This window comes from Momordica charantia (assembly GCF_013281855.1).
Source record: "Momordica charantia cultivar OHB3-1 chromosome 8 unlocalized genomic scaffold, Mcharantia_2.0 BLBB01000008.1, whole genome shotgun sequence".
Lineage (NCBI taxonomy): Eukaryota > Viridiplantae > Streptophyta > Magnoliopsida > Cucurbitales > Cucurbitaceae > Momordica > Momordica charantia.
This window is the reverse complement of record NW_028275166.1, coordinates 10,983,668-11,127,846: the sequence shown is the minus strand read 5'-3', so window position 1 is coordinate 11,127,846 and position 144,179 is coordinate 10,983,668. Positions and strand designations below refer to the sequence as shown.

General features: G+C 35.8%; 6 protein-coding genes and 1 long non-coding RNA gene across 14 annotated transcripts; 6 read left to right on the top strand and 1 right to left on the bottom strand.

Moving 5' to 3' along the window:
* Positions 1–9,951: 9,951 nt before the first annotated feature.
* LOC111019934 (pescadillo-like protein) lies at positions 9,952–21,243 on the top strand. The gene is made up of 13 exons (XM_022296453.2): positions 9,952–10,198; positions 10,316–10,401; positions 10,849–11,097; positions 11,196–11,321; positions 11,458–11,542; positions 11,631–11,741; positions 12,515–12,608; positions 12,726–12,997; positions 18,728–18,835; positions 18,934–19,055; positions 19,618–19,837; positions 19,947–20,168; positions 20,912–21,243. The coding sequence occupies exons 1-13, from the start codon at positions 10,157–10,159 to the stop codon at positions 20,990–20,992; spliced, it is 1,818 nt and encodes a 605-aa protein (XP_022152145.1). The 5' UTR covers positions 9,952–10,156; the 3' UTR covers positions 20,993–21,243.
* A 4,911-nt stretch (positions 21,244–26,154) lies between these two features.
* APC10 (anaphase promoting complex 10) lies at positions 26,155–29,054 on the bottom strand. 2 transcript variants are annotated; one of them, XM_022296430.2, is made up of 6 exons: positions 28,638–29,038; positions 28,495–28,555; positions 28,305–28,397; positions 28,127–28,197; positions 26,746–26,850; positions 26,155–26,647 (listed from the first exon to the last, which is right to left on the bottom strand). In XM_022296430.2, exons 1-6 carry the CDS (start codon positions 28,814–28,816, stop codon positions 26,578–26,580), a joined length of 579 nt encoding a protein of 192 aa, XP_022152122.1. In that variant the 5' UTR covers positions 28,817–29,038; the 3' UTR covers positions 26,155–26,577. The 2 variants fall into 2 exon arrangements, with proteins under 2 accessions (XP_022152122.1, XP_087983176.1); XM_088127050.1 differs by lacking the exons at positions 26,155–26,647; positions 26,746–26,850 and adding an exon at positions 26,859–27,330 and having other exon boundaries at positions 28,638–29,054.
* A 14,726-nt stretch (positions 29,055–43,780) lies between these two features.
* Positions 43,781–46,388, top strand: LOC111019922 (RNI-like superfamily protein). The gene is made up of 2 exons (XM_022296442.2): positions 43,781–44,782; positions 45,507–46,388. The coding sequence occupies exons 1-2, from the start codon at positions 43,978–43,980 to the stop codon at positions 46,106–46,108; spliced, it is 1,407 nt and encodes a 468-aa protein (XP_022152134.1). The 5' UTR covers positions 43,781–43,977; the 3' UTR covers positions 46,109–46,388.
* Positions 46,389–53,487: 7,099 nt separating this feature from the next.
* LOC111019971 (pentatricopeptide repeat-containing protein At3g62890) lies at positions 53,488–58,022 on the top strand. 4 transcript variants are annotated; one of them, XM_088128146.1, is made up of 5 exons: positions 53,488–56,346; positions 56,732–56,827; positions 56,920–56,989; positions 57,148–57,345; positions 57,775–58,022. In XM_088128146.1, the coding sequence occupies exon 1, from the start codon at positions 53,564–53,566 to the stop codon at positions 55,955–55,957; it is 2,394 nt and encodes a 797-aa protein (XP_087984272.1). In that variant the 5' UTR covers positions 53,488–53,563; the 3' UTR covers positions 55,958–56,346; positions 56,732–56,827; positions 56,920–56,989; positions 57,148–57,345; positions 57,775–58,022. The 4 variants fall into 4 exon arrangements, with proteins under 4 accessions (XP_087984272.1, XP_022152191.1, XP_022152192.1 ...); XM_022296499.2 differs by lacking the exon at positions 57,775–58,022 and having other exon boundaries at positions 57,148–57,517; XM_022296500.2 differs by lacking the exons at positions 56,732–56,827; positions 57,775–58,022 and having other exon boundaries at positions 57,148–57,517.
* Positions 58,023–63,509: 5,487 nt separating this feature from the next.
* Positions 63,510–132,999, top strand: EMB3012 (embryo defective 3012). 4 transcript variants are annotated; one of them, XM_022296451.2, is made up of 36 exons: positions 63,512–63,874; positions 64,692–64,957; positions 66,250–66,416; positions 66,524–66,740; positions 73,337–73,683; positions 75,038–75,217; positions 82,252–82,390; positions 82,462–82,610; positions 83,795–83,906; positions 84,003–84,592; positions 84,696–84,819; positions 84,931–85,208; positions 86,706–86,816; positions 87,038–87,100; positions 104,245–104,436; positions 104,727–104,786; positions 104,924–104,992; positions 108,441–108,587; positions 108,701–108,820; positions 109,020–109,139; positions 119,038–119,193; positions 119,272–119,334; positions 119,416–119,549; positions 121,770–122,181; positions 122,720–122,822; positions 122,913–123,025; positions 128,378–128,449; positions 129,014–129,089; positions 129,394–129,501; positions 129,624–129,765; positions 130,498–130,566; positions 130,657–130,873; positions 131,277–131,343; positions 131,949–132,040; positions 132,115–132,175; positions 132,321–132,999. In XM_022296451.2, exons 1-36 carry the CDS (start codon positions 63,699–63,701, stop codon positions 132,680–132,682), a joined length of 5,874 nt encoding a protein of 1,957 aa, XP_022152143.1. In that variant the 5' UTR covers positions 63,512–63,698; the 3' UTR covers positions 132,683–132,999. The 4 variants fall into 4 exon arrangements, with proteins under 4 accessions (XP_087983580.1, XP_022152143.1, XP_022152144.2 ...); XM_022296452.2 differs by having other exon boundaries at positions 130,495–130,566; XM_088127453.1 differs by lacking the exons at positions 63,512–63,874; positions 64,692–64,957 and having other exon boundaries at positions 66,250–66,369; positions 130,495–130,566.
* Positions 133,000–136,536: 3,537 nt separating this feature from the next.
* On the top strand, positions 136,537–139,803 carry LOC148209502 (RNA-binding (RRM/RBD/RNP motifs) family protein). Its single transcript, XM_088127455.1, has 6 exons — positions 136,537–136,807; positions 137,033–137,073; positions 137,168–137,331; positions 137,418–137,517; positions 137,599–137,768; positions 138,956–139,803. Exons 1-6 carry the CDS (start codon positions 136,701–136,703, stop codon positions 139,481–139,483), a joined length of 1,110 nt encoding a protein of 369 aa, XP_087983581.1. The 5' UTR covers positions 136,537–136,700; the 3' UTR covers positions 139,484–139,803.
* A 245-nt stretch (positions 139,804–140,048) lies between these two features.
* LOC111019933 (uncharacterized) lies at positions 140,049–142,073 on the top strand. Its single transcript, XR_015792797.1, has 2 exons — positions 140,049–141,341; positions 141,677–142,073. It is a non-coding gene; the product is annotated as an uncharacterized LOC111019933 (long non-coding RNA).
* Positions 142,074–144,179: the final 2,106 nt, after the last annotated feature.

Here is a 144,179-nt window from a genome sequence, read left to right as displayed (position 1 = left end):
ATGAAATAAAAAAATATCGTCGAAAATGTTGATGTCGTTCGTCCCAAAAGACAACATAAACCAACACCAAAAGTGTTGTCTATGGAAAAACGGAAAGCTTCAAAGATATTATATCCGAAAACACGACAATCACCAAGCATGAAGATTGATGTCACAAGCTTTTACCTAAAGATTATACAAAAATGAAACTTACACTTTTCTAGACTGTTGGAACTTATGTTTCTGGAACTTATGCTTATTTTTTTTTATAGAATTTTAAGAATGACATTGTTAGTCTACTTTTGATTTATGCTACTGGGTTCGTTTTAATGTTTAAACCTTTAAGTTTTTGGTTGAAGGATTTTGTTGCTGATGTTGATACCCAAGAATGATATTTAAACCTTTTAAGAATGACATTATTGCTGATTTCGTTTTTATCTATAAACTTTAAATAAAACTTAACTGTACTACTGATATATGTACAATGTATACTTGATATATCACTGATATATTATTGATATATAGAAAAACCCTAAATTTCTATTTACCTTTAGTTTCTAATTGATTGTTCATTCATCTTCTTCCCTTCGATTTCTCATTCACAGTAATTTCGAAAATCATCATTGACGTTCACATTCACGTTCCTTTCAAGTTTTCTTTCTCATTTTCAGTAAGTATCAAAAAATTTTCTCATTTTCCATGCATGCCAACACCTACTGATTTCTAATTGATAATATATATATATATATACAAGACAAAGGGTTAAAGCAGATAAAATAGTGATTTACTATTATACAACTGATATAGAACTTATTGACTTCTGATATACTATTGATTTACTTCTGATATACTAATGTTGTCAGATATACTTCTGATATATGTTTGATATATAATAATGAAAAGAAAGTGGGAAAGCTTACGCGCGATAACTGAAAAGGGTAATTTGGGAATACTGAAAATTTTAAAATCAGGATTTTCAAAAAAATGTTATATCTGAAAATATCAAAAAGGCATGCTATTTTGTTAAATATAGAAAACTTATATGCTACCCATTACAAATCTCCTTTATTTTATTAAGTAACAACTATTTATGTTTCTTTTCAATTTTTTTTAGAAATATTCCTAAAATTATATAAAAATTTTGCCAACTAACAAAAACAAGTTCTTATTATAATTCTCGCTTCCAACTTGTTCCAAAACCTAAATAAAAACCTTGTTTTATTATTATTTTTAATCTATGTATGTTAAGGTCGTTACTAAACAGGTCATGTAGTTTTACTTTTGACTTTGGTTCATTTTGGTTCGTAATACTTTTAAAATGTTAATTTTGGTTCTTAATCAAATTTAACCCTATAATTTAAATAAGTATCGCACTTTTTACATTCTATTCAATTTGTGGTAAATTCGCTCACTAATTTTAATAAGATGCGATAGGTAAGAGTATTCATAGTTGTAACGAACTTTTTTTTTAGTATAACATGTGGAGGTAGGGATCGAACTCACACCCTCATGGTTGGAGATATATTCAAATTATCACTCAGATATGCTCGCTTTGGCCTTGTACAAAATTAAGTTTTGATCGATTGAATAATAATACCAAAACTCACTAATAAAAAAGATAAATACATATGTTTGGGGTGAAAATCATACTGCCACGTGGAGGACAGAGAAATATCTAACTCTGAAGATATTCCCTTTGGTAGCTGACCTTAAGTGGTTGACCTGAAGATCTTCCCTTTGGTGGTCGATCTGAAGTAGTCGACCTGAAGATCTTCCTTTTGGTGGCCGACCTGAAGGCCTTACCTAAAGGCCGACTTCATCATGGTCTTGCCTAATGGCCGACCTGAGGCCTTCCATGAAGGTCTCCCTTGAAGATCATTCGAGGGAGGAAAGACCTTCCATATTTAGCCAAATTCCAAATGACAAGAGTATGAACTGGAATAGCTACTCCCGACAAGCCAACCTTAGTCCCGACATGCTCAATCGCTGATCGGATTCCTTGTCGGGTACCTCAACCTATAAATAGGACACTTCACTCTTAAGTCAGATATCATATTCTAGCTTGGCCTCCATACTAAGGTTGGACTCAAAACTGACTTGAGCGTCGGAGTGTCTGTTCCATTGTGTAGGTCTTTCCTTGCCAAGTAGCCTTTCAGCTCATTCCTGACATTTTATCTCATTCTAGTTAGCCGACCTTGACCTCTTGAGCTCGTCATTCCTTCCTAATGACACTCAAGCTCTTATCGCCGTCATACCTGGAGCAGGTCAAGCTTTTCCGCATCGCCGACCTTGACCAGGTCGTACCTATTGACATTTTTTGCATAAACATTTGGCGCCATCTGTGGGGGAGGACATTTTAAGTCATCTCTACCAAACAAAGCTATGACTCGCATGGTTCTCAAAAGTCTAGTACTCTCGTCAATCGAATAGACCTTCAAAGCTCTTCAAGATCTTTCGTCGCCATAAGATCTCCATGTTCAAGACCTTCCCTTCTAGGGAAGATCTGCTCTCAATGAAGAACTTCCCTTTAAGAAGGATCATCCATCGAGGATGACCTTCCCTTTGAGAATGAGCCCCCTTCCATCAAGATAGCTCATCATTGCCAAGAGGAAGAGCTTTCATCTCATCTCATCCTCACGTAGAGGAAGAGCTTCCATATCAGCTCAAACTCAGCTAGAAGAAGAGCTCCCATAAAGACAGCTCATCCCTACATAGAGGAAAAGCTTCCATATTAACTCGGCCCCCAATTAGAGAAAGAGCTTCGATCAAGCAGCTCATCCTCACATAGAGGAAGAGCTTCAATCTCAGTTCATCTTAGTACAACGGAAGAGCTTTCGTGTCAGCTCGGCCCCCGATTAGAGGAATAGCTTCCATCAAGCAGCTCATTCCCACATAAATGAGGAGCTTCGAGCATGACAAACCCAACTTAGGTGCTGCTGACTTACACTCTAGGGGCCATCAAGTACAATGTACATATGTCAAACTCCTAAGCGCCCCGCTTAGGCCGAGCTTCTCAACTCTTACCTCCAACCCCTAAGTGCCCAGCTTAGGCCGAGTTTCTCAGCTCTTACTCCAACTCCTAAGCTCTCATCTTAGGTCGAGCTTCTCAACTTTTACCTCCAGCTCCTAAGCGCCCTCAGCTCTTACCTTCAACCCCTAAGCGTCTAGCTTAAATCGAGTTTCTCAGCTTTTACCTCCAACTCTTAAACGCTCAGCTTAGGTCGAGCTTCTTAGCTCTTACTCCTACTCTTAAGCGCCCGACTTAGGCCGAGCTTCTTAGCTCTTACTTTGAAAAGTACCTAGCTTAGACCGACCTTCTCAAATCTTACTTCGAACTCTAAACGTCCAACTTAGGCCAATATTCTCCAAGCTCTTACCTCATAATGGCCTTGCCTAATGGCCGACCTAAGGCCTTCCATGAAGGTCTCCTGAAGATCATTCGAGGGAGGAACGACCTTCCATACTTAGCCAAATTCTAGATGACAATAGTATGAACTGCAATAGCTACTCCCAACAGGCTGATCTTGATCCCGACATGCTCAACCGCTGTCAACCGCTGGTCGGATTCCTTGTGGGGTACCTCAACCTATAAATAGGACACTTCACTCTTCAGGTATCGTATTTTAGCTCGGCCTTCATATTAAGATCAGACTCAAAATTGACTTGAACGTCGGAGTGTGTGTTCCCTTGTGTAGGTATTTCCTCCCCAAGTGGCCTTTCAGCTCATTCCTAACACTTCAGCTCATTCCAGTCAGCCGACTTTAACCTCTTGAGTTGATCATTCTTTCTTAATAACACCTGTTGCGTCCACACAACTGTGTTGACAACACGTGCAAGTATACACGATTCGCCGGTTGTAGTACGTAATGAGGTCGTATCCACAGGAATTTTTTGTTGTATTTTAACGATAAAAGCAGATACCGACAAAGATTGGGTATGAATATTGTCTATAAAAAATAAAATAAAGTAATAACAAGACGACATAAACTTGCAGGAGACAATAGTTTCGAAGCTGTCAACACAAGAAAGCAGTAACGCAGAAAGTGATAACGGGGGAATAACAGATATGGAAAAGGCGGGGGAGATTTAGCATGCTTTCACAAGTTATCACTCTACCCTCTAGCGTAGCTAACATTTATTAGTGTCCAGCTCACTCGGTTCCCTTCCGAGACACCCTAAACATGAGTAAGTGCAACTCCCGTTGCTAAATACCAAAGCAATGAACTCAAGCTATAGGCATGATTAGGGGATCTCATTCTTGAGTATCCCTATAGCTATAGAAAAGCGCTAATCACAAGCAAAACAAATCAGCACGTACAAGCCCTTCCGGGTCAATACAGAAGCTAGCATACACGAAACAGAGACCAACAGTAACGTGAAGATTTAAGAAATAAATTCAAATTTGCTTAAAAATAAATGTAGCAGCTAGAAGTTTTGTCTTAAGTCAGTTACAACATGTAAATCTCCCCCAAAATGGGGTTTAGCTTATAATGGGTAAAGAAAACAAAATAGAAGAAGAAGAAATACAACCCATAACAGAAAAATAGCTAAATGACATAGAAGAATAAGCAGTCAACTCGTTCCAACAGGCGAGCTTCCCCTTTCTGGCGTTAGCTCTCCTTCCGAAAATTGGTATATTCCCTCCTCTTGTTTTTTAGCTCTCAAACTTTGTCTCCCTTGGGCTCTGTGTGTGGCGGCTAGGGCAACACGCCCCTTTTATATCGGGTTCTAAATTTAAGGCACCCAGCTGAAAATTGTACGGACATAAGTGAATCCCGTATTTTTGGAATTAACTGTACGGTCACTTCATGCTCTGGCATTGCTATGCTCCAGCTTTTATATGCTCTGTCTTGAAAATGCTTTGCCTGATCTTCTCTGGTTCGTCACTTCCTTCTCTTTTTAGCTCTTCTTTAAAAATCTGTGTAAATGAACCACAAATAAGAGAGTTTATGCTATTTTTGGCCAAAGTTCACAAGACTAAGAATATTTAGCTAAGAATTTACATTTTAACACTATTCATGCTAATTATGACCTAAAACCGACACACTTTGACATTTTAATGCACATTTCCACCTAAATAAACACCAGAATAACTCTCTTTTGGAGAGTTATCAACACCCAAACTCTTCCGATCAGTCATACTTGGAGCAGGTTAAGCTCTGCATGGTCGACCTTGACCAGGTTGTACCTCGTCACATTTCTTTGTATAAACATCATACATATAATGTTGGCATGATAATTTTCTCAAAAAAATTAAAGTTTGATTGATTGAATAGTTATACCAAAACTCACCAATTAAAAAAGATAAATACATACATTTAATGTCGGCATGATAATTTTCTTAAACAAAGAAATACAATGTTGTCGTGATAGTACTATTTTTAAAAATATTATTTATACGTAAATTTATCAATGTACATTTTCAAGTTTAAGTTATAGATGGTAACATTTTTTTATAGTTTAAGGTGAAAGTTTCCACGAGTATATGAGTTTAATATGCAATTTGACGAAATTTAAACTTTATGATAAAAAGTTTAAATTTCGATTTTTTAAAATAATTTCATTTTAGTTCATGAACTTTTAAGATATTTGTTTCCATTATTGAACATTTAGATTTATTTTATTTTGACTTATTTAATATGTCTATTTTAATTTATGAACGTTTTAAAACTAGCTATTTTAGTTGTTACCATTGTTCATGTCGAACAATAATTCAGATAGTCGTAATAGATATTAAAGAACACTCAAGATACGATTCTATAAAAAAAAAAAAAAAAAAAGAGTCAGCACTTTGCCACGAGGGGGGAGGAAAAAAGTTATTATGCCAGAGGATATCCGCCGACCTTTACCCTTCACCTCCATTAATATTTATAGAATTTCATAAGTAACCGTTGATGTAAAAAGATTTGAAATTTAAACATACAATTTTATCTCCACGTATTTAGGTAATTGTACAGGTAGGGGAGGAAGTTGGTTTCGCTGTTGGAGATTCATAGTACTGCTGTCACGCTCGCTCTTCACACGTGTCCTTCCGTTCAGGCGAACCCTCGGTGATGTATAATAAATAAAATTAAAGATTAATCAACCATGATATTGTCTTTGACAAATTGACAATTGCTTTTGACTATGTGTATTGAGGGATTGATATTGGCAAGTATCGAAAAATTCAAACCAAATTATTAAAAAAAAAAAAAACTTGAAAGTTCAAAAATCAAAATGGTTTTTTTTTTCCTAACTAGTTTTCTTTATATTTATGTTGTTTTAATTTTCATTGACAGAAAAAAAAAATAACTAAATTTTTTTTAGTACATCCACGTGGGATGAAATTTTGAACCTACAATATTTTATGTTGGAATATACGTCTTATCCAGATGAATCATGAATAGAGAAACTTTGACGTTTTACTTGCTATATACGACTTCGACGACTTGTGTACTAACTATTGAGACATTCGTATAGCAAACAACTAGGGTCATATTTACTTACCAGGAATCGGGATAAGAATGAATATGAACGAAGACCCTATTTACTTACAAGGAATCATAATAAACCGGAATCAAATCAATCCGAATGAGAATGTTGTTTGATGTTGTTTACCATATCTGGAATCATAATCGATTATTTGATGTTGTTTACTAAAACTGTCTGGAATCAGAATCAGAACCATATCTATAACAATTACTAATATACGATTTTCTTATTTATAGTTAATTACAAATAAACTGTTGTGCTAATATATTTTCTTTAATTGAAATAGTAATACCTCTTAATCTATTTGATTACTATATTATCCGTTAGTAAATATTTTTTGTTATAACAAATTATTTAATATTAATAAATAATAAATAATTTAAATAAAATTTCTATCAACTAAAATAATTTTTTTATTAGAATAGTCATCAAACATTGTTAAATTTGATTATTAATAAATTATATTTTAAAAAATTGACTAACATTAATTAACAATAACAAAGTAAGATAAAATAAATAAATATAAATTTATTATATTTAATAATAAAATTACATTAGCTAATAAAAATTGGTATAAATTTTTACTAGAAGTAACTATTAGTAATATAAGTTAAAAACAAACAATAAAAATTTAAAACAATTAATTAAAAAAGTTAAAGGACAAGAGTAGTAAATAATTACAATAAATGTGTTGGGTAGAATTAAGAATGAGAATAAAATTGATAAGGGGTGTAGGAGATAAATGAAATTATTATGTAATGAGGTTACAAAATTTGAGGTAAGTTCCACAATTTGATTAAATTCATACAACTTGGTAAATACTAAAAAATAACCGAAAAATTCATTCTCATTCCCTGATTCCCATTATTTAGAAGTAAACATGATCGAAAATCAATCGGAAGGTGAATGTTATTTCTTTGATGTTGATTGCCATAAATTTTATGGAATTAGAATCAAATATATAACAATTACTAAGGAAAATTGCATAAATAAGCGTTTTCCACCGGCCAATTTTGTTTTTTAATCACTTTTTTAAAACACAAGTTTTCTAGACATTTGATGACAGTCAGTTTTTGGTGAAATTATGTATTTACCCTCCTTCAACTTTTCATCTCTTTTATCTCCTTTCTCACTTTTCTCTCTCCTCCCCCTGTCTTGTGTACTCTTTCTTCTCTCCCTCCACCCCTCACAATTATTTTTGCCGTCTTTTCCCAGATTTCATAAAAAAAAAACGAAGACTCACTGTCTTTAGAATTTTTTTTAATTTAATTACCAACAATTTGTAAATAAAAAATTTGAAAACAAAGAGATAATAAAAGGGATATATTTGTTAAAAATAAATTTAGGTGGATCCAATATTATTTCGAAAATATTTTTCCAATTTCTAAAACGAGGAGGGAGAGAAGGAGTTTCGACGAGAGAGAGAGAGGGAGAGAGGGAGAGCGAGATCGAGAATTTCAGTAGGAGAGGGAGAGGGAAAGGGCAAGAGATCCGACGAGAGCGAGAGCGAGAATTTCAGCGAGAGAGGGAGAGCGAGATCGGGAATTTCAGCGGGAAGAGGGAGAGGGAGAGCGAGATCGAGAATTTCAGCAGGGGGAGGGAGAGGGCGAGAGATCCGACGAGAGCGAGATAATTTCAGCGAGAGAGAGCTAGAGCGAGAATCGACCACTTTAGAAAAGAATTGACCACCGACAAAATTGTTAAAAGGCTCGAGAAGAAGGGGATTCCGACTATGGAAATTGGTGACAAAAGACAATCAAATCTCTCTCGCCGAAAAGAAATGAATTTGGAAAATAAATTAAAATTGCCAAGGATTTTCAAAATAATACATGATCCACTAAAAAGAAAGGATTTTCTAAATAATAGAGGATCAAACGAAATCTTTGATTATTTTTCTGTTTACAAATTTTTATTTACAAATTAGTAATTAAATTGAAAAAAAAAATCTAAAGATAAATGAGAAATTGCAGAAATAATTCGTGAGAGAAGAAAGAGGGAGAAGGGAGGGAAGAAAGAGAACACAAGACAGGGAAGAGAGAAGAGTGAAAAAGGAGACAAGATAAGTAAAGAAGGATAAATAAGTAATTTTACCAAAAAATGATGAAATGTCTAGAAACTTGTGTTTTGAAAATGACGATTAAAAAATAAAATTGGCACTAGGAAAACACTTATTTATGCGATTTTCCCCAATTACTAGTATACTATTTTATTCCATAACTAATTACAAATATATTATTGTGCTACTATTTTTTTTAATTAAAATAACAATAAAATTTATTTTATTTTGTTATTGATAATAAATATTTTTTATTTAACAATTTATTGAATAATAATTAATAATTAAAATAAATATTTTTATTAGAACAAACATCATTTAATATAAAAGATTATTGTACTAAAGAAATATAAAATATTATTATTATTATAATATAAAATATTATTACTATAAATTTATAAACCATCATTTAATCATAATGAATTATATATATAAAAATATTGACATTACCCGATAATAAAAAAGTAAACCTTACAAATTTTAAAACTAAAAACAAATTAATAATATTTTATAATAAAATCACGTCAATTAAATAAAAGTAGTATGATTTTTTATTTGAAAAAAATATGTTAGTATTATATATGAGAAAGAAATAATCAAAGTGTAAGATAATTAATTAGAAAGTTACCGGCGGATGAGACTTCCTTGAAATGAGATTGCAAGTTTGTGGTGAATTTGGTTCTATTCATTTGATAAACAAAATAAATAAATTGATTTACATTTCCAATCATATAAATCGTCTAGTAAAGTCCATCCACAATTATATTTTAGTATAATTTTTTTTAATACAACAAGTGGAGGTGAGAGATTTAACTCACAATCTCTTAATTGGAGATATATGTTAATTTACAGTACCAATTGACGTACAGAAGCCAATCCTTCATACAGTTCCTGAGCAAATACCACTCAAGAGAGTCCCGAACCAATATCGAAAAGGTGAAGTAGATCAATCAGGTTATCAGAAATGACCAAAGAACAAAAAAGCAAAAAACTGCTACAACATAAAATGAAATAAATCAATGGTTTTTTTTTTATTTCCCGATCACTAGAAGCAATCTTCAATGACACAAAGATCTCCTCATAGCAACCTCCACTGTGGACAATGAGTTTACGAAGACTTCAAGTAGTGCGAGGTAGGCTAATCACTAGACTGCTCTGGAATAGGTTAATCGTCAGAGACAAGAAAGAATAAAATGACTAAGGGCATCCAATCGACATTATTGGGAGAACTCGCCTCCTGGTTGAACTATGCTCGCTTTGGCTTTTAATTTTAATATTTAATTTTTAGCTTCAACAATTTTAAATGTTATAATCTAATAATGCAAGTTCTGATCCATTCAATTTCATGTACGCTAAAATATATGCTATAGAGAAAAATAGGTTATTGAGTTGAAAAATCATGTGTATCAACCCTACTACATGAAGTCATTAATATATTAAATATTTAAACCCTAAAACACTTCTCTCGGAGAGCCTCCATCGACCCTCTCTTCAATCTCTCACCCTCCTCTGTCCATCGACCGCCGCCGCTTGATCCGCCGAGCCACCGCCGCACGCTAGGTCAGCCACCATAGTCGGCTGTTTCCTTCAATCCAACTATCTCGCTCTACTCTCTCCATCACCGTATCCAAGCCTGCAGTTTCTGTAACAATGGTGAACAAAGTTACGAGGAAGAAGCACTACAGGCCTCCGGTAAGTTCGAATTTGTTTCCAAGTGTGTTCCATGCTGATGGTTGTTACTATTGAGGATTATTGAGCTGTTCGACGCGGATAGTTTGCTTAGTTTTTCTACTTTTGTTCGTTTAACAGGGGAAGAAGAAGGAGGGTAATGCGGCGAGATATGTGACCAGGTCGCAGGCTGTGAAGCAGCTGCAAGTTAGCCTACCGCTTTTCAGGTATCTCTTCTCTTAGAAATATGGTTACTTGCATCATGAATGGGGTGTGCTTGAAAACGCATGATTAGTATTGATTTTGGCTCCTCAGCGTTGCACCATTTATTTAGATTTAGTTGGAGTTTCAGCAGAAATGGTAGTAATACCGAGCAAAAAGGGGATGGTGTTTTGGACAAAAAAAAATGTGGGAAAAGTTTGAGTTTTATCTTACTCCCATACGCTATACAACTGGCTTTAAAATTTGTTCATAATCATAGATACTTTGAAGTAAATGCACTTTTTTATTTTTAGGGTTGAACACGCTTTCATTTGATTTTAAATACTTGATATGAACAAGTGTCTGAAGATTTTTAAAATATTATATCGAAACTGGTTAGACTAGGATGAAATTGTTTTACCTTAATTGAAAATTAATGTTATTGAGAAGATGTGTTTCTATTACCATGACAGGAAGCTATGCATTTTCAAGGGAATATTTCCTCGAGAGCCTAAGAAGAAAGTTAAAGGAAATCACCACACTTACTACCATTTGAAGGATGTTGCTTTTCTTCATCATGAACCACTTCTGGAGAAATTTAGGGAGCTTAGGGCATATGAGAAAAAGATAAACAAAGCTGATGCAAAGAAGAACAAGGAGCGTGCAAACTTTCTGAAAGTTCATAGGCCTACATATGTACTAGACAGAATAATAAGGGAGAGGTTTGTACTTTTTTCCCTCCTAAGAGAATTGTATATTTTGTTCCCCCACAATGAAATCTTTTCCAAATTCCAATTGTTGCATGTGTTTGGAATTCTAGGTACCCTAAATTCATTGATGCGCTTAGAGATTTGGATGATTGCCTCTCGATGGTGCACCTTTTTGCAGCATTGCCCGCACAGGAGAGGGTAAAGATTGAGGCAAAGCGTATCCATAATTGTCGGAGGTTGGTGTTTAATAGCCAAAATAAGTTCTTATGAACTACAATTATAAGCTGCCCACTTGTCTTGTATTATTGGCATGACAATAAAATTACAACTTCAATATCTCATCACATGTGTTTATTTTGTATCTTTTGCTAGGTTGAGTCATGAATGGCAAGCATTTATTTCTCGAACTCATAAATTACGGAAAGTCTTTATATCTGTGAAGGGCATTTACTATCAGGTATATCATGATTTATATTTTGATAGCTAGTGTCATGTGAAGCATTTTATATTCCAAAGGAATTTTCTTAATTTTGTTGCTTGTCTAGGCTGAGGTAGAAGGTCAAAAGATTACATGGCTTGCCCCTCATTCGCTGCATCAAGCATTGACCGATGATGTTGACTTATCCGTTATTCTTAACTTCATGGAATTTTATGAGGTAACCTTGTTTTATTTTCAGTTACTCTACAAAAGTTTTTGGTTCTTTTATTTAGCTGTCTTCCTAGTGGAGTGAATAGAGAGAAACTTCTAGAGAGTTCATTGCTTAGTTTTCTAATCACGAGTTTATGTATATAATATATTTAGAAAAGCAGGCTGGCATAGTTCAGATTATTCACAAAAAATGCTTCCTCCCTCCCTCCATCTCTCTCAACAAAAGAATGGAGAGCATGGTAGATAGCAAAATTAAACTCATAATAACAGATACTACACTTGATCTTGGTCAAAAGGCTGAAAAAGGTATCAAAATTAGCTATATTAATTAGTTAGTTTCCAAGTGGTCGAGTGGCTTGTCTCGAGGTAAGTTTTTTAGTTGCAAGGTTGAAGTGCTACTAATAGAAAAGTTAGGGTTTAGTGTTTAGGGTTTAGGCGTGAGGTAAGTTTGTTAGTTGAGGTGCGCTCAAGCTAAGTCAGATAAGGATACAAAAGAAGGGAAGTTTTAGGGGACTTGGGATGTAATAAGAGGTTATTGGGAATAGTTTTGCAGAGAGAACTAAGCATCTTGATGCGTACTAAATCCTTGCTTTTTTCTCTTTCAACAATAATATACTTTGGCTACTTGTTTGGGACTCTTAATTCTTGTGCTCTAATATGCCATAGGAGAAAATAAGTGTGCAATGCACATTTATCGTGTTAATTTTTAACTATTTGTAACGTTCTACCTTTTCACATTGGATTTATCTAGCTCACTCCTTATAATTATTATGGATGCAGACTCTTCTTGCATTTGTGAACTTTCACTTATATCATTCAATTAATTTGAAGTATCCACCGATTCTGGACCCTCATTTGGAGGCTTTGGCAGCAGGTGATTTTGGTGTTTAGTTGAAAAAACTATACTGTTTTAGGTTGCTCTAGTTTTAGTAACCTTTAATTTAATTATTTTCCTGGTTTCCTAGTTTCTTATTATTTTTTGAATCTGCAGATCTTTATGCCTTGTCGAGATATTTTGATGCCAACAATAGAACTTCCCTATTAGATCCTCAAACTTCTGGTTCATCTGGATCAGAACAAGTTGGTGCTGAAGAGAAGTCTGAACTTAGACTAGCACAGCTTCAACACCAACTTCCCTTAAATGAGCCAACCGCATTGATGCACCTTGTCGAAGATGCAGCTGGTAAGGATGATGATGAGGATGAAGATACCAGAGAGTGTAAGAAACTTTTTAAGAACATGAAGTTTTTCTTAAGCCGTGAGGTAAGATTTTGTTCCATTTTATCATACTGTTTGCATAAAAAATTACATTATAATTTTGATGATTGCATTGTTACTGAAAATGGAGATGCTATTTTGAGATTGAATTTGTGTAAGAAGACTAGAGGATGCTGTAAATTAAAAATTAAACATAAGATAAACTCCAAAATGTTAGAAAAACAAATTTCCAAATGAAAGGGAAAAAAGCTGATAGGCCTAAGCCTCAATTTTATTTATCAACACAACTAAGGGAGATTTGAGAGCTCCCGACCTCTCCTAATTCTCATAGAGAATGCAGAAACAGTATTCAGCCAAAAAGATACCCAAAACAGCCACCCCCCTCCACCATATAACCCTCTGGCCCACACCAAACTAACAAATATTCCTATGGGCCCACTTACAATTACGTAATACTCTTGCTCACACCGACTCCCTCTTCCTCCCCCGCTTACGTTGATATACCCTAGTAATTGGGGGCCTATCACTACCCGCCCCCCAACAAGCCACCTTGTCCTCAAGGTGGAAATCAGGAAATTGTAAGGCAATGGAAGAGGCCTTTTCCCAAGTCGCATCCTCAATTGATGCATGCTCCCAACGAACCAAAACCTCCAGTTCGTCATCATCAAGGTGGGGACGGCGCAAACCTAGTAATTCAAACGGGCGTAACTTGAGCTGCAAAGCCGGGGTGAGGCCCGTAGGAATAGGAAAAACTGGCAAGTTGTGTCCGACGACCCTGCGAAGTAAAGAAACGTGAAATACAGGATGTATTCCGGAGCCCTAAGGTAGGGCCAATCTATAGGCGACCTGTCCAACCTTGGTCAAGACCTGGAATGGACCAATGAACCGGGGCGCCAATTTCGGATGGGTATGGAGGAAGAACGAGGATTGCCGGTAGGGTCGTAATTTCACATAAACCCAATCGTCTACCTCAAATGAGATATCCCGTCGATTTGCATTTACCGACTTGACCATTTGCTGTTGGGAGCGTTGTAGGAAATCCTTCAAGGTGGCTAACATAGCGTCACGATTGCGAAGCTGGCTATCGACCTCACTGACCGCCGAATCTGAGGCGTATGGAAACAGAGCCCCTTCTCCCGTTTGCTCTGTAATTCGGCGGCCGTCAACCGCTTGAAGGACGATGATGCGGTGCCCTTTCCAGTCGAATCACGGCTGAATGAAATCGTAGTGGAGGACGGGTTCGCGTTTCGTGTTGGACTGAGGGAAATCGTTCGTGCCTGGGATGACCCACTTGAACCCGACCCACTGGAGCCTAATCCACTTGACTTATTTGGAGTGAAGGGAGCTGTACCCGTCTTCTTCAAGCGGCCCGGTCCATTCTCCTCGATAGTTTGGGCCAATGCCATTTTGGCTTTTAAGCCCACGGGTTTTAAGATCTGAAGCTCCCCTTGGATCTCTTCTTTTAACCTGCTTTCAAACTTGCTTTCTAAGATCGTCTCTGGAACATCCTTCAACGCCGCCGCATACTGCTCAAACAGTCGCCGATAAACTTTCAGGTACTCTCCTGACGCAGCACCAGGAATCGCACGTATTGGTTGCCCTCGTTCGATGGTCGGAAACGGTCCAGCAACCTCTCACGAAATTCCGACCATGATGTAAATGGTTCTCGCCCTTCCTCCCATTGATGCCATGACAGGGCTTCGTCTTCCAGACATAGAACCGCCGCTTCAAGCTTGTCCCTCTCCGTTAATCGATTCACAACGAAGTAACGTTCGACTCGGTGTAACCAATTATCGGGATCTTCTCCTTCTTCCCCTTTGAAAATCGGCACCTCCAATTTTCGCAAACGCATGTCGAAAAGCGGCACCTCCTGAACTCCAGGTGCATGAGTCCCTTTCACATTTTTTGACCCAGTTGAATTGGTTCCTCCAGCACTTGTAACGCTTTCGAACCCTCCACCTGCTTCCCCTTATCTGTTCGAGCCTTATCTGATGATGCCGAACCATCTCTCTCTCGAAACAACCCTTCCAATTTCTTGAACATTGCGGTCATATCTCCTCTAATCTCCCCAACTTTGGACTCCATCCGTACCTCCATCTCAGACTGTAATTCTATCATTTTTCCCTGCATCTCAGTCATCCTTCCTTCCAAGTTTTCTTCCAACGAATTAATTCTAGCTTCCATCTTTCCCACCATACCTGGGAACAACTGCACTGATACCAAATTGATAGGCCTAAGCCTCAATTTTATTTATCAACACAGCTAAGGGAGATTTGAGAGCTCCCGACCTCTCCTAATTCTCATAGAGAATGCAGAAACAGTATTCAGCCAAAAAGATACCCAAAACAGCCACCCCCCTCCACCATATAACCCTCTGGCCCACACCAAACTAACAAATATTCCTATGGGCCCACTTACAATTACGTAATACTCTTGCTCACACCGACTCCCTCTTCCTCCCCCGCTTACGTTGATATACCCTAGTAATTGGGGGCCTATCAAAAGCATGCTGGAGTAAAAGTGAATTTGTAACTCTAGATATAGTAAATGAGAGTTTAGGCTATAATTGCAAAATGAAGAATCAAGCTTGCACTAGCCACAAAGAAGATTTTATCCCACAAAAAGGAAGGTAAAGTTTCTTTCTTTTTTTTTTTAAAAAAAAAAGTCCTATAATTTTTGTCACGCCAAGACGCCCACAAGAAGGCTCTTATGAAATTCAACAAAAGGTCTTGGAAAATAGGTATGCTTGTAAAAAGGGCTCTTGGCCTAGCTCTTATTTAGGCCTTCCCCTAAATGGTAACCATAAATCTCTATCTTTTGGGACCATGTCATCAAGAAAGTAAGGAAAAGACTACAATCTTGGAAAAACTCCTATATTTCCAAGGGTGGAACGCTCACTCTCATCCAAGCCACCCACCCCAAACCTCCCCACCTACGGTATGTCCCTCTTTCCCATGCCATCAAAAGTCATTAAACCCATTCAAAGTTCCATTAGAAGCTATCTTTGGAAAGGTAATTCTGAGAACATAGGTTTGCATTTGGTCAGATGGGATGACATTCAGCTGTCGGTAGCAGATGGGGGTGCATTTCTCAATGAAATGTCAGCTTTGTGGATAAGAATCATTGAAGCCAAATATGGAAATACATCTTGGAACAAACCTGGTTCCCTCACTTTATCTTCTTCCAAGGGCCCTTAGAAAGGATTTTTTTTCAGAACAGAACCTGGTTTTAGACCGTTTGATCTATAAGATTGGTAATAGACAACAAATTTCATTTTGGAAAGACCCGTGGCTGCTTGAAGAATCTCTGGCGTGCAGATTTCCCGTTCTTTTTTATCCATCCCTGAAAAAAGAGGCTGCTGTCTTTGATTTCTTGAACGAAGAAGCTGATTTTTGGAACTTGAGTCTGAGGAAAAACTTGAAAGATGCTGGAATAGATGAATGGGCCACCTTCACTCACCATCTCTCTAGTACTAAACTTACACACACAGCAGATTTTTTCCTTTGGAACTTCGAGGTAATGTGACCTTTTCCACAAATTCTCTTGTCAGGGACATCATCCAATACAATCAAGAATCATCCACACACCTATATGAAGCTATCTGGAAAGTAAATTACCCCAAAAAGTGAAAGTTTTCATTTGGGAGTTTAGCCTTAAAGCCATCAGTACTCAAGACAAACTCCAACGTAGAATGCCCTATCTACTTATTTCCCCTCATTGGTGTCCAATCTGCAGGAATAGTTCAGAAACACAACAGCACCTGTTTACATCTGGAGTCTTTGCTACATGCTTTTGGGGGCAGATTTTATTTGAATTCTGATGGTCCGCAGCCCTTCCAAACGACCCAATTCTCCTTTTAGAAGTTGTTCTTGTGGGTCACCCTTTCAAAAAGGAGAAGCACCTTTACATGAACTTTGTTATTGCCTTCATTTGGGTCACTTGGCGAGAGAAACCAATGGATCTTCAAAGAAATAGAGCTATCTTTCAACATCTTTTTTCGTTTTGTTCTGTTTTGTTTTTGTCGTTTTTTTTGTTTTTTTTTTTTGTAAGAACACCACAGGATTTAATCAAACTTTGCTCAATATTTTTGAGCTTTGTTTCTTGAAAAAGCACTAAATCCAGGCTGAGAGCTCTAGAGACTTTTTGACAACAGTTCTTTTGCCAAAATCACCCAGTCCCCTTGTGCTTCATGAAATTATCTTCATGATTTCTTTGAGCTGCTTTATATTGAACACAATACCCTATTGATAAAAAGTTCCTTGATCTTCCTCAAGATTTTATTTCAAATAAGGACATCCCTGTGTCTTCATAAAGTTGAAAAGAATTATTACTTTCTTCCGCATTATTGAGAAGGCAAGTGCCAATGCACTTATCCGAAAATACCTTTGACCATCCATTCTCAATAGAATAATTGTTGAAAATAGGGTTTATGGAATTCACATTAAAAGAATGTTCTCCAGATTCATAGAATAAGGTTCCCATCCCAGCTTCAAAACAATCTTCCACTGCCTTTAGATTACCCTCAACCAAAGGCAATATTCCATTACTAGAGTGAAGAGTCAATACTACTCAATCTCACTTCTGAATCATCAATGTCATCATAGTTATCTTCCTCCGAGGGATTCTTAATTAAATTATCATAGGTCGATTTTATAATTTAGTGAGAAATAGGGTTGTTTTTGCCTGCGTATTAATGCTACATAGAAGGGGCGATACAATATCTTTACTTCTTTTGGGTATCTGTCCTTCCAACCCATTTCCAAACTCGTTGATCCTTTCTGAAGAAGAGCAAAACAAACGACTAAGTTTGTCAAGAAAATACTATATTTAGTCTCCTCATCCTTGAGGTTTCTTCATGGTTTGAAGTCCCATGAGGCATTAGGAAAGAATCCAAACTTGGATAACCAACAGGTTACTGCTGTCAATGACATAGAATCTGGGGAAGGAACTTGAAGGAGAAGCATTCCCCTTCAAAATGTCTTGGTACAGGAACATCTTCGGATAAGCTTCTTGTAGTTGAATGCTGTCATATATTTTAAGTGAATGTACTCAGAACACTTATATATTCTTCCTCCACACAATGTTCTTTAGACTTAATTTCATAATTGTCAAAATATTTGCTATGGAAGTTCCTGCAGACAAATTTGTGTTGTAGAAGAGGCAAGTTATTTTAGTTCCATCCTTCCTTGCTGCTGAGGCCTCTGCTAGGGCTGGAGACAAGTTCTTAACTGCGCTCACCAAAGGCAGTAGCCAGCTGCAAAATAGGACTGAGCCATGAATATGTCAAAATTTATTAAAATTTAATTTATTTTGTCTGAATTTAAGAGTCTGGAAAATATAATTACTCTAAAACCTGACTGTTATTATTCTATTTATTTTTATTTTATTTTTTGATAAGATTTTTATTTTTATTTTTTGTGTTCAAAATTAAGTATGTTGTGGTTCAGCGTCTCATATATGTGAGGGTGTGCTTCTACTACATAGTTCTTGCTTGTGTGCAAAGTTTAGGGCATCAAAAATTTCCCCGAATGCATATTGTGGGAACAATATTGCAAATTTATTAGCATCAATATGTGAGTTCTTCACATAGTAGAACTCGTCATCTTTGGATTGGTTGTTTTATGTCTCTAATACCATGGATATTGGAAATTGCTGTCTTGATGGTTTGGCCCCTCTATTTCTGTTGAAATCAGATCGATCTGCCTTGTGTTGGAAATTGAAATCTGGATCTTATGATTTAATATCTCTGTATGTTTCCCCAACTTCCATGTCTAGGTTCCCAGAGAGTCGCTGCTTTTTGTTATTCCCGCTTTTGGTGGCATGGTTTCTTGGGAAGGAGATGGGGCACCATTTAAGGAATCCGACGAGACCATTACTCATCAGGTTTGCCAACATAATGACTCATGGATTTGTTGTACATTGCTTAAAATACATGGCTTTCTGCAACATCTTTTCATCTCTCTGTTCCTTTCTAAATGCAGATTGTTGACAGGCCAACACAGACTCACAAGTTCCTCTCTAGAGACTATGTTCAGCCACAATGGGTCTTTGATTGCGTAAATACACGGATTATTTTGCCGACTGAAGCTTATTTGGTGGGAAGGTACCTCCATTCCATTCATAGAAATCTGTGATGAGATTTCTTTCTCGAGTACTATAGAGTATAGACTACCTAAATTCTCTATGGCGAATGTATTTTGATGATATTATAGTAGGAAATAGTTTCCAATTCCATAAATTAGAAGCTCATTTGGCAGTCTAAACAATTTTCAGGATAAACACTATTTTGTTGTTTTCTGACCGTCATTTGTTGTTTCCTTAAATTAATTTTTATATATGAATCAGTAACTTCTGATCTTTCTAAATTGGTTAAAATGTATTATGTTTTGAACTTTTTATAAATATAGAACTTAATGATTATGCAAGTAATACCATCTTAATAGTTTCGAGATTAAGAGATTATTTTTTGAAAACCCACTCTCGAACTGTGCCTTTTAATTGCTTTTGATTTGATCCCTCAAACTGAGTGGTTTCTCTCTACATCATCTCCACTACCTTTCCCAGCCTTAGCATGTGCTTCGTAATACAGAATTTAGTTCATATTTTGTATTTATGTTTGTCATTTATACCTTCAAAGTAATCTATCTATTTCCTAACGCCCACAGGGTTCCTCCTCCACACTTGTCACCTTTTGTTGACAATGAGGCAGAAGGATATGTTCCTGATTATGCTGAGACCCTTAACCGGTTGAAGGCTGCTGCCAGAAGTGAAGTCTTGCCATTGCCTGGAGTTGGGAAAGAAGATTTGGATGATCCTCAAACTTTATTGGCTGAAGGTGTCATTGATCGAGCTGAGGCTATTGAAGCTGCTGAGAAGAAACAGAAGGTATACTTTCGACGAATATTACAGATGGAATGGTAGTGACACCTCAGTCTAACTGATGCTTAAATGCTAGCGCACACCCTTAACGTGGTACTGTGTTTTATCAATGCAGATGATGGCTCATGAGAAACAGTATCACGACGAGTTAAAAATGGAGCTTCAAGGAGTACAGTATTCTGCAGCTATTTCAAAAGTTGATAAGCAGTCATCTGATCAGGAGAGTGAGGGTGGTGAGGATTCCGCCCGCCCCGATCAACAAATTGCCGACGATAATGCTAATCTGTCAAAGGTTGTGATGTCACGGAAGAAGAGAAAACTTTACGAAGCTATGCAGGTAATTACTAGCTTTCTTTTTCTACATGTGTTATTGTTCTTTTTGAGATTTTCCTAATGGTCTAGCGAACATACGCCAAGTGCTTCCTCTTTTATGCTAACAAATTTGAGCTTCTATATTTTATCTTCTTCTTGGTAAAAGTTTTCTAAAACCTTATATCAAAACAGAACTAACTTCAGTTTTGTTATCCTGAATCGGAGCCCACTTCCTTAGATGGGCATCTAAATGGAAGGCTGATATTTTTGTATGGCCTTGTATATTCTTCATTTTTCTCGATGAAAAGCTTGGTTTGTCGTTTAAAAAACTAGGGTAAAACACACTTGTCCTTAAAGTTTGAACTTAGTTTCTATTTGATCTCTAAGTTTAAAAAACCATCAATTTTGTCCCTAAGATTTAAATTTAGTTTCAATTCAGTCCTTGAAGTTTTGAAGTCATGTTTGGTCCTTGGAGTTCAAATTTAGTTTTTAATTGGTCTGTGAAGTTTGAATTTGTTTCTAAATGGTCCCCGAGTTGAGTTCACCGTTAGTTTACCTAAGTATAGAACAAATTGTTTAAAATGATTTTTTTATTAGATAATGGAGACAAATAGAATATTCTTTATATTGTATTATACCCTAAATCATCTAAGAATAATATTTTTGGAAGGCATAGTATATTATAACATTCCAGAAACATACATTTCTGTTTCTGAAGCATGATTTTGCTTTCTACTGCTGTGACTGACAAATGTCTCTTGTGATCAGATTGGTAAAGAAAGGAAGAAGGCTAATATTAATGTTCTCAAGGAAAGGAAGAGAAAGCTTAAAGAATCTCACAAATCTTAGTAAGTCAAATGCAATGACAATTTTGTCCCCCCTTATTTGTAATGTTCTCATCTGTTGGATGGCTAGTTAGTTTGCTCAAAGCAAACTCCTCAGGTCTGTTGATTCTCAAGGTAATGTTTGTCTTTTTATGAACTATAAATAACAATTACTTTCTAGTTCTAGAACTCATTAATTTCTTTGCTCAGTTCATCCCTATGTCATTATCATCAGTCTTCTGATTGAACTAAGATGGATGAAAATTTTGATTCTCATTCTTGCCCTTCGTAAGTAAACAGATTATTTGGTCATGTTTACGTAAGAGTCCTGCATACGATCCGAAATGGACTTTTGTATATGGCACAAATTGTGACACTGATTGACTTCGGTCGGACCTGGATGCCTATGGTAGAAAGACTGAATGATTTGATTCTTGTTGCTCAAATTATTTGTTTTGACATAGATAAAACCAAGTGAAGCTAAGATAGCAAGATTGGATTATGTTACGGGTGTTCATGGTTCGGTTTAGTTTTTGATAAAGTTGAACGCAGTCTTGTTATTAGATTGCTACATTTAAAGTGATTGAAGCTGAATGAGATTAGTTTACTTCGAGAATTGATTTTAACTGAAACAAGTTATTGAAACAATTGGTTTTTTATTATGTAAATGTCAACTTTGCCCTCTCTTTTTTAACGTTTTACATCATTGAATCCAAAATTTTCAATCAGTACAGTTCTTTGGTTTTACGTTCCACCTATATAATTAATGCTTTTATTTTTTTTAAGGGAAATTACACTAGATAGCATAAAATAAAGAGGGAATTACGTAATAGTACAAATGTATTTTTATATATAGTATAAGTTTAAAATTTTACAGGCGTAAACTGAAAATTTATACAATGATATGAGACCAAAGAAAAATCATATATATATATTTTTAAAGAAGTAATATATTGTAATTTTTTAAAATTTTATTAATTTTAAATATGTATTTATGAAATTATAATTAATTTTTTTGGTTATTTTTCAATAATGTGACAAAAGTGGTTTTTGGTTGGTCTCATATAATTATATAATTGGATAAGTTCGTAAGTAACATTATTTTTGTAAAATTTTAAATCTAATGTTATATATAAAAATACAATTTCTTTTTGTTAATTCACTTTTTTTTTAAAGACCAAAAAAAAAATTTAAAATTTTAAAAATAAAAAAAATTTAATGGATTATTTGAATATTATTCTCCTTCCTTTGAAAGAGGGTGGGGATATTTGGAATCAAGTTTCTACTTCTACTGATGTGGGGAGGAAAATGATTGCTCGATTGAATAGTAAAGTGATAGATTTTTTTGATTTCACCGTAAATAATTTTTCCAGTAAATTTGAATTTAACCATTTAAAAAGACCAAATATAAGAAGCTTCTCAAGTTCAAGCATTTACTTTTCTAGGTAGAGACTATGTTTATGTAAAAAATGTGACGGGGTATGACCTGGTCAAAATCGGTCAGGGGAAGAGCTCGACTTGCTTCAGGTATGACGATGGGATAGCATGACATGCTCCAGGTATGACCGCGACAAGAGTTTGGGTATCCTTAGAAAGGGATGACCAGGTCAAAGGGTCAAGGTCGACTAATTGGGATGAACAGAAGTGTCAGGAATGAGCTGAAGGCCACTTGGCGAGAAAGACCCGTACAAGGGAACAAACACTTTAACGCTCAATTCAGTTTGAGTCCGACCTTAATATAGAGACCGAGCTAGGATACGATACCTGACTGAAGAGTCAAGTGCCCTATTAATAGGTACCCGACAAGGGATCCGACCGACGATTGAGCATGTTTGGACCAAGGTCGGCTTGTCGGGGGTAGCTATTCCAGTTCATACTCTTGTCATTTGGAATTTAGCTAAGTATGGAAGGTCGTTCCTCCCTTGAATGATCTTCAGGGAAGACCTTCAAGCCATTAGGCAAGACCTTCAGGTCGGTCCTTAGGGAGCTCTTCAGGCAAGACCTTCAGGTCGGCCCTTAGAGAGCTCTTCAGGTCGGCCACCAAAGGGAAGAGCTTCAGGTCGGCCACCAAAGGGAAGATCTTCAGGTCGGCCACTTTGACATTTTTCTGTCTTCCACGTGGTAGTACGATTTTCACCCCCAAACATTGGCCCCTTCTTTGGCTGGTCCGAGTTTGACCTGGCAAAGAAGTTTTTCCTGGGTTTGAAAATCTGCCTAAGTGGTGACTTTCATCTTTCGAGATTGAAGTAGATCACAGGTCAGACGTCCAACAATGTATAATAGGTCGGACGTTGAACACAATGTTATGGTCATGACTTGAGCCAACTTTGAGAAACTCAACTTAGACTTGCCATGTTGATTAAGTTTGATGTTTGAAGAAGCTTGACCTGAGCTGGGCGCTTAGGAGTTGGAGTAAGAGCTGAGAAGCTCGACCTAAGCTAGGTGCTTAGGAGTTTGACATGCGTACTTCGTATTGGGTGAATTCAATCTCATCTCTGTTATTTTGAACTTAGTCGTAATTTTTCGTACATCGCACCTTGGACTCATAAGTTTAGAGGTTTGGATTTTTTCTTTTATCAAATTACATCGCACCTCAAACTCGTAAGTTTAGAGATTTAAAATTTTTTTTATTAGATTACATCGCACCTCGAACTCATAAGTTTAGAGGTTTGAATTTTCTTTCATGGAATTACATCGCACCTCGAACTTGTAAGTTTAGAGGTTTGAATTTGGTTTGGAGTTGTACCTTGGCACTTATGCCATATGGGAGTACTTGGCCCCCATTGGAATGTAGGTCGACAACACCTAAGTTGGATCTATCATAGTGGATCAAATATGATCAAACGATGGAAGTTCTTTCTTTAGATAAGGATGAGCTGCCTGAAGCTCTTCCTCTAGGCGATTGAGTTAAGATGAAGCTCTTCCTCTAGGCGGGGATGAGCTGAGATAAAACTCTTCCTCTAGGCGAGGTTGAGCTAAGATCAAGCTCTTCCTCTAGACGAGGATGACCTGAGATGGAGCTCTACCTCTTGGCGAGGTTGAGTTATGATGATGATAGCTCTTCCTCTAGCCAGGGGTGAGCTGAGATGAAGCTCTTCTTCTAGCCAGGGGTGAGCTGAGATGAAGCTCTCCCTCTAGGATGAGCTGAGATTGAGCTCTATCTCTTAGCGAGGTTGAGTTATGATGATGACAGCTCTTCCTCTAGCCGGGGGTGAGCTGAGATGAAGCTCTTCCTTTAGGCGGGGATGAGCTGAGATGAACCTCTTCCTCTAGACGGGGATGAGCTGAGTTGAAGCTCTCCCTCTAGACGGGGATGAGCTGAGATGGAGCTCTACCTCTTGGCGAGGTTGTGTTATGATGATGGCAGCTCTTTCTCTTACTGGGGATGAGTTGAGATGAAGCTCTAACTCTAGGCGGGGATGAGCTGAGATGGAGCTCTTCCTCTTGGCGAGGTTGAGTTATGATGATGACAACTCTTTCTCTTGCTGGAGATGAGCTGAGATGAAGCTCTTTCTCTAGGTGGGGATGAGCAGAAATGGAGCTCTTCCTCTAGGCGAGGTTGAGTTATCTAATGACAGCTCTTCCTCTAGTTGGGGATGAGCTGAGATGGAGCTCTTCCTCTTGACGAGGTTGAGTTATCTGATGACAGCTCTTCCTCTGGTCGGGGATGAGCTGAAATGGAGCTCTTCCTCTAACCGAGGATGAGGTGAGATGAAACTCTTCCTCTAGGTGAGGTTGAGCTAAGATTGAACTCTTCATCTAGTCGAGGTAGAGCTGAGATGAAGCTCTTCCTCTTGGCGAGGTTGAGCTATCATCGTTCGTCGATTGCCTAGCTCAGTCCTTTAAAACATCTCGGAGATCCCCATTGAGACGCAGATATTGGATGGTTTCGTGCGTGTCATAGCTTTGTTTGGTAAGAATGACTTAAATGTCCTTTCCCACAAATGGCGCCAAATGTTTATGCAAAAAATGTGACGGGGTATGACCTGGTCAAGGTCGGCAACAGAAAGAGCTCGACCTGCTCCAGGTATAAGCGATGGAAGAGCATGACTGCTCCAGGTATGACTGCGGGAAAAGCTTGGGTATCTTTAGAAAGGGATGACCAACTCAAAGGGTCAAGGTCGACTCACTGGAATGAGCTGAAGTGTCAGGAATAAGCTGAAGGCCACTTGGCGAGGAAATACCTGCACAAGGGAAAAAACACTCCGGCGTTCAATTTAATTTGAGTCCGACCTCAATATGGAGACCGAGCTAGGATACGATCCTTGACTGAATAGTGAAATGCTCTATTTATAGACTGAGGTACCCGACAAGGAATCCGACTAGCAGTTGAGCATGTCGGGACCAAGGTCGGCCTGTCGGGGGTAGCTATTCCAATTCATACTCTTGTCATCTGGAGTTTGGCTAAGTATGGAAGGTCGTTCCTCCCTTGAATGATCTTCAGGGAAGACCTTTAGATCGGCCATTAGGCAAGACCTTCAAGTCGGCCACTACAGATCGACCACCAAAGGGAAGAGCTTCTGGTCGACCGCTTCAGGTCGACCACCAAAGAGAAGCTCTTCAGGTCGGCCACCAAAGAAAAGATCTTCAGGTCTTCCATGTGACAGTGCGATTTTCACCCCCAAACAGACTAAACACTTGAATTTACAATATATATCCTTTGGATTTATATACAAACACTATGCAAACTCTATTAAAAGTTGATAAAAAAAAAGGTATAAAAGCCAACCAGAGCATAGCTCAGCGATTAAAGCACATGCATCAAACTATGAGGTCGAAAGTTTGAATCCCCAATCTCACATGTTGTACTAAAAAAAACATAAAATAGCAAAACATGTATTTTCTTAAAAAAAAAAAAAGGTCTTATGGTCATATATTTTTTAGGTTTGTTTCTTATCCATCGTCTTATTAGCCAACCTCGACCACTGTCACTTTTAGATCATGTCTAGTATTCCTATTTTACCTTGATTTGGTACCACTCCTGTGGTCCACACCAAAACAGTACTTTACACCTAGATGCCCAGCAACGGTAAGAATCAGCTAGCTTTGAGTTTGAGTGACATTTCACACCTAACCACAATTCATCTACGGATCCAGTTTCACTCAAGCTGATCTGGTCAAAACATTCCTTCTTGGGTTAATTCATAGGACAAATGACTCGTAAAGTTAATTCTCAAAGAACCACAATTCATGGTTAAAGAAAGTCCATCCTATTTGAGGATTGAATATCCCCTATCCAGGTCTCCTCAAATGCTATTTTCGATGGAGTAAAGTTTCTCTGTCTTGTTTACAATACAATTTTACATTACACGGAAAAAAATATAATGAATCCCCAAAATTTTTAAAACTATGGTCTAATTTCAGCTACTTAAACATGACACTAATTCCCGACAATAAAACCATCCAAGCTTTCAAAGAGTTCCCGGTCAATAATTAGTACGTTACAACTTACAAGTTCTCCCACCCACCCAAATTCCAAGATGAACTTGTTCGCAAGAACTCGATTTAACTCGAAACAAGATATACATACAACTTTTTGGCTTCGGAACAAGCTTCAGTCACTTGCTGATTCTGGCCACATTCATCATCAGCTGCTTTTGGTCACATTTGTTATCTTATCATTGAATAAGTAATGAACTCCCTTGAAGTAAATTGGAATGGTTGATGAGGAATTGGGTTCCTGCACGACAGGTGGAATATGCAAACTAGTTGAGATTCATGACATGAATGATTCAAGAGATTTGCAATGGGCGAGCAAAAAAGCATATTGAAACTCACGGTCGAGGCCCATAAATTTTGATCTGGCGGACATGAGTATCCCTGCCATTAAGATGATTTGATAGAATAGCAATTTGCAACATGAAAGTGTTCACAAAAGTGTCCCTGCAAAGTGTAATCGCTCTAAATGAGTTTAAAATTAAAGTAACCTTTAGAAACATGTAAGTAGAAACCAAATATTTATTAAGACAAGTGAAAGAAAGATGAAAAGGTAAGTTTCCTACCCCATACAGTAAATAGAGCTGACTTGAACTGACTATTTACAGTAGAGCTATGCCAATTAATCACTTTTTTCTCCTCGACTCACTAGTCTAATCACCTATTAAAAGAGAGAATTTGTATCCAAATTGATGAATTGCTGATTTTTTAGTTCATATAAATGACCTGATTGAGAGAATTAGACTGGACATAGTTGTATGGATCTTGTTCCAGCAAGGTCGTGAGAATTGGAGTCTTTCTTATTACTTTATTAACATAGCGTTAAAATAGTTAGATTTAGACTTTTGGAATGGGTAATATCTGTCGATCACCACCTTCGTATCTTCATAATGCACTATCCCAAAGATGCTCTGGCTATCCAATGGTCTGATTAATCACCAAAAAGAAGAAATCATGCCTTCCCATGGGATACTAATCAAATAAGTATATAAGTCTTCATTTTACAACATAAATTGCTTTTCTGGTCTAGTTATGATTCTAGTCATGTCCACCAAGAGGAAACATCATGTATCATTGGAAGGAAAAAGATGAAACAAGCATTCAATAAGTTCAAAAGGACAATCTTAGTGAGGTACATATAAAAGGGAACATAAAACTCCAATAGGGGTGAGAAATCTTCGATTTACATTATCTATCAAAGTGGAGGAATCAGGCCTCTCTGGTTGTGTGATATAACTTGTAATGTTCTTAGCTATGTAATACAATTCAGAATTTCAAGCATGAGCAAGGAAACTACAGAAACCTTTCTTGATGTAGAATAACCACAAAATTTTTTAGTGCTACTATTTTTTAATAAAACTTGTGAAGTCTCTGTGTCCAGCTTCACTTAGAAGTATTCCTAGCTCATAAACCAAGAAATGGGAACACTATGGCTGGAGTAATTGGAAAGACAAAGTTTTATGGTATGAGATTTCACCAAATCATATTCTTCATTAGCTCAAGGGAAATATTATTCCTGTCACCAATAATTTAAGGGACAAAACAAAAAAAAAAAACAACAATGCTGAGACATATTGGGTTAAAATCCAATGTAAACCCTATGATCCTACGGGCCCAAGATTGATTCAAGCAACTAAAGTTCACTGGAATGAAGATATAGTTTTTGAAGAAAACCAACAAAAATCGACGAAAATGGTAAAGGGGGATGAGACTCTGCACTTACCTTGGATCATTTCCTGACAAAGATAAATAAACCCAACCAGTTGGCTTAACTAGCTCCACGGTTTTTATTTCCTAAAAATAACCGAATAAGAACATTCAAAATGATTAGAACTTGTAAAACATAGACCTCAATTGATGGAAATTTTGTTTTGATTCAAGTACTGAGAATTGCGGATTACCTTCAAATTATGGAAGCCGTCCCCTGCGCGTATCGAGATCTTACTCGGCGTGTAGCTCTCGTCGAGCTTGAAATCTACGTATAGAACAACCAGCTGAAAAAAATTTCCAATTACTCCTCAAAATTTGAAGCTCAAACAGAATTCTAACAATTGGTGGTCGTAAGAGCCCCAAAATGAGCAGCAAACATACTTGCAATTTCACTTTCTTCTGGAATTGAATGTTCACCAAATGAGGTTGAGCGCCATCAGATCTGCAGCCAACAATGTTAGCAATAAGGCACAATCATTAACGTTCCGCAAACATATGGAAAACTGAAGAGAGGGAGTTTTAACTGCCAATAGGATTCGAGGTTATCATCGCGGAGAGCGGAGACGCCATTTCCAGGTTTGCAAGAGCTTACACTCCAGGCGGCCTTTTTCCCCATTTCTCTGAGATCGTCTTCTACCACGAGCAATTGATTTCCTCCGGTGAGCTTCACATCATCTTCTCCCTCCGACGACTCCGTTGCCATGGCCTCGGTCTCCTCGAACTCCGCTATCTCGATTGATCGCCGGTGATCGGAGCTCACTCCTTCCGTTCACGTTCGGAAGTCGGCACTCTCCCTCGGGATTTTCGCCACCGCCGTTTCCGCTTCAGTCGCCGGAATTGCGCGGGGAGGGAGGGTTTCAATTTTGAGAAGATTTTGGGGAAAAGTTTTTTAAAAGGACAGTAAGGTCTTTTTACCTCCCAAAAATTATATAAACTAAAAAGTGATCTTAAAACCCTCTTTATTAGAGATGTTTATATATTTACTCACGCTAAAATAATTATGTTATTCTCTTTAACATTTACTAAAAAATAATAATATTTTTGTATATCCACCCCACTAATATATATATTAAATAAAAAATATTTATATAAAAATAAAAATAATAAAAAAAAGAAATGGGAAAAATCCCCTTGTGGAACCTAATCCTCGCAAAATTTCACAGGGACGGGGACAAGGAACTTCATTATCCTCGCCCCGCCCATGAACATCCATAATCAGTATCCCCTTATATATATATATATATATATATATATAAACTTTAATTTAAAATATAATTTCCCACGAAATTTTGTTGTATTTTGCGTACAAACATGTAAGGATTTTTTTTAATATTATTAATTTTGAAATTTATTTTCAAAATCATACTACCTTAGAATTTATTCTAAAAATAATATTTCAAAAAATCATTCGCCACTAACTTCAAGAGACGGCCTACGTACATCATTTGTGGCATAACAGCCACTTGGATTAAATTTTAATTTTAGTGGAATTTGATTCAAACGATTTTGCAGGTTAAATTTTCGAACCCAGGAGGCGTTTGCAGCTCTGAATGAGTCGTGGCTATGAAAGAGACGGATGAAGCTCGAACCATATCTAAAATCAGTCTCCAGCGAGGGTGAAGGCGGGCGGTGGGCAAGGATAGAAAAAATTGCTAGAGATGGGGGGAAGGCGCCGAAGATGAGGAGGAGAAGAAGGATAAGGAGGAGGGAAGGAAAAATAACCCACAAATATAGTATTAAATTAATTTATTTTGTCAAATAAAATAAAAAATCAGAAATTTCACCATCACATCATTGTAATGCGAGTCGAGTCAACAAATTGTCAAAAATAGTTCAATTTGACCATTTAGAACAATTACACAAACTTCAAACCATTATATAAATTTTATTTCCATTTAATCTACTTTTAGTTAGAGTGCATTTCTATATAAATTTTATTTCCATTTGATCTACTTTTAGTTAGAGTTCATTTCTATGTTCTCTTAATACATTCAATATTCAATTTGGTCGATGTAGTATCAATACGGCTCTTTTGACCCATGTATTTTTAATTTAAAATATTCATTTTCAATCTTGTATTTTTAAAAAGTGGTAATTTCAATCCCCATTTGAATAATTTTAACACAAATTTTATAACCAATGAAAATCCACCACCATAGAACCACAATAGATAGAATATATGACTCTATTGCTTATGTGTATATTTTTTTTTTCAAAATACTATGATAACTTTATCCGACAACACCAATCATCTCATTTCAATTCATAACGATACGTGCAAGCCGCAAATACGAAGAAAGGTAAAAAAAAAAAAAGCTAAGATCTGGAGAGACAAATGTCATGAAACTGAATGAATCAATAGGCTGATGTATCGGAAGGCATTGCAAACTACCATATAAAAGATTTTGTAGAACAATCGGCAGAATCCATTCTAATTACCATTCATACATGTTCACACACATATAACTTTGGGTTAGAAGGAACTGAAAAGTGTACCTTGAAACTATCCATGGTAAACGTTCTCCTCCTTCAAACATGACCTGGACAGAACATATTGAGCAAACAAAAATGGAATCTCCATTGCAGCCAAAGACACGACAACTTTAATGGATTAAACCAAGGATATCGTAGACAACTCGACGATAAAGTTTAACAAATTTCAAGACACAATCTGAAAGGTTAGTTCAATAATGTAGTATCATGAAGTTCAACAGAAAGAAAAATTCTAAAGAGCTCATATTTAGAACATTCCATTCCTTTTTTTCACAAAGCATCGCCGTCCTCTCCCCTATGATTGATTCGATGCTTCCTTCAAGCTTGTTTCCAAATCTAAACATAAAGGAAAATACAAATAACATTAAAAAACAATAAATAACACGTTAGTAGACATGAAGATATTCTTCGATTCCCGTACCTTCTTCAATGCCAATAATGTCGTTTATATATTCTCGAAGATCAATGCTCACGGCATCCTCACTAAGCCAACTTTGCAAGCATACGAGAGCCTCGACTAAATTTGGAGCCAATGTTAAGCACGTAGAATCAATCACTTTCCCACTAATGTTAAATGCAGATTCTGAAGCAATAGTGGACGACACTGGGATTGCTAATATATCACATGCAATTTTACTAAGAACCTTGAATCTAATAGAATTATAATGCCAATATTGTAATAGGTCAAACTCCTCAAATTTACCCACAAGAGGCTCCGCTAAGTAGCAGTCCACCTCTATAGCTGCATCAGAATTTTTATCTTCTTCCACTGCTTTTTCGAACTTATCCTTTAAATAGAAAGCCTCGTCATCAAAATTGAAAGCCTCATCATCAATGTACTTATTATACTCCTCAAATAATTGCCTCAAAATATCTTCAACCTTCATGCACATCTCCTTCGCCACATTGGCCTCGAACAATTCACTAAAACAATATAACAGAAATTTCATCTTGTAACGAGGATCCAGAACCACAGCAACATAAAATAAGTAATTTGCATTTTCATCATTTCTCCAGTACTTAACATACTTGGCCTGTATTTTCATTGCAAGGTCATTTAGAACAAGGTTTTCACTATTTGAACACTTCTTGATATAATTCTGGATAGTGCTAATCTCATGAAATACCATATTTGCAAGGACGTGAGGAGAACCAGAAAGTCTTAAAGTGGCTTCATAAAATAACGACAAGAATTGAACAAGTGTTTTAATAACCTCCCAATCTCCACTAGAGGGAATATCCTCATTCAAATAGGTCTTGTCATGGATCTTCAGTCTCTCAAATGCTTTTTCAAACTTTTTAGCACCCTGCAACATCATGTAGGTACTGTCCCACCTAGTTGGAACATCAAGGCACACAATGCTCTTGCTAGATGAGTTCTCCTCTTCGATACATTTTTCAAAGCTTCTATATCGTGTAGGGGAAGACCTCACAAACCTAACTGCATTTCGAACCTTAGATATCAACTCATGAAAGTCTTCCACGACATCACATACAATCAAATTCAAAATATGTGCACAACACCTAACATTGACAAACTTACCAAAAAAGATCATCTCACTACTGAAATGGTCAACTAAATAAGCAATAGCGGACTCATTTGCAGAAGCATTGTTTACCGCCAATGTTAATATACTTTCAATATTCCATTCATTCAAACATTTTTCAACTTCTCTGCCTATAGTCTCTCCTCTGAGATTCTCAATTTGACAAAAATTAAGAATCTTCCTCTGTTTTGTCCAAAAAGGATGAATGAAATGTCCAGTAAGAACCATGTAGTTCATATCTTGATCCGACGTCCAAGTATCAACTGAGAGAGACTAAAGTATAGTAATTTTCAAAAGTGCTTCTCAAAGATGCCTTCTCACGCTGGTATATGTCCAATATATACCTAGTAACTGTGGCCAGAGAGGGAATAACAAACCCAGGCGCAAATTCTAACATAGTCTGCTCCATAAATCTTCTAAACCCTTCCTCGTTCACAAAATTGAGGGGCAATTTATCAATTATGATCATTTTTGCAATAAGTTTTCTTGTAGTATTTACATTACAAAATCCACTAGGGGTTGATGAGTCTGATGAGTATGGATCTATCTCCTCACTTTCTAAATTCAAATCCTCTTCGTTTGCATCTTTTTCCCCATTACATAAAGTACAACGATGAGGATCCTTGTGGCTGTAGTTCTCAAGATGTACTCCCATTTCTCTTTGAGTGACTAGTATATAAAGCACCACATTTTTTGCACTCGACATGAGGACCATCAACATTACCTTTTTGCTTCCTATCGTTTTGACCTTTCGTAGTTGCATTTGGTGGAGATACACCGACATTTTCATTCTCGTTCGCGACCTCAACCTCAACCTCATCTCCACAAGGGGCATTCATGATGGTTTCCTATAAAAATTTAAAAATATTTAATAGAGTGGATCTAAAATCAATAGGAAAAAGTAAGCAATAAAAGAAAATGAGCATTTTCTCTACTTCTGAAGCTAACAAGAAATTATGGTTTTTTCCCTGAAATTAAACATCCATTCAAACATACAAATCATTTCAAACCAATTTGTGGTCTCCAACAATCTCTCTCTCTCCCCTGTTTTAAAGGAGGTCTAAAATCAAATATTTGTTATACCTCAAGTATATAACCAACCAACAGCTTAATAAGCCTGTCCAAAGCAAAAATCGTCAGAAAGTGAAAGCACAGACCATCAAATCAAAGCCAAATGCAATTTTAAAACAATAGCAAGTACATGTGAAAGAGGGAGACTAAAAATTAGAAAAGAAAAATTAGGGTTTTAACTACCTAACCGACCAGATTCGAAGAAAAGAGGAAGAAATCAAGCTGCAAAAATCGTTATATGAAAAAACGAACAAGGGATGCACAAAATCAGAAAGAGGATACAAAACAAATGAAATCGTGCTAGTAGCTGTTGTTCCAAATGAACATCATAAAAGAGAGAAGACTTTTGATATGGACTTGTGGGTTTGGGTTAAAATGGTGAATTGAAATTGACCAAAAGTTTAAGCTCAATTACAAAGGGCAAAGTTTGAAAGATCAAAGAGAAGAAACATTAAGAGTTTAGCCTAAATCAACTGAAGCAAAATAAGTAATAATGATGGTAGGGAGAGAATTCGATCAATTGGCGCGTCGGATTTACAGTACCTAAATTGCTTCTATTCGGCCAAACAAGTTTACAAAATTCATAAAATCAGACCAATTGGACCAAAAGCAAACCAATAAAAAATAACATCAATCTCAGTCAATGTCAAATGTTAGTTTCACTTTCCATTGATTTTTGCTTCATGTTGCACCCAACTTATGGGCAATAGGTACAAGATTCTCTCGTAAGTATTAGTATCCCTTCTCTTTGGTGGGAAGAGGATGCCCAACCTAACAAAAGGGGAACCACACAATTTTTTCTCGAGCAACAGAAAGATTTGTGCCAGTCAAAAAATAGTCTATAAGAAAACAGGCCCCTGTAGCTATTTAAGTTAGACCATTGAAAACCACCCTCCAATGCATAAGAGGAAGAACCCACTTCGATTCTGAAAAATTGGACAGAGACAAAAGAGTGGGGAGAAACCCAAGCTCCTCTGACATCAGTAGTTCAAATTTTAATAAATTTGATGCAGTTCTTATCGCTAAAATCTTTAATGAAAAAGAAACATCGCTTGTTTCTCGCAAAATTTTACAGAAAAACAAAGGAATGGGGTGGGGTATTCGAGCATAATCACTGACCATCGGAACAATACGGGTTAATCTAACAAAACAAAAACACGACGAAGGAATTACCGATATCAAATGACGTCGGTAGCTTCTTTAGGCGGCGGAGGAGCAACCGGAGAAGAAGAGGGCAGCGGCGAATTCGTAGGGTTTTTGTTGAGACTGCGAAACGAAAACCGGGCACAGAACGGTGATTAAAAGCCATTCGATTAGGCGGAAATGGCTTTCGCGACGAGACCGATGAAGCGTCGCCGTTGGACAGAGAGAAGTTCAGAGAGGGTACAGAAGAAGAACACGAAACGGCGACGATTCGCCTTTTTAGTATCGTTTCCAGAATCAATTGCGCTTGGTTGAAAACATAAATCCGAAAATAAAGAATTTAAATGAGAAATGGAGTTGTAATACTTCTTTTTTATTTTCAGTATTTTTTTTATATGTGTTATATCAATTTTAAAATTTGTTCACCATGCAATTAGTTTCCTTTTTATAAATAGTTACCAACTTCAACTAAATTATGGATTGATTTATTAATATTTTTGTTTTAAATTTTGTAGAATTATTATTTTCAAATATTATATACTTTATAATATATAATACTTTGCATATTTTAATTAATTTTTAAAAATGGGTTTATAATCTATTTGTCATTTTTTGTGTTTTTATATAATTTTACATTTTAAAATTCAAAACTTAAAAATATCACAAAGATAAAAATGTTGTTCTTTTCTATGGGATGTAAACAATTTAAAAAAAATAAAGATACCAGACAGATATTCATCCAATCTATTTGATTAAATAAACTTTAAAACAACAAACATATCATTTGGATGTATACCAAATAAGTTTATTTTTGAGGATGTTTTTAGATGGTCCTCTGGACAAAAATTGAAAAGAAAAAATTTTAATTCATATTTTCAGTATTTTCAAATATATGTTTTTTTAATCAATTTAGAAATGGGATCTCAATTCAAAATTCTCAAATATGTTAGTAATATATTTATAAATGATAACTCGAGACGTGGTTAGGCTAGCAAGTTGAACCGGATCATCGGATGCACACCCGCACCATAATTTCTAACTAAATATATAGTTTAATATAAAATATTATTAGCTATAAAAATATATATACTCGTCGGGTAAAAACCCAAGCAGGCGTATCTATCTTTGAAGCGTGGGACCACATACGGTTGCTCCCCGCAAACTGGCGGTGCCGAGCAAGACACGTATCCGTTCATGGACGTATGATGGACTACAGCTAAACACCGTATGTAACCGTAGCAAGAGGTGCACGTCACCAGTACGGCGGGCCTCACAGCTGCAGGCGACAAGCTTTGAGTCCTAGGAGGAGGCGCCACCCTGCAGCTGTCGGAAGCATGTTCCACGATGCTCCCCGTACAGTCCCGGCGCATCCCTGCCACCTTTAACCCTCGTTCTTCCTAGTCAGCCGTTCAAGACTACAAAAGGAAGGACCCTCATACTGACCAAGTAAGTTGAAAAACTTGTTACTCAGAGTCTTTTTCCTATTTCTATTATGTTTACTAACTTAATCGTTGGCGTGTTTTAGTCGAGACATCGCACCGGGAGTTGAGTTCTTTAGTTTCAGGTTCCCTTATTCTCAGACCGGACTGTTCGTCCGAGGGATACGTGGCCTTCGACCAGAATTCGCCGTCAACAATGCTATTAATTAATTTATTGACATATATGATATAAATTTTGTATGATTATTATTTTACAATATCATGATTCGTTAGTTATAATTTAAAAAAAAAATGAAATGAATTTACCACATAAATAATATATTTATCATAAATTTATCTTTTTAATATAATTATGCATTTCAAAAAATTAAATTTAAAATCTTAAAATATAAAAAAAAAATTGTCAGGAGAATTTTCACTATTTAGATTATAAATTCAAAAACAATTTTGAAAAACAAACCCACTAAATAAATATTCGCGGAATCTATTTGCTTCATTGAATTCAAAAACAATAAAAGAATATATTGTTCCTAAACTTGTTTGAGTCCAGAGTTAATAAGCAAAAACTTAAGAATTTATTTCCTTTCATTTTCACATGTAACACTGAATTTGATGATCAAGTTTCCACCTGTATTGACGTTAAACTTATTTTTTCCCATAGTAATTTACAAATTTCTTTTATTTTTTTTATAAAGTTTATATCCCAAACCACTTTATCAAAACTCCTTGTTTTTCCATCATCATATATTTAAGTTCATTTTAGGAGCAGAGGTTATATCCTCATTTTTCATTTCTAATATTTCTCCTCTCTTTTAAAGCTACCAACATAATGATGAGTTATTTTCTTTAACATTCCATTTGCTTCCTTTTTAACCTACCATGGTCTCCATTTTCTTAATTTCATTTATTCAACTAGCAACTTTATCCTCTAACTTTTGCGATATGCTAAACAATATTCGGATTGGGTGATGGATATCTATGTATTGATCCAGTTAAGGAAAATATTTATGGACCAATCGGTTAATAGCCAATCGCTCTACTACTGAACTATTGAATAAGTCTCATAGAATTCAATTATTGTTCTCAACCCATGACCAATATGAGTTCGAGGTTTCCTTCATAATTCTCGAAACTTCTTCATGGTGGCTCCGTTCCATGCCTCATTTTATAGAGAACCTCAAAGTGACTCTATTCCATTATATTTCATCCATATCCCAATTCCATTTATTTAATATCCCTAACAGTGTCATTTAGATAAGAGTGTTGGGAAATTGAAGACCCTGAATAATTTTCCCTTCCACAGAAATATCCAAACACAACTAAAATATATGAAAATAGGAAGAAAACTATAAAAGCACAAGAAAATTATACTGGTTCACCACTAAGGGTTACGTCCAGTCTTCCACTGGGTAATTCACTAATAATTGTTTAAGGATTAGAATACAAAACTCTCCCCAAAAATATCCCCAGAGGTCCCAACAAAAGCCCTCTAGCTTTTAAGTATTATAACACACTATACTTAGGTACAGAAATGAAAAACACTCACTAAACCCACTGGATACATAATCCTTTTCAACACTGCCCACAACCACTCAAGTCCCTTCTATTTTGGATTCTGTACAAATGAAACCTTAACATAAATGCTCTATTTATAAGAGGCCAAATATCCTAATTCTTATAGGAAAACAATATTGTAATCCTTATAAGACGACAATATCCTACTCCCGGTAGGAATTGATAATAGTGTTGAAAAATCATTTTCTTCATAGGATATGAGTTTCCTGTTTTAGCTCCATAATCCCAACATCTCTCACTTGGAGACAAAACGACAATTCTCTGCATCCCACTACATCAACAGTGCCCCCATCAACTTCTTGACACTCTCTGTCAAGGCACAGTTCTGACTCCTCTATCAACGAACTGATCAACACTGCTTGGCTCTACCTAAGCATCATCTGACTCTGCCCCGAGACTGGGCAGCTCTACGTGGTCTTGTCCCCCAGACTTAGAGAATAGCCACGTAATCCCACTTGATTTAAGTAGTCCCCGTCGCTTCCTTTCTTGATTGAACCCAACGACCGCTGAAGGAAGATTCCCTTGATGACTTGGCGCTCCCACCCAAGTCTGTCACCACACTAGAAACAGAACACATACCCTTCAATGCACTAATTCGCCTATGCGACTTCACCAGCTTGCCTGAACGTCTGACAGCTGAGGTATGAACTCGATGGCCTATCAAATTCCCGTTTCCCTTTTCTGTACTTCTCAACTGTTTTACTTGAGCTGATAGCAGATTCTTCTGATCTGTATCGTCTGTCTCAGTGAACCCTTGACAACCTCAAATTCTGAAACATAAATAGAAGATCTCTTGTGGCTTGTTGCCACCCCTCTGGATTCCCTCTTAAGCTTCCAGCAACCCCCACTAAACTCACTGCTGTAGCCATCGTCATCTAGCTTCCCTGTGGATAACAAATTAAATCTGAAGCTAGGAATATACCTAACACCTCGTAGCACCAACTCGTCCCTTTTGCATGTCTTCAAACAAACATCTCCAATTCCTCTCACCTTGGAGATACTCTCATTCCCCATCTTCACTGAGCCATAATCACCTACAGTAAGAGATGAGAACCAACGTCTGTCTGAAGCAACGTGCGCTGATGCTGCAGTGTCAACCACCCACTGGTTTACAGATATGTTCCTCTGAACACAAGCCAGAAACTCTTCCATCCGTTCTTCTTCTGTTACAACATTTGCAGTAGTGTTCCCCTTCTCAAGATCTTCTTTAAACTTCCTGCAAAAGCGTTTAATGTGTCCCTTCTTGTGGCAGTAATAACACTCTACTTCTCCACTGGAACTCCCACTACCCCTGCTATATCTCTGCTACTGCTTCCCATTGTAACTAATCTTTGCCTTCCCTTTGTTCTGAGCTACCAAAGCCGATTCAACCCTGTTTTCTGCCCCTGAAGTAGATGCAGACATTTTCCCTAATTTCTCCGGGCTTCCTCAGATAAGGCGGCATCACAAATAGCTGTAAATTTCAAGTTATTTTCCCCTAGCGAATTCGACACTGCGGTCTTCATCGTCTCCCAACTGGCAAAGACGTCAACAGCCTCATAGCTTTCACCTCCTCGTCAATCTTGACACCCATGCCTTCTAACTTGTTCAAGATATCGGTGAGTTCATTAATGTGGGAATTCACCGAGGTTCCCTCATCCATGTGGATATTAAAATACTTCATCCATAGAAGTATCTTTGTATTGGCAGAAAGTTTTTCATACCTATCTTGCAAGGCCTTCAACAAATCTTTCGCTGTAGTCTCTTTCGCCACCAGACTACAAACATTCATTGATAATGTCATTCTGATGTTGGCAACAGCCTGCTCATCCATCTCATTCCAATCCTTGTCCGGCATTCGTGCTGGTCTTTCCCCTAAAGTCTTGTGTATCTTCTTGCATGTAAGAAGATCCTTTACCTGCATCTTCCAAAAACTGAAATTCTCCCCATTGAACTTCAGGACCCCATCGTAATAATGGTGTGCTTGATATCTGTCACCCATGATGCTGCAACCTTACAGCTCTGATACCACTTGTTGGGAAATTGAAGACCCTGAGTAATTTCTCCTTCCACAAAAATATTCAAACACAACCAAAATATATGAAAATAGGAAGAAAACTGTAAAAACACAAGAATAACGACACAACAAATTATACTGGTTCACCACTAGGGGCTACGTCCAGTCTTCCACTCAGATGTGGGTAATTCACTAATAATTGTTTAAGGATTAGAATTCCAAAAATATCCCCTAGAGGTCTCAACAAAAACCCTCTAGCTTCTAAGTATTATAACACACTATACTTATGTACAGGAATGAAAAACACTCACTAAACCCACTGGATACAGAATTCTTTTCAACACTGCCCACAACCACTCAAGTCCCTTTTATTTGGATTTTGTACAAATAAAACCTTAACATAAGGGCTCTATTTATAAGAAGCCAAATATCCTAATTCTTATAGGAAAACAATATTGTAATCCTTATAAGACGACAATATCCTACCCCCGGTAGGAATTGATAATAGTGTTGAAAAATCTTTTTCTTCATAGGATATGGGTTTCCTGTTTTGGCTCCATAATCCCAACAAAGAGATGTCATTTCTAGTTTATCGATTTCTATTTATGTAATATATGGAAAGTTTAGAAATCATTATATAGTAATCTAGAAATTGCAAGTGCTTCAACCCTTTAGGATTTTCTTTTTTGGTCAAAAAATAGGCATTTTGCAAGTGAAAAGAACAAAATGGATCTTGTTCTATCCTTGATAAGAGATTTCTCTATGAACAATACGAATTGGAGTTTGAAGAAGGGGAAGGAAACGGAGTCGAGAAGAATTTATTCAATCGTATAGTTTGGGCTTTTAGAATACGGCGTCCTTGGGGCTTTCTATTTGATTGTATCGAAAGTTCCAATGAATTGGGATTTCTCTATTGCGCTAGATGATTTCTAGGCTATGATGAAGAGGATCAGATCAAGGCACAACAAAGATATACCAAAAATAACAGGAAACCAAACCAGAAAAACAACACACAAAACCAAAACAAACAAACAAAACACAAATAAAAGAATTAAAGCAACAAAGCTAGAAATGATATTCCCCTTTAAAAAAATGCACCAATAAGTCAAGTTATTTTCCACTTACATTTCTTTAATGAACATATTTATTGTTATGGTATAATAAACCCCAAGTACCACCAAAAAAAATAATAATAATAACAGCACAGTATTAAATTCATTTATCTAATCTTCAACCATAAACTTAATATTATTTTTTGTTTTAGTTGTCTAACAAATAATGACATTAAAGACAAAATCATATGCTTAGGCTCTATTTTTTGTGGTTAAAAAAAAATCTATTTGCAATGAATTTTGTTGTTTCTTTTCCAAAATTTTGAACGACTTATCCTACTTGATTTGAAATAGAATTTTCATGTGTAAGATTGGCTTGCTCCACTTTTTTCAAGATTTGGTGCACTCCCCTTTACTTCATGGGACCTTTTAGGGGAAAAGCCTTCCATTCCCGTTAAATGACCCAGCCTTCTTGGGCTCTTCCACCGTCCGGGCTCTCTTTCCCTCTCGATAACGCAAGAGATAACTTATGACTTCACGGATGGAGAGGGATTCAAACCCCCTCGTTTAAGCTACTATTAATTCTAGTTAATCCATAATGCAGACAACCTTAATTCCCTGAAAGAGTAGGAGGTTCAAGTCCCGACACATGGGGATTAATTCAGCAGCAAGTTATACTAAAGTGGTCGAATTCGGTAGAATTTCACACAATTTTAAGTTAAAATTACCAATTTAAATTTAACCACTTTTTATGCGATCAATTTAACCTTGTTATATCTTAGTTTCCTATTAATAAATAAAAAAAAATTATATTCATTTCAAATCCTTCTGATTCTAAACAAAATCATTTATGGTAAGTGGTGGATTAGAATTTTGGGGGAGGCTTCATTTAAAATTGAGTAGAAATAATTATGTATAAATTTTGTATTTATAACAATTATAGTTTTTTATACCATTAATTTTTTAAAAATTAATTTATTAAAAACCTAAAAATATTTTTTTATTAATTTTTATTTATATTTGATATAAAAAATAAAAAAATTATATTTATTATATATTGATTATTAGATAATTAATCTTTAAATTGTCACTTCTCTCGACTGCAGAATTAGAATAGTTGAATATTGAAATTTTGATGATATATAGATAATTTTTTTGGCGATGATGTATAGATAATTAAAAAATATACGATACAATAATTTATTTATATAAAAGATATTACCTTGACAACATATAAATTCAAAATATAACTAAGCCTTTAAATTACCAAAAATAATTAGATTAGAGAGACAATATGTATAAATGGTAAAAAAATTAAGGTTAAAAAGCGGTAGGGTGGAGGCATGGGAAAGGAAATGCCATCATGCCAGAATAAAATTTTGAATCCTTGATACCTATTATTATATATATTATAAACTTGAGTAAACCCTACCTAAATCCGCCGGCGGTTTATAGTATTTCAAAGTCATGGAAATTAAAATCATTTATGGAACTTTTTTTTTAATTCCAAATATAACTTTATTTTATGGTAATTTTACTTCAATTAACTCAACCACTCGATACCAACATGAGTATAACTCGGTGATAATTGACATGTTTTCCTTCCATCGATGAGTATTTATCTTAGTTTGGAATACCTATCTTACAACTTTTTCATTTAGTGTTGATCTAAATAAAGTATGAACATAACTCGAAAAAGAAAGAAGAAAGAAAAAACTAGTTCACCAGAGGAGAATAAGAGAAAATGAAGAAAAAGAAAAAAAAACTGAGAGGAAAGAAAAAAGAGAAGTCAATTTCACACAATTGAATCATAACAAAATTAATACAAAGTTAATATAATTTGTCAAGTTAGAAAAACACAACAAAATTAATATTTCTTTTCAAGTACAACAAGTGGAGTGGGAGACTCGAACTCATAAATTCTTAGTCGAAGATAGATGTCGATTATTGTTGAACTATGTTCATCTTGGCCAACAAAATTAATATGAAGTTAATATAATTGGTCAAGTCAAAAAATTTAATCAGTTATGTCATTCTTTCACTGATAGATAAATAAGTTATGCGACTAAATACTTATCTCAAATTTTATCAATAAAAATTTGTATTTTTGCTCGAATTTTTCTATAATAATTAATATAATGTGATTTTATTATTATTTTTTTTCGTTTCGAGAGAAGCTTCATCTCACCCGAACAGGTCTTTCTTTACTCCTCAAATTTTAAATTAAATATTCCGTAATATTTTTTATATATATATATCTTTTAGTACTCATAATATTTTATAATTATCTCTTAAAGAAAATAGGTTTTTTTTTTTTTTAATTCTACCTTCATAACTTGACAAGAGCCATCAGCGGAATCTTCAAGCAAGATGCAACCGACATCTATTTTTGGATGGTGCCTCATTTTGCTCCACAATTTTACAAGAATTTTCTCTTTTTGGTTGGATTAATTTTTTTTTGTAAAATTCTAATTTTTTTCTTTCAAGGTAAAAAACATATTTACTCATTTAAATAACGATAAGGATTTAGTTCTAAATGATTTAGTTCCTGCCTTTAAATATTTTATTAGGACTTAACAAAAATCTAATTTTTAGAAATTAAAGAACTGTCAATGCATAATTCTAGGTCGGTTCAAAGCCCGAACCTATTAGGGCTAGTTGGATGGTTTTTCTTCTTTTTTCATATATTTGTACTGTTCCAATCTATTTTGTCTTCTAGGATTTGGTCTGATTTTGTTTTTCTTTCTCATTAATTCTCTTGCTCTAAGAAGGGTTTCACCTTGAAATGAAAATTTGAATTTCGTTTGCATTTTTTATTTCAACATTTTATTTTATCTATTTTTTTTCCCCTCTTACTTATAAGAGCTCCAAAATTTTTGATAGAGTTGAAGAGTTGTATTGTTCCTCTTTTGTTTACTTTCCAAAGAAAAAAAGTATGCTAGAGCCTTGAATTTTACAACTAATGAACCAAAAAGGTTTTGGAGGAAAGTCGAGTCTGAAGCCAACCTCATAAAAAACTGAGAATGACACGAAAAATCTGACAAGTGAACAAATGGAGTAGGATACTGTACACTATCAAAGAAGTTTAATTAAAGTTTGGATCCCAAAGTTTGAAGCCAATGTTGGAGGCGAAGCACATACTCCACCAAACATTTGAGGGAATCTTTGTGTCGATAATTTACTCTAATTTGAGAAAGACGGTTCTTCATCCTCTTCTAAAGCAAAAGAGACAACTTCTCTCTAGAGAGAGAAAGAAGAGAGAGATAATATATATATATATATATATTTTTTTTTTTTGAAGAATGAGGAATTTTTTTTATTAGGTAAAACTTAAAAGCAATAGAAGAAGAATTGTTTGGATTAAAGGTTTGCTTTGGACCATTACTTGAAGAAGTGCTTCAAATTTACCCACACACCACTTTCTCTCTCTCCTCTCTCTCTCTTAAAACAATCCTCACGGCGGAGAGAAACTCAACAAATTTCTTGAAATCTCCATAAATCGTGGTGGGTCGAGGCGTCTGAAAAAAAATCGAAAATTTTGGAGAGGGATGGATAGCTTGCTTTGTGACGAATTGATTCAAGAAATTTTCCAGAAGCTGCCGGCGCCGTCGTCCTCCGCCGTGTCTCTGGTGTCGAAGCGGTGGCTCCGCCTTTACCGGACCTCGAAAACCGCCCTCTCTCTCCGCCTCTCCGATCACGATTCCTCTGTTTCATCTCTCTCTTCTCTCCTCTCCCACTACCCCTTTCTCTCCTCCCTTTCGATTCTCTCCGCCGACTCCACCGCCGCCACCGCCGCTACTCTCTCCGCCCAAATCCTCTCCGAAATCCGCAATTTCTGTACGAAGCTCCGGTCTCTGAGGTTGCTCGCCGGCCCTGTTGCTCGCTCATCACTTGTTTCTCTCTCATCGGCTTGTAATCGTCTCAATTCTCTCTCTATCAGCATCTCCCGGCCGTTGAATTTCCGGTGGGTGGTTAATTTTCCGGCTCTGAGATCACTTTCGATCTCTGTGAGCTCCGGCGAGGGTTTTGAAACAGGGTTAAATTACGGCGATTGGGAGTGGGAAACGGAGGAATTGGGGCTTCAAAGCCTCTGTTTGTCCGGCCTCCGCGCCGGCGATTGGGGCGCCGGGTGGCTGTGGCGGAGCTGCAAGAATCTCCGGCAATTACGGCTTCGGGGCTGCGAAACCGTCGGCGACGGCGGATCCTTCTCGTCGTTCGTCGAGTGCTTGCCGGACCTCCGAGAAGTGGAGCTACGAACTTGCCGGAGCATAGCCGACGGCGTTCTGCTGAAACTGGTGGAGAATTGCCGGAATTTGACCTCCCTTCTTGTCTACGACGGCGGCAGTCGAGAAGGTATGTTAAATTACTACTCAGTTATATTTTAATTTTGTTAGGAAAAATGATGGTACAGATTAGTGATTTTTTTTTTTTTAATCCGTGAATCAACTAGTGATGACTTATCTACGTGATTATTCTTTATTCTTTTCTAAATAAAAAGAAAAATTGTGGCTCACGCATTAATCTTGTCTCACCACTGTTATTTAACCATTAAGAGATAAATGTAAAAATAAAGATTTATTTTTTAATAATGAGTTGTGAGAAATAGATATTAAAAATATAATAATAATAAATGGTCAAATTTTTTATGGTGAATAAAAGATTTAGTTGGTCAAATAGCTAACTATTTCAAAAAATATATATATTTTTCTCTTTTTTATTTATTAAAACTTTAAATATGGTCGTTAAAATATGAACGAAGTATTATTCTTAATTAATTATTTTACTTCTTATTCTATTTTGATTATCTCATTGTATTTTGGATTTTTTTTTCTAATTAGTGTAGTTTCACCCATCTAAACATAATTAAATTTGTATTTAATTGAACATTGACATGGTTGCTGAACTAAAAAATATTTATTTAGGTCAATAATTTTTCAATTTGAAATTACGATAAATTTAAGTTTGAAAAATATACTAAGTTAGCACCTATCTCCACCAATAAAATTTGACAACGCTCTTTTGGTGCTTTGAAAAATAAAAAAATATTTCTTTAATTTTTATTCGTATTCTTCGCAAGGTTTGCTCCAATTTCTAAGCCACCATCGGAGCAATCTGCAAACTCTCGACCTCCGTCTTCCCCTTGACCTCGACAACGAGCATCTTGTCGCCATTGCCACGAACCTCCGCACAAGTCTCTCATCTCTTCGGCTACAAAGTTGCTGCCTTGTTACAGGCGATGGCTTGAAAGCCATCAGCGCTACCTTTGGCTCTCGCCTCGAGGAATTAGCACTAATAAATTGCGATGTTGTCGAGAGAGAATCCGGGTTGTTGGCCACCATGGGACAAAGCTTGAAGAAATTGAAGAGACTCGACTTGTCTTACAACGAGATGTTGCTTGACAAGGACTTCATCTCCATGATCGTCTCTTGCAACTCTCTTACAGACCTCAACCTCCGAGGCTGCAAATGCCTCACTGAAGCTGCTATTGTTGCAGTGTTGAAGAGTTGTAAGAATTTGGACACCATTGATATTGTTCATTGTTCTGGAATCCAGGCCAAGACAGTAGAGCTCTCTATCTTAAATTTACCCAAATTGAGACTGCTCAAAGTTGAAGAAGATAAGGTTTATGATGTCGTAAGGACGTCCGCATCACGCCGCTTTATCGACATTGTTTTTTGACATGGTGAGTAATCAAAACTTATTCAACATGACCACTCCTCCTAATCATTGGATGCATGATCGTCAAGTCACATCGTCGTCATTATAGTTGCCGTTTTTAATTTACTCTCATATACATCTACCTTGCATATAAATAATTCATAAATTATACTTCCTGTTTCTTATTTATGTGTATGATTTGTGGTATTTGTTGGATTAGAAGGTCCCTTCTGCTCAGAAAAACAAAGAAGTTAATGAGTTGGAGTTGGAGGGTGAAATAAAGTTTAAATTGATTTTTCTAGTCTCTCTATCTTTATTTTGCCAGTTATCTTGCTCTCCTCAACCATATTACACTCAAATTCAAAAAAATGTAGAAAGATTTTTTTAAAATAAAGTTTAAAAATCATCAAGTTAGTTTGCTCTCTTCAACAATCATCCAATTTATGGACTAAATTTATAGTTCTATATATTTTGTTTTCAATTAATCATAGCTCAGTTGTTTAAATTAGTAGTAATTTTTTGCCAGCTCAATTGTTAAAGTATATATTTTCGAGTCTCAACTAAAAGGTCGTAAATCTCACATGTTGTACTAAAAAAATTTTAAAAAAATTATGAGTAACTTTTTTTAAGAAATTAAATAAATTAGAGGTTTGAATTCTCTATTTTTTTTTCTTTTTCGAAGTAGGCAAATTGGTTATTTAACTCAATATAAATGTGTGAATGAGGTAGGCGAGCTGATTTTGTAGGGTTTGATCTGAAAATGATTCTAGTGGTTCATGAGGTTTTTCATTTTTAAAATATGAACAACTTATTTTTGTTTTTTTAATTGAGGAAAAAAAAAATCAAACCATCTTTGACAATGTCTTTCTTTTCTATTTTCTATAAGAAACCCAACTCTTTTTTATTTAATAATAATTCTTATCAACAATAACTATTAAATTATAATTTTATTTTAAATTATAAAAATCATACTCTTTTTAATTTTGTCATTTATTAATATTTATAAAATATTATGGAAAAAAAGAAACTTTAGAAGAAAAATGTTGGAGAGATGTTGTAAAGAGAAATATGAATAATTAGAGAGACGTTAGAGTCTTACAGATAGGGAGAGATAAATAAGTGAGAGAAATAGATACGTTAAAATTGTCTTCTTGTTTTTATTTTTATTTTTGTTTTGTTGTTTTTTGTAATTAATAAAGTTGATTGATTTAACTAATTTGGAATGCGTGTAAAATAATATCATTATTCGACAAGTTGTAAAAGATACAATGAAATCATATCTTGTTTGATTATTAAATTAAATGCCAATAAAATACAAATGAAGTGCTGAAATGTTTTTTTAAGCATATTTAATAATTTTATGGAAATACCTTTGTTCAATATAATGGTCTTAGGGCCAAAACGAGCATAGCTCAGCGGTAATTGGCATATATCTTCAACTAAGAGGTTGTGAGTTCGAATTCCCTCCCCAACAAATTGTACTAAAAAAATATAATGGTCTTATGCTAAATAGTTTTCTACTCGATAGATAATTTCATTTATAACAAAAACAGAAAAAAAAAACTAGTTATAAAATTAAAATCGTTTGTTCAACATATAATTTATATTCAAAAACAGACAGTTGAAATTGTATTTGTTTTTTTTAACAGCTTCATTTAAATATATATATCACTTTTAAAAGTTTTAGGGAGTAGTATATTTTTGAAACATATTAAAAAAAGATATATATATATTATTATTATTATTTTAGGTTGTGAAAGCATATCCATTGGATTGAAAGAGACATGACAAATCTATGGTCCTTCTTTTTCCTTTTTTTATTTCTTTATTTTTTTTGTCATTTTTCTCTCCATTTGAGGCAGTGATTTGTTGTACTGTGCATTATCAATAAGTTGATAATATAATTTCAGTGGTCAAAAATGAAAAAGAATTTTCAGTCTCCATCTCAATTTAAAGTTTCAGGCTTTTTGTTTATCATCTTAAACTTGAGGCCTGAAGTTTTTGGACCCATTCCGTAATGTTAGTTTTTAATTTTAGGAAAATTGTGAGTAGTGGCGTATCGTAATTAAAAATGGCCAAAGGTTTTGTACGATGGCCGAATTTGAATTCTCAACGTCAAATCTATGTCATTCAAACTATTTTAAAATATTATTAATTTGTCTCCAACATAATCTAATTAAAATATATAACAAACCTAATCAATTCGTTAATAAATTCCATAGCAAGCACCATCTTAGGTTTTGTAAATATTCTTACACGACTTTCATCAATTTCCATTTTGGTTATATTGTTTGAGAATTTAAATCAAGTTAACGCGGGAACACTATGCATTCTTCTCGGTTCTTTCTTCCATAACTCGAGCTCGGAGAAGGGAGAGAGATAAGAGGGCCCTATGGAGAATGTGGTCAAAATCCATAATAGAGCCGACCACAACGACCAAATTGATTATCTTCATGCGTAAGGATACTAGATTATCTAGTATAAAAGATCTAAAAATTAAGGGATAACTAGAGGAGTGACTATATTAAATAGTGCAACTTCAAAAATGGCCAAAACAATCAAATATCAGGCCGTTAGAGTTCAACGCTATAACTAAATGTGGACAAATATACCCTCTAATCCAAAATAGATAAAATTATCCTACAATTATCCTCAAGTTTTGTGGCCGAAATACTCTTGGAAGAAATCTTTGCTACACCTTAATCCTACACAATCAAATATTGAATCAGAATTTCAAAAATAAAATATAGATTTAGAAATTTCAAACAAGATTTAGAAATCAATGAAAACTTTAAAATCAAGCAAGATTAGGATGAGAAGAATATGAAAAATTGTCTAACAAAACGTAAAATCAATGCAGAATAGTAAAAAAATGAGTAAAAAAAAAGAATTGAAAAATCAAGTGTTGTTTTTAAAATTATGGAGGGGTAGCTACATTGAGTGACATGATAAATTAATACAGTGAGAATCTCAATTATGGAGGTTGGTAGCTAATCAAAACGTCTTCTTCTTCCCTAATTTCACCATCAACCTCGTAGGCTGTGTACGTCCTTACATACATATATAGGGTAAATACACGTATAGACAGGCTAAAGGTAGAGTAAGTAGAGACACATACGATACCTGGATTTAAAGACAAGATGAGAGCGAACGACTGTTCAGGTGGCCCCCTTAATGAGTTTAGAGCCTTTTGTCTTCCTCTCCATACCTTGTCATAACTAATATTGATTCCATGCTTCTTTCGAACATAATCAATCATGTCACATGGACTACAATGTCTTCCATTGTTGATGTTTAACATTGTGTCTTCGCACATTTATTTATCATTGTTGTTGTTGCTTGCATATGGTTGTTACAAATAGAAAGTGTGCTACGATACGAGTTTTCTAACAATCCATAATTTACCTCAGGGAGAAGATGAGGTAAACTACATTCTGAGTGGCATTCGCACCTCCACTACCCTCGTAGATGGTGGTATATATGGGTCAATATCACAACTATGCAGCAGTGACTGCACATGACATCTGACAAAAGAGATATGGCCCACACCACATTCATCTGATAGTCTCATAATAATTGACTTGCTCGCACCATTTCTAAACAGTGAAAGACTTGTAATTTTCTTTCTTTCTGAAAAATAAAGATCTCTAGAGATGCATGCAATGAGTTGTTGTAGGATGGAATCGAAACGTGTCCAGTACTAAACCCTTGATAGTTATCTTGCTCCTCCCAACTTCTATCATGTAAAACCGTGACAACAAGTTTTATTTCAAGACAGCTCATGATGTTCATATTAATCTATTATGCACCTCCTCATCTAGCATAAGTATTTAACAATTATTTTATTTTTCTTTTCATTTTTAAAAATATTCTCAAAATTGTATTGGAAAAATAAAAACATGTTTTTGTGTCTTGTTACCATGTCCTATTTGTTCCAACATAAATAAAATTTTGTTTTATTATTATGGTATGTGCATGTTATTTGATAAGAAAAAACTGACAAAGCTTGCGAACCTCGACTCAGTAAGGGATGACCTGGAGGATGAGCAAGAAGTGTGTTGAGTAGGGGACCTGCAAAACAGAAGACACTCTGATGCCCAAGTCAGTAAATGACCGAGCTATATTCGAGAGAGAATATAGTATTCACGTAGCTGGGATAAAGGCTGGTGGTCTCTATTTATAGGCGAAGCTTCCGACAGGGACTTCAACAGAGCTCTAACGGCTTTTTTAAGGTTTCTGGAAGCGACGGTGTGCTATCGTGAAATATGTCCGCAACCAAACCCTGACGGAGTAGCAATAAGTCGGCTCGACCAGTAAACTGAAGAACAAACAAAGGAGAGATAAGGTCGGCTCGGCCGCCAACATGTCCAACTCAAATTCGACATGGTATCAAGGTGATGAATCTTTGCATTACCGATTCAATGCCACATGTTATCCCTATCGTATTAGGACTCACCACTTGTCATGTGAGAATTCACCTCCAACAAAAATGTTGGAGAAAACAAGAAACTTGACCAAATGGACTTTTTTTTCTCATTTCTCTTCGTTGTTTATCATTTACTCTTTTTAATTAAAAAAAATGTATTCGATAATTCCTCGTCTTATGAAAGTAAATTTTTATATAAAAACAATTTTTGAAATTAAATATTCAAACCTTTTTATGTTATATTGGATTTTTAATATTTATTATGTATTTTATAAGTAAAAATGAGAAAATAATGTTTTATTGTTTTTGGAAAAAACTGGAAATGATAACGAGAAATTGAAAACTTGATTTTGTCGTTTCCAAAATTTCATAAACGTTTATTAAAAAAGAGAAATGTTAAACTGAATATCTACGAAAAACTTATGTTTCAAAAAATTGGAAACGATAAACAATAAATAAGAAACACAAATACTAAAAAAAATAATTAAAAAAAATAGAAAAAAATAAACATAAGCAATACCAAACATGCCCTAAATAAATTGTTTTTTTAAATCAAAGTCGGGTTGATTTGCCTTTCAAGCTAATGAAAACAAGTAGAAAGGAAAATACTTTCCTTTCCAATCTCTTTCATATTATTTAGATCATACTACAAGTCTCTTAACTCTCAAAGTTGTGTCTAATACAAATGATGAGACGAGCTAGATAACAATACTTCTGATTGGTCCTGGCACCAATTTAGAAACACGGATGCCATTGGTGCAAATTTTGCTAACTGTCATATACGTAGTGTTGAAATGATAGAAAAACACTTCCCGAAACTCCCCTCTAAAGGGTATAGTGTATTCATTATAAGAGTACATGACAGTATCACATAATTCCTACTAAATTTGAGGACACTCGTTCGTTCTGACTAAGTGATATTGTTTAAAAAAAATTATATGATATTGACAATATCACATAATTCCTATATACTTACACATTGCAATTGCAAGTGTAAATCCAAACCTTCAAACAATATCACATCATTCTTACTAATCTTGTAGATTTCTTGCATAAATACCTATAAACAATCTTTTTATTTTCATTCTAGTGATGAGATGGCAGACACTACCACACGTTCTAACTTTTAAGTGTGAGACTTTTTTTTTTCCTTTTTTATAGGTTGAAGATTTGAATTCCCACTTGTAATTACAAGTGTATATATATTAAATTGTTTCGTTTTTTTAGTAATAAGTAGTTTATAATATTATTATATATATTACCAAATTTATTTAAAAGTTAAATAACAAAATTCCCATGTATTTTATTCCACGGAAAAAAAAATTGGTGCCTTTTGGTTGGCACTAGTTCTTTTTTTCCTTCATTTTTTTTTTCAAATCTGTAATTTGACTAAAATATGTTTTAATCTCTAATGTTTAGGTATTTTTTTAATTTAGTATATTGTTTTAAAATTTTCAATTTAATTCTTAATTTGTTGATAATAATCTTGCATAGATATCTTGTGAATTTGTGGAAATTGATTGAAATTGAGAGGAATGGAAAGAGACAAAAGCTAAAAAAGTCTACAAATTTCTTAGGAATTTGGATAAAAAATTATGAACTTTTATCTTTTAGATAATATTTTTCCTCATCTAACTTTTCACGACTTCACAACATGCATCATCGTGCCACGTAAGTTTACCATTGACTAATTTTAATATTTCAAATAATGAGACACTAAACTGAAAAATGTTAAAACGTAAAAGACTAAATTAAAATTCTTGAAACAATAGAGAATAAATTTATTAGTTTTTTAAACAACATAGACTAAATTAAAGAAACACAAGAATGCGATAAACTCTATCTGGTAAATCACCTATTGATCAAAAAGTCGTGAGGTCGTGAGTTCGAATCTGTGCCCCATAATGTACTAAACAAACATATATTAACAATATTTTTTAAATACGTTACAATGACTTGTAGTTTTGGTTCATTTTAATTAGCGCTCATCCTTTTTATAATTTAGTCAAGGTTAAAAGTTCGAATCTTCATCCCTCCTGCACGTCGGTGTACAGAAGAACAAACAAAAACTAACCATCAAATTTTTTATTTTTTTTACTACGACTAGTTAGTAACACGTGCGATGCACGTGGAATTTATCATTTTATTACTATTCACTTATAACAATTTTGTAATTCAAATACAAAACTATTTTTATTCCCGCGTCTTTAAATTTCTTTAATTTTCTCGCACTCTTTCTATCTCCAACCTCTAACATATGTAGTACTTAAATTTTGTATAATTTTGCAAATTAATTTTTGAAATGTACTAATCTATAAATAGATTTTCTTATTTAATATAACTTTTTTAGAAACGTGCTTGAAAAAAAATGGAAAGAGAGATTAAATTGTAGTAAGCACATAGTGGCACTTTTTTTTTTGTGGATTTTTGTTTGGTTCTTCTTCTCCCATTTTCTCTCAACTTTCTTTTCCTTTGATTTTTTTTTTTAATTTCTTCCTTTTTGAAATGGGACATTTTAAAAATTAATTATATGATGATGAGGATAATTATATTTACTAGAATATAAATGGTTTATGATTATCTTTCACTGCATTTAATAATATGTACGGATGGAAATTCGAACTCACAATCTGTTGGTTGTAGATATATGTCAATTACCATTGAACTATGCTCGCTTTTGCAACTAATCGTCAAATTTTATAGACTAAAATAAAATATGTGATTTTAAGTTAATGAAATATTATCAAAATTTCGCTTTGACAACTAATCCTCAAATTTTATAGACTAAAATAAAATATATGATTTTAAGTTAATGAAATATTATCAGAGCTCAGGGATTACATTAGATAATTTAAAATAGAAAGACATAAATAACAACTTATACGAATATGTAATCTAAAGAACTGAAAAAGAAAGAAAAAAAAATAAAGAAAATACGAGAGTTTTTTAACTCGCTATCTTCAGAAGAGACATCTTCGTATCAGTCTCCACAGTAGTGGATAGCAAATTATTTTGGGAGAGAGCCGTAGGTGTTAGAAAGTAACAATTACATGAATTTCTTCAGATTGAACCAGCTTTTTTCTTCTGCGTTTAGATCATCTCTGATTCATAAACCCACCTCCAAATCCACCATTGATCTTTCAATTTTGGAGTTTCGTTTGAACCAATGCCACGATATCAAGCAATTCAACCAAATTCTCTCGCAGATGCTTCTAACTGGGTTCATAAGAGACACTTATGCCGCAAGCAGATTAATCAAATTCTCAACGGATTTCCCCTTCATTCACATCGATTACACCCGCCGAATCTTCAACTGCGTTGAGAATACCAATTGCTTCATGTGGAATGTCATGATGAGAACATATATTCAAAGAAACTCGCCTCATTTTTCTTTGGGTCTTTATAAACTGATGTTGTCGAAGTATGTGGGTCCTGATAATTACACGTACCCGATTATTGTTCAGGCTTGTTCTATCCGACAGTCGGAATTTGAAGGAAAACAGGTACATAATCATATTTTGAAGTTGGGTTTTGATTCAGACGTTTATGTTCAAAATACTTTGATTAATTTATTTTCTGTTTGCTCGAATATGACTGATGCACGGCGGATGTTTGATGAAAGTTCTGTTTTGGATTCGGTGTCATGGAATTCGATATTGGCGGGGTATGTCCAAATAGGAAGCGTGGAGGAAGCTAAGTATATATACGATCAAATGCCAGAGAGGAGTATAATTGCTTCGAATTCTATGATTGTTTTGTTTGGCAGCAAAGGGCGAGTGATTGATGCGCGTAAATTGTTTGATGAAATGCCAGAGAAAGATATGGTTACATGGAGTGCACTAATTGCTTGCTATGAGCAGAATGAGATGTTGGAGGAGGCTATGAGAACATTCGTTGGAATGCATAAAATTGGAGTTATGGTGGATGAGGTTGTAGCAGTTAGTGCTCTTTCTGCTTGTGCAAACTTACTGATTGTCAATATGGGGAAATTGATTCACAGCTTAGCTTGGAGAATTGGAATTGAATCTTATATTAACCTTCAAAATGCTTTAATCCATATGTATTCGAAATGTGGGGATATAATGGAGGCACGGAGACTGTTTGATGAAGCCTACTTGCTAGACCAAATATCTTGGAACTCAATGATCTCTGGGTATTTGAAATGTGGTTCAGTTGAAGATGCTAAAGCCTTATTTGATACCATGCCCAGGAAGGATATTGTGTCTTGGAGTTCTATATTATCGGGTTATGCACAACATGACCTTTTTTATGAGACTCTCACACTCTTTCAAGAAATGCAGATGAACGGTCTTAAGCCAGATGAGACCATGCTAGTAAGTGTAATATCAGCATGTGCTCGCTTGACTGCCCTCGAGCAGGGGAAGTGGATCCATGCTTATATAAAAAAGAACAGTCTAACTGTCAATGCCATTCTTGGTACGACCCTCGTTGACATGTATATGAAGTGTGGATGTGTTGAAAGTGCCTTGGAGGTTTTCCATGGGATGGTTGAGAAAGGTGTTTCGACTTGGAATACTCTAATTCTTGGGTTGGCCATGAATGGATTGGTAGAAAGCTCACTTGATATGTTTTCTAACATGAAGAAATGTCATGTAGCACCTAATGAGATAACCTTTGTGGGAGTACTTGGTGCATGTCGACACATGGGTTTAGTAGACGAGGGACGGCATCATTTTCATTCAATGATTCATGATCATAAGATAAAACCCAACATTAAGCATTATGGATGCATGGTTGATCTTCTAGGACGTGCAGGTAAGCTTCAAGAAGCTGAGGAAATCCTGAACCATATGCCTATGGAACCGGATGTTGCTACTTGGGGGGCCTTGCTTGGGGCTTGTAAGAAACATGGTGATAGTGAAATGGGAAGAAGGGTGGGGAGGAAGTTGATTGAGCTTCAACCTGACCATGACGGGTTCCACGTGTTGTTATCCAACATATATGCTTCCAGAGGTAAGTGGGATGATGTTCTTGAGATTAGGGGCATGATGACAAAACATGGGGTTTTGAAGACTCCTGGGTGTAGCATGATTGAAGCAAATGGAGTTGTTCATGAATTTTTGGCAGGAGACAAATTGCACCCTGACATGGATGCAATTGAGGACATGCTAGGTCAAATGGCTATGAAATTGAAGTTGGAAGGTTATACACCAGACACAAATGAAGTTTTACTTGATGTTGATGAAGAGGAGAAGGAAAGCACTTTGTTTAGACATAGTGAAAAGTTAGCCATTGCATTTGGGCTTATTAATATTAATCCACCAACACCAATCAGAATAATGAAAAACTTAAGAATATGTAACGACTGTCACACTGCTGCAAAATTAATCTCCAAGGCTTTTGGTCGTCAAATTGTGTTGAGAGATCGACATCGTTTTCATCACTTTGAGCATGGGTTTTGTTCATGCAAGGATTACTGGTAGCTGATGAGGATTCATGATGCTTAAACAACTTCATTCTCAAAGATTATTCTGGCTGGCAACACATCTGCTGATTTTCATCACAGCTGGTGATCTATTCTACTATTTGAGGTCATGCAATCTACAATTCACAATGATAGTTTATATACATTTGGGAAATTTGTTGCAAAATTTGTTTGGTGAGCATTTCTTCAGGGGGAATCAAGAGTTTCCACCTCTCTAAGCCCATATGTGGACATCAAGGCAATAATGAAGTGCCTCAAATTGCCCAAGGTTCATTTCGGGCCAAATGCTGCTGCATGGCCCAAATCTTGGCACGGTGCTTTTAAGTCGTAATTTTTCACTTAAAGGGAAATATCAGTCCAGGAGCAGATGATAATGATCACCTTCAGGTAAGCCTCTACCACATTTATAATAAGTATGAGAGCTTGTAGATTCATAAAAGGAAATACCAGTCCACAAATAACATCCCACCCTAGTGCCTTACTTGTTTTGTTCTTTAAGAATTCTTCCGCACTGGCTTCATAGTTCAAACATTGTTTGAACTGGGATTAGTTCCCCCCACATTAACTTTTGTTATTGGGCTAGCCATACAGCTATTTCTAGCCTTTCGAGATATATGACACACATCCTTCATTGTAACTTAAAATTGACCTTTTGTTTTAAAAATATTGAACAACATACACCATTTATTGTAATAGTTTTTGAATTCCCAACTTTCAATCTATACCTTAGTCAAAGTAAATAATTAATCTAATTTGCTCTTCTTGGGTTCAGATTGAAAGATGATGGATCTCATCTTCCTTTACTTTGCATCAAACACCTTTGAGGCTACTCAAGAGTAACTTGGGTTGTTTCTTTTCAATACCATCAGTTAGTGTTTTCTGTATTGAACTTTGTTTAATTTTGTGATATTCGAGCACTGGTTTGAGCAATAACAATTTATTGTTGCCTTAAATTTGTAGTTGCCAAAGAAAACAGCAACCGATTTGAGCTACGTCGTCAATGTGATCTCACTATAAGCACAGCGAAAAGGTTAAATATAGCCTAGCTATATGAACCTGGTTTTTTTAATACACAGAAAACTTAGAACCTAGTTTCTGAGTGTTCTGATTACGGCATATTTGTTACCTATTTATGATCACAAAAACAAGTTTAGATAGCTGAACAGATTGAACTATGCATTCTTGCAGTTTATGGAAGGCCAGGGAAAGCAACTAATGATTAAAGCGGACGGAGCAAATTTGAAGTGGTTTAAGATATCTTGGTAAGCAATATCAAAAATCATTGATGTCTCTCGAGTCCAGATCATGGGCGGACGCAGGTGGCCCTAGATATAGGGGAGCAAAGCTCCGACTCCCGGTTATCAAAGGCAAAAAAAACATATCTCAGTAAGCATTATGCATTTTGTGAACTACTTTACTCACTTTCTTGATACTGCTGTGTGTATGCGTGTGTGTAGAACTTGGTTTGTTACTGTTAGCGGAAATAAAACCGTCCGATTTTATTTGTTTTCAATAGCTATATTATGAAAAAATTTCGATGAAGTCGAGTTTTGTGAAAGTGCACACTCTAAATCAGAGCAAGTTCAAAATTATATTGTAGTTCTAATCACTCTTCCCATCTAAGACAAATAAATGGAAAGAAAAAAAACCATTCAGTAGACTCTGACCACTAGCTTCCTCAATGGTTGTCATGTTGTATTTCTTTAGTTCTTGAGAAGCAAAAATTCAATCAAGTAAAGCACAACTGTAATGTGTATTATAGCATTCTTCTTGAGTCTTAATCATTGTTCAATATGCATCAATTTGCTTATGTAGGTAGCTATAAGGAGGGTGGGTACTCAGATGCCAATGGAACAAGTCTAATATGTTCTCGATATCGCCACTAAATCATAAAGCATAACTGCAATGTGCATTTTGAGCGGATAATGTGCATTTTGATTAATCTCATGGGATAAGTACCTGAGAGCTGAATAGTTCAGAGAGTGATTCAATCATTGTTTACTTTTGACTCTCTTTTTATGTTCGGTTGCATTTTTGTGATTAAAGGAATTTGGTTTTGGTAATAGTTTTTTCGTTGTAACGCTTTTTTAGCATTGTAGATTAAGAATTTCCTACGTTAAAGGTTGGAAAGATGGTTGTATTTCTCACAATTCAAACACTCTAAAATAGACGCCACCGTATAATTTCACTTATTTATTTAGTTAAAGACAAATTTGAATTCACTCTTACCCGTTATACTATAATTAAAAGACAAAGAGACGAAGATTCAAGAAAAAAGTGTTAAAGAAAAAACCACAGAAACAGGGAGTGAGAATACTGTCATGTCCTAATAATCAAAATCAGGACCAATCAGAAGTAAAATTACAAGTTATTCTCGGCTGATCTGCCAATGAAATCAATTGCCGATTCTCCATCACCTTGTAACTCATAATGGAAAGGCAACCATTGATGATCAACAATGATAGAATCTCCAAAAATCAGATCATCGTTTGCTTCCATAAAACCAATCATTCCGTTTGTAACTTCAATCTTCGAACCTAAATCATCCGTAAACAGTCGCAACTGATGTTTCAATAAACACTCAAGTCGCTCCTCCTATTTAGGTTCTCTTACGGAATGTTGCAATGCGAGATTTGTGAGCCGAAATCAGTTTGAGACTCGAATTTCCTCGGCCTATTTTTGCAAATTCGGCGGAATCGTTGATTCGAATTATGGAAAAATTCAAGAATCATCAACGGAGGGCAGCATTAAATGTTTTTGACGTGCAAGAACTGAGAGAGTTGATTCGACGTCCTTTCGTTCCGTTGAGACTTGTGCTCAAATTTATCCGGGAAGAACTCCAGCTCTCCCAATATTTTTCTCTCCGAATTATTTTTTAATTTTTAATTTTTACTGTTTGATTGATTATTATTTATTATAATGAATCTTTTAAGAATTATTTTCTTTGAAAAATATATGTTGCCACGAATCTTTATCCTCTTATTCTTTCTTTCGAATTCGAGATGTGATGTGAAGATATGAACTTTTATACTGTGAATACAGTTTCTATAGGTTTAGTGGACCATTGGACTTAATAATTTTTGGTCAAATCCAATTCTTTAAATGAATTTAAATTTAAATATTAATCCACTTGGTTTTATGGTAATTTGGATTTTGGGCCAAGTCTGCGAACCAAATTGATTCCAAGTTCAGTTCTCTGACTCAATTACATATTTTAATTGTCAATTTATCTTTAGTTTCCACGTCCACCCATGTTTAGGTTGGCCTCATTTTAGTTATTTCTAATATAATAGACGTGAGATATGAAAAATTAAACTTATAATCTCGAGAAAAAAATATATGTAATTTAAGATTGAGCGATATTTATGTTGGAGAATGTATCCCTTGAGTTAATTGTAACCAAAAATGCATTTTTACTTCTATAAAGAAAAATGTAATGCATTTTCAGTTGAAGTTATTATGGCAATATTTTCGTAGTTCTTTGAAAAAAAACCTTATATATTTGATTAGTTAAAGACAAGTCAATTTAGACGCTTATAATGTTATTCTATTCAACACTTTTTAATAGTAGCTATGTATCTTGTTCGGCGAATGAATTGCATTAGTGTGATTTGGTTAGTTGAATCGCCCGGCGAACAAATTGTCTCTTTACTATCTTAAAGAAAAAAGCGACCCCTCATATTTTATCGTTCTTGACCTCTATTCACACTTACACATCATATGTTTGTGTGGATAGCTGCTGAGAGGGGTGTCCTAGGCGTAGAGGAATCACACCAATCCATCCCGAACTCGGTGGTTAAACTTATTATTTGAGACGGGAATTCAACCTTACTCGGAATTGTCCCTAACAAAATTTTAATTATTCTAATATCACTTAAATTTGTATTTATAAATTATTATTCATCCAATATAGACTACATCACTTATCATCATTGTAGATAATAATGCTTCTGAATTTACCTTAGCCACTAAGAGACTACCAGCAGACGTGGCGTTTTGTTAGTGCCACTTTTGATTAAATTCAAATTTGTTTTTAAAAAATCACGACATATCATCTCTTAACAAGATGCGTCCACTTTGTATGGTTGTCTTTTCAAAAGATGACCCCAATGAATTTTTTTTTAAAACCCAACCTTTTATGACTACGTCACACAAAATTATCTACTTATGCTTTGCCATGACACTTCCATCCATCGTTGCCCATCTTCGTCATAGTTGTGGACCACCAACTTAGTTTGTAAGGACCAAAGTATGTTTTATTGGTTGCTATGATCAAATACAAGTATTAATTATTATTAAGCTAAACTTATGTTTGCATATTTTTTAATCATTTTAATTGTCGAATAGTGAGATATTTAGTTATAGCATTCTAAATTAGTGTAGTTTATTTTTAATTAGTTTATTTTATTACTCTAGCTATATTGAATTAACAACTTAATTCATGTTTATTTATATTTTAGGATCTAAATGTTTGAAAATTCTATTCTATATGAATTGATGTATTATTGATGGTCTAAATTGAGTTGAGTACGATTGACAACCATGTAGAGGTTTTAATATTTACAGTTTACAATGGTATTAAATTTTAATATCTATATCTATAGTATATATAAAAGGCGGAGAAACTTTTTTTTGCCGTTTTTACCCTTCATTTCTTATACTTTTGAATATGAAGTTGGAGGCAAATTGGTCATTTTACATGCAACTATTGAATTTCTTATAATTATTATGAATAAATGTTTATTTGATATGCCTCATTTTGCCTCTTTTATTTTCCGTTGATTTTCTTTGATACTTTTGGTAAGAAGTTAATGTTTTTTTTAACTTCAAGTAAGATCGTGTTTAATATGCTAATAATAATTGATTGCGGTTACAAATGGATGCGTGGAAGTTGAAAGGGTAAATTAATTGCACATAATTATAAATTTAAACATACGACATATTGTCCTTCCCGGATCCTTTCATCTTCCTCTATACTTCCCTTTGGTTCTATACTTCTTCTATATAAATATTTGTCCTCTCTTTTCTCATGACAACAAAAGAATCAAGAGATTGTGGATGAAACAGAAGGAAAATATTTTCAGTTCGTGTGAAAGTATGGCGATTATTTTCTTTCTTTGGCAAGGACAACTACAATGTACGTATAGATGATCGAGAGAAGAATTGATAGTGAAGAGAGATGTACTAAAGAAATTAATCCTCAATCACATCAAGGTGGGATGAGTCGATGGTAACAGTTAGCTTTTTCGAAATTTATCATTGTTCAAATTGAAACAAATTGTAGATTGCATTGTGTTGAGATGTCAATACAATAGAAAAAATTGTTCTCATGGTTGGATAATTGGGATAATTATGAGTTTTATTTTTATTTATTTATTTTTAGAAAGTAAAACTTTTGATTTATGTGTTATGCTAAGAAATATTTGTACAGAATTATAGCAAAAAAATAAATTTGTTATCCCCACCAACTTTATCAAATTGAACTAGAGAGAGTTTTTTTTAGGGTTTCCTTCTCCTCATTATTGCCTTTATTTTTCCCGGGCGAATAAATAAATTTAGGAATTTAGCGTTAAAAATTAACAAACTTAAAATATAATATAATGATAATAATTAAGGAAAAGAAATAGCAAATTAAGAACATTATAGGTTGGTAATATAAAATGTGATCAAGAGCTTTTGAGAAAAAAGAAAAATGCACAAAATAGAACTTTTACGTTAACTTTATCATTCTATTTAAAAAAATTTCACTATTATTAGGACAATTTTGATTTCTAAATACAAATATCTCTCTCATCTAGATGTGTCTCTCTCATTCAGGTTCCTCCAATTAATACACACCCTCTATATTATTTTGTCAATTATTTTTTTTCTCAAATTAATTTTTTCATTAATTATTGAATCATCAAAAGAACTATTAATTATTGAGTAAAAATAAAGAGTTAAGATAATATTAAAAATTAAGATAGGATAGGTCAAGTTTTGTCTCTTTGTTTCTATAATATTAATTGTAAAAATTATAGTTGTTTTTAATTATAATTAATAATAAAATTTCACATAATTAAAATGTGTAAAGTTTTATTTCTATAAATTAATTAAAAAAAAGTTGATGTTTCGGAAAAAAAACATTAAAAAAAGTTATGACTTATTTATAATTATAATTAATAAGTTGAAAAGTTGAAAAGTTTGGTAACTCTTTCTCCTACAATTATATAAACAATTGTTATTTTTTTATTATTTCTCTAATATTTTGTCAGCCAAAACTTGAGTTTTTCTTTTTTTCATTCGAATGTTTCCTTATGTCTTGATTTTTTTTTTCATATTTTAGTTAGATTGTTTGAACCTTCAATTTTTAATTTTTCTTTTAATTATAATGCAACGTGAATAATTGTTACTTTTTATAGAAGATTTATTATAATTTATTAGAAAAAATCCAAAAATGACATATTTACTTTCTTTTTAAGGACTCAAATAAGAAATCAACATAAAGTTTTATTTCTTTTAGAAATTGTTATTTTTATGAACAAAAAATGGTGAAAATTTAAGAATATGTGTTAAATTATTTATTCTTTCTTGGTGTATTTCACTTATTAAAAAAAAATTTTAAGTAACAATGTTTCTCAATTTTTTTAGTCACTAAATTTGGATGATGAGATTTACTACAACGTCATAAGTGGAGAATAACATATTGGTGAGATAAAAACGTTGAGAGAAAAAAGCCAAATTGTAGTAAACTTTTTAATTGTTTAATTAATTTTTATACTTTTAAACTCTAAAATAAAACTATGAATTTTTTCGTGCATCGCACGTGTTTCTGACTAGTTCTGTTGAAATGGTGGGAGTAGTACCGAAGATAGATGTGAACATAAATGAATTAGAAATCGCATATGGACACTATATTGAAACACATTTAGGTTCAACTTAGGTTCATTGCCATTCCATTATAGAACCAGCATTAAATTTAATGTTCTGAGTTGCACAGTTGTCTTTCACATAATTATGTGACTATTAGGAAATTAATTATAATTATATTATTTAATATAAATTAATTATAATTCTATTATTTAATCTAAATAAATTAACTAAAATTATATTACATAAAATCAAATAAGAACTAAAACTGATAATTGTACGGGAATGTAGGAACGTAACAAAAATGACCTTGGTTTAGAAGTAAGAAATTAAAATAAACATTTCGAAACTACACGAACTAAAACAAACTATAGTTGAAAATAGAAATATTTTAAATAAGAAATAAAAATAAACATTTTAAACTACCTGAACTAAAATAACTAAAGTTGAAAATAAGAACGTTTTAAAAATACAATGACCAAAATGTACCAAACTTGAAAATACGAACCTCGACTGAAATAATATCATAACATTCTAAATATTATATTATATAATATTAAGGGGAAAAAACACCTTGAATAATGAAAAATATTCCGCACAGTTCGCCCGGCTGGCTACTGGAACCCAATAATATACCTCCACGTGTACAACCCAGGGTCAACCGTTACCGTCTCTGTCTCCAAAACCCCAGTGATTTTCACTAGGGTTCTACTCTTACCCTTCAAGAAACTTCTCAGCTCCTGCTCAATTAACCAAGTTCGAGCTCAATCTTCATTCTTCAATCTCAATCTCCATTTCAAGCTCATACTCTTGCAATTCATCGCCACAAATCTCTCTTCCGAGTTCCGTTTTGAACTTCATGGTTGGTTTTACCCTTGGTTCAACCGGAAATGTTGAATTTCGCCATTGTGCTGCTTGTTCTTCTTCTGATGATGGGTGGAAGCCGCGGAATGACGCCTCATTTCGCCTCTGGTCCGCACATTGCCGATGTGAATATATTGCTGCCTCCCAAGATGACTAATCCAGTGGAGTATAGGTTGCAAGGGAGTGATGGATGCTTCAAATGGTAAATCCCACTTTGCTACTCATTTTTCGAGTTGATGTTTTCGATTATTTAGCACTGAAATTGAGGAAGAGAGTGTAGTAAACGGAAGAGAAATTGCAATCTAACTTTGGAACTTCTATATGAGTTGGTAATGATCCTTACTGATTATCGCTTCACTTAGTCACGCTTCACCTGGAAACGGGGCTTGCTATGCCATTGAAAGCTTCTTAGGTTAATTCTATCGAGCAACTGGTATTTGTGGCGTGGAGATAAATAAGTTTCCTCAGAAATAGGCAATCATTTGCTAACTGAGTCATCGAACGGACACTTAAACTTATCTACATATGACTCATTGTCAGCACACACTATCGAGTGATTTGTTTTCTTCTTCTTATTATTATTTAATTTTTAAAATTTGTATAGAGCAATTCATAGTTAAGATTAGGTAAAGGGACATAGAACAATCCTTTGACTTCTTACTTTAATTTTCAATCTGTAAGTTTGATTCTTCGTCAAACAATCTGCAGTTTCAAGGAGGAAGGGTTTACATTCGTTTTTTCTCTGAAGAAGATTAAGATTAGGCAAAAGTCAATAATTTTTAAGCTGATAACATTTTGATTTTTGAGAAAAAGGAGATAGACTTATGGCCCCCATAGAAGTTAGAACTCAAGAAAATAATATAGCAAATTCACAATGGTTATATGTAGCAGTTTTAAAAAGTACAACTGTCTTATGGCCCCCATAGAAGATATGTTTGGGGGAATGATCTCATTGTAACTGTTTGGTTATTTTTCTGGTCGCTGCTAATTTATTTAATGCTAATTACAACATTTTATAGGTCTTGGGATCATCATGATATTCTTTATGTTCTACCGGAATACAATGTAAGTAGTCACTGCTCAACAAGTGCTCTGTTGAGATCTGTTGCTCCTTATAGTGGTCGCAAGGAGACTGCTGTTTATGCTGCAGATGTGCAAACTGGAATTGTGATTCGCTGCAAAGTTTTTATCGACAAAATTTCTAGAATCCAGATATTTCACAATTCTATCAAACTTGACTTGGATGGGCTTGCTACACTTCGAGTCCGTGCCTTTGACAGTGAAGGTAGATTTAATTCAATACTCATAACTATTTATTTAATTATGTATAATTCTGCAATCTTTGTCACTCTAGTTGTGTCATGTATTGATTACACAAATGTGTAAATGACTGAGAAAACCCAAGAAAATTGTGTGCACAGTAAGATTGGCATCCCCAAAAAAGATAAGTATAGATAAGATGGGGATGTAGTTTGTTCATTGTATGACAATCGTATTGTAGGAAAGCCAATGTAACTAGTAGATTCCATCCTAAGTATTTACATTTATTATTGTTAAAAGATATAATCTCCCGAAGGTTGAGAATAAGAAACATAAAAACAGAAAAAAGACGGGGAAAACAAGAACCAAAAGAGGGAAATACAACCCAATTGAACAAGAGCGATAAAAGACACAAAATCAACTTCAAGGAGCAATATCAACCAAGGACCACGACCATGATGGGAGAAACCAAAAAACTTCAAAAACAAAGGATAACGACCAATTCTGTTCTGAAAAAATGGATGCCTTTCTTTCTCCTTCTTGGGAGCAACCTTTGGTAGTCGAAAAAGCTTCTTGCACTGACAATCAAAACTTTTTAAACATTTTGAAGATGTAGGCCTTACCCTAGTTCCAATCATTGAATAGGTAGACTTTAATTATGGGCAATAGGTTTTTGGTTGGTTCTGCTTTGCAGTGGTTTTGAGGGTTGAGGGTTGAGATATTATAGTTTTCTTGTCTTCTCTTGGTGGAGGGAGGTTTCAGATTCTTTACTTCTTCATTCTAGCGATCAATTTGTGTTAAGTGATTGTTTTGGTTTCCTCCTCAACAGTCAGCCCTTTCGTATTGGCAAGTTTTATTGATGAAATTTTTTTCTTGGGCTTCAGATCTCATCTATTTCATGGGTTTTTGGTTTCTACGTTTTGATTGTTTTTCTTATTCTTTTTTCGCTTCCTTTGGGAGCTTGTATCCTTGAACTTTTGTCTTCCTTTTCATATTATCAATGAAAAGTTTGTTTCTTGTTAAAAAAAAAAATTGTTGGCTTTTAACCCTATATGCATGTGTATGTATATATATTACAGATTGTGCACTTCATGTTTTCATTTTCTCCCTCAGCTGTAAGACCAGACTAATGTGCTTTAGCACGTATCACACTAAAAAATATCTGATCTTGATATTCATTCAGGATGCTTTAAATTAGTCTCACAGCTTCTCTTGATTTAGCACGTTTAAGATATTCACATTATATTTTTGTACCTAATTTCATTAACTTCAATTATTTGGATGAAATTTTGAATTGTTTTTCCATTCACTTTGCAGAAAATGTGTTTTCATCATTAGTGGGCTTACAATTTTTGTGGCATCTGATACCTGAAACTCATGGATCCCCCCATCACCTAGCTCATCTTCCCTTGAAGGATTCTCCACTTAGTGACTGTGGTGGGTTATGTGGAGACTTGAATATTCAAATAAAACTGGAAGATAGTGTATGTATGCTGCTGATGTTAAGGATTTACCCCTTGATTCAGACCTGGCCTAAGAAAACTGAAATTTAACTTTTATAATTATTTATATTTCTTGACTTATGATGCAGGGCGTATTTTCTGATCTGTTTGTTGTAAGAGGAATTGAAATTGGCCATGAAGTAGTTTCTGTCCATTTGCTTGAACCACATTTAAAGCACATGGCCGATAAGATTGTTCTGACTGTGGCAGAGGCAATGTCACTTGAACCTCCCTCGCCTGTTTTTGTCCTCGTAGGTGCCACTGTTCGTTACAGTCTTAAAGTTATTCGTGCCAACATTCCGCAAGGTTTACTCTTCAACTCATTATAATTTTAGCTATCTGGTATGGTAACTAGTTATTATTTTTTTTTTCCTTTTTGATAAGAAACTAATATTTCATACAAAAAAGGGAAAACCCATTGATTGGAGAGTTTGTTAACTAGTTGCTACCTAAAATTAGCGACTTTGGTTCTTGACTAGGAACCGAATTTTATTAAGAAAAATGAAAGAGAGAGATACAAGGGTGGCATCCACAAAGAAAATGAGAAACCCAAATGGGCGTGAAAAAAAACTTATAAATATGAACCCCAAGTAAAAATTGGACATTCAATTGTTCCATAGTACGTTTTCGATGATTGTTAATGAATTTGCCTACATTTACAAATTATAATCTTAATGAAAACAAACTGGAAGGTCTCTTTGTAATTTAGATTTTGGGAACCTTTTGTATATTTTATGCTATCAATGAAATATTAGTTTCTTAAAAAAAAAGGGTTCAACCATAGTGTGTGACAATCAAGCTAAAATAACCAATAAAACACGAGGAGATGCTGGAGATTTCCAAGATGTAAGTTAAGTGTCCGAAAGATTTCCAGGATGGCTTCGAAGACTTCTGTAAAGATAGAGAACAAAGTCTTCACCTGTACCTTTGATCCTGATAAGAAAGGGCGTTTTCTGAGAATCTTAGAATCACATCTGAAAAGGCTTTTTGTTATTTCTGTAGAAGAGGTTGTAGCAGTGTGGCTAATCGATGGCATTGAAGAACTGCTTCTGGCGCCCAACACCCAAAAGATTTCCAGGATGGCTTCGAAGACTTCTGTAAAGATAGAGAACAAAGTCTTCACCTGTACCTTTGATCCTGATAAGAAAGGGCGTTTTCTGAGAATCTTAGAATCACATCTGAAAAGGCTTTTTGTTATTTCTGTAGAAGAGGTTGTAGCAGTGTGGCTAATCGATGGCATTGAAGAACTGCTTCTGGCGCCCAACACCCAAAAGTTTTTCCAGAAGACAGATTGCAAAGATGGTTTCATTTGGATGCAGAAAACAACGAACAAACGGGGAAGCTTTTTGGAGATAACCAAAGTTCAGGGAGGAGGTAACAAAAGAAACTTAGTCATTCCCTCAGGGGAAAGGTCAAAGGGATGGGAGGATTTCAAAACACTGCTTTTGGACTTTATGAATGGAAAATTTCAGAAGAACTCTGTTACTCCGGCAACAAAAAGAGAGCGTTCTTTTCTAGAAGTTGTGAAAGGCTCCCCAAAGCAGAACGGGGTTTCAAGAGAGCATGTTCCACTGGAGCCAAAAGAAGTAAGAGCACTAGATTGGAAGAGAACGGTGGTAGTGACACGAAGGGATTTTCACGATGATTGGGGCAGAATCCTTGAGTTCATTAAAAGACAGACATAAGAGTCTTTCATCATCAATGCTTTCCAACCAGATAAAGCTTTGCTTAAGTGTTCTTCTGAAGAAACGGCGAGGTTACTTGTTAGTAATAAAGGTTGGGTTACTTTCGGCCCTTTGACCTTAAAAATTGAACAATGGAACCCTTTTATTCATGGAAGATTCACTGTTGTTCCTTCCTATGGAGGATGGATAAAATTCAGGAACATCCCCCTTCATTTATGGAGTCTGACTACTTTGCAAGCCATCGGAAATGTTTTTGGAGGCTTCTTGGACTATGCGGATTCAAACTCCTCCCTTATTGAATGCACAGAAGTCGCCATCAAAGTGAAGGGGAATTATTGTGGTTTCATCCCAGCGGAAGTAAAAATCATCGACATGGATCATACGTTTGTCGCCCATGTTAGCACTTTTCAGGACAGCTCGTTGCTCATCGGAAAGCAAGCGTCAATTCACGGCAGCTTCTCGCCGGAAGCAGCAGAACTTTTCTACAAAGGACAGGAAGGTGTAACCCAAAATCCAGCGGACAATTGGAGGATGCAAGATGGCCTCTATTATCCAACGGTTAAAATTCTCTACCCTCCCCCTCTTCCCCATGCTTCCGACGCTGTGTCTGCAGGATGTGACTTTACAGGGAAGCTAATTTTCCAATCCTTTCTTGCATTGGTGGAAAAAGTACTACCCAGGTGGACCCCATTCTGAAGTTGACTGCCCGAGGTCCTGATTTGAGGGAAGAAACAGAAAAGGGTAGGTCACATCAGTTGCAAATTTGTGGCAACATCAAGGGTCAAGATAGGAAAGGAAAGTCAGTTTCTTTCTCCAAAAAAAATCAGATGAGGCTCTTTCAGGAAAAAGGAAAGGTGTGCTCCACAACAAATGAAGTTCCCACAGAAGCCATCCGTTTGAACAAAATCAGGAAAGGTAAAGAAAAAGAATTTGAGGTGATGTCTGATTTTTCCCTTTCCAGTTTTGACAGTGAAACTCAGAACTTTGACTTGGGGGCAATGCAAAGAAAGTCGGGGACAATGACTGAAGAGGTGGACCCACCTTCAGAATACTATAATATTTTCCAAGAAAGAGAGAATGGCCAAACTTCCATAGATAACGGAATAATGATAGAGTTGCGACAGGAACACCAGGAGGATCAAATTCAGTGGGTGGAGAAAGTTTCGGAGGAAGACGAAGAGGATGACAATAATTTCCCTTTCACTAGAAAAATGGTTCTTTACCTTCAAAAACATAATCTGTGCATCAGAGCTATTCCTTCTAAAGCGGGTAGTGCAGCTAAGAAAAAAGAGTCTAGAGAACTCTGTAGTCTTCTTAGATCGTGGGAGAAAAAGGCAGAGTTGGAAAACAGTAGTTTAATTGAGGGCCAGAAGGTTACCTCATGAAGATAATATCGTGAAATGTAAGAGGGATAGGCGCCCCCTCGAAGAGAGTGCTGATAAAGGACTTCCTTTGCAAGGCAGATCCTGATGTTGTTTTGCTGCAGGAAACTAAATTAGATTCAGTAGATAGAAAGATCATTAAGTCCACTTGGAGTTCTAGGCATATCGGAAGGATTTCTTTAGATGCGGTGGGTTCTTCTGGTGGTATCTTAGTTATGTGGAACGAAGATAGTATTTCTATAGTAAATTCTGTTTTGGGCAGCTTCTCTGTTTCAGTGGTGATCAGATGTGCTGATGGTTTTCAGGGTTGGATTTCAGGAGTTTATGGTCCTTCGTCAACCACGGGTAGAGATTTGTTTTGGCAAGAACTTAGAGATTTAGTTGGTTTAAGCGATGCCGATTGGTGCTTAGGAGGGGATTTTAACGTGGTTAGAAGCCCTTTGGAAAAATCTAGAGGGGGAAGGGTAACTAGAAGCATGAGAGATTTTAATCAGTTTATTGAAGAAAGCAACTTGGAAGAAGTTCCTATGAAGAATGACACTTTCACTTGGTCGGATTTCAGAAGTAATCCGATTGCTACCAGAATTGACAAGTTTTTTCTGTCGCAGTATTGGGTCCAGCACTTTAAAGAGGTTACCTTTTATAGACAATCAAGAACAACCTCGGATCACTTCCCGCTTCAACTTAATTTGGGTTTACAGAAATGGGGACCTTCCCCTTTTTGTTTCGAAAATATGTAGTTGGAACACCCTAACTTACTTGAAAAAGTTGAGAGTTGGTGGAGTTCTTTGCCTTCAATTGGGTGGCCGGGTTATGCTTTCATGGAAAAATTGAAAGGTCTGAAGAATTACCTAATTCAGTGGAACGAAGAAGAGTTTGGGGATGTGGTTAACTCGAAGAGAAGTATTCTAGATAAGATTGATGAGATAGACAAGGAAGAAGAAAGCGGGCATCTTTTTATTGAACGATCCTCCCTCCGAACTTCTCTTAAATCTGAATTGTTAGAAATAACGCTGAAGGAGCAGCAAATGTGGGCTCAAAAATGCAAGCTTCAATGGTTGAAAGAAGGGGATGAGAACTCCCATTTTTTCCATAAATGGATCTCGGCTAGGAGGAACAAAGCAGCCATTCGTTCTTTGATTGATGGCAATGGGACAATCCTTTCCTCAGATAATGAAATTGAAAAGGAAATCTTATCCTTCTTCACTAATTTGTATACTAGAGCATATGGGACAAGGTTTATTTTCGAAGATCTAGAGTGGTCCCCTCTAAATCTGCATTGGCAAGAGTGGATTGAGTCCCCTTTCACGGAAGAAGAAGTGTATAGGGCAGTGAAGAGTTTAGGAAACTTAAAGTCTCTGGGTCCTGATGGTATGACTGCAGAGTTCTATAAAAAGCTTAGAACATTTTGAAGACCGATCTCCTCAGGGTTTTCCAAGAGTTTTTTAAGAACGACATCGTAAATTCACGCACGAATGAAACTTATGTGTGCCTTATCCCGAAGAAAGTGGAAGCAAATAGAGTTAGTGACTTTCGGCCCATCAGTCTAGTCTCTTCCCTCTATAAGATTATTGCCAAGGTGCTGGCTGACAGATTAAAAAAATTCTTCCTTCTATCATTGCGGATGCCCAAGCAGCCTTTGTGGAAGGAAGGCAGATTTTGGATGCTATTTTAGTGGCTGCAGAGACTGTTGGAGAGCGGCAGTCCACTAAAAAACCAGGTTTTCTGCTCAAGCTAGACTACGAAAAAGCGTATGATAAGGTGGACTGGGACTATTTAGATGCAGTTTTGGAGAAAAAGGGGTTCGGTCAACGATGGAGAATGTGGATAAGGGGCTGTTTGTCCTCTTCAAACTTCTCCATTATTGTAAACGGCAAACCAAGGGGAAAAATTAAGGCGACTAGAGGTTTGAGACAAGGTGACCCTCTTTCTCCTTTCCTTTTCACTCTTGTAGGGGATTCTTTCCGTAGACTTATCCATTTTTGTTGTGAGAAAAGAATGATCAAGGGCTTTGAGGTGGGGTCTAAAAAGGTGATGATTTCCCATTTGCAATATGCCGATGACACTATTCTATTTTGTCCTGATGAGAATGGCTTTCTGTTTAAATGGTGGATTGTGGTAAACTAGTTCTTAAGGGCTTCAGGCTTTCCTTAAATCTAGACAAGACTTCCCTTGTGGGTTTAAATATCAATGAAGAAAGATTGGAGGATAAAGCTTTAAGATTGGGCTGCAGAGTGGAATCTTTTCCTTTATCCTATCTTGGGCTTCCTTTAGGGGGAAACTACAAAGCTGCTGCCCTTTGGCAACCTTTGGTAGAGAAAATGAAGCAAAAGCTTAACAAATGGCACAACCTAGTTCTCTCAAAAGGAGGTAGATTGACTCTAGCTCAATCGGTCCTGAACAGTATGCCCATTTATTATCTGTCTCTTCTAAAAGCTCCTATAGGAATTGCAAAAAGTCTTGATAAGCTTGTGAGAGATTTCTTTTGGAAATCAGACAGATTACACCCACACAGAAATTTGGTAAATTGGGAAACGACTTCTCTGACCCTGAAGAAGGGAGGCCTTGGCATAGGGGCTTTTCACCTCCGAAATAATGCGCTCTTGTTGAAGTGGTTATGGAGATTCACTCAAGAGGAAGATGCTCTCTGGAGAAGAGTTATAGAAAGTATTTATGGGATCGAGCCTCATGGGTGGATGACAAAAAAGCCTAAAGGAAAAGCGTAAACCTTGGTTTGAAATAGCGAAGAACAGCATCCTCTTCCTCAAATTCTTGTCCTTCAAAGTTAAGCATGGTGATAGAGTTCGCTTTTGGTTGGATAGATGGAATGGAAATTCCACCCTTGCTCATGACTTTCCAGAAATTTTTGCCTTATCTTTGAAGAAAGAGGCCACGGTTGCAGATTGTTGGAATGATGAGCAACTCGCCTGGGATCTTGGCCTAAGGAAGGGTCTTTTTGACAGGGAGGTAGGAGGATGAGCAGATATTATGAGTAGATTAGATACTACTCGGATAGGAGAAGGTGCTGATAAAGTGGGCTGGTTTCTAGACCCCTCTGGTGCTTACACGGTGAAATCAGGCTTAAAAATTCTGTTTGAATACACTCTACATTTGAGTCCGCCTGTTACCTCTCTTCTTTGGAAATACTCTGTCCCTAAGAAAGTAAAAGTCCTCCTTTGGACTCTAGCAAACAGGGCGGTTAACACAACAGACAGACTCCAGAGAAGATGTCCAAATTGGGCTATTTCCCCTTCTGTTTGTGTTCTTTGCAAACAGAACGAGGAATCCATAGATCACACATTCCTTCACTATCAGTTTGCTCTCCGAGGGTGGTCTTTTCTTCTTCAAATCTTTGGATACTCCAGTTGCATGCCTCAGAATGTTGAAGGGTGGATGAATGAAGCTCTGCGGGGTTGGCAGTTCAAAGGAAAAGCTAAAATTTTGTGGAATTGTGCAGCTAGAGCCCTCTTTTGGAATCTTTGGATGGAAAGAAACAATAGAACTTTTGAGGATAAGTCTTCTTCTTTTGAAAACTTTTGTAATACAGTTCAGTTACACACTTCTTGGTGGTGTTATAGACATAGAAAACTCTTTTGTAATTACAGCCTCTCATCGATTTTGCAAGATTGGAGAGCTTTTCTTCATTAGTTCGTGGGAGGGGGAGCCCTCTTCCCCCTGCCCTTGGGCTGTTTTTTTTGGCTCTGTGCCTTTTGTCTATAAAATGTTTCTTATCTAAAAAATAGAGTTGACTTGTATGCATATCCTCTAACTCTCCTACTCTATTTTTTTAAATTTTTAAATTTTTACTTTGACTTGATTTTTTTTGCATGTACAGTGGTAACTTTACCATCTTCGCACTACCGATGGTCTACTTCAAACTCTTCCATAGCTCACGTCGATTCTAACCTGGGTTTAACCAGCGCACTAAGATTTGGTGTTACAGCTGTTATCGTTGAAGATACAAGGGTTGTTGGGCACATTCAAATGTCATCATTAAATGTTGTCATGCCAGAATCTTTACATTGGTACATTAGTCCTTTGCCCACTGTCGACGAACCTGTTGAAGAAATAGAAAGAACTATATCTCTTGCCAATTGGTATATTGTTTCTGGTCGTCAATATCTCATTCAAATGAAGGTTTTCTCACGAGGAACTGATGCACAAGAAATATATATTACTGAGGTAACCTCAGTATCTTACAAATGTTGCCATCAGAACAGATTTTCAACTTTGAAATGCAGTTTTAATTCCAAAAAAATTGTGACTAATTATCTTATATATTTTCTTTGACGTGTAACTTAGAAACTTTTAACATTATGCTAATATGATAAGCTTAGCTTTTGCTGTCTAATTACCGTTATAATATCTCCTCACAAGGCAACTGATGATCTTTAAATTATTTGGACTGCATTTGGGAGGAAACCTTAAGAAACTCAAATTCTGGTTCTTCTTTAGAACCCTACGAAGGTATCAAAGATTTTGGAGGACAAAATTTAGAGATTTTCTATGTGCTGGAGAAGGAATTGATTCCGGTAGCTGCTTAATAAGAGACTATAGCCCTTTGAGCTTTATGACTAAATGTAGGGAGGTCTATGAAGAATTTTTTAGCTTTCAAAATCAGCCATGCCAATAATACCAATTTCTGGAGTTACCTGTGGCTTGTGGGCCGTGGCTGTAGGAACTCTTTACCTAAGACTCTTTTGGTTGTCTAGCCTAAAAGATATACTGGTGGAGGATGTTCTTCTGGACATGGAAAACTATACCTTGAGGCTAACAATCAGTAGTACATTGTATGATAGGGAATTATAAGGCTTCATGTTGCTACTAGATGGCCTTTGTTTGATCCTTAGTGGTGTGTCCTTTGCAAAAATGCCTTGAGGACCAAAACCACATCTTGTGGAGCTCCTAGTTCGTCCAACTTATTTGGAAATGGTTCTAGGAGGTTTTTTGGGTTTTCTTGGCTCGTAAGAGAGAGTGTAGGACGAGGATGAAGGAGGTGTTGATCTTTCCAGGATAGAGGAAGTCTGTTGTGGTAGACTTGTTTTTTACTATTTTGTGGGGTATTTGACTTGAGAGGAATCGTAGAATATATAGGGGGATGCAAGGTCCTGGGAGGAAATTTGGGAGATTGTTAGATTTACTTTCTCTCGTGGGTATCAGTTTTGAAGACTTTTAATTATCAGTTAGATGTGTTTCTTTTGGATTGAGGTCCCTTCTTATAGGCTGGTCTCCTTTTGTCGGGCTTGTTTTCTGTAGCCCTTTGTATATTCCTTATTTGATATCAATGAAAGCTTGGTTTCTTATTAAAAAAAAACTCCCATTTCTATTTCTGCTTTATACATTTTTTCCCTAATTTGTGGCATGTTCTTTTGCAGCTAAGTAGATTTACTGTGAATAACTTGGATTTGGGCTTTAATTGCCAAATTACTTTTACAGATTGTTTTTTCCTACTTGTGGATTCTATTCCTTCCTTCTTATATTTGGCACAAACTTTTTCGGCTATCTTCAACTCATATTTTCCTTTCCACTAATGCAGAGTGATGATGCCCAGTTGCATGATAACCAAACCAAGTGCTTGAGAACTTACCTTTTAACCAATGATCTAGTACCCAAACACAAATGGCGAACTTCTAGAATTTTGCAAGCAATTTCTAAGGGACAAGATAAGTTGACTGCTTCACTGGCTTACTATGGTAGTAATTACGAAACAAAGGAGGTAATACTCAATCACATAATTTTTATTCTTCTCGACAACTTTTTGCACTTGTACCTGAATCTTTTAAACTTTTGTTATAACCTGTGCTATGGTTACCTTTTTTCTGCCATCTTGATTATTGTGGTCATAATTCACATTGCTCAGTTAAGTTATTCTATTTTGAGTTTCGAATTAGAAGACTTATTCCATAACGCATTAAAACCTTCTGATAGTGCCTCAAAGCACATGATAAGTGGAAGGATATTGCCTCAGCTTTGGAATTGAAGTTCTCACAGCAGTGTTGTTCGACGACAACACCATTTTGAAGTTTGAAGATGGGAGGAAGCTAGGTAAATACTTTCGAAATGGTAGATGGAGGTTGATTGGAAACCTTCATGTGAAAATAGAAGATTGGAGCTTTGGTGTGTGATATGCAAAACAAACCTAGAGACACAACAACACCTTTTTGTTCACTGCCAATTTGAAGGTGCATTTTGGAACTACATCCTAATCACCTTTGGATGGTATACTGCACTACCAAATGATCCCCGCCTCCTCTTAGAAACTACCCTTGCAGGTCACCAATTTAGAAAGGAAAAGAAGCTTCTCTGGCTAAATTTCATCAGAGCATCGTTTTGGATCCTTTGGAGAGAGAGAAATCAGTGCACCTTCAACAACTTTTCCTCCTCTTTTGATAGTTTTTTTGAGGCTATAGTCTTCCTAGCTGTTACTTGGTGTAAATGTTCTCCTTTATTTCACCACTATAGCTACACTTCCCTCTTAACCAATTGGAAGTGCTTCATGTAATCCCATCATGGGCTTTTGTAATTTCATACGTCAATGGAATTGTTTTTTTCACAAAAAAAATAAAAAATAAAAAATTGGAGCTTTGGCAAGCATAGTAGAAAGGAAGTTGTTAAGAGCTATGGTGGTTGGATAAACATTTGCGATTTACCTCTGAAGTTTTGGACCAGAGAATGCTTTAAAGCTTTAGGAAGCCATTTCGGGGGTTTGTTGAGCATTTCTTCCATTACTTTGAATCTGCTTGAGTGCTCAAATGCATTGATTCAGGTTCAATCCAACTATTGCGGCTTCGTTCCAGCTTTTATTGGAATTCAAGATCCTAAGTTAGGGAGCTTCTCTGTTCGAATTTCGCCAATCCTTTGTTCCTCAAATCTCCATTTATCACCCTTTCAAACACGGACTCAAGATATTTTTTTTTTTTGAACAAGAAACAACTTTTCATTGGTATATGAAAAGGAAAAATATTCAAGAAGACTCAAGATCTTTGGACTCAAGATATTTAAGCAACAAGATCGATATACAACGAGTGAAGCAAGTATTGGAAGATGAAGAGCCTTTTCTTTCTTGTGTTCTGCTCCTTTGATTGCTGAAAGCAAGGAATTTGAAGGATCTTCCTTAAATGGAATGACAGAGGTTGTTGTGTCCTTTAATAAGTTGTCAATTTCAGATTCTGAAGAGGCTCAAGAAAAGACTCTTGAAGGGCTGGTTGTGTAGAGATTGAACGGTTGCTGATTGGGGGAATTGAGAAGCCTTTATCTGACAAGTTGGAAGTCGTGGGTGCTTTAAATGACGATCAGAGAGCCTCTTCAAAATCTTAGAGTATATTGGAAATGGTCTTAGAGTATATTTTTGGCACTCCACTTGGATTGGTAGAGAGCCTTTAAAGGATGTTTTTCCTGGAATTTTTCATCTGTCTCCTCTTCCAAATGGAGTTGTGTCAAGTTTTTGGGATCCAGTTTATAATTCTTGGAATGTGGTGACGAAGGGAATTGAAACAACGAGGAATTGGAGGAGTTTTCTGCTTTGCTGTTAGCTCTCAGTTCGTTTTCTATCTCCAACACAGAGGACAACAGAGTTTTGTCGTTAGAACCTTCAGGTATGTTTTCAGTTTCTTCTCTAAGGCGGGTGGGTTCTTCTGCATGTATGCCTAAGGATTTGTTTGCTACTATATGGAAATCCAAAAGATATATTTTTTGTACTTGGATTCTCATATATGGGAAAGTTAACAGAAACGATGTTCTACAAAAGAAGCTTCCTAGTTTCAGTTTGTTGCCCTCGGTTTGTGCTCTTTGTCAATCCAATGAAGAGAGTATGGTGCATCTGTTTTTCTTCTGCTCCTTTGCCAGGCAGTGTTGGAGTTCTTTGTTTGAGGAATTTAACTTGGCTTGGGTTTTTGGCAACAAGGTGGCAGATAATCTGTTTCAAATCCTTTCGGGGCCTGTCTTGAATCCAAAAGCTTCCTTATTATGGATTAATGCTGTGAAGGCAGTGGTGTATGAAGTGTGGTATGAAAGAAATCTTAGGATCTTTGAAGATAAGAGGCAGTCCCCTTCAGCTCGTTTTGACATTGCTAGATTCAAAGCCTCTCAATGGAGCTCCTTATCTCCTTTATTTAAATCTTATTCCGCTAGTTTGATTTACTCTAATTGGGGAGTTTTTATGGCATTGTTTTAGTTTTTAGTTTTTATTTTATGTTTCAGTTTTGTTTCACTTTTTCGTGAACAATTTTGTTCCTTTTCATTATTTCAATGAGAAGTTCGCATGTTGTTAAAAAAAAAAAAGAAGAGTTAATGTGTTTTGTTGGTTTCTCTCCCAAGGTAAACTTAACACAACTGAGGTTCTTTAGAAGAAACTTCCTTCTTCAGCTTTTCTCCCCTCTTTTTGCTGTCTTTGTGTTGAAAATGGGATCAGGATCATCTATTTTTTCATTGTGTCTATGCTGCGAAATGTTGGGGTCTTCTCTTTGGTCAGTTCAATGTGGATTGGATCTTTGATCTTTAAGGCAGGTAATAATGTTATTCAACTTTTATTTCAGCCTTCTCAATTCTCTCCATCAGCTTGGTGTTTATGGTTAGATGCTGTAAAAGCCTTATTATCTCAACTATGGTTTGAACAGAATTCGAGGTTGTTTGAAGGCAAGCAAAGGTCCTTTTTTTTCTTGGTATAAAACAAATATTTCATTGATGGTATGAAATATACAAAAGGCCACATGGGCAATTACAAGAAAGTCTTCCAGCTTGTAACAAGTTCATTTAGAGAATAGCTATTGGTGGGTCCTTTGTTGATTATTTTTCAAGCAAAGGTCCTTTGTTGAAACTTTCTTCTTAGCTAAGTTCAAAGCCTCACATTGATGCTCTCTTGTTGATTCTTTTTAGCATTACTCTCCCTCTCTTATTGATGCTGATTGGGGAGTGTTTTTAAATTCCTTGTAATCAGTTATTAGTTTTTTCCTCTTTTTTCTCTTTCTTTCACTCTTTCGAGAGTTTGTTCCCTTGAACACTTGTATTATCTTTTCATTATTTCGATGAGAAGTTGTATCTTTGTTAAAAAAAAATGACGATCATTTAATTGCCTCTCTGGAAGTGCTTTAAATGACCACTTATCAATTTTTCGGTCCTTTTGGGAGTTTGTATCATTGAACATTTTTCTTCCTTTTAATATTATCAATGAAAAATTTATTTCTTGTTAAAAAAAATAAAGAAAGTGGAATCGAACTTTTTCATAGCCTTGGTAATTCTGCCAGTTGAGGATTGTTCAGAAAACCAACAAATAACATCGAAGTCTCCACCAATGCCCCAATAATTACCATAATACCCTGCTAAATCAAGCAATTCTGCCTAAAAAAATTTCCTCTCATGATAATCAGTAGGGCCATAAACATTAGTCAACCAAATATCAGATGAACTGGAAAAGGAAATACGAATGGAGACACATAAAAACTTGAGTAACTTTGATTTTGCTTTCATCCCCATGGTGAGCAGCCCTCCAGACTTACCATAGGAATTGATCGCAGTCCAACCAACATCCTTGGAGCTCTACAGAGATTTGATAATCATTCGATTTATGGACTGCATTTTGGATTCTTGAATGAAAATCACATCCAGGCAATGATTCTTTACAAAGTTCTTTACCTTCAGTCTTTTGTCTGTGTTATAGAGCCCTCTAGTGTTCCAAGAAAGGATTTTCATCATTTTTCATAGAGTGATATTAATGTGATACCAGCTTCTTTGAAGAATGGTTGGAGAGAATTATCAGATGCTTTCAGAGGTCATCAAAAAGGGGTTGAAAATCCTCTGAAAAAGAATCTTCACATAAAACTTCACTGGAATGAACAAGAGAATATGAGATGTGGGAAGAAGCATAACTACTGATGCTAATTTCAGAATCACTATCGTCATCCAATGTACACTGAGTGAATAATTGAGGCACCCCTTCATTGGTGGAATTAATTTCTCCTTTAGCCAGCCGAGGAGGGACTTGTGCTGACTTTAGTCTTATGAAAGAAGACTCCCTGTCTTCATTAAAGGCGTTCATTAAATTGTTGGAAGCTAATCCTCTGAATTGATCTTGTGTTGAACCTTGATATTCTTTCGTATGTAGAAAGAAGGCAACAGATTAATAAGCCCATGGGACTTTTGGAAATTCAAAGGAAAAGATTGTCCTTGAGGACGTTCATTTCGTTTCCCAAAAGAAGCAGCTGCGAATGAAATGGCGTTACGACTGATCAAGATTGGCACGATGAGCTTTTAATGAATGGCCTTTGTATAGAATTGCCTAGATAATCGGAAAGACTATTAGGATTTGAGGACAGCTCATTGTTTTTCAAAATATTGCCTGCTTTTTCAAATTCCAAATGATCCATCCCAAAGAAAACTGCAGCTATGATCTGGCGCTTGATTTTCTTCAGAATTCAAATTAGGTTGGGATGAATCCTCGGTGTTCCACCTCAACAATCTTCGCTCCCTCTCCGATAGTGACTGCCTTATTAATGGATCTTGAAGGAATATCTACGAGTTGTGTCGTAATCCCTCCCTCAATGAATTTATTAGCGATCAATGGCTCATTGAGAATCTTAGCATTCTCCATAGAAAACGCCGCTTTCCCACCTTCCATAATTAATTATATAGTTGCATGACAAGGTTCAAAGTTTGGTTCTACAAATTCACTAGTAGTCGCTCTATTTAGATCCATTTCACTTTATTTCGACCTTTCATATTCCAAGACAGGCTTTTAAAGATTGAACGTTCATCATTTGAAACCTATCAACATCCAAAGTGTTTGATAGATGATAGGTACTCAAGATTCAGTCTAGGAGATGACAAGGCATCTGGAAATGATGAACAAATATCGGAAACTCTAATCACGAAGGGTCCATATTTCTCATCAGTAAGAGTCACAATGGTCGGAATAAAGCCACAATAATTAGGTTTAACTTTGATAACGACATCAGTGGCATCCAACATATTAAGAGTTTTTGAGGAATCTCCAACAGACCACCGAAATGATTGCCAATAGCTTAAAAAGTTGAACGAGACCAATAATATAAAGGTAGGTCCTTAATGGTTATCCAACCCCATATACTTGAATGAACTCACGTTTACTATTCATGGTAGGACTCCATCTTTCCAATTTTAAATAAAAGTAGCTCATAGGGCTTTAGGATCCTATCATTTGTGAATCTCAAGAGGGCTTTATCAACCATGATAGGATTGATCACACGATCTAGTGATCAATCCTATATTAACATTAACATCATCATAGGCTTTAATTATGGAGAATTTGGTCTCCTTGCCTCCTAATGACATTAATGATGTCGCTCGCAATTTTGATCTGATTAAAGATAGAAACACAAAGTTTAAGGTTTTTGGAAGTGCTATTAAATGAGGAGAGTTTTCAAAAGGAAGAAGTTAATGGTGGTTATTTATTGATGCAATTTCAGTAGCCCATAGAAAACTTGATTGGAGAATCGTCCAGTTTCATGGCACAAGTTGTCCTTTGATGTTACCCATACTGTAACCTTTGAACCAGACAATAAATCTCTATCTTTAGTTGACGCTCATTTAGATTCCGACGAAGATAGTGTTGATGCCGATTTATGGGCAAGCGCCACGTAGGTGTCACGGAGGTGCCATGTACGTCTTTGTCTTCAAGCTCTAGGTTACCTGCACATAAAAATCTTCTACTAGTGTGGTGCTCTACCAAATGCATTATGATGTTTAAGTTAGAGCTTGAGTTGGGAGCAAATGATTATGGAGCAAGTAGAGTAGAAGGGCAATAATCTCGAGGGTGAGAGTCTGCTGGAGAGTGTGTGCAAAATTCTCACAATGAACTGTGTAGGAAAAATTGGCTTACCTTCATGAGGGTTGCTCTTCTCATTTATATGGAGAGTGGGTGAGAGAGGTGGAGCCGATGTGTAGCAGGCACAGGGGCAACATGCTTGGCAATTCTCTGGGGCATTTCACGATTTGGGTACGGGGTGTCAGCATGCTTCCTGCTGTTATCCCTCATACGGATTGCCTAGGTGCGCTCGACTTTTGTCCGTTATTTCTTGATCCGATTTACGTGGCGGAACGGAGTCATGACGCATGGCTTGAATTATCCCGATAAAAGGTAGTATTGAAGAAAGTTTGAGTTATGCAATGGATTCCATTCCGCTCTTCAATACTTTTTCTATCAAAAAGGGTTCATTGGGGGATTTTTCTATTGATAATTGTATTACTCACAATAGGGATGAAGATCTATTTCAATTCTTTGAAGAAGAGGAATAACTCTTCTTGAAATGAAATCTCAAGGATGATTGTTTTTTTTTTTTGGAAGATTAGGTGATAGATGTTTTTTCAGCTCACGATCATCTTGGTGTTCAGTAGCCTTGTAACAGGTTGGAGCAATATCTCCCGCTGAAATCTCCTTGGCTTTTGTCTTCAGTGTTTTGTTCTTTTGGGCAGTAGTTCAGAATTTGGTTCTGCTTTTGGTTTTTCTCATATGGCTTTTTTCGGTTATTGTGGTTTTGATTTTGAGTTCTCCATTTTGGTGTCTTGCTCATCAATGATTTATTTTGACTTTTGCTATTTTGGAGACGTTTACTATTTTGTGGTTTTTTCTTTTTTCACTCCCCTCAGGTGTTTGTTTCCTTGAACTTTGTTCTTCCTTTCCATTCATCAATGAAAAATTTGTTTCTTGTCAAAAGAAAATAAAAATAATAAAAGGAAAAGAAAAGAAAATTTATTCCATTTTAATTGTTTTCATTCTAGGTTCTCAAGATCATACAAGAAGTTGTCATATGTGAACAAGTACGATTAAGCTTGGACAACAGAAGTGGCATATCTAGAAGCATCCTCATACCTTGGACCCCTTCTGTCTATCAGGAGGTGTTACTTGAAGCTTCTGGTGGTGTGTAGCATTTTAGTTGCCAAGTCTTTCACACTTTCAAAATTACTTACATCTTTTAATTATGAATATAGGTTGTGCTAAGACATCGAGCGACTACAAATGGTTTTCTACGGACAGGACTGTTGTCACCGTATCTGCTTCTGGAGTTGTTCAGGCAAAGAAGACTGGTAAAGCAACTGTCAAAGTGCAATCTATTTTTGACTCATCAAATTATGATGAGGTAAGATTTAAGAATTAATAGTAACATTCTGCTTAGCTGTTCTGAATGAATTCTTGTTGTTGTTTCTTGAACTTCCATCTGCATATTTCTTTTTTAATTTATTTTCTTAGAATTTAAGTTCTCTTCCACTCTTTTAGTTTTTATTGTTTGCCCACGTGTATTCTTTCATTTTTCTCAATGAACCTCGACTTTTCATAAAAAATTCTTTGATCAAGTTACAATACGTGTATCAAAGATTCCTAATAGAAGATTACAAAATGGTTTGCAAATTACAATCAATATCATTGCTATAATAATCGCAAAATGTTCTTAAATTTGCATACCAAGAGGCTTCTTGGTATATAATTAAATCCAATCAATCTGTAGAACGATGATATTTGTATGAATTGGGTGGTTTTCCTTTACCCAAAACAGTGCTTGAATCATATTTCACTCTCATCGGGAGTTTGTATCCTTGAACAATTTGTTTCTTTTCATTAATGAATGAAAAGCTTGAAAAAAAAAATTCATTTCATGTTGAAAAAAATCAAATTTCTTCTTCTGCACCTTTCTTGACTTAAAAGATCTTCCTTGAGTGCATACCACTGAAGAACTCAAAAATCTTTCGTTCTTTCACTGTTCCAGTTATTGTTCCATGATTGAGTTTTTTGAATAAGCAAATTAATGTAAACCAAAAATGTTAATTTTCATCAATTGGAAAATAACAGTCTGATGACACCTAAGTGGTAACACAACATGCAACCTGATAACTGGTCCAAGAATGTGTTAAGGCCTCTAACATATAGATCTGACTCAGATAAAAAGCCTAGACAAACTAAAAGAAATGAAAAAAATAAGATAAATAAGAAATGAAGACCAGTTCTAAACAATAAAGCTTGCATTTTAGGGTATCACTCTCCTGATGCTCATAAAACAAAGACCAAAAATGGGTGAAGCCCACTATAAAGTACAGATCTGACTCAAATAAAACAAAGTTCATAAAAATAATGATCAAAATAAAACAGATAAAATAAAATAACATATAAAGATTAATTCTAAACAATAAAGCATGGGGGTCTGCCACCATCACAACCCTTTTTTTGGTATAGTTCATGTTTAGCTTGTTCAGTGCTCAAGTAAACCTAAATCTAAGAATTTGATCTGGTTGAATAAGTTCTGCTTATCATGCTTTGGAATACTGGTAGGTTGTGATTGAAGTAGCTCTGCCCGCATCCATGATGATACTTCCTAGTTTCCCTGTAGAGACTGTTGTGGGATCATATCTTCAAGCGGCTGTCACAATGCAATCATCAAATGGTGATCGACTTTTAAGACATTTGGACTTCTAAGTTCTATGATTTCTCGTGATTATTTATTTATTACATTTTTGTAACATTGATTTCTCATTTGCAGGAGTCTATTTCTATTGCTGTGATGCTTTTAATTCCCATGTAAAGTGGAAAGTTGAAAGTGAGTCTTTCAAAATTCAAAATAAAACATGGGAGATGCCTGTGCTGGATGTGCTAGAAAATGTTGATCTACGTGGTTCCTTCTATGGTCCCCCTTGTTCATGGACTTCTGTCTATGCTTCTGGTTCTGGTCATACTACTCTGCAAGCAACACTATATAAAGAATATCAGCATTTTGATCTCTCTTTTCATGGGCCTATTGTACTAAGAGCGTCTTTACAAATTGCTGCATATCCACCACTCCTTGTTGGGCACATGGATGATGGTAGTCAATTTGGTGGTTTCTGGGTTGATTTGACTCAACCAGAAGCTGATAGTTTGGAAAGTCTGGATAAGTTGCATCTTGTTCCTGGAACACGTTCTAATGTCATGCTTCGTGGTGGTCCTGAGAATTGGGGTAAAGGTGTTGAGTTTATCGAAACTGTTGAAATTTTGGATGAAGAACCTGATTTTGGCAAGGGTGGAGTTTTTGTTCATCAAGTATCTGAAAATTATGGTTCATATCAAATTATATGTCAAAGACTAGGAACCTATGTACTTCTCTTTCTTCTACTGTCATTCATTAGTAATATTGTTATTATTATACTTGATTGAGGAGGACTCGTGTTATATACTAATTCTGACACAAATGACTCAGAAACTTCGATTTAAACGTGGTAATTTGGTTGGAGATGGCCATCCAACACCGGCAATTGCAGAAGTTCTGGTTTCAGTCATGTGTAGACTCCCTTCATCAATTGTTTTAATTGCTGATGAACCTGGTATTGTTTGTTTCTATTTATCATGTGTAGACTCTATTCGTTGATTGTTTTAGTTGCTGATTCACTTTTTTATTCTAAAGTTTATCTTTCGAAATTGATGGTATTATACAGTGAATAAAATTGACATCATACGAGCTGCAGTTCAAGCTGATTGGGGCTCAACGAGATATCATGCTGCTTCTGCCACTGTAGCTAATGGTCGCACGATACGGATAGCTGCAGTTGGCATTAGTGATTTAGGAGAACCTTTTGCAAACTCATCTTCCCTTCACTTGAGGTGGGAACTTAGCAGTTGTGGGAGTTTAGCTTATTGGGATGAGCTGTATGGTTCAAAGAGGTCTAAGTATGGCTGGGAAAGATTTTTGAGCTTGCAAAATGAATCAGGAGAGGTAAAATCTTGAAATCTTATTTTTCAACTCAATTTATTGTCATGTCATGTGAAGATTTTGTTAAGTCTTCTTCTTGCTAATTATTTTTTTCAACTCAATTGGTTTTCTCTTCCTACAACAAATAGATGCTCTCGGTGCCCTTGGTCCAATATTGCCTTCTGTGGTTCAATCTCCGGTTGATTGATCAAATTATTGTTATTTGTATAAGATGACTCCAATATGAAAGCTCTCCTCTTTCTGGCAGCAAGCAACCTGTGAAAAAATCTAGTGTTCTCATCCCCTTCTCTTAGCCACTGTACCTTACACTTTTGAATTAAATTTCACTCTTCCACATTATATATTCCGAGAAGATCTCGCTTAAGACCCTTCCTCCTCCCTAAGTTAGAAGAAGACAGCTCATCAGTTTCTTCCAATCGATCTAGCTAAGCAATGTCTTCTAAGATGGATTTTTCTTGTGCCTTTTGGTGCCTCTATTTTGCTAAATTCCAGCCTTTAAGGGCTCCTTTTATATTTCTCCGCTTCAAGGAGAGAGCATAACCAGCCAATCATATGATTTATCTGCAGCCAATTTTCCTCAATTAGTTTGATACAATCTTTATCCAACAGCCATGAGTTGTAAAAACGAAAAGGGTAAGGACCCCAGATGAAACCCCCAGCTTCGAGAATAATGGGGAAGTGATCTGAAGTGGCTCGAACTGCACACGATACCTTTGAATTTATAAGCATAGCGTCCCAGTCTCTAGAAATTAAAAATCTATCGAGCAGGGAATGTGTTGAGTCGTTTCCCATCTTAGATCAAGTGAATTTCCCATTGGATAAGGGCAATTCAATTAGATCTAAATGAACTATTACTGGACTAAACTTTTTCATTCCTTTTGAGAGTCTTCTCCCTGAAGAATGTTCAGATGGCGAACGTACCATGTTAAAATCCGCTCCAATACACCAAAGTTTGTCGCAATATGAGGAAATATCGTGGAGTTCTAGCCAGAAGTTTCTTCGCTCTTTATAATCAGAAGGTCCGTACACATTTGTGATCCAGAATTCTTTGCTATTGGAAAAGGAGAAGAGAATTGAGAGTGACAACACACCTTTCAGAGTTTCCTTGGCTTCTACTTTGGATGTATCCCATAAAACAAACAGACCGCCTGAACTACCTTCTGCATCTAATTTTGCCCATTCAATGTCTCTAGAACTCCATATTGACATGATGAATTTTTTATCAGAATGCTGCACCTTTGACTCTGGAAGAATAACTATCTCTGGACACTGTTTCTTGATAAATATTCTTGCTAATTATTGTAATATCTATTCCTAGCATTATGAGCACATGTATTATTGTTATTTATTTTGTGTGGGTTATATTGGTGAAATTCATGTAATGCTGATAACTTTTTTAATGGTGTTGAGATCTTTCTTCTTGTGTGATTGAAATCTCTCATTCCCCCTAAACCTCCATTTACCGCCGCTCTGAATTGAAAAAACATCTTTGCTCTTTAGTGCATTGTTCGTGCAACTGTCACTGGCTTTAGTGATGCTGTGAGGGAGGATTATTCAGCCCAGTTGCGTGATAACTTGGATAACCTTTTGACAGATGCAATACGTTTACAGGTATGCTCCTAATGAATGTTCTGTTTATTATTTCTAAATATAGTAAGGGAAACATGTCTTTATCTAATGATGAATAGTTTAAGTTCTAGAAGTTCTTGAACCATGGCTATCTTTTTGTTTTCGTCCTTGCATTATCCCTTCTTATGCTTGTTATGTTTTTTCTGATTGTTATGTTATCTTCACTACTTGGTTCTTACAACTGGATCTGTTCATCAATGCAGCTTGTTTCTACACTAAGAGTCCGCCCAGAGTACAATCTACTGTTTTTCAATCCGGATCTCAAGGTGGAGTCCTGATTTAATCAGACTTTATTTGATTAGTTGGGATAACTTCAATTATGAATGCATTGCTTATCTCATGTAGCCTAACAGGTTTTATATCTGATGTAGCCTAACATCCATGATTCAATTCAAATGTTGCGATTACAAGGTCATAGTACTTGGTTGACAATTAACAAGCCATTTAATTAACACAGTAATACTTAGAAATCGAGAAAACTGACTTAAACTAATTGACGAAGTAAGTAATCAATTCAACAAAATTGAAACAGCAACTTCATGTACATAAAATTCTCAATAGGAACCAACGTAATAGCAACATTACGAGTAAATTTGCCCAACTCTACTACCTCTTCCCTCCCCTTAAAACGAACTAGTTCCTAGGCAGCATACAAATAACCTTCAAAAGTAGAAATTTCACTTCATCTTATGAGGTAGAAATATTCCAACAGGAATGTTGCTTCTAGCTCATCAATACCAACATGATACCGTGGGTATCTTCCAAACAGATCAAATTTATAACATTGATCTTGGGGCTTGGCACTACTGGAAATATGTGATACTTAAGCTTGAATAGGCCAGAACACTCACCAATTAAAGATTCTGTTAAGAATATATTAAAAATTTTAAATACACCGACCTATCAATTGAAGTTTTGTGGTTTAGTGATGATTTAACAACATAGTATTTTGGTGGCTCTTTCATTAAGGTAAAACAAGTGTTTTATGGAATTGTGTAGTCCATGCATGCTTTGGACAGAACGAAACAGTAGAGATTTTGAAGGAAAAAAGTCCCTTGGCACACTCTTTGATAGACTACAAACCACAAGAATTTCTCTTGTAATTACAGACTCTTTATGATTATTAAAGATTGGAAAGCTACTCTGGTTTAGTTTTCAAGGGAGGGTGACCTCTGCCCTCTGCCCTTAGGCTGTGCCTCTTTTTTGAGTTTTTAATACTAGCGTTTCTTTTCTCAAAAAAAAAAAAAAAAGAGAAAGAAAAACAGATTTAACAACATAGGGACTATTAGTATTTTCTGTTTCATTTCTCGGAGTCTTGAATGGGCTTTGTGAAGGATTGACTATATGGTATTCGTTTATTTGATTGAATTTTCTTCAGAATAAAGCTTAAACTCAGAACTTGATTAGTAGAATCATCCGGTAGTATTTCTCCCCCTAGATGAAAAGTTTCTACACTAGGTATCAAAGAAATAGGACTAGGATGAGAAGTTTCTACACTAGGCATTGAAGAACTAATAGAATAAGGAGAAATAGGACCAGGAGGAGGAATCAAAATATGCTAATCAAAATATGCTAAAATTATCTTCCAAATTTGATTTATTCGTGAAGAGAATTTTGGGTAAAATACGGTTGTTTTTCTGAAAAAGATACATCCATACTTGCAAAAAAAAAAAAAAAGGTATGAGGCTGAAAAAAAAAATGGGGGAAGGTCTTAATACGTACTTCTGGGAGGATACTTGGATAGGCGACAAACCCTTGTGTCTTGCTTTCCCTCGGATCTACTTTCTATCTGATAAGAAACTCCTTTCAGTGGCCCAGGTTTTAAGTTCTGGAGAAGAGGGTTTGTCCATATCTTTGGGGCTCACCCGTTCCTTGACTGATCGGGAATCGTCAGAGGTTTCCAAATTACTGGATCAGCTGTCTAGAGTTTCCTTATTTGTTGGGAGGGATGATGTGAGGGTGTGGACCCCCAATCCTTAGAAAGGTTTTTCTTGTAGCTCCTTTTTCCATGTCCTGAACTCCTCGTCGTCCTCTTCTTCTTCTCCGTCCTTGTTGACCCATTGGTTCACCTCGCTTTGGAAGATTAAAATTCGAAAGAAGATTAAGTTCTTTGGGTGGCAAGTCTTACTTGGAAAAGTTAAAACCTTGGATCGGATCCAGAGGATGTCCTCCCTTTGTTTGGGTCCGCAGTGGTGTGTTCTGTGTAGGAATGCTTCGGAGGATCTTGATCATTTGTTGTGGTCTTGTCAGTTCGCACAGGAGTTATGGCTTCGTTTCTTTAGGTGTTTTGGAATTGTTTGGGCCCGTTCTAAAGATTGTAGGGCGATGATGGAGGAAGTATTGTTATTCCCCTCGTTTCGAGACAAAGGACGTTTTCTTTGGCAAACGTGTTTTCTGGCTACTCTATAGGGTATTTGGCAGGAGAGAAACAACATAATTTTTAGGGGAGTGGAGAGATCTGTGGATTATGTGTGGGATCTTGTTAGATGTAACCCTTCTCTATGGGAATAGGTCACTAAGGCTTTTTGTAATTATCAGTTAGGAGTCATACTTTTGGATTGGAGCCCGTTTTTTTAGGGGTTTCCTTTTGCTGGGCTGTTTTTTTGTATGCCCTCTTATTGTAGTCTTTATTCATTTATCTCAATGAAAGTTCTGTTTCTTATAAAAAAAAAACATTTATAACCCTTTTGATTTGAAGAATAACTCAAAGGATATACATTAAACAACTCTAAAATCAAGTTTTGACCGAGATTGACTAGGTATGTGAACATATGTGGTACAGCCAAAAACTTTAGGTAAGTCAGAATACATACGAGATGTTGGAAAAACATTTTTAAAGTACTCAGTGGGAGTTTTGAAATTTAAAATCTTAGTAGGCATCCTATTCATTATGAAGGTAGCTGCGAGAATGACTTCCCCCCATAAATATTTTGGAATATGCATTGAAAACATTGTAGCGTGCTACTTCAAGTAAATGCCTATTTTTTCTTTCAGCAATCTCATTCTGTTGAGTATCTCGACAAGTAGACTCAAGAACAATACCTTTTTCTTTCAAAAAATCACCAAAAATTTCATTAAGATACGTAGTGCCATTATCGAAGTGTAAAATGCAAAATTTGGTTTCAAATTGGGTTTCAATCATATTGTAAAAATGTATAAAAAAATCTTTCACCTCAGATTTTTTGGTCATTAAATAAACCCAAGATAGACGAGTACAATCGTCAATTAAGGTCACAAACCATCTTTTTCCACTATGAGTACTAATCTTAGAAGGACCCCAAACATTAGTGTGAATTAAATAAAATGGTTTGGAAGTTTTGTAAGGTTTTGGAGAATATGTGGAACGATGATCTTTGCTGGAATGCTCTCACAATCGAAACAGGAACAATCAATTCCCTTGAAGGCGCTTTTGGAAATAAATGTTTGAGATAGGAAAAATTGAGATGTCCTAGCTGAAGATGCCAAAGCATAATTTGTTCTTTAATCGAGAGGGAGCTAATACTACTGAGACCTTGAGTTATTTTATTACTAAAAGAACCTTCATCAAAGTAGTAGAGACCATCAAGTATTCTTGCAGATCCAATCATCTTCTCTGAGTCTTGATTCTGAAAGATACAATTTGAAGGATAGACCATAGAGAAATAGTCTCAAGCAATTTAATGGTTCATTTTCCTGCAACGGAAGAAAAACTGCCATTTGCAATTCTAACTTTTTCATTAGAATATAAACGAGTGTATGCATGAAATAAATGAGAAGAACTTGTCATAGTATCAGATGCTCTAGAATCTATAATCCATGAAGCTGAGTTACTACAAGAGAGAGCCTTAGGATAAGTACCTATTTGTGCCAAGGATACAAAAGAATTATTAGAAGGTAAATTGGTAGATTGCAATTTCAGGATTTGAAAAAATTGCTCTACACTAGATTCACCACCATTATTTCCAAACATTCCTGGATTATTATTAGGCGAAATTCGTACCATTTTCAAGAACTGAACCTATTGAGACAAGTAGTCTTGGACTGAACCTGATCGGAGATTAAAAAAAATTATTAAACCAAACTAAGCCTTCCCATCTTAGCCTTTAATTGAATCGGACCTTGAATCGACTGAGTAAAACACAAATAAATCTAAAATCGAACTAGAATCTAAACCGAACTGAACTAGATTGAATCGAACTGGGTTTGGTCTAAACTGACCAGACCTTGAACCACCCGAATCGGATATGGACCAGAATGTTGAACAAACTAAATCAAATCAAACTGAGGGCTAGAATCTCTATAATTGTCGAGCAACACAGAGGAAACACCCAAACACCTACAGGCATAGTTGGCGGTGACGACCCACTGCACAAACGATGACGATCACCGACGACGAACAAATACCAGAACTATAATAGAGACGATCGACTGAACACAACGCGAATAGTCGGCATGAAGATGATCCCTTCGACGGTCCAAATAAACGAACATAGATGGTGATCCACTGCACATATACTGGCTGTGATGATCTCTCCGGTGCGAACAGACGGTGATGAGCATGACACGAAAAAAATGCACTGGCGGCACGAAGACGATCCACGGACGGCGTGAATACTTTACAACCAAGAGTTGCGAACACCAAACACCAACATCGGACGCTGGCAACGGAGAGCTGCGAGTCATCGAATCCACAAACACATGAATGGCGGAATCGTCGGAAGACAGTGACCTGCAATGAAAGAAACAGCCACTCGAAAATACTTCACTTGCCGAAACGGAGGTACTTTGTCAGAAGTAGGCTGCATCGATCAAAGGCGGTGGCTAGGGTTTCAATAATACCATAGTGGCTAAGGGAAGATGAAATTGCTAGACGTTTTCCACAACTTATCTCCCTATGGTTAGCACAACAATTGAGATCTTCAATAGAACACCACATCCTTAACTTCAAGCCAAGTCTACAACAATCCTCACAATGAGATATCATAGGACGTGAAACTCATTTTTCCAAACCTAATATTATTTTGCCATTCCAAAATCGGTGTGCAAGATTGCTTGGAAGGTTAGTTTAGGGTTTGCTAGGAGGTAAGTATGCTCTGTTCTCTCTCCTCCCTTCTCTCTCTTGTCCTCTTCTCGCTCCGTTCGATCTTCTCTCAGTAAATCTTCATTTCTAGATTCAGTCTAGTACTTTGCTGTTGCTATATCTCAGTTATTTAGAATTGAGGTTAGTAGTTGTTGCATCGACGGGTCATTTTCTGCATATGGTTCGAAAATGATTTGATCATGTTAGAGGATGTGAAACGAAGAATCGTTATGCCTATTTATTCATCTCAATTCCTTTGGTTCGAAATTCATATAGCAGAGGTCACTCAACGGTTGGTTTTCGATTCTTTGTTTTTTCAGTTAAGAGATGACTTAGGACAATGTTGAATTCAAAAATTCCGCTCCAAGGGAATCTGATTTCTTGAATGGGTGTTATGGCCATCCACAGGAGGTTATAAGAGTGTCGTTATCCCCGTTGGAAGTAAGAGGGACGGTTGGAATGTATTTTGGAAAATGATGATAACGTTTTCAGCACGATTAGCTGAGGCTCAAGCAATGAAGATGGTTAGGAACACTCGTCCTTCCGGAGCCAGGGTTGCAAATTCAGACGAAAAGTCGAGTTTTTAGGATCAGAGAAAGAAACCTGTGGCATAGAAGTTACAGGTAGGAAAAGAAAAGACTTATGCTGAGGTGGTGGCTGGTAAGGGAGAAGTCGTATGTACCAGGCCATCGGTTGATTATCAGATTTCCCTAGAAAACTTAAAGATGCATTATGTCTTTAATCAAGGATTCTAGGTTAAAAAAGAGACAGAGGTGATGAAGTTAGATTGGAATTATTTGATGGTAGTCTTTAAAGGTTGTGTACATGACGATTGGTCTGAAATCACAATGGCCTTAAAAGAGAAGTATTCTCTAAACTGTATCATCAATCCTATAATGGTAGATAAAGGTTTACTGAAATTTATAGGGGATAGGGTTCTTAAGCCCAGTGAATTGTCTGGAAAATGGAGGAAGATCAGAAATTTCCATTTAAAATTGGAAAAGTGGAGCCCTTATTTGCTCAATAAGAGAGAGTTCATTCAGGGTTATAGAGGTTGGTTATCCATTCAAGACCTACCTCTATACTATTGGACTCGTTCAACATTTGAAGCCATCGAAAAACAATGCGGCGGGTTGCTGGAAATCTCTACAAAGACTCTTAACATGCTAGATTCTTCTGAAGCCTTCATTAAGGTTAATCGCAACTCTTGTGGCTTAATCCTGGCTTCATTGCCCATAGAAGATGAGAAATACGGTTCATTTGAAATTAGGATTGCTGCTTGTCGTCCTCTACATCCGGATGGTACAGAAGGCTTGAGTTTGGATGCAGAACCAATGTCAAACCCTTTAGACATTGAGTAGATAGGAGTGATTTTGGAAGATGAACAGTCAAATCTGTTTGAGATTTGCAGGGAAGACGTAGGGTCACAAAAGAAAGATGCGAATACTGAGGTGCCTGAAATCACGCTTGATTAGTTAGTTGACTTGATTAGCGTAGGCGAAGGGGCGGCGGATTTCAAGGCAGGCGGCGTTGTAATCAAGGTGCCGGTTGATATTCGTAACAATGGGAAAGTAAATTCCAATTCTAACGCAGAGATTCAAATTAATTGTTTTGAAGGGATAGATTTTGAAGGAAGATCATAACATGATGAGTTGGCAGTTAGAGATCCGGTTGAGGATAATTTGAATTTGAATTCCTTCGGGAATCAAACGACAGTATTAAAGGCATCAAGGGACTCAAGCCTAAACGCTAGGCCCGATGGGCTTCCAAATCTTTTGGAAGACGATTCAACTCCAAATTGGTTGGTGTTCCAAATCTAACTGTTAAGATTCTTCCCAACGGATGAGTGGCCCCACTGCTTTATTATTATTCCAGAAGAAAGGCAAAACAATCGACAATTAATAAGTCAGAAAAAAGGGATGCCATCAATCAAGTTTCGACAAATCTGCTGGAAGATTTTAATGAAGAAAGAGAATCCCCTTCTCATTGCAACGCTTCGGTTGATCCCCTGTTATTGGAAAATGGTCTTCCGCCCACTCTATCACACAGAACAATACATTCATCCAAGGTTCCAGCCCCCTCGCCTTCCTCTCCTCAAGATCCACTGGGTGAGGATCTTGAATCAGAAGTAAGTGTCAGCAGTCCTGATTATTCTCCCGTCTCTAACACTTTCGAGAGCCAGGACGAGCAATCATATGAGGCAAATGAAACCGTAATTCAAGAAGCTGTTCCACCTTTTTTCAAAGCGGCGGGTATTCACTTTGTTCAAATATCTAATCCGCAATGAAAGTAATCTCGTGGAACGTTAGAGGATTGTGCAATAACGAGACAAGGCTAAAGGTTAAATAAGTTTATCCAGAATAATTGTCCAGACGTGGTGTGCCTACAAGAAACAAAACTACAGCATTTTGAACAGCAGTTGATTAAATCATTGTGGAGTTCCAAAGACATTGGCCGGTCAGTAGTTGATTCTTATGGAAAGTCGGGTGGAATTCTAATCATGTGGGATGAAGGTCGAATCCGAGTAAGAGATGTCATCAAAGGGGGGTATTATTTATCCGTTCCTATCTCCTTCTCAGGCATTGATAACATTTGGCTAACATTAGTCTATGGTCCAACAGATTATAAGGAAAGAAGATTTTTCTTTCAAGAACTTAGGGATTTCTACACTTTGTGCGAAAAACGTTGGTATATCGGTGGAGATTTCAATATTATCAGATGGCCATCAGAGATATCATCTTGTGTTCGCTCGTCTAGAGCCATGAAGAAGTTCAACAATTTGATCAGTGAGCCAGAATTGGTGGAAATCCCTCTGAGCAATGGTAAGTATACTTGGTCAAAGACAGGTGTGGATTCTACTCATTCACTGCTCGACAGATTCCTAGTTTCCAAGGGATGGGAAGACATTTTCTCAAGTTGCAAAGTATCCAGGGGCGAAAGGACTACTTCAGATCATTTTCTGATCATTATGGAGGCAGGAGACTTTCAGTGGGGTCCTTGTCCATTCAGGTTTTTAACTCATGGCTTCACAACAGGGATTGCATTGGGCTAATTGAATCGACCTTAGCCAATGATTGATCTTATGGATGGGCTGACTTTTCTCTAAACTCCAAGCTTCGTAATCTTAAGCTTCCCTTAAGAGTTTGGCACATTCAAAACGAGAAACTCAAGAAAGAATTTGAAATTCGCATTCTTTAGCAAATTTCCGCTTTGGATGCTAAGGAAGAAGACAATGGTTTATCGGGAGAGGAAAGAGAGTTGAGATACACTTTCCAGAGAGAGTTGCTCAATTTATATGTGGAAAATGAAAGAAATTTGATCCAAAAAAGCAAGATTCATTGGTTAAAGGAAGGAGATGAGAATTCCGGCTTCTTTCACAAGTATCTTGCAGCTCGTAGACGAAAGGCCGTAATTTCAGAATTAACCAATGAGCAAGGCGCAACACTTATCAATTAGAAGAAGATAGAAGATGAGGTTTTACGTTTCTTCGGTAAGTTCTATTCTTCAAATCCTGGCTCATGGTTTTCCCCAAGGGGGATCAACTGACGTCCCATTTATCCATCAGATAGGCAGTGGTTGGTAAGGGATTTCGAGGAAGCTGAAGTATGGTCTGCTTTGAATAATCTCGATAAGAGTAAGGCATCAGGGCCCGATGGCTTCAGCACTGAATTTCTTATCAGATTCTGGCAATTTTTAAAGGATGACTTCGTTCGTTTGTTCAAGGAATTCCACAGCAATGACCATATTAATGCGTGTCTCAAGGAAAACTTCATCTGTCTTTTGCCCATGAAGATTGCAGCAACTAGAATCCGGGATTACAGACCAATTAGCCTATGTTGCTCCGTATACAAAGTGGTGGCTAAGGTCCTATCTGAATGCCTCAAAAGTGTTATGCCTGCAACTATCTCGCTCAAAGCGCCTTTATTGAAGGTAGAAATATTTTGGACCCCATCGTGATAGCCAATGAAGCAGTGGAATGTTATAAATCTCAAAGGAAAAGCGAGTGGTTACTTAAGCTAGACTTTGAGAAAGCCTTTGATAAGGTTGATTTGGACATTTCTTGAGGATGTTCTTTTTCAGAAGCAGTTTGGTAAAAAATGGTGCAAATGGATCAACGGTTGCGTAAGAGGAACTAAATATTCTATTTCCATTAATGGGAGACTGAAAGGCCGTATTGCAGCTTCAAGGAGCTTGAGACAAGGTGACCTGTTATCATCTTTTCTTTTTCTTATCATATCTGATGTCTTCAGTAGCATTTTGGACAATATCCTTATGGGAGGAGTTTTTGAAGGCTTTCTAGTTGGGAAGAAGGGAGTTCATGTCTCGCATCTTCAATTCGCAGATGACATCCTTATTTTTTGCAAGGATGATGATGGCACGCTGAGACTTCTGATTGAGACTATAAAGGCATATGAGTGGCTATCAGGCTTTTCTGTTAATTGGGAGAAATCAACAATTAGTGGAGTTAACATTTCACACCAGAAAATCCAGCAAAAAGCAAGTGTTTTTAATTGTCAAAGTGCTACTCTTCCAATTCAATATCTTGGGCTATCTTTCGGAGGAAATTCGAGATCTTCAGCTTTTTGAGATCTCATTCCGGAAAAAATAGAGAAAAAACCGTATCGTTGGAGATGATTTAACCTTTCAAGAGGAGGTCGTTTAACTTTATGTAAATCTGTCATTTCTAGTATTTCAGATTACCTCTCATTGTTTCAAACGCCTACAGGGGTTTGCAAGCAAGTTGAAAAAAGAATGAGAACTTTTTTATGGAACAGTGGTTCCTCGGGAGCTCTAAATCATCTTGTCACTGGAATATTTCGTCCAAACTTGTGGAAGATGGAGGTTTAGGTGTTGGCGGGCTCTAAAAAATGAATAACGCTTTGTTAGCAAAGTGGGGCTAGCGGTTTGGCAGGGAAACAAATGCTCTTTGGTGTCAAGTGGTAGTAAGTCTGTACGGGGAAAAGGAATTCGGTTGGTCCTCGGGGGAAAAGGTTAACGACTGTCTCAGATGTCCTTGGACCAATATCTCTCGAAATTGGAAGCTGTACAGCCGTTTTGCAGCATTTAATTTGGGCTCCGGATCCAGCATCATGTTCTGTAACCACATCTGGGCAGAAGACAGGCCCATTTTGGTTAGATTTCCGAAAATTTATAGTTTATCATTGTCTCCTCTGGTTGAGTTGCAGATTTTTGGGATGCACATACATTTTCTTGGAAAGTTCTTTCCCTTAGGGTGCTGAAAGATGACGAGATTGAGGAATATACCTCACTTCTGTGACGGCTAAACTTATATTCTCCCAATACTAGCCCAGACAGTAGGATATGGTCCTTGGATCCAATGGGTTGCTTCACAGTGGCATCAATTCGCAAGTCTCTCCCAGATGTCTCTATGCCAACAGACCTATTTAAAGCTATTTGGATGACTAAGAGCCCTAAGAAGGTTAGTTTCTTCATATGGAAAGGTGAACACCACTGATGTCCTTCAAAAGAAACTCTCTGGCCATACTCTTCTGCCTTCAATCTGTCCTCTTTGCCAAGCCAATGAGGAATGCTCAATCTGCATATTCTTCCTTTGTCCATATGCTTGGCGTTGCTGGGAACGTTTGTTCAAGGAGATTAACATGTCCTGGGTGTTTGGCAACATAGTAGCAGGGAATGTCCATCAACTTCTGTTAGGGCTATCTCTAAGTCCTAAAGCTAATCTTCTATGGCTAAACGCTATAAAAGCTGTTCTTACGAGCTTTGGTTTGAAATAAATCTCAAAGTTTACGAAGGAAAAAAGCAGCCACCGGGAGTCCGCTTCAGTCTAGCTAAGTTTAAAGCTTCTCATTGGTGTTATTTATCATCTACCTTTAGGAATTACTCTCCTAATTTGATATGTTTTAATGGGAAGGCCTTCACTATATCTTGTTAAGATTATGTGTTTTATTTTATGTTTTCTTTCTTTCACTCTTTCGAGAGTTTGTATCTTTGAACATTATTTTTCTTTTTCATTATTTCAATGAAAAGTTCGTATCTTGTTAAAAAAAAAAAAATACCATAGTGGCTAATGTTTTTTTTTAAGCTGAATTGGTAGAAAAAATAAGGATTTCTTTGCTCTGATACTATGTTAAATTTAAAAGAATAAAAATATTCTGATTTATTCAAATAGTGCAACTTAGGTCTGCTTATATAGGAGAAAGACCTTCTACAAAATATAATAGTAAACCTTCTATAAAAAGGAACTGGAGACCTATTACACTAAGGAAAGAAATAAAAGACATAAAGATTAAAAAGACAACTAACAAATTCCAACAGATAGCAAATCATCCACTGTTGCAAGTCATTGCTCGTGCCACCGACTTGCTAGATTTGGTGCGTGGCAACCTGGTGCCTCGCCTACACAAGACGAGGGTTGAGAAAGATAAGAGTGAGTGGGAGGGAGAGTTTGAGAGGACGATAACGGGAAGATAGGGGAGGTGGTGATGACAGAAGGGGCACACTGACCTACTCGTGCTGCCGTTGTGTGTCTGCTCACCGGAGAGAATAGATGAAGGTAGATGTATAAGCGGAGGAAAAGTAGGAATGGCGGAGGGGTAGTTGCACCATGACGTCAAAGGAAGAATGAAGTAAGAGAGGGAGAAGATGGATGGTGAAGGAGAGATTAAGAAGAAAAAAATATTGAAACCATTTATGACGACCGATTGAGAGAGTTGAAGAGAAGAATCAGAGGGAGAAGACGAAAGCTCGAAATGCTATTTTTACTAAGAGAAGAAGAGCAGCCAATCGTATTAGCAAAATCTTTAGAGACTTTCTATGGGAAGGATCAAGCTTAAATGGTAAACCACATCTCATCAATTGGACCCGTACTCATCTGCCATTACACGATGGAGGCCTAGGTGTTGGAAATATCAGCCTTATTATCGAAATGGATTTGGAGATTTATTACTGAACCTACAAAGCTATGGAGGAGGCTCATTGCGGTTAAATACTGTGGTTCTCTCTCTGTTATATGACCATCCATCAAAAACAGTTTGCACTGGGGGCATGGACTGGAATCTACAAACAAACTAGCATCATCAAGACTTATGCTACTTGCAGAGTGGGGGAAAGAAGTCGGCTCAGTTTTTGGCACGGAAAATGGCTATCACAAGGCTCTTTGGACAGCCTCTTTCCAAACCTCTTTGCCATTTCATCAAACAAGGAGGCCACTATTTCTGATCTATGGTCACAAACCACATCCTCCTGGGAATACAATTTCCGAATACATTTCAAAGATGAGGAGTTTACTGATTGGGTGGACCTCTCCCATATCCTTTCTGAAAACAAGCCCATCTCCCTTGATGACCATTGGTTTTGGCCCCTTGAAACCAATAGTACCTGTCCACAAAATCGGCCTACCGTATCCTCACCACAAACACAACCTTATCCACCTCTACTCTTTTCCCCCGGATTTGGCAAGGGAGATGCCCTAGAAAAGTAAAATTTTTCTGTTGGGAGCTTAGTCATGCGGCGATCAACACTCATGATAGGGTTCAGAAAAAACTACCATTTTATATCCTTTCCCCAAGCTGCTGCCATTTCTGTTTGGATGCATCAGAGACACAGGGCCACCTTTTTATTCATTGCATATATGCAAATCATTTTTGGAATTATCTCCTTTCTACATTTGGATGGAAGACAGTACTACACAACAAACCAACAATCTTCCTTGATCAACTTTTGGCGGGTCATCCTTTCAAGAAAGGAAAAATGATCTTGTGGACCCAGTTTGTTCGGGCCTTCCTTTGGAGTCTTTGGTTGGAAAGAAACAATAGGGTCTTCAATGACAAAGCGCTCCCCTTTAACATCTTTTTTGATAGGGTTACTACTCTAGCTCTTGGTTGGTGTAAATGTTTCACCCCCTTAAATAGCTACTCTCTAAATGAACTTATTACAAGCTGGAAGGCTTTCTTGTAATTGCCCACGTGGCCTTTTGTATATTTCATAAAAAAAAAAACTAAGAGAAGAAGAGGGGTTGTTCGCTGGGATTTGTGTGCTTGTGTTTGGGTCCTTGGGACAAGTGATTTTTTTTAATTTAACCAAGAAGTAAATATAAGTGCTGGGTTTTCCAAAGCAAAAAAAATATAAGTACTGGGATTTGTGCATCTGGGGTCTTGAGCTGACTCAAGTATTTTATTTATTTATTTATTTGACAAAGAACTAATGATTAAATTATGACCGTGACAAGTGACAAATGACACCACATGTAGCTGCCAACTCTCATCAGTTTAAGCCGTCACAAAGGATTTTATTCATTATTATTTTTTTAGAAGGAAGAATGCTATTATCGGGTGGCTCAGGTCTAAGCGGTTTGTGCAAGTTGAAACCGAAGTCGACGGGTAACATTGGTTTTATGTCTGGATAAAACCGAAACCAAAAATCGAATCGTTTCAAAACCGAACCACGGTCGGTTTCGGTCCGCTTTTTTTGGTTTAAGCGGTCGTTTTTTTCTTGCACCCCTACAATTCGATTTAAAGTTTTCGAAGAAATGTCCACTAAACCTTCGAGATGAGTTCGTAGGGCTTCGAAACTAACTCTTTTCCTGGAATGCAATGGTAAGTCATTAAGTTTAATCATATGGTTTGAGAGGAATCTAAGGGTCTTTGATGATTCTCATTGTTCGTCATTTGAATGTTTCAACCTTGTCAAATTCAAAAGCCTCTCAATGTTGTGCTCTTTCCGACATTTTATCTTCCTATTCCCCTAGTATGATTTGTATGAATTGGGAGACCTTTATAGCTTATTTGTAGTTTGTTTTCTTTTTGCTTTCTCTCCTTTGGGAGTTTGTTCCTTGGAACAATTTTGTTCATATTTCATCTATCAATAAAAAGTTCGTATCTTGTTAAAAAAAAAAGTCATTAAGTTTAATCCAAGCTCCATAACCATGTATGTACCCATTCTTTCCTGCTATGCTTATCAGAATCCCATTTTTCAATTTTCACATGGAACTTATCGTTCTCCTCCACTTACCAACTGCTATCTGTTTGCAAAACATGCTATCATCTTCAACTTTTAATAATGCTTTACCATCCATAAAAGGATTAATCAAGTAACTTTGAGAAAATCCTCTCTTTATATTTTTTTTAACAAGGAACAAACTTTTCATTGATAATATGAAAAGGAAGATAAATATTCAAGGATAAAAACTCCCAAAAGGAGTGAAAAAATAAAATAAAAAATGCCCAGAACAAAGCTGTAGAAGATACAAGAAAGTAGAACTAAAATCAAAACCACACTCTCCAATCTGCAAAAGCAAGACCAAAAAACCTAATGCCAAAGAAATAGCAAACATCTGATCAAGTAGAGACTTGAATAACAATCTTCTTCGACACTTGCAATTCTACAAAAGACCGTCACCTAAAGAGATTAAAAAATAACTGCCAAGCGAATAAACAAATATTTGGGGAGTTGAAAAGAATAGAAAGATCTTCAATAATGGCTAAAAAATCATGAGAACCTTCTATAAATGAGGTAGAACAAATTAAAGAAGGAGAAAAATCCTCAAAGACACTTCAATCTTCTAAATTAAATCAATATTGCTAAGGCTGACTTCTTGGTCCTCAGAATAGGTTGAAAGAACATCTTCCAAAGCCTCTTTGTCAACGCTGCCATTAGTTGAATGAATAACCCCTCGATAAAGATGAAACTTCTTTTAATAGGTTGGAGATCTTCTTGTAAGACCATAGATTGAATGGGGGAATCAACCATCAATGAGAAAGCCTTTTGACCCTTGCTGTGGTTAACTCCATTAAAACCTCCTTACAGGAAAAAAAAAAGAACCTCCTTACGAAAATTCTCTCTTTATAGCATCAAAAATTGTCTTCCAATCATCATGAGCACAACACTTTTTTGATCCAAAAAGATCGTCTTTTTTCAGCAACTATTTTCTTGAAAAGAGGTCCTCTGCTCCTTAGAACAATCCTAGCTTTCGTAGTAACTTCACTTGAGATTTGATCAATTCCTGTCTTTGTTTTAGTTGCAAATGGGATATAAGCGCCTCTATCAATTGTGAAGTGATCTTTCTTTTACTGCCTTAGCAAACGTTATATCTTCCTTAAAGAGACCTTGGTTCCGAATAAGCGGCTCTTTTCCTTTTTCCATGGCAGTGTACTTCTATGATTTAACATATCTTTCCCTTTCATTTGAGCCTCCATACTCCTAATGGAGAAGATCAGAAGTCAAGCCAATCCCTCTTGTTAGATCTGATTGGAATAGAAACTATTCGTCTTCCCCCAATAGTTTGTCACAAATCAAGGAAATGAAGAAAGTAAAGATTCTCAACCTTTGGAAGGTGATAAGGCAACCAAGACAACTGACGCTTTCGTTGATAGCAGCCCTAGATTTAACCCTGATTTACTGCCACCAAGGAAATTTATTCCTCCCCTTCCATTTTTTTATTCGAAAAGAAAGAAGCACTCACCGAGGTTAGTGAAGGAAAGAGGAGGAATCCAGAAGGGTAATTCACCTCTCAGACATGGTATCATTAATTCAACAAGTGATCAATCAAATAAACACTTTAAGGATAACGATTTGTTTGATGATGATGAAGATTTCATTGTTAGTGTCAGTAGTCAGGATTCAACAGGACTTTTGGAATATAGGGTGTTAAGGAAGATTTATCAGAGGTCGCCCTTTTTTGCAGAAGATCAAGACCCTTACGCGCTTATGGGAAAACGGATACTCCTTCTCGGGAATACCCTTTAGTAGTTGAAAAGGCTTCTTGCGCTGATAATCAAGGATTTCTTAAATTTTTTGAAGATTTAGGACTTACCCTAGTTCCAATCACTGAATGGATAGACTTTAGTTAAGGGCATCAAACTTTTGGTTGGTTTCGCATTGCAGTAAGTTTGAGGGTTCAAATCTTTTGGTTTTCCGATATTTTCTTGGTGAAGGGAGGTTTCAGTTTCTTTGCTTCTTCAATCTGGCGGTTGTTTTGGTTTCTTCTTCAGCATACAGTCAAGCTTTGTTGTTGAAAGTTTTTTCAGCATATGTATTTTTAGCTTTTTGATATTTCTTGGGCTTTAGATCTCGTCTATTTCCTTGTATTTTGGTTCTTGCGTTTGATTGCTTCTTTTTTTTTTTTTTTTTTCCGCTTGATTTGGGAGCTTGTATCCTTGAACTTTTTCTTCCTTTTCATATTATGAATGAAAAGTTTGTTTCTTGTTCGAAAAATAGTTGGCCACAAAATCCACTCTACGAGCCAAGATTGATTGAAGCAAGATTTCTGGATTCAACATGTATCATGAGCACTTCGATTATGAAAAAAGAAATGGGAACATGCAGGCGTTTGGACCAGCTCAGCCATATGACTCTCAAACCACAAAAACTGAGAAGGATGAAGAACTAATATCAAATTCTTATTCACTTCTAGCATAAAACTGTCATTCTCAGCCCAAATGCAGAAAAATGAATCATCAACTTTGCAACTATTGACCTCCATCAATTAAAACTGTTAAGGATGAATAAATCACCACTCAAATCAAAAGCTTAAGCTGATGGATTGGGTAAATTTAATTCATTTATGAGTATCTCAACACTCCCCCTCACTTGTGGGTTTGGAAAATTGCAACAAGACTCAACAAGTCGAAATCATAATAAATGGGGAGGAAATAACAATGCAGGGGTTCGAACGCAAGATCAGGACCAGGACCTCCCGCTCTGATAGCATGTTAAAGATGGATAAATTACCACTCAAATGAAAAGCTTAAGCTGATGGGTTGGGTAAATTTAACTCATTTGAATATATCAACAAAAATCGTAGATAATCTACTTCAAATACTAAAAATGCTTCAATCAGGAACAAAAAACTAGACCCTAGGAAGAATGAGAGGGAAGGAAAAAAGAGGAGAGAGAAGAGAGCACTTTTTACCATTAAGGTAAAATCCTACATCATCAAATGCATCTCTCATATATATATATATATATATATATTCTATTAAATTATAACCAAGAAAGTAGGGCTCTGTTCTTCTTCATGCTTTTTTGAAGCACATTTACTTGGGTTATATTTCTCAACAGATTTCAAACATTATTTCTCTTCAATCAAGGTGCCTTGAAGTTTCAGTGCTTTTTTATTATGTTCTTTATTGTTAGATGCTTGACTTTTTTACACCTCTCTATTTGGGTTTACAATGCTGGGAGTCTTAGAATGCAGCAATTTACTAGAGACTCACACACATGTATACTCAAGGGAGCACTGTTCTAATAAAAAGTAAAATTGCTATAAATGATATTTTACTAATTGGCACCTAAAGATAACGTATAGCTTATAAAGTTATAACCATGATATCTACAATAATACACAACTAATAGAAATTCTATAATATACAGGTCAACGTGTCAATTATTGGAGGGAGTTGTTTCTTGGATGCTGCTGTAAATGATTCTCGTATTGTTGAAGTTATTCAACCTGCTCCGGGCATACAATGCCGAGAGTTAGTGTTGTCACCGAAAGGAATGGGGACGGCACTTGTGACGGTATATGACATTGGGCTTAGTCCTCCACTGTCATCTTCAGCCGTGGTAATTTATCTTTCCATTAGTTCTTAGCCTTGGTTTTGTTTTATTTCTTTCATATCCTTATAGATTCTTGTAATTTTGTTCTTCTCCATAGCATTATTTTTGTGACTATTGGTAATTGTCAGAAACTTTATTATATTTGTACCATTGCCTTTTCTATATGTACACCTTTACATGCTCATGCTATGGAGGATATGTTATGTTGATTTCTAATTGGGGCAAATTATTATTTAATGACAAGGTCTCCTGTTTCCATCTCCATGTTTTCTTAAGAGTGTTATAATGCTTAACAGGTTCATGTTGCCGATGTAGACTGGATCAAGATTAGCTCTGAAGAAGAAATAAGCCTTCTGGTATGTTCTTTAGAACTCAAGGACATTGTTGTACAATCTATAGAACAAATCTTGTTGAAGTTAGGTCTAAATTTATTCATATTTTATTATTAATCCCTCATATAAACTGCATTCACCATGTGAATCTTAAATTATAGGAAGAAGGCTGGGAAGTTGTTGAGTTGGCTGCTGGGATTAGTGATGGAAGTACTTTTGACTCCTCCCAGGTTTGAGTTTGATTTTGTTTATCTTATGGGCAGATCTACGCGTGTTAAACTCATTGATAATTGGACGGGTTTTACATATAGCAACTATCAGTTTTCCGTTCTTTTATGCAGCTCCCTTTCTCTTATACTATTAAAAAAAAAAGTAATAAAATAAAATAAAACTTCCTTTGAACTTATGGCATGATTTATGTTATTCAAAGTTTCACTTTGAGAGTTGTGGGTGTTCTTGACCTTTTAACTTTGAATAATATTAACTGATCTGGTGTATATATGCACAAAAATGTTGATTGCTATTTTTTTCTTAATTTATTTGTATTGCTTATGGCCCTTCTTTGTACCTTCCGGAGGAAGGATGTTTAGGAGTTAACTGCAAACTTTCTATTGCTTGTGCCATGTGTCTGAGGTGTTGATTTTAATGTGACCAAAAGTTCTTGAGTAACGAACTTGCTCTTGTGGAACTACTTATGTCTAGTGTTAGGTATATTTTATTTGATGTGTGGGAAAGAGCCATTCATATTGTAGATTTGTATTATTTAAATAGAGTATTATTTTGTTTAGGTTGGATATTAGTCTTTTTAATCTAAATTACTAGTTATCTCTTTTTCTTTTATAATTAGTTTCCTTAGTTGGAATTTCTACTATATTATGTTTACCCATGAGTGGGTCATTTTGTTTAATGAGAAAATTATCTCCTCCCAAAACTACACGTACAAAAATAGATTGGGCTTTGTTCATTGAAAGGTGGTTAGAGTAGTTCAACAAGTTAAAAGTAGATTTGGGGGCCATTTGGTTGGGTGGTTTTCTGGGTGGGAATGGGCATGGGCAAGTAAAGCTCTTGTTTGTTACACAGATTTGAAATCTTTTCCTAAGAATAGCTTATTCCCAAGCCTCTCTTATTCCCATGGACAAGGGCTTTCTTTTCTCTTCCAGATTCATGGTTTGTCCATGGGTTTTGTGCCAGACTCTCCTATCTCTTCTTTTAAATAATTTTTTAATGTAATTATTTACTTTATTTTATTCAAATTAATTAAATTAGTTAAAATATTTATATTAAATTTATAATTAATAAAACAACATTAAAATTTTACCAATAATGTACTAAATTAATTATTCTATTGTAATAAATTAATTTATTAAAGTGTATACTTCATTTTTTTTTATAAAAAATGTAATTAATTGATGCAGTTAATAAGATGAAAATGATTAATTTTGTTAAATACATAAAATGATAATTATTAAGATTGATTGCTAAATAAAATCAACAACATAAATTTAAATATATATTTATAATATATTTATTAAAGAGTGAAACTTAAATTAAAACATAATTGCTTAAAATAATTATTATTTTGACTTAATAAAGATAAATTAATTAATGTAAATTAATTATTGGGAGTTAATTTTGATTGATTTTAAAGCTTTATACAAATATATCATTGCTAAATATGTATATATTGAATTTTAGTTAAATAACATTTAATATTAATTATTCAATTGACTATTGTGCTAAATTGTTAGTATAGCTAAATTGTTAATTTAAAATTTAGAATGCTAATATAAAATAATTTAATTTATATTATTTATTTATTTTTATTTAAATTTGATTTGTGATTAATCAATGTTTATAATGACATAAAATGCATATTTATAAAGTAATCACACAAAATAAACATATATATAATTAATTTTCAGACATCTTAATCCCAAGCATCTTAATCCCACATATATATACAACCAAACACAGTTATATTTTTTTCCCAGGCATCTTATTCCCAGGTATCTTAATCTGAGGCATCTTAATCACAGGCAACTTTTTTGAAACCTTGAACCAAATGGCCCCTTTTAGGTATAGATCGTATCAAGTATCTGTCAAATTGGGGCTTCGAAATGACGTTCAACCCCTTTTGGGAGAAAGTACTGGCCACACTCCTTTGTGTGGGTCTCAGTTAGAGAGTTCAATTAAAGCAACTAGAGCTATTTCTTCTATTTTCCCCGTCTTTTCACAAATTTTAAAATGTTCTATTGGGGATGACTTTGATGTTTACTTTTTTGGAATTGGGTGGATGATAAGCCCCGTCTCTTATTTGCCTACCTTCACCATCTCTTTGATATGAGGTTGCATTTTGTGGCCTGAGTTATATAGGCCTTGACCAGTTCTTCGTCTATTTCTTTTGGGTTTTTTCGTTCTTTGACAGGTAGGGAAACTTTGGAGTTGTTAGACTTACTTTTGTTGCTAAGGGACGTTGGCATTAGACAAGGGGAGGAGAGACATTCATGTTTGGTCTTCTAGCTCGTCGGGAGGGTTCTCTTTAGCTCTTTGTTAACTTTAATGTGTGCTGCGACCTAAGAAGTACGGACGCCTCATAATTCCCTGTCCTTCATGTATTATTTTCAGGATCCATGCCCATGCACCCTTTAAGCGATGAGATTCACATTCCACAATTGCCCTAAAATCCTTCTCCATAAGGTTAGGAGCCGATGTTGGAACATAAAACAAAGACATGTGATGTATAGGGAGGTTAGAAAACACCGCTTAAATAGATAGCCCACCACCTTTGAAGATCAAATAATGCTCCTATTTGAGAAATTTGCATACATCTTTTCCAGTTATAGGAGCCAAAAAGACAGGGAGGTAAGTGAGGTAAGTGGATGACCATTCATCCACTTTGGAACCAAAGACGAAATTAGCTATGGAGGAGATGGTCTATTCCACAGTGTTGATCCCCTTAATTTCTAACTTGCCAAAGTTAATGTTAAGACTCCATGCCTCTTTGAAAATTTGAAAACGTTTGCCTTTTCTATCCTGGTTTTCAAAGTTGGAGGAAAAGTTGAACATCATAGTTGTGCAAGGGTGGCCGGATGTTGTTTCCACCGATAAATGTTTTGCTGCCTCGAATCATCAATCTGGGGCCTGACCCTTTGTGCCCTCTTGCTGCTGTGGTCTGTTTAGCACCTTCAAGGTTAGCTGGTGTTTCCCAAACAGTGCCTCAGAGCCTTCTTTAGCTAGGGACTTTAGCAATCAAGGGAGAACTCTTTGGTCCAATGGGGTGATGGCCCTCTTGTGGTGAACGTGGTTTGAAACAAAAGAATATTACAAGGGGAGGACACTAGTTGGGACATCTTTTGGTATTTATTTAGATTTTCTATTTTTTTTTGTGTTAATTTCTAAAGTATTTTGTAATTATGGCTTGATGCAAATATTTGCAAATCGTAATTATGGCTTGATGCAAATCTTTGCAAACAAAAGAATATTACAAGGGGAGTCCGTTTGTGTGTCTCCTCTTTTCATAATGAAATATTTGTTTCTTATAAAATAAAAAATTTGGGGACCTTGGCTTAGGAGGATCCTTGTCCCTCTTCGTTTGTGTTCTTTCATTATTACTAAGATTTTATTTTTCTATTAAAAAGAAAAAGGAAAAGTTCATTGACTGCATGTTTTGAAATGCAGTTTGTGTACATGCATATTCTAGTACATATAGAGGATCGAATAGTTGAGCTTGTAGACAACGATGATTCAATGATTACTGATCATGGGATGGTTAAAGCTCCAAGTTTCAAAATTAAAGCTGTCTCACTTGGAACAACAACTCTTTATGTAAGTTTACTGTTGCCTTTGTGTTTATCTGCAATAGTTTATTTTGCACTTATTTGTCAATTTCTGTAGGGGAAGTATTTGAATTTACAGGTTAAATGTATTCTTGAAAACAGGTGAGTATTCTACAACAATCTGGACGTGAAATATTAAGTGAACCAATAAAAATTGAAGTCTATGCACCACCAAGAGTTCACCCCAATGATATTTTTCTTCTTCCCGGTGCTTCTTATATGGTAAGTCACTGAATTGTGGATCCTGCAATAGGGCAAAAATAAGTATGAAATAGAGAAAATTAAGATATAAAGGTTCATTGCTCTCGAGTATAATGTTTATATTTCATTTTGCCTTCTTACACTCCTTCCAAAAAATATAAAAGAAATTTGTGATCTAGATGTATAATTTGGCAGCATTCTCTTTTTTGTGTAAGCTCAGCTCACAGTTAAAGGTGGTCCAACAGTTGGGACGTATGTTGAGTATGCTAGTTTGGATAATTCGATTGTGAATGTTCACAAGTCTTCTGGTCAACTTTCAGCAGTTTCATCTGGAAAATGTGTAAGAGATATTGACAACTTGTTATTCATATGTTGCTATCCTTTTACTTTTATTTCTTGTAGTAAGAAATAGAATTTTAACGTATGTGTTAATTGATAAGAAAAAAATAATCCTTACTTTCAAAGAATTGATACAAGGCTGTAAATAGTAGCTAGAAAGAAGAAAAGAAAACGAAATCCTTGCTTATTAGGATAAGGAAATACTTACCTATCAAAACAAGGAAACCCTAACTTATTAAAAACCTAAATCCAATGGGAAAATAAAAGAATATAATTTAACACTCTCCCTCAAACTGGTGAATAAATATTCTTCATTCCTAACTTGTTAAACAAATAGTCAAAGTTGTTCAATTCTTCATAAGGATATTATGTGCAATACTAATGGTAGACTTATGTGAGGTATCGACTCCTCACTATTCAGATTTACTTCGAAAGATAACCCGAAGGTGATACAAAAAGAACAAGAACAGCCCTAAGGCAACAAAAGACCCACCAATTCGAGAGGGTGGAGAATCTCTCCCTAACAGCCTAAAAGCTAACCAACACAAAATGCTAGAATGCCCCCCTTAGCCTACATTCCCTTCCCCTTATAGGCAGACTTCCCTCCTTCCTACATGTAGCTGGTCCCCCCTCCTTCTCTCTCTCGGCCGTTGTGGCCTTCCTCTCCTAAAAAGACTTCTTTACCCTTCCTACTATATGTTTTTACAATTGGAGGCCTAACATCACCCCCCCCCCCCCCCCCCCCCCTTCAACCGTCACCTTGTCCTCAAGGTGAAACATAGGAAATTGTTTGTTCATGTCACGGACATTCTCCCAAGTAGCTTCTTCATCAGGTAAACCCTTCCAGCCGATGAGAGCCTCCCTTTCTCCTGTGGTGGTATTGTTTTGAAACGCGAACACTCTATCTGGTTCTGCGGCCCATTCCCAATCTTCTGTGAGCTGTGGTGGAATAAGAGGAGCGGCTGAAGCTGTCCCAATAACTTTCTTCAATTGTGACACATGGAAGACAAGGTGAATTCGTGCTTCCGCTGGTAGGTCCAATAAGTAGGCGACTTTACCAATCCGCTGTAAAATAGCATAGGGTCCGTAGAACTTAGGCTGCAGCTTCTCATTCCTTCTTTTGGCTATAGACAGTTGGCGATAGGATCGCACTTTTAGGAACACTAGGTCGCCAACATTATACTCCACCTCCCGGCGCGATTTATCAGCACTTTTCTTCATACGGTGTTGAGCTCTCTGTAAGTGTTCCTTCAGACGATCAAGAGCAAGGTCTCTCTCAGTGAGTTGCTGATCCAAAGTGGCATTGGCTGTTTTCTGACTTACATAGGATATTAAAGGTGGAGGAGCTCGGCCGTACACTGCCTGGAAAGGTGTGGAGCCCAGTGAGTTGTGGTAAGTGGTGTTATACCAATGCTCTGCCCATGCCAACCACTGTCCCCAGGACTTAGGCTTCTCACTACAAAAACACCGCAAATATGTTTCTAAGCAGCGATTCACCCGTTCTGATTGTCCATCCGTCTGAGGGTGATAGGCAGTGCTCCTCTTGAGTGTGGTGCCTTGCAATCTGAATAACTCCGTCCAGAAATGGCTGATGAAAACTTTGTCCCGATCTGATATGATGGATCTCGGGAAGCCGTGCAGCCTAACAACCTCCTTAATAAAACCCATTGCTACCACCTTGGCTGAAAACGGGTGGCTCAAAGGAATGAAATGCGCATACTTAAACGGTCTACCACCACTAGAATCGTGTCCTGCCCCTGTGATTTAGGTAACCCTTCTACGAAATCCATCGTTAGGTCCTCCCAAATTCGGTCAGGTATCGATAGGGGCTGAAGAAGTCCCGCCAAAGCTAGGGACTCTGTTTTGTGTCGTTGACACACCTCACATTCACTCACATGGCACTTAGCATCCTCCTTCATCCCGTGCCAGTATAATTCCCCTGTTAGTCTTTTGTAGGTTCTCAGAAATCCCGAATGTCCTCCAACTACCGAATTGTGGTACATCTGAAGGATGGCTGGTATCAAGGTTGATGTTTTGGTTAAGACTAAGCGGTTTTTGTAGTGCAATGTGCCGTTCACTGTCCGGATCTTCGTTCAAGCTAGTCAACATCTTGGCAAAGTGAGGATCCTCAGAGACTTCTTTTTTTATAACGTCCACATCGATCACCGCGGTTGCCGAAAGGACTGCTAGTGTTGGAGTCGCCGGCATCCGTGATAAAGCATCAGCTGCTTTATTCTCCAATCTGGGCTTGTATTGTATTTCAAAGTCGTATCCCAGCAACTTGGAGATCCACTTCTAGTATTCGGGTGGGACTATACGCTGCTCTAAAAGGTATTTAAGGGCCTGTTGATCCGTCCGAACAACGAACTTCTGCCCCAGGAGGTAAGGTATCCAGCGTTGGATTGCTAAAACAACAGCCATTAACTCTCTTTCATACACTGACTTCGCTTGGTTCTGCAAGGAAAGAGTATGGCTGAAGTAAGCGATTGGTCGCTGGTTTTGCATGAGCACTGCTCCTAGTCCTGTCCCTGACGCATCGGTTTCTATGACAAACGAGGTCGTGAAATCCGGCAGAGCTAATATTGGTAGTGTCACCATTGCTCTCTTAGTTGCTCAAAGGCTGTAGTAGCTTGATCCGACCATTGGAAACTGTCTTTCTTGTGCAGTTGGGTAAGAGGGGCTGCAATAGTGCCGTAGTTCGATACAAACTTTCTATAGTACCCTGTGAGTCCCAAAAATCCTCTCAGCTCTTTCACATTTTTAGGTTCTGGCCACTGGATCATGGCTGCTATCTTGGAGGGGTCAGCTTCCAGACTTGCCGTGTTAATGTCGTCGATGAGTTGGGCCTTTCGCACTACTTGATCACCTTTGGGTTCTAGGGCCCTTACTTCCGCGCGCATCACTGGGTCGAGCCCATTCAAGAAAGCGCTTTCCAGCACTTCATCGGAAAGTTGCGGGAGAGCTGCCGCCAGAGCCTCGAATGTCTGTCGGTACTCTATGAACGTGCCCTCCTGTCTGATCGATAATAACCGTGCACATTGTTTGCCTTTGCTTGCCGGATGGAACCGATCACGTAGTCGCCCTTTGAGGTCGTTCCAGTCGCGGAACTTCTCTCTGTTATCAGTATACCGATACCAAGCCAAAGCTATACCATAAAAACTGATAATAGCTACGAGCATCTTCTCATCTTCAGACAACTTCTGGATTTCATAATATCGCTCTGCTCGAAAAATCCACGCCTCCAGCTCCAGACCTGCAAAAATCGGCATCTCAACCTTTTTGAAACGATTTCGGTCAGTATTTTGATTACCGTTCTCTTGTCCTAAGACGTCATCCTCAATCGCCTTCCCCTTTATCACCGATGTGTCCCCCGTTACCGTCGACACGGATTGTGACTTACCTCCGATGACCTGAGCCATGAACGCCTTCAGCCTCAATTTCTTCTGTTCATCAAATTTTTGATGTAACAGTGTGATTTCCACCTTCACTTCTGCTACTTCCTTCTCCATTGCCTCACACCTGGTTTCGAGCTCTTTTACCGTCATTCTCTCTTTTGATCGCCCAGTTTCGACAGGCTCTGATACCAATTTGTGAGGTATCAACTCCTCACTATTCAGATTTACTTCGAAAGATAACCCGAAGGTGATACAAAAAGAACAAGAACAGCCTAAGGCAACAAAAAACTCACCAATCCGAGAGGGTGGGGAATCTCTCCCTAATAGCCCAAAAGCTAACCAACACAAAATGCTAGAATGCCCCCCTAGCCTACATTCCCTTCCCTTTATAGGCAAACTTCCCTCCTTCCTACATGTAGCTGGTCCCCCCTCCTTCTCTCTCTTGGCTGTTGTGGCCTTCCTCTCCTAAAAAGACTTCTTTACCCTTCCTACTATATGTTTTTACAATTGGAGGCCTAACAACTTATTATCACAGTAAAGTTTCAGAGGCCCTTCTCATGGAATCTTCAAATTTTCTAAAATAATCTTAGAATCTTTATCTAGAGTAATTCGCAGATGCTCAATGTCATTGTTCTAAATTCTGCTTTTGAACTCGATCTTGAACTCGATCTTGCAAGTAATTCGCAGATGCTCAATGTCATTGCTCAATGTCATTGTTCTAAATTCTGCTTTCCTAGTTTCCACCTAGGAAAGTACAATAGCCAGAAGTTGATTTCCTATCGTCTATCTATCATGCATGATCTGCATCTGCTTAAACTTCCAAATTGAGTTTCTCGCATTTCTTAAACAACAATCCTTTCTCAATAGAATTCTTCAAATAATGAAGTATCTGGTACACTGCTTGAAGTTAAATTTCCTTTGGACTATGCATAAATTGACTTACCACTCCTACAACATACACAATAACTGGTCTTGCATGAGAAAGTCTGAAAGATATATTAATTTTCCAACTAACCTCTGGTAAGTTTCTTTATTTGTTGGATGACTCTCTTTAGCTGCACATAATCTATGGTTTTGATCAATCGACATTCCCATTGGTCTGCTACCAAGCTTTCCCATTTCAGAAAGTAAGTCGATCACATATATCTGTTGTGATAAGAATCTGCCCCCTTTAGAATAAGCGACCTCTATCCCAAGAAAATATTTCAGCTTTCTCAGTTCTTTTACTGCAAACTCTTGGATTAAACAATTTCTTAGTTTATCTTGTCTATTATTATCATTGTCAGTGACAATAATAAAGTCGACATAACAATTAGTACTGTCACTCCCTTTGGAGCAGAATGTTTTATAAACAATGTATGATATTCTTGACTTTGTTTATAGTCCATCTTCCTCGTGACCTGAAAAAATCTACCCAACCACGCATTAGGAGATTGATTTAATCTATACAATGCTTTTCTTAGTTAACAAACTTTGTTTCCTGCTTGCTCATACCTAGGTCGAATCTCCATATAAATTTCTTCTTCAAGATCACCATACATGAAACATTTTTACATCATATTGTAACATGTCTCATCCATAATTTACGGCAAGAGATAAAAGTATTTGTATTGTGTTCATCTTGGCAACTGGTGCAAAGGTTTCAAGATAATCAACTTCATATGTTTGAGTATATCCCTTAGCAACTAATACTCATCAATAGCTTACTACTTTTTTATCTTTAGGCACAGTAACCAACTTTCATGTTCTATTTTTCTCTAAGACCTACATTTCAGGATTCATTGCTTGTATTACCTCATATATGTTTTTGGAATGTTTGCTTGAGTAAGGTTAACCATAGTCATATGACACAAAGTGAGACAATGGATATCGAGGACAAGTTCGTTTTCCCTTCCTTAAAGAAATAGGCAACCATATTTGATTCATCATTGGCGGATAATATAGTGTCTAGCTCATCATTAACAAATACTATAATGTCTAATTCATCACTGACCCTGTTCTCGTCAATTTCAATTCCAGAGATATGTTCTGACTCTTGGACTTGCTTATTTTTCTCAGTGTTCCTTCTTGAATAAACATGTAATGGTATAGTAGTAAAAAGGTTAGATGGCCCGGATGAGGTGTCTAGGTAAAGATGAGGCTGACCCTGATGAGGTGTCTATAGGTGGTAAGGATAAGGATGATTGACTCGGGTCAATTTTAGTAAGGTTTGGTACATGTGATGGTAAAGGGTTTGAAGGAAAGGTGATGTTAGGGATAGGTTAGTTTATTCATTTTTGTTGCACGTTTACATTAGTTTGGTATCAGAGCATCCAAATTTTTAGGCACTCAATGGTAGAAGAAACCAGCAGTGGGAGATCCTTCCTTAACCAGCAAAGAAACGGAACAAATTTTCATCCTCTCACCCCGATCATTGATCATACGCTTGCAATTGGTCGAAGGAGATGTGAAAACCATCGAAAAGGATGTGAGTGAGATTAAACAAATCCTGGAAATCATCCAGGGTCGGTTGGAGAACTTGAGTCTTCAACAAAATCCTACGAGATCCGATCAAGAACCAAAAGTAGTTGATCATCAAAGCAACTACCATCAAGAACTGCACAAAGCTAAGAAGGTACCAAGATCTGTTTCTTGAACCAAGAATGCTCCAAGAACCGTGAGCTGTCCGGCACGACTTCAACCAAAATCTTGGAGTTTGTACGCCAAGAAGGTTCTAGCAACAATGTTGGAGTTTGTACGAATTTTAACAAATTAGTTTCATACAACACTGAGGTATTTTGCCACCAAACTCCAAACAATAGCCGTGAAATTTTCTTTCTTCTTGTACAAAACTCCCAACAACTAGAGAAGAAAATCCAAATGATACCTTAACCAAGATGGGAAGATTTTACCACCACAAGAGTGAAGACACTTCAAATGATTGCATAAGACCAACAAAAATTTCAGAAGATGCAAGAGGTAACTCAAATTTGCCTCAAGTTGATGCCTTCGATGTTGATTTCAGAAATTATGGAGTCCAAAACTCTTCTCAGATTGAGGCAATTGAACAAGAAGACGAGTTTTTTCTTAAGTTTGAAAATTATTTTGATGGGGAAGAAGAGGTTGATAAAGAATTGATAGGAAGAGATGATGATTCTACTTTTTCTTTGACTACATTGTTCTTTGAAGTTGAAATGCAAGATGTTAACGAGCACAAGAATCGACAAGAATCTTTATTGAGACGTTTGGAAATTACTTAGTGGTTACTTTTTCTTCTCTCTTCGCTTCCTTTGAGAAATTTGTATCCTTTACAGTGTTTTCGAGGCACACACAGGCGAGCGCCTCAGGTGAGAGGCGAGGTGATGTTGCCTCGGTGCACCTTCAACCGAGCGCATTTGTCGCTTGATGCGAGGCGATCGCCTCGTTGAAGCGAGACAATCTGCCTCATTTTCTTTTTCTCTTTTTTTTTAATTTTTTTTAAATACGTTAAAAACTACAAAAATAACATAAACTCTAAAATCGTATCTCTATTCTCTCTGGTTTCTCCTCTCGCGTCCCTCACCCACTGTCGCCGCTGCTATCTCCGATGGTCGCTGCCGCCGCTTCCTCTCTCCTTTGCTGCTAATACCACCGCTGCTACTACTCGCCGCCACCATCATCGGATCTTTGAAGGTTTCATTTTAGATTTTCGTTTTAATTTTCTGTTTTGCTATTTTTTTTTTTAAATCTTCTATCTTTTTTTTCATCTCTTTCATTTCACACACGTCTTTCCTAAATCTTCATCTTGGCTTTTTGCTTCACATTTCTTTTATTTTTGTATCTTCCAAATTTCAATTATAATAGGATGGCAGAAGGTCAAAACAAACATAAGCATCCCGATTGGCAATACGTCATATTGGATATCTGAAGGATACAAACACTTCCAAATGCACATTTGTGGAAAAATTTCTAAAGGTGGCATTTGTCGAGCAACATAACATTTGGTTGGGGGAAATTGAAATGTAAAAGCATTTTTGAAATGCCCAACTAATGTGAGAGATGAATTGAAGGAGTATCAAACAAGATCAAAAGCAAGTAGGGAAATGAGTAATGCCCTCCCATCATATGAGGATGTAACCTTGACTGAAGAAGATAAGGAAGATGAGATGGAAGTAGTTGGTGGTAGTGGCAGTGGACCAACATCAGTTCCAACTAACAAGCGAATAAGAACAAACACAAGTGATAATCTGAGTAGTATTGGAGGGAGAGGAAGAGGAAGAGGAAGTGGAGGAAGAAGTAGTAACTCTTATAGTCAATCACAGTTAAAAGTCACCGCGACCAAAGGGGGCACTGGACAAATTTGTTTATCACCATCCTGGTAAAGTTGTTGATGATAGAAATAGAATGAAGAAGCTTAAGCATTCAACTATTTATAAGAAATATGATAAAGAGGGGAGGGATGCTACAGCGTAATTCATCATGGGTTGGATATATCAAGCATGTATTCCTCTAAGTACTATTCGTTTAAGAAGTTTTCAAGTGATGTTAGAAGCTGTGGAGCAATGTGGTCCTGGTTTGATACCTCCTTATCATGAAGCTATAGTAACGTACTTGAAAAAATGAGTACAATACAAAAAAGATCTAATGGTCGATCATGAGGTAGAATGGAAAAGAAATGGTTGTTCATTGATGTTAGATGGGTGGACTGATAGGAGGGATAGAAAGTAATGAATGATTGATTGGAAGACTCAGAAGAATAAGATAGTCAAGATGAAAATGAGTTGGTCTTTGATGATGACCTCCTCACATGGGAAGGTGTCGCCAAGGCTAGTGATGTTGGAGAGTCCATAAGGCAAACTAGATGTACATCTAAAGGAAAGTCACCTGCTACCCCCACTCCCACAACTTCTGGAGTTCGAAAATCAGTGCGAGTGGTGGTTAGTGATGATGATGATGACACCAAAGAAGAAGAATTGGAAAAGGAAGATTGTGAGGATGTCCAAGATGAAGAGACTTTAGATTTAAATGAGGATGATGCTTTTTGTTCTAATTTAGTATTTTGTTGAGAACTAATAGAATTTGGTTGTTTTATGTATCTTGTTAACTATGACACTATTTTGGTATTGATTTTTTAAACTATGTTTACTATATAGATTTATGCACTATATATATAATTTTTATTTATTTATTAAAAATTATATATATAGTGCATAAATAACAATAAATTACAATATGGTATATGGAAGCATGCATATAACAATATGGAAGGTATGCATATATTCAATAAATAAAAATATTGTAACTCCATATTTTTATTTATTTATTGTTTTTTTTTTGGTATTGATTTTTTCTTATTTGTTGTTATTGTTTACATACAAATCAGTGTTTTCGAGGCGCACCCTGGCGCTCGCCTCAGGCGAGAGGCGAGGCATTTTCGCCCAGGTGTGCCTTGCAAGGTGCCTAGGCGAGCACCTTCAATCGGGCGCTCGCCTTTGGGCGCCTTGGCGCCATCGCCATAAGCCGAGGCGAGCGCCTCTTTGAAGTGATGCGACCTTACTTTTTTTTTTTTTTGTTATAATGTTAAAAATCCACTAAAGAAACTCTAAAAATATGAAAATCTACACCCAAAAATCGAAATACCCACACCCGAAAACCTTCCTCCTTCGTTGCCGCCACCTTTGCCAAGTCACTGCACGATTATGAAGCCATCTCTCCTTCCTTCTCCTTCTTTGTACACAGCCAAAAGATTTAGTCTCACTCACCTATGAACTGGTTGTGCTCGAAAATGAAGAAAAGAAGAGTTATAGACGAAGAAGAAAAAGAATCGGAAAAGAAGTAGAAGAAGAATTAAAAAATAGAATAAAAGAGTTGGGTATTTGATGTTTCATGGAGTCTTTTCCTATTCTCTTTTAGGTTCTCAAGGCACTAATTGATGCAACTATCTTGCCATCCGGCAGAAAAGGCAAGATGGCAATAAATTATTTTATTTAAGTTAATTTGTGAGTTAAATTTTATTTTATTTTAGTATTCTATTTATTTAACCTCTAATTTTATTATTTTATTATTTTATTTTTAAATTTAAATTTTTTATTTTTCTTAAGTTAAAATTTATATGCACATTAAATAGTTTTACAAATATCTTCATCTAGAGTATTTTTTATACATAAAATTGCTATTTATTATTTTATTAAGTGCGCCTCACTTCACTCGGGCAACGCCTTTTTGTCGCCTTGAGGTGCGCCTTGCGCCTTGAAAACACTGATGCAAATTGATAATTAGACCAAGTCTTTAAGTCATATCCATTTCAGTATCCTTTTAGTCAAAATGATACAACTTTGAGCATGTATATCAGTATCATGCAAAGAAAATCTGAGCATTCTATCTGATTATTTGAACTACTTGATTAGCAATGTCGCCACTATTGTTCTTGAAATTATGTAAAAAAAGTTTCTAATTTTCCAACATGATAGTTTGTATTGTGTTTTGTCACGAAGTCTGCACTTGCCGTTTCCTAATTTAGTTCCTTCTTTTGAAAAATAATTTCAGAACATCAGTGCCACTTTTTATCGCAATGGAGGTTCTGTAATATGTCAAGTACATGGAAATGTAAAAGTAGGAATTCCGTCCAATGTGGTGTTGAATGTACAAAATGAACAACTAGGTGTTGGGAGCGAGATGCCTATTTACCCCTTGTTTCCAGAGGTAACAATTAAGACTCGGAGCAAAAAATCTACATTGGATTACCTATGGATAATCAACTGACTTTTAATCTATTGTCAGGGTGATGTGTTTTCCTTTTATCAATTATGCAAAGGCTATAATTGGACTATTGATGATGAAAAGGTGAGACTGTTTCCACCTCTGTAATTATTAAAAACGAGATATTGGTATCTGTTGGATAGAAGTATGACATATGTTGCTTAGGTGTTGAGATATAGTTTGCCAGAGCGCTTTAATGGTAGAGGGTACAGGCCTGCTTCAACTGCTTTGGAGGATGTTCAATTCGTGAGTTATATAAACGAGAGGGATCTTGGCTTTATCAATATGGTATATGGAAGGTATGCACTAATTATTGCTGAAGAAAACTATACTTTTGCTTCCATCTCTTGATTTGACATTTAATTCAATATGAGGATCGAAGCCACTGCATATATTTTAGTTTTATGCTTATTTGTGTTCAATTTTCAGTTATTCATCCCCTGATTTGGACTAAGGTTAATAGTCAATTTAAACTGTTGGTTGGGGTGGTTGTGCTTGATCGTTAAGAAATGCTTGTGATTACTTGGAGGTTAGGAGTTAAAAAAAAAAAAAAAAATTTTATTAAGAAGACCCAATTCTGTAAGGAGAGAAATCAAAGAGTTTTCCAAGAGTAACATCCACTTTTGATTCTTTTAGAAATGATGTACAACTTACAACCTCTTAAGAAATTATTTTGTAATTACAACTTTATCTTTGATCCTTCAAGATTGGAAGATACTAATCTACCAGCTTTGTTGAGCATCATCCCCCTGCCCTTAGGCTATTATTTTGTTTCTTGTATTAATATATATCATGTCTTATCATAAAAAACAAATTATGAAGACCCAATTTTTAATATTTTATTGAAAATGAAAAAGAAAAAGATTCAAAATGTGAATTATATGGTTTCATGTTACTATATAAAATAGGAATAGAGCAACGGTTTCATGTTACTACCAGCACTAATCAAATGATTTAAGCTATTTGGCATTATCAATTTTAATGTCAGTTTCTTTCCAATTAATATTAATAACCACTTGTTGGGCATTGTGCAAAATTTAAAGCCTACAAGTGAGAGTGAGTGTTGAAGTATTGATAAATGATTAAATTTACCATAATCCATTAACTTAAACTTTTGAGTTTAGTGGTGATTTAACATGATATTTAAGTCGGAGGTCTTGTGCCTAATTCTTCTAATGTCATTTCTTCCTCAATATTAATATTGATAACTACATGTTGAGCCTTATGCAAATTTCCAACCCCACAAAAGCCAGGAGTGTTTTTCTCAAATGAATACATCAATCATCTTTGGCTTGAAAGGTTTCTTTCTCATGGTGTGAGGTGGAGTGATATCATTTCCTTAAAATATTGATAACTACTTGTTGGGTCTTAGCCCAAAGTGAGGGTAGTGTTGTAAATTTAATTTACTATAACCTAGGAAGCACAAACACTCCATTTCAGGCAGAGTGTCCATGTCGGACAAGTGTCGGTCCGACACATTCGGGCACGCTTTGGACACGCATCTGAAACGCCAATTTGCGTGTCCCAATTTTATTTTTTTTTAATTTTGAACATGTGCAGAACACGCTTGGTACACGTCTGACCCGCCCTAAAATTAAACAAAGACCCAAATAAAAAAGTCCCATAACTTCAAAAAAATAAAAAAATAAAAAGAAGAAAGAAAAACTAAAGACAGCACAATCCTAACTCAACAGCCACCCACAAAATCTAATGAAGGAAGAAGAAGGAGATGAGAAGAAGAAGGAAGAGGAGGCGCAACATTGAGAAAGGAGGAGTGGAGGTGAGAAGAAGGAGGTGGTGGGTGGGAGGAAATGGATAAAAATTAGGGGGGAAGAAGAGAGTGTAACATTGGCAGATGAAAATTAGGTTTTCTTTTTTATGAGAGAAGATTTAGGGCTAGAATAGAGGTAGGAATAAGAGGGGACACATTGGGAGGATAAAAAGTTTTTTTTTTTTCCATGGGGAAATGGGTTGAAGCTTACCCAACTTTCTAATGGGAAGGAGGAAGCATGCATTTTTTAAATGGGAAGGAGGGGGCACATTGAGAAGGATAAAAGTTCCTTTTTCAATTGAAAGGTCTTATGTTTATGTGCGTTATTATTTTTAATTAATATTTAAATAAAAATTATATATATACATATATATATTTAATTTAAAAAAAATATATTTAACGTGTACCCAATGTGTCATGTCCTACTTTTTTCGAAATTAACGTGTCGACGTGTCCCTGTCGTGTGTCTGTGTCTGTGCTTCCTAGATTGCAACCCATTAGCTTAAGTTTTTTAGTTCAATGGTGGTTTAACAAATTTAGTCATTCATTTTAGATAATTTTAAGCTATTAGGTTTTATCAATTTAGACATTAATATCAGACAGAGTTGAACTATGAAAAATGAGGTGATGATCCATTTTTGGGAGGATTTTGCTGGGCGTAGGATGGCCTCTTTTCATTCATATATCATTATCTTGCTTTCACCTGTCCTGCTTTTCTTTACCTGGGTTTCTCTATTTTTTTCCCCAGATCTGCGGGCATAGCAAATATTGCAGTTTCTTTCCTTTGTGAATTAACTTTGGGTTCCAATATCGAAACAAAGTTTTTCAATGCTTCAGCATCTTTATCAGTTATACCTAATCTACCCCTTGCTCTCGGAGTTCCAATCACCTGGATTCTTCCTCCCTACTACACGACAACCAAAGCTTTACCATCATCCATGGACTCATATGGCCACTGGGACAGTCAGAGTCGAAAAAGAACAATAACATATTCCCTTTTAAGATGTTGTGGTGAAAAGGATGAAGATGCGTGGAAGGATGCCATCTCTATTCATGGGGATAGAATAAAAACTTCAGAGAGTAACAATATTGCATGCATTCAGGCAAAGGATCGCTCTTCCGGAAGAATGGAGATTGCTGCTTGTGTCAGGGTGGCAGAGGTATAAATTTTATTTCCTTGTGTGTCATGGCTGAAAAATTAGAGAGCCACTAAAAACATCCATGGGTATATATTTTCTGTTCAGTGTTTTACTATCCAACTAAACTGTAAGCCTACATTACTAATCGAGAATGAAAATGGATAATGAGAATTGTTGCTCTCCGTTACCATTAACTATCAAATAGAATCATTCATTTATTATGAACTCTATGCGAAAGTTAGAAATAATTATTTATTTTGGAAAACATGACATTCATTTAGGAGCACAGAAAGTCTTTCCCTTTACTCTTATTCTGTGTGGCCCATTGTTTTATTTTTATTTTATTTTATTTTTCCTCAACTCGCGAGGTTCCTAGTTGTGTTATTTTTATTCTCTTTTAAGTTCATTCTCAATTACTTAACGGAGACTTAAATGTTTTGAGTGCTAGGAGACCTCATCCCTATTTTCACGTGGTATTCCCCTGATTGATGTATTTATTATTTAGAACTTCATCTGTTCATTAGCAAGTGTCTAACTCGGTCTGAGTATTTGTTATCAGGTTGCCCAAATTAGACTGAGAAAGCAGGAATTTCCTTTCCATGTGATCAATCTTTCTGTTGGCACCGTACTTAGCCTTCCAATAAGCTACTATGATTCTCTAGGTACCAATTTTATGTATGAAAATCTTTAGTGATTTTATATGCTTCAAAATTAATTACTTATGGATCATATCTGACAATGTTCTTGACCAGGCAATCTCTTTCATGAGGCTCATGATGTTGTTCACTTTGATGTGGAAACTAACTATCCACATATTGTTTCCATAAATTACTCAAGAGAAGGCAATGGATATATTTATTTGAAGGTCTGTTAAATACTATCTTTATATAACATTCATTAATTTGTACTATACAAGTTATATCTATCAGGCAAAAACTATACCTTGGTGTTGTTCAAGGCAGCCCCCAAAGGTTGTCAAGGGCTTTGGGTCTCTTGGTCATACTGATTTAGAGGTTTCAAGTTTGAACCTTCTGGTGAGGTTAATACCAAAAGCCCTTTTATGTCTCTCAGGTCCGGCCGTGGGTGCCCTGGATATAAGGGAGCAAAGCTCCGACTCCCAGTTATAAAAAAAATAATAATAATAAAGTATACAAGATAGATCTAAATAAAACTTACGATAGAGAACTAACTTGGAAAGACATGAAATAAAAGGAGAAAGGATCAACTGCCCTATCAATCTCCTAGAAATCAGCAACTAATTACAAACAACCAAACAAGAACAAATAATATCCAAAAGATACAGCGGTAGAATAATTTTACATAATAGTCTAAAATATTTCTGAATGGGCGGCTCAAGGAGTAGAGATATTTAATTTCTCTTTTCGCTCCTACTTTGATATTTATTTTATTTTTATTTTTTAATTTTAATCATCAATTAATAAGTTCTATGAATTAAGAAATGCCAGAAGAGGGCTACTGGGACTTAGGCTTTCGTAGTCATCTGAAAGACATAGAGATTGAAGAATGGGCTGTGCTATCTCACCTCCTTGCTTCTATTCACCTCAACCAAGGGTCCAAGCGGATGATCTATGGGTTTGGAAGACTGACAGCAAGGGCCTTTTCTCAACAAAGTCTCTCCTTATAGACATGGACATCAAGGAGAATTCCCTACTCACACCACTTGCACAGTCCATTGGGGTTACACTTACCCAAAAAAGATCAAGTTCTTCATTCGTGAATTAGCACACATGGCCATCTCCCCAAATTGGTGCACTCTTTGTAAAAACAATGCGGAGTCTCAACCACACATCTTCCACACTATGCTCTTATGTTTCCAATTTTTGGGATGTATCTCTTTCGTCTTTTTGGTGGAAAGTGGCCTTACCCTATTGCATCAAGGACCTTCTTACTTTCGTTCTCACTGGCCACCCTTCAAAAAGGAAAAAGAGCTCCTTTGGCTGCACTTCATTAGGGCTTTTTTGTGGAACACTTGGAAGGAGAGGAATCATAAACTCTTTAGTGATAAAGAGATCTCTTTTGATAGGCTTTACGATAATATCATTAACCATGCTATCACATGGTGTAAATCATCTCTGCTCTTCTACTCGTATAGTTTTGATTCACTTTTGACCAATTGGAGAAGTTTTGTGTAACTCCTTTGGTTCTTGGGGCTTGCTTTCCCTATCTTTTGTAATTTTATACATCAATGGAATTGTTTAAAAGGAAAAAAAAAAAAAAAAAAAAAAAAAAAAGAAAAAGCCAAAATCTTCAAAGACAAGCCGAGAAATCAAGATATGTTGTGGGGTTTAATTTATTTCTTGGGCTTGCTATATAGTCTTGCTTCTTTTTGGTAAATATGACTCTCAGCTTATTAACACCAATAGGGTGGTTTTTTTATAAACCCTTATAACGTTTCTCTTCTTTCTTTCACTGCATCTGGTGTAAACCAAACTGTGAAACTTTCTTAATGATGATTATTTGTACATTACAACCAAACTTTATACTACACTATCTTTCTATCTTAGAGCTCCCTTGAAAAGTGACATCATTGCAAAAAAATTTAGTATTTTATTTTGCAAAGGAAATGAAGGTAAAAGAATTCATCTTGTTAATTATTTTTTACAAGGAAACAGAATTTTTATTGAATAAATGAAAAATTACAAGTAAAGAAATAACAGAAGCACCCAAACCCAACCTCGAAAATGATTTCTATACCCAAAACTGGTTTTTTTTGTTGGGGGGGGGGGTGTTGGGTGTTGTGGTATTGGTTATCTCGTTAAAGTATTTTTAACGGTTTTCCTTCTTTTTGTTAGAATGTGAATAAATGATTAAATTGACTGTAACTCAGCTGCATAAACTTTTAGATTCAATTGCGACTTACCATGGTGTCAGAGCAAAAGGTCATGTATGTTGAACTCTCATCTTAATTTGGAGAGAGTAATAATATTATAATATTTTTAAATATGTACAATCTAGGTCTTCTTACATATAGTAGAAAGATCCTATGCAACATAAGGAAAAAATAAAAACAATAAAGATTAAGTATTGACAACTCCCTACTGAGCAAGGAGGCTTGGGGATAGGCAGCATCTTGAATCGAAACCAAGCTTTGTTATCAAAGTGGGTCTGGAGATTTTTAACAGAAAAAGCCAGCCTCTGGACACAACTACTGATTGGGGCGAAATATGGGATTTCTCCAAATCATCCTTGGCCAAATCAACCATCCAAAATCTACAAAGGTCCTTGGGCTGGCATATCTAAGTTCATTAACAACATGAAAAACATAGTCCACTGTAAAATTGGAAATGGTAGATTGGCGAGCTTCTAGAACGACAGATGAACTTCTAATACCCGTTTGGTTGAGGACTTCCCCCAACTCTACTCGCTCTCTACAAAGAAAGATGCTAAGGTTAGTGAGATGTGTGAACAATCCATATTCATGGACTCACCATTTTCGTAGACCGCTCAAAGATGAGGAACTGGCAGAATGGTTTGACCTTGAGCACAGAATCTCAGCTTTTCATCTCTCACAGGGAAGACAAATGGATTTGGCCTATGGATCCCACTCAAACCTATACGGTTAAATCCCTCCTAAAGCACCTCACAGATACGCAACAAACTCCTCCCCCCTTGTCTTTTGAGATTATTTGGGCAGAAAAGTACCCCAAAAAAGTAAAATTCTTTTGTTCGGATCTTAGTGACAAAGCTATGAACACCCAAGATAGATTACATAGGCGCCTGCCAATGATGGTTTTATCTCCAAATGGGTGCATTATGTGTCTCAAGGAAGCAAAAACCCAAACCATCTCTTTGTCACTTGCGAATTTGCTCACAGATTTTGGAGCTCCATCATCAAAGCTTTTGATTGGCAAATCCCTCTACATGCGAATATAAACACTATGTTACAAGCAACCTTGGGGGGACATCCTTTCAAAAAGAACAAGAGGATTATGTGGTCCCTCTTTATCAGAGCATTTCTATGGAATCTTTGGAGAGAAAGAAATAGCAGAATCTTCAACAACAAGTCCCAACCGTTTGACAACTTTTATAATGGGGTTTTGGTTACAACTCTTAGCTGGTGTAAAAGCTACTTTCCATCTGTCTCTAGCCATAGTCTAAATGACCTTTTGAGGAATTTAAGGGCTCTTTTGTAACTCCTTTTTTTCTTTTTGTATATTTCATGCCATCAATGAAATATGTGTTTCTCATCAAAAAAATATATATATATATTTACACACAAATATTTACAAATATTGGAAATTCTAACACCCAGTAATATCATTTCCTCTCCAATTAATATCGATAACCCCTTGTGGGTCTTGTGCAAAATTTCCAAGACAAGTGTACGGGGAAGTGTTGGGATATGAATAAATGATTAAATTTACTGTAACCCATAGGCTTAAGCTTTAAGATTCAATGGTGATTAACACTTTTATTAAAAGTAAATATGATGTTTTGAACACCAATATGGGTTCTAAAGTTGTACAAGCCTTGTCTGGCAGTCTTTTTATTTTCTGTGTTTAAGTCTCCTTAGCAAAAGTTATAGAATTTGACTCCAGGAGGACATTTGGTTGGTTTGTTCTGGCTTAGTTTGGAATCAATTTGATCGGCTTTATCGTCTCTTTAGACCCGACTAATCCTGAAAGGATATCAATGGAAAATTCTAGTAATATTTTTACCTTAGTAGACTTCCCCATAAGGTAATTTTAATGTGACCGATTTCCCCTCTTTTGCAATCAGATCCAATCTCCTGGTCCATGTGGAAGAAAGGAAAAAGAATTTCACGTTCTTCCTTTCACTTTCGGGAAGGGAGGATGAAGAAAATCCTATTGATTGTCTGGAAGCTATCCCGCCTTTGGTAGAGTTATTACGCGGAAGCGCTAGTTAAGCCTTGGTCAAGTTCTTATTTAATTTTCTTGGATAACAAAGGTTTCATATTCTCATCCTGACTCTCTGAATTTGTCTGTTAGAAGAAACCTCAAAGACCTTTAGATCTATTGATGTACACAAGTAAGAGAGTTTCTTGGAGGAAATTGTAATGATCCTTTATTAAGGAAACCAGCCCCTATTTATAGAGGTTGCTGGACTCTTTAAAACTGAACATAAGCCAAGTTACCGTATAGTAACTATGGAAGAGACTAAAGAAGACTTATAAAGGCCCAACTAACTTAAAAGGCCGAACAACTAGCAACTAACTACATCATCTATGTATTCTGTTCTTTTATGCTTCTTATTCATGATGCACATCTCTCCCAATTTGTTGATGAAAAACTTAAGGATCCAATTATTCATGAAAATCTTCCTGTTTTTTAGAGCCATCCCTTTGACAACCTTTTGGACTTTAATTTTGAAAAAAAGCAAGTACTTGTGATTTGATGCAGAAACAAAGCTAATTGCTCTTTCACCATTATGGTGTTTTCTTTGCTGTATTGTGAGGTGGATGAATCAGTTGACCATCTTTTTCTCAGCCGTGTGATTTTGCTCTTAACTTGTGGTTAAAGCTGCTATGTTATTTTGATGTTCTTTGGTTCTTGTCAAAGGATGTTCATTCTTTACTTAACTAGGTATATTTTTGGAAGAATATTCACTAGAAGATAATGGGATTCTGGAATTGCGCAATTGCAGCACTTAGTTGCATATTTGGGTTAAAATGAACAAATTGATATTTGTAGACTGCAATAAAATTGAGCAATTTGGGACAAAATTATGTTCTTTGCTTTTTGTAGGCCAAAAAGTGTAATTCTAAGACTTTGGAATTACTTCAGCATAATCCCATGATGGCCACCTACCTTAGGAATTAGTAATTCCTATGTGTTTCCCAGCACCAAATGTTGTAAGGTCAGACGGTTGCCCTGTGAGATTAGTCGAGGTGAGCATAAGCTGGCCCGGACACTCACGGATATCAAAATATATATATATATATATATATATTCTTCTAAGTGATTATACTTTCAGTAGTTTTTTTTTTTGTCTGATAACTTTTTCTGTATTACTTTTCTGCTTGAGCATTCTCATCTTCTTCGTCTGTTGTTATTTCAACATACAAATAAATTTTATCTCCTATAAAAAAAATGTAGTCTTCTATTGAAAGAATTCTAAAGCACGTGCAACTCACAGAATAGTATGCAGTATCTGTATGTTTGACCATTTGATTGAATTTTCACGTTACCCTTATTTAGATGTAGCTCTGTTGTGACTTCTTCTTCTGATGTTGAAGGCAGAGCAACATGGTACAGCTCTTGTCCAAGTATCGATTGACAAGAATCCAGAAAAGTCGGACTATATATTGGTATGGTTGTACCTTGGTCTACTTATTTTAAATCTGTGAAATATTTATTTGCATTCTACTTTTAGGAGTGAGTATATCTTTTTTAGACAGAAAGAGCAAGAGAGAGAGAGAGAGAGTTAAAGTTTTTGGCAGAAAAATATTACCTAAAAGGCAATGTGTTTCACATGCTCGTTGTTTTCTCCTTGCTTGAGATACTTTGTAATTGGTAGTGTTAGGACACAAATCAGCAGGTAGAACCCTCTTACACTCTCTCGTAAGACACCTTCATGGACACCTAGTCTTTGAAGTTGGTAGTTGTTTAATTTTCAGGTTTGCTTAGTGTGGGCAGTGTTTTTCAGTGTATCTTTTTTGGGTTTTTGGGCCGTTTTTTGCATCTCTGAATAGGAGTTTGTACTTTTCATGTCATCCATGAAAAGTATTGTTCCCTTTTTCTAAAAAGGAAAAAAAAAATAGAGAGAGAGAGAGAGAGAGTACTCATCAAGATATACAAGTGCTAGCCTTTTATGCAAGTTATATCTTGCCTTGATTTCTCTATGATTCCCTAAATCCCATTGTCTCCTCCAGATTTCAGTTGGTGCGCTAATATATCCTCACGACCCAGTAATCCATGTCGGTAGTCATCTCAACTTCAGTATTAAAGGTTAGTATCTAGGAATTGAATTGAGAACTATCACTTTCAGAGTTTCTTCTGGATAAACTACAAGTCTAAATTTCACCGGAAAATGCTCATATCAAGACATATATTTATTTATTCTTTTTTATTTTTTTGTTTTTGTGATGTCATGATTAATCTCCTTGAGAAATAATTTTCACATACGCACCTCCATAATTCGGAGATAATGCAGGGCTTTTTTTTTTCTTGTGGGGGTGGGGGTGGGGGGTGAAAGTTTAAATACTCAAGCATAAGAATTTATTTTAAGGATTCTACCATAAATAATGTGTAGGTTTCAATGATCAAATTTCTGGCCGGTGGACTACAACCAATGAAAGTGTTTTATCTGTGGACATGCTAGCTGGAATAGCTGAAGCAGTTGGTCCAGGTTCAACAGAAGGTACCAAATGATGTCTTCATTGTTAGCTTTGTTACTGTACTTTTAAAGAACTCATATTCTTATCTGGTTTTACTTTATGCTTATCAACTGTAAAATAATCCATAACCCGTTCCATGCGACAGTACTATTTGAAGGTTCAAATTTGACCTTGCGGACAACTGTGACAGTACAGACTGGGTACACTTTGTCCGTGGTTGCTCCAGTTGAAATTCTGACAAATGTTCCTTTCCCAGGAAAAGGATATAACTTCTCTGTGAATTTCAGGTTTGTAGATTTTGTGCATGTGAATATAGAGTATTAGATTTCATAAAGGTTATCGTACGGAATTTCGGAAATTATCTTTGATCAGTAGTGAAATAATTTTTTTTGGTTAAAATTGAATGATAGACAGTAGCTTTACCTTATGTAATGACACTTCCATGTTGAAGTTTTTTGTGAGGATGGAATTCAGTGTTTAAATTCCCTAACCAACGAGTTGGATAATAAATTTTTTTTGGTTGAATTTTCCTTTCAAGTTCTGAAGTCTCCAAGAAAGGTTCTATTTAGTCCCTTCCCTTATACAGATAAAATTATTCAATATGACCGCCCATTGTGACTACCCTACCCCTCTTAAACCCTTGGATATGGGGTAGAGAAACTAAAATTTATATTTCACCATCAATCCATTGGTGTAAAACCGTCAGCCACATTGTACCAGCCAATTTCTCCAACTAAAAGGGATTTTTTAACCCTAAACTTAAAAATCATTGAAAATATTAGTTTTTCATAAGTAATGGCTAAAGAAAACTAGTGGGACTTATTTATTTATTTATTTTATAATATTTTCTGATCCGGCTATAATTAATTAATTACATATTTTCTTGTTACCTACGCAGCAAATTTGTTAATTTACTTGAATTGATTATTAATTAGGGTTTAAGGCTTAGGGATTTAGGAGTCTTTTCGGTGAAACTTTTGTTTTGTTTTCTTCTGATGTGTTTCATTTTATTTCAGCAGCAAATCTGGAACTCTTCTAAATGATAAGAGAGTCCTGCACGACTGTAGAGTAGACCCTCTCTTTGTTGGGTATGTTGTGATCCAATTCTTTTCTTCCTTCCTTTCCCGTATTCTTGAACTGAGCAATTGATAATTCATACATTTTTTTATGGATTAAAGGTATGCAAAGCCATGGTTGGATCTTGACTATAACAATTCATATTGTCTCTTTTTCCCTTACTCACCGGAGCACTTGGCTCGTTTAGCGCCCAAGTCAAAGGCCATGAGACCAGATATAACTGTTTCTATCTATGCTTCATCTCGAGAAGCTAGACAAATTTCTGGATCTGCTTCTGCACTTTTTATAGGGGGCTTTTCAGTCATGGAGATGGGCAAGGTAATTCATTAATAAACACCTGCAGGAAATTGAAATTGGAATAATGTATCCAAACGCTACTTCCAAACAGAAGTTGATGTCCATAAGAAGCTCATAAGTATGAGTTGCATTCATCAACATAAGAAGTTAATCATTAAATGTTCTTTTCATTCTATCCAAGAATTGGATGATTTGAATAATATTTCAATGATTTTTGTCAAGTTTAGCGTGTTAAAACCTTTCGTTATCTCCATGAAGGAATTTCTTAAACTCTCTTTTTTCCTCAAAAAAATTTAACATTTCCTAGAGTTAAACAAAGTTTGGTCCAACTCTTTAAATCTTTACTCTCTTAGTAAAATTAGTTTGTATTCTAAGAAAATTTCTGGTATGATTTTATCAAATTTTGACTATTTTCAAATTCCAGAGTGCAACGCAGTTGAATCTGACTCCAGACTCAAACAAGACTGTTATAACCATCTTGGGAAATACAGGTAAGCTAACTACTTTATGTTAATATGCTGTAATAAACAATTTGTAATATATTAGGTCTGCCAAAATATATAATAGAACTTCCTATAACTTGAGAGAATTTCTAATATGGTTCAATAAAGTTTTGGAGAATCCTGTTTATTGAAAGATAATAATTATGTCTCAATGGTTCAATAAAATTGGTGAACACTTTCTTCTTCCCCCTTTTTCCTTCTCGAGTTTTATCCTTTCGATATACTAGACCATTTTTGGGGCTGCCGAATATTCTTCATGGTACATCCAACTCCAACATTAGTAATTGGAAAGGTTGCTCAGGATTTTCTTGGAAAACAACAGGTTTTGGCTGTTACATGCTGTGTCGTAATTAAGAAAAATCTATATTTTACAACTATTATAAGCTTCTAGTGTACCCGTTGCCTTTCCGTGATCCTATGACTTGCTGTTAAGGTATTAAAAGGATAAATTTATCATAACCCATTAGCTTAAGTTTTTTAGTTGATTAGTGATTTAACGTTGCGCACACTGCATTCTTCACTTGGTATTACTTAATGAAGATATCCTTTGTGTATCTTAAACTGAATGGTGCTGATGCTATTTGCTTTCGTAGACGTCGATCTTCACTGGCATGAACAGGATTTGGTCGTTGCTGGTCCCATTTCTAAAGAAGAATCTGGCATTGGTGGGCGGACAGAGTATGAAGTAAGTCCTGCTGTATTTAATATTTACTCATAATCCAATTAATTTGACAAACTTTTTATCATATCTCTACGCAGGTAAAAGCAATGGGAACGAAGAGATTCAAAGATAAAATTCTTATCACATTAGCCGCTAACGGTAAACTATTTTTACTCTATTACTTAAAAGATCCCTTCATCATTTTTTTCTTTTTCTGTTTTTTTGGATGGGGGATGATAGGGAGTTGGATCACTAACATCACAAAATTGAGATGCATATTGGTGGTGGTGGTGTATGCTTGCAGGCCAGAGAACAGAAATTGATGTCTGCTATGAACCCGGAGAAGGAGACGCATCAGGACCCACCTCCAACGTTACCATTTGGGCTATAGTACTTGGCGCTCTGTCCTTGCTGATGTTAACTATTACTTTGTTCATGTGTTTCATGGACAACCCTAACAGAACTCAGTCCTTTCAGCCTGCCATTACTCGTACTCCAACTGTTACAGCACCCGTCACGCCTGATCGCAGCAGCCCCGGTATCTCAAACGAACAATCTCCTCGAATGCCACAACCATTTGTAGACTACGTGAGGCAAACAATTGATGAGACTCCATATTACAAGCGTGAGGGAAGGCGAAGATTCAATGTGCAAAATACATTCTAGCTTTGTGTCTGCTACCGAACTTAACTCATCCAATTTGACACGCATTCTCAACATTCCCGGGGAGGTTCAAGTTTGAACATGTAAGTCCCAGATTTTTGGCATTGGATTAAAGTTATGAGATTTGCAATCTTTTCCAACTCCTTTATTCAATTTTCTAGTGATAAGTCAGATTTTAGGATCATGGTAGAGGATGATTGTATTGTTCTTAGAATCACTGAATTCTTTATGGAAAAATAGCTTTGTAACATTTAGAACATTTGGTTACAAATTTGTAAAGTTAATATGTTTAATGATGAAAGAGAATGTTGATTGTTGTATTTTGTGTCGATTTAAATTTGAAGTGGAAGATTTGAATTCTATTTTCATTTGTTTGGTGGTTGTTTTTAAGATAACCTCTTTTAGTTCTCGTAAATCATGACCAGTTATCTCGGTCCACCCAACCATTCGAGCTTTTTACTAATTGAAATTACTTTTAAAATTTTCAATAATAAAAAATAATTTGAAAATTTCTTAAAATAAATGAAAAGCACGGCAACCTCTTTTAAATTTAGTATTTTCTCCTCCCTCTAAAGTGTTTATTGAATATGCTTCGTTTAGCATCTGGAATTTGTAGAACATAATGATTTCAAATTCTTAATTGTATTTGGAACCAAAATGATGGTAAATTATTAAAATTAAAATTTATTGTTTGGTGTACATGAGAAATGAAAACAATGTATAACATTTTACTATTATGTACTTAATATTTTATATAATATTTTAATATAAACTAGTAATTTCAACCATGAAAAACATAAATACTTTAATCAAATCGACCTAACAAAAATTAAAACTTGTCAATGTCACATTTATTTTAAAAACTAAACAAAAAAAAGACTTGCAAATTTTCTTTATTCAAATACTAAAAAAATTCTTAAAATCAAATTATTTCAATTTATTCGCAACAATTTGTTTCTTTTTTATTTTTATCATAGTTATTTTATGATATGCACTAAAAAAAATAAAAGCAAAAGTAAAAAAGAAGAAAAATATACCAAAAAAAAACATAAACATATAAAGAATCTAAACAATATTGAAATATAAGGAACAACAAGTGTATAGGGATACAAAGATTGAAGGAGGTTAGAGTGATAAGTTTTTTTCACCAAAGTAGGACAAAATTGGAATTTGTTACCTTCAAATTTAAAATCCTCACAAATGGAACCTATTTCGAACGGAAATTATTTAAACTAAAAACAGAATTCGAAATCATTTAGGATTTCAAATTCTTTTTTCTTTATTTATCCAAACACGAGAAATGATTTCAAAATCCGTTAAGATTTTGAATTCCCTCTAGATCGGAGGTTCCAAACAGGGGTAAATGCTTCACTTATATACATTCTTTTCAAGAAGCAAAATTAATTCTCCTATGTTTATAAGGAAAATGTATTTCAATTGCAAACCCTAGCATGAAATATCTCAATTCCAATATGAAAGTTACGATTTTATTGGTCACTCAAGATTTGAGAGTTTAGTGTTTAATTGGAAATGGTTCGAAAGGGGACACTATAGTCCATGAGATTTTGAAAATGATTGTGGTTCTTAAAATCATTTGATTATTAGTTGACTAATAAAAATATGATGCAGTTGTTAAATTGCTTAATTTAATATTATTCGGTGATGATTGGACTTTGAAGTAGTCATCTTTCTCCTTTCTCCATCTCCCTTCTTCAAGCTAACTCATTGCTGCCTCTCTTGTTGTTGGCCCTCATTGTCGTCCCCCCTCCTCATCAAAGTTACTGTATTTCATCACCGTTGTCGTCGTTTAAGGGTAACGACTCTAGATATGTGGAACAAAAGGTTGGGTCCTTTCGTTAAGGAAGGGAAAAGTGGTCACAAGTCAGTGAAATACAATAGTAATTTAACCATTAAAACCTCATTAACTAAATAGACGTAAAATTCAAACCGACTAAAAAGTGTATTTTTTTTCTTAATTAATGAAATAATTTTAATTACTCTGGTCAAGACATTTTCATTGTTGTAATTGCATCCCTATTAAACAAATACTCAATAATATGAACATAAACTTTAACATTGGTTGTATTAGTATGTCTAATTTCCGAAAAAAAAAAGCTATATGAATATTATTATCTTTCTGTTATACTTTGAATACTAAAAAGTGTTCGAATCTCTTTTAATGTTCTGTTTTTATTTACTTCTTATTTATATCAATGTAAGAGTGCAATGCGTTTAAATTTTTCTCTGTTTAATGGAATTTTGATAATTCTAGGTAAACTTTTTATTTTTTTATTTAAATAACAAAATGTCTTTTTTTCCTTCTGAAAAGCAACCTAAATAATGTTTCAAAAGAGAAAAAGAAAGCAACCTAAATAACATATTTTAGTCTAATTGTTTTTATTTAAAATAAAATAGAGAAATAATCTTCCAACAAAAATTTCAATTATTATTGTATCGTCTCTAATTTGCCAATTAGAAAAAAAATATATCAAAGAAAACATATTTTTATTCTCAATTTATGTTTAGTCGAAGTATTGCCACTTAAAGATAACAATGCACCTTTACTTTATAAGAAATATCGTCTCACATAACTTCACGTGACAATAAAAATATTATATTGTTTAAGCAACCACACAAGTCAAGGTACACTCGTTACAGTAATGTCGTCGACTTGAATCATTTTAGCACATTTGTTGATGCCTTAAAAATTCGTAAGATCTATTATTTGGAAAAAAAAAATTATATATATATATATATATATATATATATATATATATATATATATTAAGTAAACAATCTTAATTCTGTGATGAGAGAGGCTAAAATAAAACTTTAAAAAAATTGAGAACAAAAAAAATTAGGATATGTTAGTATGTTGCCTAGTATCAATTCCTCATTTTTCGTATTCACTAAATCAAGTGAATTTTTTTTAGTACAACATGTGTGGTGCAAATCGAAGTCACAACTTCTTGATTTGAGATATATGTAAATTATAACCGCTGACATATACTCGCTTTGACACTAAATCAAGTGATTTTAGTGAATCTTGGGTGTATTCATTTATGAAAATAATATTTCCTTAATCTGAATTAAAACTATAATATTCTAAAAAAATATACTAAAGATTAATTTCGAAATAATTATATTTAAATAATTGTTTTTTACAATATTAAAAAGATCCGACGAAACCCGGTCTTTTTAATGTTACGAAATTCAAAACTTATTTGAAAAATATTTCAGATAGCAAACTAGTTTAAAAAATAATGCAGGTGAAATTGTTGTTTTATTTAAGAAAAGACCCATTTATGTGGTGGTATTCTTTAAAAATACTCATGCACCAGTTTTTTTTTAACAAATTAATATTTGACACATGGCATATCTCTTTTTAAAAATCGGTGTATGGAAGAGACGACATGTCAAGTATTTAAAAAAAGTAAGTCATGTATGAAGAGACGATTTTTTTTTATTAGAGTTCAGGTACGAAGAGACGATCTACATGTGAGGTGTTGCGTATATCGTCTCTTAAGAACAATTACAGATGCATGATTCGGTGATGATTGACATATATCTCCAACTAAAAGATAAAAGATTTGTAAGTTTGAATATTCGCTCCTACCTACCAAAAAAACTGTAAGCATCATTCCTTTAATAGGTTTGATCTCTCAGATATTTTTGAAAAAAGTTTCAAATTTTGTAATATCAAAAAAGAAAAAAAGAAGTGAAGGAAATGATAATTAAACCATTTGGATGGAGTTTTCCATGCCTTTGATTATGATTAGAAAAAGGGAGTTCCAGGCGGTTAAAATAGGCCGAGCCGCAGGGGATCGAAAAATCCAAGATATTTAATGGCAGTGGTCCAATGAACAATCTGGCGAGAAATTGCGAAATCCAAATTCTAGGGTTTAAGGAGGAACGGGCGCCCTTTTTCAACTTCATTCAACTCATGTCCTCTAGGGCTTAGCCATTTTCCTAATTCCTTCCCTTCACTTTCTCTTCTTCTTCTTCCCTCGCTCCACTGTCCATGGATTCCAAACCAAACGACGCTTCCACTAATGGGGATCATCAGGACCCCAAACCCATCACCCATAAAGATGACGGACCCCCTCATGGCGACGGAGCGAGTGCTGGGTCAGTTAATCTAACCTTCTTTCTCTACTTTCTCTGGGGAGCTCGAAAGTTCAAGTGTTTAGAACGAAGACCCAGCGAATCTCTCGAAACTGGGACTGGGTTGTTGTTGTTGGTGGTGGTGGTGGTGTGGAATTGGGTGGGGATGGAGTGGGGTTTTCTAGAAACGAATTTTGTTTACTTTTATGTTTCTTGATCCCTTTTCTTGCTTTTTGGGTGCTGTTGCAGGAAAATATTTGTTGGAGGGTTACCGCGGGAGACTACTTCTGGTTAGTTTTTTTAGCGGTTGTATTGTATATTTCCTAATGTGTTATCTTTCTGTCGTTGTTTTTGTAATTGTTGTGATTTTCGTTGATTCTGCAGCGCAATTTGTTAAACATTTTGGTGAATATGGAGCAATTACGGACTCTGTTATAATGAAGGACCGGAAGACTGGACATCCCCGCGGTTTCGGGTTTGTGACTTATGCTGATCACTCTGTGGTAGATAAAGTCATTGAGGAGACACATGTTATTAATGGGAAACAAGTAGGCCTGAACTGTGTGTTGCTTTTTAGTTAGACACTAGATTTCGAATGTTTTGAGCTCAAACTTTAGAATTTTGTTATTTTTAGGTGGAAATCAAACGAACAATACCCAAAGGGTCTTCCAGCTCTAGAGACTTCAAGACCAAGAAGATTTTTGTTGGTGGAATTCCTACATCTGTAGATGAGGGTAACTTACTATTTTATTTCACGAATGCTTAATTAGATGATAATATTAGTTGTAGCATACTCACTGTTAAGTGTCAAGCAGATGAGTTCAGGGATTTCTTTTCGCAATATGGTGAGGTTAAGGAACACCAGATTATGCGCGACCACTCCACTAGTCGGTCTCGTGGGTTTGGTTTTATTACATTTGAGACAGAGCAAGCAGTTGACGATCTCTTGGCAAATGGTAACAGACTTGACATGGCAGGCAGTCAGGTTAGCAGAGTTCTATCCTGTCTGAACTAATCTAACATTTCCACTTTCTATGTTTTGTAGAACATATTTACCAACTCTCTAGGTCCCTCTTGTGGATTTTTTTAGTAATCATCATTTTTTGTCAGTTCTGTTTGAGCAATAAACGAATGTTTCCTATTCTTCTGGTCGCATGACTTAAGTATTTATATTTCTTTGACCAATTTCTTGGATTTGGAATATGAAATTTGTTTGACCAATATGATAGTGTGAAGAAAGATCTGATTGAAAAAGTCCAAAATTGCCATTGACTGTCCAAGTAGCTAGTATGTCTTATTAGTTGCCACTTTGAACCAGTCCTTTACTTATAATTTCTTTTATAATCTACATTTACTTGAATTCATTATACTGAACCAAAGGCCAAGTTATGCTGTTCCATAACCTCCGTTGAAGCCATGTTTTTATTTCAGTAACTACCCAAGGCACAAGCATCTCAATTTAGGACCTATATAGAGCACTGGAGAACTATACTAATGATGGCCTCTAGATTTTCTCTTTTTGAACTTATTTTCACCCGTGGATTAATTTCTTGTGAGAGTTTCTCGAGGTTCATCTAGAGTAAAGGCTGAACAAGTTTTAATCTAGAAATCTAATTTGAAAACTGTTTTTGTAAAGCATTATTAAGGGAGTGTAAAAGTGAATTGGTAGCAAATGACATTGATATCTTGTTTTCTGAAGCAATGCTTCTTGTTCGATTATATTTTCCTATTTGTAGACTCTAAAATTAGAACATTTTAAACTAAAAAATAAAAATTTATTGGATCAAATTTTTGAAAATTATTCTGGAATATTTTTCAGAAGAAAAGCCCATGTAAACAATTTGTCTCTTACAGTAGGCTGTTGTTTAATGCAAGCTTATTCATTAGTTTTTTGTGAGGCGGGGGCCCTCTTATCCTCCGACCTTTTTGGCTGCCTCCTAATATTTTTATTCAATACATACTAACATTTTTTATCAAAAAAAGGATAACTGTTGAGTTAGCTGTGACAAGGTTATTGCTTGTAAAGTGAGTTTATGTAGGTTTCACTATGGATTTTTTGTCCGTATTGGTCTTATGTACAAGTACAGCATAAGCATGCAAATTATGTATTAAATATATTCATCTGCTGAAGTCATTTGAACAATTTATGGTTGATTATTCTTTGTTCCAAAGGTGGAGATCAAGAAGGCAGAGCCAAAAAAGGCAAATCCACCTCCAGCCCCTTCAAAGAGATACCATGATTCAAGGCCAAGTTACAGTGGTAGCTTTGGGGGTGATGCATATGCGGAGTTTGGAGGTGGCGGGTATGGTGGTGCTTTTAGGGCAGGTGGTCCATATGGTGCTAGAGCTGGCTATGGTGGATATGGTGGAAACGATTTTAGTGGTTATGGGATGTATGGTACTGGTGGCATTGGAGCTTACAGGGAAGATCCCTCTATGGGGTATTCTGCACGTTATGGAGCAGGCTTCAGCAGAGGTTATGATTTTAGAGGTGGTTATGGTGGTCCCGATGAGAGCTATGGTGCTTATAACAGTGGTGGTGCTCCTAATACCGGTGGGTATGCAGGCAGCTATGATATGGGCATTGGCACTGGATACCCTTCTGGTGGTAGAGGCTCCTTCTATGGAAGTAGAGGAGGAGGAGGATATGATGGTGCAGGGAGTGCTCCAAGTGGTCGATATCATCCTTATGGACGATAGTAAGTAGCTGTGGGGAGCTCTTGTGTTAATTGATATGCTACAAGGACGCCAAATGCTCATCAGTTCCCAGTTTTCAATAGAATTATAGAAATGTGTGTGCCTCGTCACAAGATTCCTGCCATGTTCACCAGGATCACAATTTTCAGAGATCTAGAATTTGACTGTACAATCGATTGACTAACTTGCTGGAGATTGTGCTAAGATTATGTATTACTTTATATATGCCATTAATTTCTCCATTTTGCTATCAACATTTATGTTGTTTTGTTGACATGGCTATTTTAAAGAATGTTTAAAAATATTTGGCTCCCCTTCTATTACCTTGGTTCTTAAAATTCTTCTCGATACCAATGCCGTAAATAAAAGGGCAAATGATGATTATGAAATTAAAATAAAGGTCTCAACGGAAAGCAGGAGGTTATGGAACTCGGCAACTACCATTTGTTATTTCCACCCGCAACTCAGCATAAAGATGGCATGATAAACGTAACCCCTCTCTAAGAGTCGTTGCCATCATTCTGCTGTCCAAAAACTTGATGCTCATCAAATTTTATCTGTAAGTTCCTCTGCTTGTCCTTTGAATTGTTTATTTTTTAATTGCCACTCCTTTTACACTGATAAGAATGATTGCTTGAATGCAAGCTGTGAACAGGAGAACTGGTTGCTTTTTCTAATTTTTATGTAATTGCTGTAAATTGGCTTTCTTAAAGAGCACCAAGAATGTAGGTTAGTAACTAAAATGCCTGCTCTTGATGATTGGATTATGAGTTTCAAGAACTTTGTCTATTGGGAATTTCTTAAAGGATGTGTTGATGGGGGGAAGTTGACACATTCTTTGTTTTTATGCAAAATAGGAAGGACCTGACGTAGGCAGGATGATTTAAGAGTCGTGGACTATTAGACGAGCTTGATTTTTTTCTATAATTATTTTATTGTTTTTTATAATTATTTTGCTTTCAAAATAGAAGACATGTTATTAATCTTTAATGATATTGATATTGTTGAAGAGTATAGCGATTGTTTTGATAGTATATAATGGGACTGGATATCCTTAAGCAATATGAGTATAGTTGGGACAGTTGGATTCTGACAAATTCTTTGTGCTGCAGATCCAAGTTGTATGGACGCAGAAGCTATAGCCCATTATAAGGTTTAATGAACTTTGACATCTTCCAAATGAAAGGCTTCAAATTTGTGGGGAATGTCAAAAAAACCACGCATCACAATCCTCCCCAACTGAATGGAAATGTGAATGGACTCTTCAGTTTAAAACAGGGATTGTGTACTGGCTCCTATTCTCATGGGATGGCTCTTTAGGCTAAGACTTATCATGTGATAGTCATATCAAAGTTGCCTAAATTCAACTATGATGACACACCTAATATTTCAATGAGTGTGGTTATTGTGTTTGTAACTATTCTCATTGAATTGTTATTTAACAGATGTGTTGGCTTTCCTCCCTTCTTTTAGTGAGTGACCTTTGTCACTTTTTTCATGTAGCCAAGAATTAAAGTTGAGGGATGCTTTTTAAGACTATGGCATCTTAACGATCATGGCAAGAATGGAGATCGATCGATCACCATAGGACAACTCCCAATAATTTCCCAGTTGGTGGTCCAACTTTTTCAATGATAACAAAGTAATTTTGAAGGGATATGGAAATTGTAGGCCGTGTAATTTGTTCGAGCTGTCTTATCCGCTTTCAGGTTACGAACGCGTGGAGTTAGGACATCTGCATTTTCCAATCCTAAAAAGTAGATGAATAGGCAAAAGCTAGAGATTGATGATCTCTACCTGGAATTGAATTTCAATCATTGAACTTTTTCAGATGTCTGTTGATATGAGGAGTCAATTTCAGGTATAGTGCACATAACCCTGTTATCTTTGAAAGTAGGCTGCTTGTGGTAATACCCCCTCCTCAAATTCCTTGAATCAAGACCATACCATTATATATACATGGCTTACTCTTTCATCATCATATATATTTTGACATATTTTTGTTTCTTTTTACTATCACTGTGGAAGATGGATGGTGGTAGGGCTTGGTTGTAGGCTGTGAGAGTTCATCCAAACATTATCTTCTTGGCATATAATGATGTATTTTTTGTTGTGTTGGTTTTTGCTGATCATTTCACTGGTTTTTGATTTCTCAATTTTTTGTCTGTTTGTTTTTCTTTGCTGTTGTTTGTGCAGGATCCACCAGTAATTCCCACCCCAGAAAGAGGTTAGTTCTGGAATTACCGATTTTGAATCTCTACTCTTTTTAAGCATAAGTCCTTTTTAGTTAGAGAGAAAAAAATCTCAATGTTAGACGTCTTCAAAATCTTTGAATCGAAATACATATAGATTTACAGATGCACGTACTTAATATGGTATACCTACACTGGCAACTACTTACTTTTCCTTTTGCCTTGAAAAGTATGGCCACACATTCCTTTTTTTTTTTTTTAGTTCTGGTGAGCCTAATAAGTAATGTCAAAAACCCTTATGTCTCTTGGGTCCGGATCTTGGGGTGGGCGCGGGTGTCCTCACCCTTTTAAATAAGTTATAAATTCTTATTATCAATATTATGTTGAGTGATTTTTTTTTACATTTTCTTATAATTTGTCGATTGTTTTACGATATAATGGATCCCTTTGTGTTGATGTTAAACCCATGGACATATAGAAATGCCAACGAAAATGTGGAAATTTAAAACTTTAATTGTAAGGTTAGTTTATATACGTGTAAGTTGACTCAAATATCCCCATCAAAAAACAAATAATATCAATAATTTCTTTGTAAACAACATATATTAGTGAACAATATCTCCTATCTTATTATAAAATTAATCAAATGAATAGTTCTACATGCTTTTGTTACAGACAAATAAACATTTAATTCATCATTTGAAGCTGAAACCCAAATTTAATTTGGATGTTATTACAATCCCATCATTCTAATCTATTATTGCCCTTTTCAATTTATTCAAATCAAGACCATTCTACTTGATTTGAACACGACGAAACTTGTCGTTTCAACTCAATTTAAACTTTCATACAAAAATTAAACGACAAAAATCAAAACAATTTAGATTGATGTAAAATTAACTTAGATTTGGTGTGAGAGATTTCTCTCTCTTCTTTTCTTTTTCTCTCTCATCCTCACCAAAGGCAAAGGCAAAGGCAAAGTAGGCATACAATGTACATTGAAAATGATTGTTTGAACATATTTCTGTGATTGGGGGACTTTGGTCCCACATTTTAGGACACTGTCTCAATATCTCATGCCTCTATCTTTTGCATCATCACATCACAAATTCTCCATCAACCACTGCTCTTAAAATCACCACCTGTCTCATTGTTCTAAATATGTGTTTTAGTCTCTCATGTTTGACTATTTTTTAAATTTAGTTATTCGTATTTTAATGATAAGGTATGGTACTGTACAAAAGATTTATTAGCTAATGATAAGTTTACACGGCAATCTGAATGGGTAGAAATTTAGACAAAATTTAAATTACTTGAGAGAAGAAATTCGAAATTTCTATCAATTTCAAAGAAGAAATGAGAAACTTTTTTCTCTAGACTAATTTCCTTTCAAAAATTTGTTAACGAAAAATCATATAATTAAAAAAAATGTTAAAATATAATAGAGAAAATTGAAATTTTTAAACCAGGAAACTGGAATAATTTTATTTTTATGGTCAAAGTTGCCCCATTTAGTGGGGCCCACGTTATGATCTTCCTTTTTACAGGAAAGCATGTACTCGTACGGTCTCCATCCATAGGCTTTTCTTTCTTTAAAATCTTTATTTTATTTTTTAATATTTTAATTATGAATTGTTCTCTATTTTTTTTTCTTTTTTAATATGAATTTTGGTCGACTTGGGTAGTGAAATGGAATATATTATATAAAATTAGTTCAAATATAGGTGTTAGAAGGTTGCTTGGAAGTCATATAACTTATATTATAAAAAAATTGTTTTCTCACTTGAAAAATATGTTCTTGTAGAATTATTGTCAAAAATAATTCTTTTTTAATATAAGATTGCGAAAGTAGGAATAATATTTTTGTGGTTTTTATATCATTTATTTTCTGCTTACTTTTTTAAGTATTAGTTAAGTTATTTAATAATAGTTTTGTTTTCTGTTTTTGAAAAATTATAATTGTGTACTGACAAGTAGCATTTGTGATCTAATTTCAGCCAAGTTTCAAAAAACTAAAAAATAAATGGTCTCCAATTTGCTTGATTTCAAAATTATTTTTAAAATGATGAAAACCAAGAAAAAATGGTAAGAAAACAAACGTAATTTTAAAATTAAAGATGAAAATAGAAGCGTTATTTGAACTTAATTTTACTTAATATTTATTCATTATCGAAATAAATTATTTAAATACATTTCGTCTTTGTATTTTTAACTTTAGTTTATATTCTTCGTATTTTTAAGAGGTTCATTTTAATATCTATACTTCCAACTTTGGTTCATCTTAATCCTTCTATTTTTAAAGCGACGGTTTTGATCCATGTATTTTCAAAAAAGAATCATTTCATTCCTATTTGCAAAATTTTAACTCAAAATTTATTATATACAATGGACAATTTTAATATAAAATTATGGGCTATAGTAGTAGGTGGGGTGTCAATGCTAAAATTTTGAAAAAAAAGAAAAAGATAAAAACAAAAAATGAATAGACCAAATCAACGTTTGAACTA

Bases quoted from the DNA above. Each gene is read 5' to 3' on its own strand.
- APC10 (XM_022296430.2), bottom strand. From the start codon at position 28,816: ATGGCAACGGAGTCGTCGGAGGGAGAAGATGATGTGAAGCTCACCGGA. The intron at 28,198-28,304 runs GTAATCCGCAAT...GGTTATTTTTAG, and splicing joins ACGGCTTCCATAATTTGAAG to GAAATAAAAACCGTGGAGCT. The intron at 26,851-28,126 runs GTAAGTGCAGAG...TACACTTTGCAG, and splicing joins TTGTCAGGAAATGATCCAAG to GGACACTTTTGTGAACACTT.
- LOC111019971 (XM_088128146.1), top strand. From the start codon at position 53,564: ATGAATTTCTTCAGATTGAACCAGCTTTTTTCTTCTGCGTTTAGATCA.
- LOC111019922 (XM_022296442.2), top strand. From the start codon at position 43,978: ATGGATAGCTTGCTTTGTGACGAATTGATTCAAGAAATTTTCCAGAAG. The intron at 44,783-45,506 runs GTATGTTAAATT...ATTCTTCGCAAG, and splicing joins CGACGGCGGCAGTCGAGAAG to GTTTGCTCCAATTTCTAAGC.
- LOC111019934 (XM_022296453.2), top strand. From the start codon at position 10,157: ATGGTGAACAAAGTTACGAGGAAGAAGCACTACAGGCCTCCG. The intron at 11,098-11,195 runs GTTTGTACTTTT...TTGGAATTCTAG, and splicing joins GACAGAATAATAAGGGAGAG to GTACCCTAAATTCATTGATG. The intron at 11,742-12,514 runs GTAACCTTGTTT...TTATGGATGCAG, and splicing joins ACTTCATGGAATTTTATGAG to ACTCTTCTTGCATTTGTGAA.
- EMB3012 (XM_022296452.2), top strand. From the start codon at position 63,699: ATGTTGAATTTCGCCATTGTGCTGCTTGTTCTTCTTCTGATGATGGGT. The intron at 73,684-75,037 runs GTAACCTCAGTA...CCACTAATGCAG, and splicing joins AAGAAATATATATTACTGAG to AGTGATGATGCCCAGTTGCA. The intron at 130,567-130,656 runs GTATGTTGTGAT...TATGGATTAAAG, and splicing joins GTAGACCCTCTCTTTGTTGG to GTATGCAAAGCCATGGTTGG.
- LOC148209502 (XM_088127455.1), top strand. From the start codon at position 136,701: ATGGATTCCAAACCAAACGACGCTTCCACTAATGGGGATCATCAGGAC. The intron at 137,074-137,167 runs GTTAGTTTTTTT...TTGATTCTGCAG, and splicing joins ACCGCGGGAGACTACTTCTG to CGCAATTTGTTAAACATTTT. The intron at 137,769-138,955 runs GTTAGCAGAGTT...TTTGTTCCAAAG, and splicing joins TTGACATGGCAGGCAGTCAG to GTGGAGATCAAGAAGGCAGA.